This window comes from Pipra filicauda, unplaced genomic scaffold (assembly GCF_003945595.2).
Source record: "Pipra filicauda isolate LSUMZ 115617 unplaced genomic scaffold, ASM394559v2 scaffold108_size2327098_pilon, whole genome shotgun sequence".
Classification (NCBI taxonomy): Eukaryota; Metazoa; Chordata; class Aves; order Passeriformes; family Pipridae; genus Pipra; species Pipra filicauda.
This window is the reverse complement of record NW_024103529.1, coordinates 392,684-536,862: the sequence shown is the minus strand read 5'-3', so window position 1 is coordinate 536,862 and position 144,179 is coordinate 392,684. Positions and strand designations below refer to the sequence as shown.

The 144,179-nt window shown below is 37.4% G+C and overlaps 1 protein-coding gene and 1 long non-coding RNA gene across 2 annotated transcripts in view; both read right to left on the bottom strand.

Annotated features, from left to right (window-relative positions):
• LOC120323135 overlaps positions 1–3,169 on the bottom strand; it is a 13,099-nt gene extending 9,930 nt beyond the window's left edge. The window contains exon 1 of the long non-coding RNA XR_005563322.1: positions 3,088–3,169. This is a non-coding gene — a long non-coding RNA (uncharacterized LOC120323135). The remainder of the gene's footprint in view (positions 1–3,087) is intronic.
• Positions 3,170–23,031: 19,862 nt separating this feature from the next.
• MAN2A1 (mannosidase alpha class 2A member 1) lies at positions 23,032–137,876 on the bottom strand. The gene is made up of 22 exons (XM_027712610.1): positions 137,742–137,876; positions 125,550–125,810; positions 115,002–115,146; positions 107,051–107,222; positions 105,230–105,357; positions 103,578–103,751; positions 102,541–102,727; positions 97,241–97,418; positions 93,045–93,247; positions 89,332–89,517; positions 87,854–87,968; positions 78,453–78,520; positions 60,205–60,370; positions 58,130–58,360; positions 57,895–58,017; positions 50,556–50,670; positions 47,614–47,747; positions 46,386–46,527; positions 43,565–43,698; positions 29,614–29,808; positions 26,757–26,867; positions 23,032–26,031 (listed from the first exon to the last, which is right to left on the bottom strand). Exons 1-22 carry the CDS (start codon positions 137,874–137,876, stop codon positions 25,879–25,881), a joined length of 3,456 nt encoding a protein of 1,151 aa, XP_027568411.1. The 3' UTR covers positions 23,032–25,878.
• Between the last annotated feature and the right edge of the window lie 6,303 nt (positions 137,877–144,179).

The window sequence follows — 144,179 nt, the reverse complement described above, 5'->3', positions numbered from 1 at the left end:
CTATAGAAGACAATTTCTTTCCTGTGGCACTGATGTGGGCTTTCACTTGACTTGGATTGTTTAGCTATAACAAAGTTCAAAAAACTCAACACTGTTAATCTAAGGTTCAAATAAAACAATCGTAGACTTTCTCAGAATTTCCCATCTCTGAGGACTTTCATTGATCCTTTTCCACAAATTATTCCATAACACGTACTGAACCTTTGTCCTTTTATCAAAATGAAATAATAGTAAAAAAATTAAACACACCATCTTCTCCTCTCCAGCTTGCAATATAGCCCAGCAATATACTTTTACAGCTTCCCAGTGCTAAAAGGTATAATGCTTTCTTTGTGGTCTCTCCCAGAGCAGAACCTTAGTCTTTGAGACCTCAGTCCTATGCTTTTGTTTGATCTTTACTAAATAAGTCAACCAGTATTATGTTTGGACTTTTCTCCACATATTACTCTTATATGCAAGAAGGGCTGCAGCTGCTCTCAGGTGTCTTGTACCCTTTCTTATATTTTGTTATAATATTGACAATAAATGACACACCACGGACTAGGAAGAATTTTCAGAGATGGAAATGGGCTTTAAATGAAGTGATTGGAAATGACTTATGTATTGAATGTTATTGTTCTCATTGATTTTAAGAATCTCTGCCAGCTTATAAAGATGGAAAAACAAACAATAACAAACCCTTTCCATTTTCTCTAGGGAAAGGAATAGAGAACTGTGAGAGTGCCAGTCTCCAAGTCCCCTGCTGGCAATAACAGTTTGAAATTCTTGTTCCATTTGGGGAATGCTTGCCTCCCAGATAGACTTAAAGCCTCTTGTACTCAGAGAGTTCCTCTGTATTTAAGATGCTTCATTTCTGTTGTTTGCCTCACACACAGACAAATGATCTGCAGTTTTGAGCTGCAGTTTTCACACTCCTGAAAAGAAGATTATGCTAATATTCCCTTTAGAGTAATCTGTAGACAACTGAAATTGTTCTTCCTAGCATTTTTCCTGACCACAGCTGCTTCCTCAACTAACTTCTTCTGCTTCTTTTATTCTGTGTTAAGGTTTTCCTTTAATGTTCACAGTTCAGAGTAGCATTCTCAGATTACTGTGCTGAACAGTTAGACTAGGCACACTTCTTATGAAACATATTTCTCCAAGGGATATTTGCTGGAGCAAAAGCATTATGATGGCAACAACCGTACTCCATGCTACTCCTAGGCTTTCTTCTTTTGGGGGGGATTTTTTTCCTAGGTATGCTTTCTTTTATAGAATTAGCTGTGCAATACCCATTTTCGCTGTTAATACTAATAGGAACCACTTCTGGCAGCACACTCTTTTGTACATCGGTCTGAAGTTTAAAAATAATTTGATAATCTATTTCCTTTCATGCTCTTATGGACAACATGATTGTGGTGCTATTGGCACTTTTCTCAATTTTGTGCATACAGGAGTTTTTACAAACTCCTGCATCATTATATTTCTTACAAAATTTAGATACATGCTGATCATTGTCTTGGCTCCAATATCCTCCTGAGCAGTTGTTAGAGCTCTGTCTTTTTAAATTAGCTTCATTTGCATGAGATATTTCATGTTTATTTTTTTAAACCAGTCTTGTTGCTTTGGAGTTGTGCCCACACGTTCTGGTCTGGACTGTTTCTGATGCCTGCCCAACTTCTTTGCTTTTTCTTTCACTCCTTTTCTCTTCCCCCAGTTCTTTTGTTCCAGACTGAATCAAAGTCTGGTCCTCTTTCTAGGTTACTGATCAGTTTTTAATTCTTAAATAAAATCACTAGTTTTTTGTAGTTTCATTAATTTTAAATATAACACCCTCAAAGACTTTGTTGCTACATAAAATATAAAAATAGTCCTTAAACTTTTTCTGTGGTTTCAGCTAGCTTCCTGTTTAACTGCTGTGCCCATCAAGTGTGCCAGAGTTAGCCATTTGGTAAAGATATGGTTGATAATCAAAATATCTTTTGATTCTTGCAGATACAGAGTGCCTCACCAGTAAAAGTTTTCCACCTTCCCTCCCTCCCTACGTTTTTTGGTTATTGCCCACTTCAGCTTTTCATTCTGGCAGTTTTCTTAGCTCCATTAATTCATTGCCCTGTGGGATTAAGCAGCACACAGTGTTTCTAGTGCTTTATCCTCTGTGGGCTAAGCTCCCTGTCTGAAGCCAGGATGAAAATTCCTGTACTCAAACTGCCCAGCTGTGGATGCAGCCAGTCTCCTTGCTGTGGTGGAGACCCTGTAACTTCAAAATGGGTAGTGAAGAACAAGATACCAACTTCAGGCTGGTGCTACAGTTTTAGTGGTGAGCGCTAAAGGTTTCAGAAATGTCCCAGGCTTCCTCCCTGCAGGGTGCAGCATCAAAGTATCTCACTTAGGACATCAGTAGCCACGTCAGTAGATTCACGGAGAGAAAATATGCCAGGGGAAAGACTGTGGCAACACTCTGGTCTTGCCTTTGATGGCTGTTGCCTCCACATCTCTTTCTCTGTGTTGAGTGCTGTCCCCAATGATTTATTCTCATTGTCACTGGGATCCCAATGAAGACCCTTAGTTCCACATGCAGGGCCCTTTCATGGCCCTCAGATAGGAAAGTAACCACAGCAGAGCCAGCTTTCTCCCTTGCAGCTGACTGAGAGCGAGCTTAGAAGGGAGCGGTGAACTGCTTGTAAGAGTGGAAGAGACACAACAGAGCCAAAGCTTCAGACAAACCCCCAGTGTCTGCTGCACTGCTCACTGACTCCCTGCACGGGCATAACTTTCTGTCTCCTCTTTCCATCACCTTCAGCAATACCAGTTATTACATTAACCTCCTCCCAGCCAGCAGCACTGGTTTTCAAGCCATGTGTGACCTGCAAATACTGTAATGAGCAACTGCATTTCTAAGAGTTCCCTCAGGTGAAGTAGGGAAGGTTTGCATAGCAGCACTGTGCTCAGTAGGTTCAGTCTTTTCAGCTGCCTAATTCCCTTCCCCAAAGCAATGCAAATGTAAGACTTGGAAGAGTTAGTCTCCTTGTCCTTTGTTAGAAAGACTTCACAGAAAGAATATTTGATCACTTTAGAATTATGCATTGCATCAAGCTAGTGCTTTACCTGAATCAGTAGATTGTGTTGTATCTCTTCATATCTTCCAACATATTTCTCTGCAGAGCACGGTCTCTTTGTTCTCTTGTTCTTTGGTTTTGGATATATAATAAAAACAAACAGCTTTTAATAAACAAACATGTTAAACAACTATGATTAAATAAAAATAAATATAAATTATGTACTTCTCTCCAGACTAGAAGCTGAGAGGTAGGAAAAGAATTATGTGTTATCTAGATTGTTGAATCAATGAGAAGAAATATTCTTCCTCAGGAAGTTTTTCATTGTATTTCTGTATTTCAAATACTTGTAGAAATAAGAAGATAGAATGAGTTATTTCATTAACAGAGATCCAAGGAAGATTACCTCCTTTTTAAATTATGAGACTAGTAAATTAGATTAGCTCAATTGGTAAGAGCATGATGTTAATAACACCAAGGTTGTGGGTTCAATCCCTGTATGGGCTATTCATGCAAGAGTGGAACTCAGTGATCCTTCTGGATCCCTTTCAACTCAGAATATTCTGTGATATCTGTGAAACTTGTCTGTAGATTTCAGATTATTGCTTAAATGTCAAGATAAAATCAGTGAAATATCGTTGAGTATACCATGATATCTTTTTAAATCACACTTATTTTGGGGGTTAGAAAGCCACTTACTCTCTCTGCTAAGGGAACTCCTTTACACAAAATAGATAAAATTAGGTTCACGTGTCTTTATCAGGCAACATATCTGATCTTATAAAATAGTCCATGAGAAATACTTAGGTTTTTTTCATCAAGTTTGTCTGTAAAAACCTATTTTTTTTTGCGCAAGCACATTATTTAATGTAAAACATCTCTGCTTTTAAAATAGTTTTTTTGCCTTCCTGCACAAAATATTGGTAAATTTTTAGAGTTAGAATTTCCATTTTAAAATTAGAGCAGAATGAATTGGAGCAGAATATAAACTGCTTTTCTGTTCAAACTTTAGAAGAAATACAGTTTGTCTAACTCTTAATAAAAAATGATCGCTCTTTCTGTAAGCTAAGATGTAACCAGCCTCCTACACATTCCTCCTACAAAACATTCAGTTTAGATTTTGCCAACAACTTGCACACTGATTTGAAGACTTCCATTCATGTACAGAAGAACCCCTCATTTTCAAGGCATTGTTTTAAGCACATACTGCACAACCACCATCAAAAGTTGGTGTTGCTTATAACTGACATGGTGTTGCTTATAACTACATCTCTATGTACTTATACATATGTGCACAGAAAATGGTATTTTTTGTGTTTAATGTTTAACATGAAGCCCTCCATTATTCCATGAATTTCAGACTGGAAATTGCAGTTCTTTATTAAATGAATGACAAAAATTTGAACTACACTGAACAGAAACCTTAATATAAAGACTAATCTGTTTCCTTTTTTGTATGACTTTCATTTACAAGGTCTCCCTTTCTTGAATTAGTCTCCATTAATTGATTGTTTAATGTATAACCAGTCTTGAACTTGTTCTTTTTTTGTGATGGGAAAATTAATTTTGTTGAAGTCATGGTGTTGCACATTTATCAATTGGTGATATTTCCAAAATGCTCATAGCAGCCGTTCTGCTTCTCCTTAGCAGTACAGAGAAGTCAATTTATTTATAACACGCAGACCTCTACTCTGTTTCCTGTGAATAAAAAAACTCAAACATCTCCATCAATACAAAATTTTTCCTTTCTGGTTGTAGGAATTGTGTTCCATTTGCTGTGTTACAGTAACTTAAAACATACCACTTAGGTTGGAAGCTCTGAGCTTCTGGCAAAAAGGGATAGAAAACCAACAACAAAGGATTATTTCTCTGTAGAAGGCACACAAAAAGAATAGATGTAAAGACCTGTGATCTGTTTATTTGCTACAGGAGTTATATTTTAACCAAGTAACACAATACCTGTGCCATACAATTACTTGAAATGTATCTGAACTTCACCTCCAGGCCTTTTAGTGGTATGTAGTGAAATTCACCTTTTATCAGTGCCCTAGTTCAAGATTTACGTTTTTTCAAGGGAATTTTGCTCTATAAAGCACAGCTCAGAACTATATATTCATTCGGAATATAGTTAAAGCTTTTGCATTTACCTTCCACAGATTTTCAACAAACCTTTAGTAAAAGGGTTATCAAACACAAAAATCATATTAAGTCTTCCAGGGTTGTAAATCTAAATAAATGGATAAAGGTGCATGGAATCATATAAACAGTATCAAGTGCTTATTATCAAATCAACTGCACAGAGGCTGCAGATTCTCGTCTACGGCCCAAACATAGATTGCTGACCAGTTGCAGAGCTATAACAAACTATAACTAAGCAATAGCATAAATTTAGACCTATTGTACTAATTCTGAATGGATCTTTACCCCAGATCTGTACTATCCAAATCCCTTCAAGCCTACTAGGATCAATTCAGTCATTCATTTTTTTTTTTTTTCATGCTCAGATGCCACGGATTTTATTTCACTGGATGAAGTGGAATTTCACTGGAATCCACCTCTCTTTCCTATGCCAGCTTTCTTTTGTGCCCCAACACAGAGCAGAGCATCATATGCCAGCAGAAGGATGGAAGAGATTCCATTCTGTTCACTCAAGTTTACCCACAAAATTATTCAAATGTTCTGAGCATTGAGCTTTCGATTTCCCAGTCCCTAATCTTGACTACATTTTGTCAAGCAGACAATTTCATTAACTATAATGAACTATATTATGTGAATTTCCTCTAATTTAAATAAGGGGGGGGTACCATTTTTTTCTTTTCTATTTTTTACTTGACTTGTTAGGTTTTCTTAGCTATTACTAATGGGTCATATTAAGTTTAGTTAAATCCCTTGACATGTGTGCTTAGGCATCATAGGAGTCTTGGTGGTTTAACATACAACAAAGAAGTTTTTCTCATCATTTGGGGACAGAAAAATAAATATAGGTGTATAAGCATACATGATTGATTGATGACATCAAACAGCCTGAAAATGCACAATGTTAGTGAGCATGGGGAATTAATACATGAAACTTAAAAAAATTATTGAAGAACTGCGTGAAAGGGAGATGGCAAGGAGCTCTGATGAAAGAAGAACTAGTTTTCTGGAAAAAGCCAAATAGGGAATTTTCCAAATATTGGTTTTAAAGCTGATGTTATTTAACTATTTTCATCAATGACCTTGGCAAACAGAGTAGGAGTATGCTCTTACAATGTGCCAGTACCATGTATTCCTGTTTTATCACGTCATGGCTACATTCCAGCTAAAATATATAAAAAGCCATATGGATTTCTTTTCATTATATGATAATCTGCTGCTGCCAAAACAGTTTGGCTTTTGGCCCACTCTACACCACTGTTCTTCCCAAGCACCCACACGGGGAAAGAGACCAGGACACAAATCTGATGACTGTTTCGGGAAGGCTCGTGAATATCCTGGGAAGACTGCAGCCTCTTCCATATAATTTGCTTTCCCAAGGGTCTCTTGCTGTCTCATCTTGAGATGACCAGATATCTGTATCATGTGAATAAATTCAGCTACTTAGTTATCCCTGTTTACACACCAGACACACCAGTTAAAGAATGGAAGCATGCATGGATTTCAGTCCAAAGAGGAATAAAGAGCATGGGTGCCCCGGCTTATAACCCACAGACAAGCTAAGGGAAGACATTCATGTCAAGGCAAAGAACAGGAAAGAAATCCTGTGTTCGAGTATAAACTGCCTCTGCTGCCAAAATTAACATAAGTTAAGCTACTTATTAAGACTTTGGGGGATCTCTGAGGACACAAGAAAAACATTTGCTAGTTTTTCAGATGATGGTTTCCAAGTTTCCAAGTTTAAAATTATGAATAAGCAGAAACAGGAGTGGAAAAAAAAAAAAAAAAAAAAAAAAAAAAAAAAAAAAAAAAAAAAAAAAAAAAAAAAAAAAAAAAAAAAAAAAAAAAAAGGAGTCACAGGTCACAGCTTCTTTCCATTCAGGCTTTAAAAATGACCAAAATCTTTTTTCTCTGTATTTTTCAGGTATTTTATTTTCTTTACACCAAAGATTCAGACGTACCTGGACTCATACCTCTGATCTGGAAACTTTCTGTGCGCTCATTCCAAATTACAGTGGGCAATTAGTTGGATGAGCTTGACTGACATGATATATAAGTTGATTACTCTACACAACTTTTCTTAAATTTTTGCCAACAGAATGAGAGGGTAATGAGGCATTGGAATAGGTTGCCCAGAGAAGTTATAGATGCCCTGGAAGGGTTCAAGGCCAGGTTGTATGGGTCTCTGAGCAACCTGATGTAATGGATAGTGTCCTTGCTCATGGCAGGAGGGTTAGAACTTGGTGGTCATTTAGAGTCCCTTCCAACCAAGGCCATTCTATGATTCTGTAGTTATATTATACTATACCAAGTATGTTAAAAACATCTGTAACTCTCTATTCCTAAGTAACAAGAAAGTTTTTTTAGTGATTCATCTATTGAGTCATTAGAATGTATTTTAGTAGTGATGCAAAGAGACAACATGCACTCTTTCTTTTTATATAAAAGGGACATTATGCTTATTTATAAATTTTTATTTACGTGTCTGAATTGAGCCTATTTTCCTAAAACCACTAATTCTCTTGCCTGAGAATTATTTTGCATTATTCTGCATAAATTGGTGCTATTGATAAGAATAGTCATACAGTGGTCTAGGAAGTGGAATACATGTTTTACATCTAGTGGAAACAATTCTGCATAATAATTTATCAGATTGGTCAGATTTGGAGTGTATGTAGTGTAACAAACAGTGGTCAATATATTATTTTTCAGAAGAGCACTACTACAGGACTTTATAAAAAGATCCCTAACCAGCTTTACTCCTCTGACTTTCAATAATAAATGGCTTAGGGTTTTCCAGAACTTTGTGAAGTTACTTCTTCATTTTCTACTCTGTATTGAGGAATCCCAGCTTTTTACTCTTTCCTCACATGGAAGCCACTCTAATCATCCCTGTTAGGCATCCATTAGTTTTAGTAGTTCTACTATCTCCTTTTAAAGATGAAATAATTAGAATTTAAGATAACATTCAAGACAGAGACTTACTGGATTTTTGTGCAAATTCTCAACAGTATTTTCTGGTATGTCTGGAGTGTTGGTTTCATTTTTCTTGTCTCTCCTTCTAACAATAAAGTCCAATGCTGTGATTTTATTCCTGTCTGCCGCTGAGCATTGGATCTGACATTTTCAGAGAAATGCAAGCAATTTTCTCAGTAATAGCTAATTTAGAGCCCATAATTTTGTGCATATATATATATATATAAAACTTTCCATATTCTGAAATTTATTACCCAGTCCTGTTTCTGGTATATCTATTGAAATGCTTAATCCTGAATAGTATGTTTGATGCGAAAAGAATGCAAACCCATAAAAATATAGAAAAAACTTCAGTAGATATATATGTCCAAAATGAAAGACAAGTTTCTGACTAATGGTATTAGCATGCCAATAAAGAAGATAATTTTAAGGGAAGTATCAGGTTTTAAGGGAAGTATCAGGCTTTAAGGGAAGGTAAGTTAAGGCTGAAGTATCAGGTCTACTAACATTGTTGATAGGTTAGTTAAAATCTGGACAAAATGTCATATTAAACCCCAGAATTATTTCACAGAAAAGACTCTATTTTCAAAACATCCAAGACTATGGAAATATTCATAGGATTTTAATCTTCATGAAGGCCTGAAGCTACTGAAAACAGAAAAGTCAAGACAGAAAGATTTGATACCACAGGAATCAGAAAATCAGAAAAATGACAAAACCTAGTTGAAATTAAAATCTTTTAAACATTATAATCAGAAGACATCAATTGAATTAAACCTTAATCTGCATACAGAGAAGTAAGTGTACCATCATAACAACCATTAGCTTTGCAGTATCTCTGTTCATCATGTGATGCAAATATTGGCATGAATTATGCAGTAAGCCTTTGAGAAAACTAATGAATGTTTCATACCACAAATAAGGTATTGCTCTCTCTTTTCTTTCAATTTTTTTCCTAGGACTAATTACTAGCTAGGTGCCTACAAAAACATTAGCAGATACATTTTGCTAAGTTATAGATCAATCATAGAGAAGTACCATTGCTTATTTATGAGTCTAAAAAGATGAACTCAGAAATAACCAGTCATGAATCTAACAGAAATAGAACTGCCCTGGAATAATTTCTGAATATGATTAATTTGGTACCACAGTGTTTTCTTTTTGAACATACAGGCTTAGTCTAATGACAAATAGACATGGAGCTTGAAAGAAGCAGGGAAAAAAGAAAAGGAAAAAGAAACCAAAATAACGTCTTAATATCTCATTAGAAATAAAGAGCTAACAGAAAATCTTACGAAAGGACAAGGGTAGTGATACAATAGAATAGAAAGACTACTGAAATATTTTTTTATTTTTTAAAGGAGGAGAGGTTGGCTGCTGTAGTAGCTCTTATAACGACCTGCTGGGAGATCTGAAGATGGTAAGACTTCCAGGGAATAGGAGGATAAATGTAAATACAACAGTCTCTCTTTTAAAATCTTTGTGCTTTGTTCTCACCTTTAAAATATATCATACCTTGTATTTGTATCAATTTATATACATTTGTGCTATGGGTACAATTGTACTGATATTGTTGAGCAGCGACTTTTATGCTCTCATCATGGAGTAACTATGGCTTACTGGTTTTAAACCACATTTGTTAGGAGTTATGGATTGCTCTCATTCTCCTAAAAAATTTTCAGAAGGAGAGTTTTTGTGGCAAAAAGAACAGGCACCTGATGATGCTAACTAACATCTCCTCAATAGCTTGATCATATTGTTCATCTGATCTGTCATGAGAGGCTGGTGCCAAGTATAAAACTGTTGAAAAAGAAAGCCAAGAAATAGCAGTTAAGAACGAGGAAAACCTGAAGAAGGCAAAAAAAAGGGTCGTATCAGCTGTAATACTGATGACAGATGTGATAGGAACAGTTCCAGGCGTGGAGAAAAACATACAGCAATTGACAGGATTTTATTATATGGACCTTACAGTTATTATACGGACTTTACTGTTATTATGTGGTTTCATTGTATTCACACTACACAGTGCACAGTCTGGACATGCCCAGGCTTGCCATGAGTTTGCCTGCTCCCTGCATCCCCCGCTCCTCCCCCTTTTGCCCGTGTCCCTATCCTGGTTTGTCCCCCCACTTGTCTGTCTCATGCTCCGCCCTGTGTTCTGGCCCTTTCACCTCCCGAGCTGATAAAAGACCATGTGCACATGTGAATAAAGGATTCTACTTGCACCCTCCCTCATGTCCCGGACCCGTGCTGTGCTATGGTTCCATCCCCTCTTCGGACCGCAGCAGACAGAGTTCCAAACAAACAATTAAAGAGAACTAAAGGATGTCACCATGCAAGGGGACAATTTTAAATTATGCATACTCTGTAGAATGAAGCAGATCAGCCATCTAGGCAGCTGATATCAGGCTGATATGTAGTAACCCACTTTTAGGTGTTAGTCATGCCCCCACAAGTCAGGATGAACTGTGTTCAGTAGGAACATTAGAGAATGCCACTTGAATGAGTCATCCACCTTTTAGTGAAATAGAGAATTAGCTTTTTCCCCACAACTCAAGCAGACTGTCAAATAGAACAACAAAGGTAAGTGATGACCCCTAGGCCTTTCTGGGTGGGCTCCTTTTGGCACCAGAGTTAACCATATTTTGTCATTTTTACCTACGGTGGAAAAACCCAACTCACCCTACTAGAAGATAACTAAGAATTATCCATTATATATCCCATCATCAGTTTCTATCATCATCCCAGATGTAGACCTTCAGTAACCTATAACAAACATTCTACCCAAATTGGATAGTTGGTGAACAACTGCAAATCTCAGGAATCCATGACACACCAGCTAAAGTTAGGGTATACATGATAGCCAAGGCATGTTTGTGAGGCTGAAGAGCAGAGTCTCATGGTAAATACATACAAGTATAATACATGTATAAATTTATTTTAGTTTATATTCATTTTCTAATATATGTGCTATTTACTATACTGCTCCATCACCACCCTGCTGGCTAAAACAAATTGTCATAGAACAGAGTTTTCAGTAATATCTCAATATTAAATTAAAACCTTCTCGAGAGCCATACAAGAGGCTGCTATTTCCAACCCAGCTCACATAATTTTTCACGTTTCATTGTTTTCAACAGCCACAAGACAAAATGAAGCGGGGACACCCCAGTATTTTTATACATTTTTAGATTTTGCATATTTTGAAACTTCAATCCCAGGAAAATACACGAGACAAGTATCTCCTTTGAATATTCATCTAGATATAGGAAAATTTGCAAATTTGGATCTCTGACCTAGCCATTTGAGCCAGAATGCCTCCCACAATTATGCTACATATGCACATTTGTTTGTTATGTTGTCCTTTCTCCTCTGCAACCCTAAAGCATCCCTGTGTATTCCCAGCTAAGGAACAGATGTGGCTTGTCATCTACAATGGGCAATATTCTAACTTGCACTGACAAAAAAAAATTAAGCTCCACTGTATAAGAGCTTAATATTAATAGATATTATTTACAAAGGCAATAAAAAATATCAGGTTTGCAATACATGTCAATATACATGTGGTTTTGCAGAGTTATAAGAGTTCTGCTTTTTAAAAGTGGGATATTTTAAGAAAGAGAAGACTAAATTGAACCTGCAAAATCATCAGATAGCTTTCCAAGTTCTGTATAGTTGGCTTTCTGGTACCAGACAGGCTGACAGAGAAGTAAGAGCTTTGTGTACTGGAATAGGGGTGGTACTTTATTGATGTGTACAGGAGGAACTTTTCTTAAAATTCACAGTCTAGCATCCTTTCTTCTAACACTAGTGGCTCATTGGAAACCAACTTCCCCTAAGTGTGGCACTTCTGTTACCTCGTTTACCTGTAAATTAATAACTGTATAAGAATGTTTATTAGATAACTAATACTAATTGTATTAAGAATTACTTCCACATATAATCTTAAAATATATCCTGAATCTAATGATAATAGAATGATAAGATGGAAAAAAAAATAGTTTCTGACTAAAAAGTGTTCCTTGGGAAAACCCTACATCGGTTTTATACTGTGATTTCTTTTAGCATTCTTAAAGGAGATTAGCAGAATTAAATTCACTGTGAAGCACACAGAAAAACAGCATGAATAGTGAGAATTAAGTTTATGAAGTGGCTAAAATGAATTGTAGGGGTTTGCAGTTTACTTACCCTACAGCCCTTAAAGTTAGGAGTAGCCACATCAGAATCCCTAGAAATTCCTGCAGGTGTCTGGAATTACAAGACCACATATCTCTTTTGAAACCAGTTCAGACCATCTTGTCGATCTTCAGCTAAAGAATCCTAAAATCACAAAGGTCTGGCTGAAATAGGTGAACATTTACAATATATACTTACTACCGACTGATGTGAATATCAAATTGAAGGAGTCCTCTGAAAAGTGATCTGAGTCTTCTCACAAAAAAACTCCCACAATGTATGCCCTTTAGGATGAGGAAAAGTAGACTTATTCTCCACACAGCACTTGCATAATGACCTGTAATCTCCAGCACAGCTGAGAATGTCAGCACATAAGCAGTTTTACATTGCATGCAGCAAAGTCCGCAATGGAGGCTGCATCATCTTGAAAGAATGGGAGATGTGAGAGGTAACAAATGTGGTCTAAACTTAGAAGAAGCCAAGAAAACCTTCATGCTAAAGAACAACACTGTCAGCATCTCATTTATTTGAGGGGCAGCATGTTCCAGTTCTATATTACATCAGACTTAATTTGGAGAGAAAAATATAACTAGCCATCCCAACACACCATGTTTCCAACACAGAAAATGACAGAGATATTTGCAGCACACTGAATGGATGTGCCAAATGCTCCCAACTTCCTTCGAACCAGAACTAACTTGTTATAATGCAAGTGGCTATGATCACAACGCATAAGGCCTTTCTGGCTTTATTTGTAGGAGGCGTGTCCCAGGGATGCAGGGGACATACCGAGGGCAGGGAAGCCCAAGGGGACATACGCCTAAATAGACAACCCCATTGGCCACAAGGTCACATGGTGTTAGGGGATAAGAGGGAGCGCCGAGTTTGAATAAACCTCTTTGATTGCCATCTCATCGGAGAGCTGAGTCCATTTCTTTATTATATAAAGACCCACATGACATTTATTATTGCAAATTATGGGGTTTTAGCTGCATTTTCACATCTAGGCTGTCAGATACAGCAATATTAAAGTGACTTGGAAGCTAGATTCTTCTATTTTTACTGGATGTGAACAGAAGGTTAATGGTGTTGCTTTTATATTGCGTACCCTCTTTGTGAATCCAACAACATCTTGCCGTGATAGCTGCAAGCAGAGATTATTATTCTTAAATTTGTAGGATGCATCTAAATTAGATGAAAACTTTTTACATAGGCAGTTCAACCTGTGCAGCTTTCTCAGGAAAGTTTTGCCAAGTGATAATAAAAAGTTGGAAAACCAGGCATGCAAATACCAGTAGCATAACTGATAACAAGCAAGAACTCCTGTTATTTGCTACTGAAATGGCTGTCATCATCATCATGGCTAGGCTTCGCGAACGAAGATTTGGGAAGGCTCTATTCACATTTGCTACAGGCACGCTGGTGGCTTATGAGGCCAATACGTGACAGACATATCCGAGTGCAAAAGGCACAGCAGAAGGACTCCTTAGGTGGTATATTCTGCAATACACGGTTCTTTCTGCATTGCCTTTTTTCCTCGAGAGTGATCCTGCGTGCGTTCTCAAAGGAGACAGCTGCGTTACAGATGGTGTGTCTCCAGGCCTCCCGATTGGAGGCCAGAGTAGACCAGTTATGTTGATCAATATGGCCAAGGCTGAGATGTTGTTTCAGGGAGTCCTTGTATCTTTTCTTCGGGGCTCCTCTCATGCGGCAGCCAGTGGCAAGTTCACCGTAAAGCCAGATCTTAGGGAGGCGGTGGTCCTTCATCCTGGAGACATGCCAATATACTGAATGCTACTATTGAGAAGACTCAGAGATTTTTGCCATTGAAATGTTACACTACTTGTTAAAAGATAGAGGACACTGAATTAAAGAGTCTTAACACAAAGAAGTAGAAATGGTAACGCTTTCTGTCCAAAACTTGCAATTGCATTTACAACCCTGGAATATCAGGGGAATAATTTAAGACATGGTTTTTCAGATGCAGTGATGATGCCACTGCTCTGGAAGACTGCTTGTGTGGTGGAACACAAAGGTTTAAACAGGTAACAATTTAGAAAATGAGATGGAATAGCAAATCTCTCTACTATCTGAAGTGTCAACATGAGGACGCTGACTTTACAGCTTCAGGAATGTAAATGACACTTTATTTTGGCCTGCTGGCTTCAGACATAAACCTCATCATGTCTTAAATTACGATGACAACCATATCAAAATTCTCACATCCTCCCCTGAACTATATTGTTTTTTTTACAAAAACAGAGATGTGTAGTCATACAAGTTTGGCCATGTGTAGGCCTATGTTTAAAGAAATCCTGCATTCATAACTTTTTCTCAATTGCATTTGAAGGCATACTTACATTCACACAAGTCTTCTTATCTTGTTCGCTGTTAGTCTTCTAGCTGTTAGCCTTATCTTATCTTTCTTCATGCAAGGAATTTGGAGCAAACTGAGCATCAGGCTTGGAGAAAGAAAGCAACCCATTCCAAGCACAAAACTGGGACCAAAGCCATTGTCATGGCAACAGGAATCAGATATGAATGCTCCTGTCTTCTATATTCTAGTATATATGTGAAAATAACAGAAGTCTAAACTGGAGGTGCAATATTCCTGGATTCAACCCCTAAATTATCAATTAATTCAGATAAATTGAAAGGAAAAAGTATTTAAACTGATTTGTGCACTAATTAATCTAAAGATACTATAACTTTTAAGAATGTGGAACAGTGTACAGGTACTATATAAAGATCAAATCTTTCAATTTCTTGTTTTCAAATAATCATCCACTATGAAGAGTTGTCTCTCTATTTTATGGTGAAAAAATATCCAGTTTTCCAAATAGTATGTGCTACATAAAATTATTGCCTGCAATTCAAAATCCAAAACAAAAATCTATGTCCCTGCACACTACAGTATACAAAACCATAAACTGAAAAAAGGTCACTGTAATCACTTCACTGAACACTCTAATAGTCACATGATTTTTAACTGTGTTCTTTCCCTTTGTTATTTCAAAAGCAGATTACACACATTTGAAAAGGCTTTTGGAAGAGCTTAGATGCAATGATCCTATACTGTAATCAACATTTGCAGAACACTTTCAAACACATTAAATACTTTCAAACACTATATTCTGAATATATAACACATTAAATACTCAGACAGTATTAGATAGTCTGAAAGTGTTTTAATTTAAAAGCTGGAACTCTTATTTGTTTCTCTTTCTACTCTACTTACCATTTGTGGTGATAATCACTGAAATGCTCCCATGCTTTAATCAAACCAAGTATTGGATGAAAAACTGTGATTCTGTTCTGCTGCAAGATGAAAGCTGTGCTCACAGAGAGAGAAAAAGTCATTGCAACAACTTTCAGCCACCGCTCATGCCTGTGTGCAAGAAGGTACATACATACAATTAGTCAATACAGACTATATTCTAGCACTGATCTTACAGTTCTCAGTGACACTGAGAATTGCTATATCACAGCCTCCAAAAATATATCTTTTTGACTTTTGTCTTTATATCCCGTTATATCCTTTTGATCATTATTTTTTTTTTATTTTTTTAGATGATCTTTTGACTCAAAGACTGCTGTGTCAAACCTGTTTGATCTCTTGATGTGAGATGGTATTCCAACAGATAAAGCTGAGCCCCAAGTGATTAATCTCCCTGTGAACAATATATATAAATATGAGAAAAGGCTGTGCAGGGAATGTTTCAGTGCACCTAAGAGCAGAATTCTCTGAGTCACTCTGAAGAAGAGCTATTTATTCTCCTTGAAAGCAGAAAACCAAGAGAGAAACTAGCCTTCTTTGGCTACAGTTTGCCTTCCCACACTCGCAGGTGTGGTTGCTGCCACCATGGAATATGCTCCTGTATGAGACTACTGAATACTTTCAATACTTCTGCTTTTTGGCACAGTCTGCCAAAAACACATCAAAACACATCCTCTGCCTTATGCACTAGCCCCTTATAGTATAGAGAGATATGTTCAAGGTCTCACTCCTAATTTTCAAAATTCCAATTACTTCAAACAGTATATCTAACTAAATTATTTCCATGGGAATTTGATGATAAAAACAAACTTATAATTTCAACCAAGATGAAACATTCAAATACCTGATGGAGATTAGACTAAGCTCTTTCTGGCTTCACGCACCAGTTTAAGACATCATTCAACGTAAAACTAAGGAAGACTGTTGTTTGAAATCTGGTTTTTATGTCTTTTCTGTTTGAGTTCACAGGTACAAATTTTTGTAGCATTTACTCAGATTTCAGTAGCATTGCCCTTACATTAGAAAGCTCCTTAATCAGACTTTAATGAAGATATTAAGATAAAACTTTGAGATCTACATGCAATTTAGACATTGTTTTGCTACAGGCATCAGAATAGCTATAGGTTTTTATCTCCCTTTTTCAGGCAGGGGCTTGTAATGGTTGTTCTTCTCAGAGGGAAACAAATCAAATAACCCCTTTTTGTAAAGGGCTTCTCCATTTGGATTGTGAAAAGTTATAGTCCCATTTTCTCTACTCAAACCAAAACAATTATCACTGTGAGCTGGCGGAATCCATACACTGTTCAAATGACAGGAATCCATTTGTGCTTTCCAAGATCTCCAAACAAGAGTTTTGAGGGTTGTCTGCTACTGAACAGCTCTGTGAAATGTTGCTGTTTGCCTACTAGATTGATGCTGGCTGTTGTTAGGCAACCAGATGCTGTATCCTGATCTCATCTTTACACCACGAGCTTGTGAAAGTCATCATGCCAATCCCCACTGTCCCCTCTACATCTGTAGAAGACCGAATGTTTCCTAAAATAGCATGAATTTTTAGATTCCAAATATCTCATCTTGCCAAAGAACTACAGGTTCACATTTCTCCCCTGGTCTGCAGCAGACGCAAAAATATGCATTCACTATAATCTTTTCTTTATATTTGCTAAGTTTCAATCCTCTTGTACAATTCAAAGTCATAGGTACGTTAACAGCAGTGCACTTTGTTGCTCTCCCAGCTAGTTGGTCTTGGCTAAATGCTCAACTGGACCCATTATCTGCACATTTTCCACTGCCAAATTTCCCTTGACTGAAGTTCTTAGAAGTGCAGAATGTCTAACAATTTAAAATACTGACATAATCTTACAACCTTCCTCTTCCTTTCATGAGCAGTGGAGTCATGCTCTGGTCATCTGGTGTTCCTCTCTCCAGTCAAACACTTTACCTTTGATATTCAAGCATTCTCTCAGTGATCAGGAACAATTTTATCATGGATTTGATGGTGAACTGCGTTTCTAGGATAGATTTCTACCTGTTGATTTTCCAGTTTCATAAATCTACTTAATTGACTCTTTATCTGAAAAAAATCAGCTGCCTTTGAGTGCAAAACATCCTACACCTTTTTTCCATCAGTAGAAATTCAAATATTTATATTTCTTCTAATCATTAGAGCATAGACATAAATCTCATCTTCCAGAGCACAGTAAATCTTTTTCATAGGAAATATATTGTTATTTTCCAGAGGGGAAGTTACTCAACGAAGACTGAATTCAAAACAAATACAGCGGAATTTCAGATTTGCTGATTAGCAAGTGTTTACTTGTTCATTAGATTAGACTAAAGATCTCTGAAGTAACTGCAGACTTTCTCCCATAGTAACAGCAACACAAACAGTAAGGAAAATATCTGTGTACTTGATTCTCTCAATAAGTTCTTAAAGTAGATTTTAGCTTATTATTATTATTATTATTATTTTGTAACATTGACATCAGCTTTGAAAAATTTCTGTGTTCCCAAACCTATGTCCAGTGTGAAAGACAAAACAGGTAGATGAGTGTATGAACAGCCACCATAATTTTCCTAGCTTTGACCACTGGAATATACATTGCATTTTCTTCTCTAATCCATAAAAGCTTTCTGAAAAACTGGCAAATCCACAAGCAGATGATGTGTCATAGGAACAAGGTCCAATAAAACTCCTTTTATCTATGGCTGTCTGGCAAATTATTCAGTTTTGAACCTTCTCACTTCTCTTTCTACCCATGGAAATTTCTCTTTGTCAATTGCATGGTTAAAAGAATTTAATTTTTTTTTTAATCATTCACATTTCCTCACATTTGTTCATATTGACAACCTGGTGCATTCACAAGTCAGTTGAAACTTTGTTCTTCCCATCACAACATAACCAGCACCTTTTCAACTCCATTACTCTGTGACCTGATATTCAAATTGCAGCCTGTCGCCATAGTCACAAGGCTTTGGGCACCTAACGACTTAGGCAGTGTCAATGTGAAAACAATGTGACTAGAAAGCCAAATAAAACCCATGTTTTGATCATAGTTTGCAACATAAAAGAGAACTGGAATTCTATAGACCATTAGACATTTAAAATTCAACAATTTTATTGTCTAATTTTAAAAACCATGACATTCTCAGAGTCTGGATGAAATATATGCGTGTTGGGGGTGGAGAGGGAGGCATTTGCTTGGTGTTTTTAATTGAAACACAGGAAGATGACAAGGACTTCTATAATATTTCATACAGACTTTGACAAAGCCCTGAGGAGTGAGATGTCAATGCTGCTTCTTTTCTTTGGCTACTGATGTTTACTTAGGCGGTGCCTGCTTCACACTTACACCTCTGCCACACTCTTATCAGGTCAGTGAACCATAAACATATATTTTTTTCTTGGATTTAGAAGAATGATCTTGAACCCTAGCTTGGAAGAGTTCTTTTGTTCTCCCTACTTAAATGTATGTCATCACCAGTGAATGTTTTTAAGCACCAAGGAGGGAATGCTTTTTGCCTCTTGACTAGCACTTAACTTGATCCACTGTTTCACATTTTATATATAAAAAATAAAACACCCCACCACCCGGGTACTAGTTGTCAAAAACATTCAGAAAATGAACATAGATCCATTTCTGATCCATGTCTGCATGGCTTTAATGGCTAAAATCTTCCAAACTACAGGTTTTACATTTCAGCTATGCTTCACATATTCTCTCTGGAAAGCTGTGAACAGCTTGCAAGTCATGAGTTTCCCATAGACCTTATCCTTAAAAATTAACTTCCACAAACTCAAATTCTAAGGTACCTTTCCTAGCAGCAATTACACATTTATTAGCTATATTAAAACACAGTTTAATGTAATTATTAGCATCTTGGCTTATCTATCAAAAGCCCAATATTTGATAAATGGAAATTCAAAATTCATTTTGTCTATTTGGAGACCAATTAGGTGAATAGGTTGTGGATTCTTGCGTCAAAATCATTTGAGTAAGTTTGCCTTACAGTTACATTTGAGCTTTCACAGTTTCTTTCCCATGTCTACTAGCCAAGCAAGTAGATTTCACTTACCAAGACACAAGAAAAAGCAGTGGGACTGATTTTGTCACTGTCAAAACACACGAATCCCTTTTGATGCGCAAACCTTAATCCTTTATCCGGGTGAAGGACTTCTACTAGCATGCTCCATTAAGAATGTTTGCAACAGCTGCATTCAAACTTTTTACATAATCACTGTCTGTCTGAATTGCTTCCATTGAACTCATTTTGTTTAATTTATTTTACCTTGGAATGGGTTACTCTTTTAAATAATTCAAAACAAAGAGAACACAGATAATACTTCCTTTCACTGTCACTATTAAAGTGTTTTGTGAACAAAGGTCATCTGTTTACAGAGCTGTGTGTCTACATGGCTGGCTGCAAGTGATTCAGAGAGCATCTGAATCTATTTTGTGTCTATTTTGCATTTTAAACTGCAAGACCAAACTAATCTTTAAACTTGCCAGTATCTGCATTTTTTGCCCCTGGAAATCTTCAGTGCTGCACAGACATCCAAGAACAACACTTCTGGTAAAAAGTTGTTCCTTCTCTCAGTTGCCAGCTATCATCATTGGCCTCCCATCTTTAACCATACATGTGAATCTAGTACAAGTTCTTGTTATCTAATGAAACCTTCCTTCCTCTTCACCAGAACAGGCCATGCAGAACCACAGAATGTGGCTGGGGTTGGGAGGACCTCCTAGAACCAGTTTCCCATGACCATGTCCAGACAGCTTTTGAGTATTGCAAAGGATGGAGATTCAACAATGACTATGTGCAACCTGTGCCAGTGCTTGGTCACCCTCACAGTGAAAATGTGTTTCCTGAGGTTCAGGAGGAACCTCCCATGCTTTGGAATGTGCCTGTCACCTCTGCCACTGGACACCACTGAAATGAGCTTGGCTCTGTCTTCTGTGCCTCCTCCCTTTGTATATTTACATGCACTAATGAGATCCCACTGAACCTTCTTTTCTCCAGGCTGAACCTTCTTTTCCCCAGCTTTTTGTTGGCCACTGATGTGAACAGGTTGACCTGAGAGGGACTGCAGCAGTCAAAGCCACAGTAGTGGGCACTCTCAAAAAGCCTTTGATTTCTTATTACCCAATCAAGACAGATAATTATTAACTTCTGGAAGATAGGTTACAGGTAAACTTGTGAACTGAAAGATCCTGAAATGGAGATTGTATTATATCATGAAACTGAGGAAGAGAAAAACGGAGAATGCCATTGAAGCCTGTTCAAGTGGATTTTCAGAGGAACAAATATGTATATTTCTGAAAAGCAAGCTAGTGATGTGAGACAGTTGTGACAAGCAAGCAGGGCATGTGCACCATAAATGCTCATTGATGTAGACTTAAAACATGTAACTCTTAAGAATCCAGCACAACTCAGGCTTTGGCTAGCACTGCAGGTAGCCTGACCCCAGAAAGCTCTGTAGAATGCACTGGGCAGGGCTGGAAGGCTGTGTTGTACATATTGAAGCTACAAATGCCTACACATTTAGCTGGCATGCCAAGAAAAGAGAAAGTAGGACAAAAGAAGTAAGAAAAATAGAAATAAAAATTGACTAGCTATCTGGGGAGACCACAAGTTATGCTGCAGGTCATGATTTGAGAGGAACAAAGGCATGTGCTTTCCTATGTGGTGGATGTGTATGACACATGGGGAGTGGCGGTGGTGGAGATAAAGCTGAGATTAAAGTCTCCAATTTAGTGATACCCAAAACAAGAATGATTTTTATATTGTCAGTCAAAGGCCATCACACTAACAGACACTGCATATCAGGAAGAAAACCTGAAGCTCTGAAATATACAATCAAAAATATTCTTGCCTTTATAGTCCAAAGAGCACAAGTTTACACACATGATGGAAATCTTTTTTTTATTTAACTATTTTCTTATTACTCTTACTGCTGTTAAATAATTTACTTAAAAGGAAGAGTAATGGAAATAATGCATTACTGAAGCTCTGTAGAAATTCTAGCATACAAAGGTTAGGTGATGCAATATGAATTTTTAATATCTATTAGTCCATAAAATCTGTATACTGAAAGACCAACAGGTCCACAACTTAATATTATAATTTACAGAGAAACTGCAGACAGAGAAGCTTTGTGTCAGTAAGAGCACTGTCTGAAAATCCCAATAGCTCTCCATTGACCATGAGTTTATTCTAGACAGTATATTATTTTGATTTGTTCTCTCTTTTAGAAGACAAAATTAATACCTTTGGCTGATTTTTGAAATTCACAGTATTATGACAGAGTAGTTAACCTAAAACAAAAAGTACAAAAAACTGAATCTCTGTTTTATATTTTATCACACATATATATATAACTCATCACAAATCAGATAACCCACTAAATCTGAGCAATAGTGTCACTATCAGTAAAGATACGTACAGAGATCTAGCATCTGTTTTTTCAAAGGCATACATCAGATATAGTTAATATAATTTCAAAAAGTAAAAGAATACATTATTGGTTACTGAAAGTAGTGGAATATGTTCTGCCTGCATGGTCGTGTTGATATTAATCAATTCCAAAGTAGGATGACCATGAAATGGTGAAGGGGTGCTTTAAACTGGACTCATACCCTTTTTTTTGCCTGTTACAGTTACACATAACAAGTTACATGTGCAAGTTACACTTGCATCTTGAAACATCAGCTTTAAAATTACAGGGATTTACACAGTCTGTGGACATGTATACTTTCATGTTTGTAGTTAAGATTGTCCAGTCCAACATCAAATAGCTTCAGGCACTGACTAAAAGTTATACTTTATTGTCTTTGCAAGTCATTACGCTCAAGCCCCATCAGCTTGGGAAGCAAACCTGTGATGCATCTATGCCTGTTCAACTTGCCATATGTAATTACAGTATATTATATTAGCATTATGTTATTTATTTTAAAGTGTTCAGTCTCATTACAGTTGAACTGTTATTTTGACTTGTTATCCTCTAATGGTGTGTTTGTTAATTTACAAGAATAGCTTCCATTCCATTACTGTCAACTGTTTCAAATATAAATACTAATTCAAGTAAAAAAAGGAAAATTCTAGAATTTTACAGCTTCTACTATTTTCTGGTAAGTCAGTGCAAGATTTCTTTTGCAAAAGAGCAACCCATTTCCTTTGCACACTGTGCAGTGTCACTTGTTTATATCCTTGAAGTTAGCATCTATCTTCTTTTCTTTGGCAGCTGTGGAATAGATCGCATCTTTCATCAGGAGTTCATCTCACTACAGATAACTGTCATTCCAAAAAGCTACTGATACATGAGCCTTCTCAAATAAGGTGTTTTTGTTGTTTCTCTCTTTTTTTTTTTTTTAATTTTTTTAAATTTAAATTTGCTACAGCCAAGGCATTAATGACACTGGCCACATCTCACAATAACATTACCTTTTATTAGAGATCTTATTTTACATATCCCCATAAGATATAAAACCTTCCAAGAGAAAATAGCAAAAACCTTCGGCTGAAATCAGTTTGTTTCAGACAATGTGAGCAAGTAAACCAAAGACAATTACGATAATGGAATGTAAAAAAAAAATAAAAAAATGAGTACAGGTACAACTCTGGTAGGAAAGTAATTACAAGGTTTTAAGCCATTTCTTAAACAGCATTGTCTTTAAAACCATATTGAAAGGTAAGGATGCTTGGCTCTCTTAACCAGTAGTTACAAACCCAGCAGGGATAAAAACCAAAAGAACCCCCAAGATAATAGAATTTAATTAGATGGCCAATTCACAGAAATACAGCATAAGAATTCATTAAGACTTGTTGGGGGAAAAAAAAAAACCAACCAAAAAAACCAAAAAAACCTGCAAACCAACAACCCAAACCCCCATCCTCACTGACAGCCACAATCCGAGCAAATTAAAGCAAAATTTATCATGAGACTTTGACTGGAGTTTTGACTTACTTAAGGATTTCAGGAAAGGATCCCGAACTGAAAGCTGTTGTTACACAAAAAAATGCAATACAAAGGAACAAAGATTAAATCTGCTGGTTAAGGAAGACTCAGGCATCATGATTGTACAGCTAATGAGGAAAAAAAAAGATTGAATGCTATACAAAGGATCTTTTGAAGGAATTCCAAGAGGCAAGATACTTTAAAACTTTATTGCATCAAAATTTTACTTTTCCGCCTAATAAAACTGAAATAGCATTTTGAATATTTTCTTGCACAGAACACATAAAAGTCCCTTAAACATTTTAATTCTGAAGATGCAACAAAATAAATGTTATGAGAAATTCCTGCTGGAAAGTCTACCAAGCTTTGAGTTCCAACAAAAAATAGTATTTTCAAATACTATATCTAAGAAAAGTTACAGTACATGTTTATTGCATGAAAACATCCATTTATTGGATCCATCTGATTCTTCTACTTGTGGTTAGTGTTCTTATATTCTTGATGTAATTTGCACCAGATCCTACTAAGTATTCACATTATTACAAAGCACACAGTAGATTGAATTAAGTAGGAAAATCTATACAATCTCAGAGATCCAACCTGGGACAATGCATGAAATATGACTTTCATTTTCTTTTAAGATAGCCTGTAGCTACATGATGTAATTTGATGGACTTTGATATTTGATAAAATTGTGGAACAACAGTGATGAAATTAAATACAGTAGGCGATATTAGAGCTAGCACATCTTTTTAACAATTATGATGACTTTTCATGCATTAGTACTGAAGGTAAGCAACAATGAATGGAAAAGTAAAGCATAACAGAGATATAGAAGAATGAGCTATGAAAATAAATGAAGACTAGAAAATGGGATCATATTCAAGTGACTGTTTATATATATTAACTGTAAACAGCAGCTCTACTTACGGAAATGTTTTTCATACATGGATGGCTTAAGCACTAAATGTGAATTAATATGAAACAAAGTAAAATTAAGTCTCCATTCTTCAGCAACATGAACACTGGCAATGTAACTGAGGTTGCAAGTTTGCAAGTTTGAAAAATGTTGTTTAAAATATAGGCACATGATTCTGAATTAACAGGTCACCACAGTCTGTGACATGCAAGCACATGTTTTGATAGGTTTGCAAATCATGTCTTGCTTACTATCAACTCTCTGCATCAAGTTACAATTTTCTTGAAAGCAGCTGAATTTAGCCTCTACAGTAACTCTTTTTTGTCTGTGTTTCAGGTTATGATATAATATTAATACATTCAAATAGTCAAAATGTTCAGAATAAGATAGCACAAACTTGGTGCAGGAGTACATAGATCAGAGGGTGGCCAGCATTGTCAAATAGGAGATACACAGCTTAAGTATTATATAAACTACTTTTTCCCCAAAAACACTAACACAGACACCAAAATTGTAACAAGACATATCAAAAAATAAGGCACATTTATTTTGATATGGTAATCTTGAAATAGAAAACTCATTTCAGAGAATATCAGTATCTAAATGAGTTTTATAAAAAATTTTGTATTCATGATAACTATGGACATTTCTCATCATGGTAATGGAATAATTGCACATATCCCAGTGTGTCAAGTAACAAAATGGGAGTTTTATTAAACATTTCCATTGCAAAATTACTTCATAGGTTCGTGTTTTCCTATTTACATAACTCAGGTGGAATGGTAGAAGTATTAAAATCTACCATCACTTATCACAAGTACTGCAGGCTTTCATTTTACCACAATTAATAATCCCCTTTGTGTTGAATAAATTGAAATTAATTGTGGAATAAATTGAGATTATTGTCATTTATATAAATGATTGTAAATATTTGGACATTAGCTACTACACAAGAACATTTTATCGTATTTTATTTCCAAGCTGCATCAGGACTTTCTAGATTGAGTTATTCATACATAAATTCATCAAGAATCAGCAAAAGAAGGCTGTTTAAAATCCAATCCCCTCTTTATGAAACTTAAAACACCAAAAGCATCATTAGTTAGCATTTAACCTGAGATTTAATCTGTTGAGAGGTTAACATCCTTAGAAATTTCTTCACTTATTGTATTAACTTATACTGATGTTCCTATTTTATGGGGGGGGGAAACCTGAATAAACAAAAAAGTTGCTTGCAACATGGCTTTTCACTGTGTGGTCAAAAAAAATTATAGAATGCATCTTTTTCTCACAGTATCCAGAAGCTGGAACAATATTAATCTGCTTCTTATTGCACATGAAACTAAGAGGAGATGTAATTGCAGATCCTTCTTCTCTATCTGAGTATTAAAGCAAGATTTCATTTTAGCCGAATCCGGAATGTATTTATCTCCATAGAACTCATATTTATTTCACTTATATTTCTGCCATCTGGAAATGAATGCATCAAAGATAAAGATGTGGGTGTAAGACTTTCCACTCTGAATTTGTTAAAGAGCTTATGCACCTTTATCTGGAGGGGAAAGAAAGAAAAAAACAAAAAGCAAACAAAGAATTGTATTTAGAAAAGGCAGTATATATCTTAAAATTATACATCTCCTTACAGGTACCAGCACAGCAATTCTCTCACTAAAGACTATGAATATTTTTAAGTACCCTAAAGAAAATCCCAAATCTATTTTAAAATTTTATTACAAAATTGCTACAGATTAATTACTTTCCATTCCATCTATAACCTTCAGAAAAAAATTATTTATATTTCATAGTTTTACACATCACATCAATTCTATAAAAATCTTAAAATACTTAGATATTTGTATTGGTGTAGGTCATTTAAGAGAGAATGGCCAGACAAAGAACATGCTATAATAAGCAACAGTCACATAACTTGTCGGTATATTAGTAATATTCAAAAGCTACACTTTAGAATATGTAACTTGATTTCTTTTACTTCATAAAGTTCTAAAAGACTATTAAAAATTATCTGAGAAATACTCATTCACAGGAAGTTAATGAGATTAAAACTAGTTTACTTCTTGATGGTTACAGGGTTATTACCACAAACCAGCAGATTCACAACTTTATCAAATGGAAAGCAGCTTCCAAGGTAAATTCTACCATTATCCTGAAAGTATAACTCTTGAGAAATAAATACCTAGCCTTCACCTACAATATGACTAAAGTATCAGTGTTTCTGCAATACTCATAAGGTAAGCTGCCCATAAAATATCAGCATACCTTTCCCTGAGTAGTGGAACAGAGCAGACCCATGTCTCTGTTCGAAAATCTACAGTCAAATCCCTTCCTGTGAAGAATCAGAGCAGCTTCATCAGATGGCTCGGTATCTACCTACAAATAAACAAGATAAAATATTACTCACAAAGTAGAAGTAAGAAAGACATTTTAGACCTCATAAAATTATCATTATCATACAGTGATACAGCCACTTATACCTTAAAAAATGTTCAGCCTAGATTCAACCCTCATGGGTTTTTTTGAAATTTATAATACTAAACACAGAAAGAACCAAACTGCAAAGAGTTGAGACATTCAGTGTACTACAGAATATAAATGTATGTTGTTGAGGTTAAAGCTCAGTACTTGCACTTATACAGACTTAGAATTGAAGTGTAGTTATCACAGTTGTATTAATTGGCTTTCCACAAAAATTATACGGCAAAACCGAAAACAAAACTGAAATCATGTGAACTACAATAGTCATATTTAAATACTCAATGTGACTATGTTGAACAAACTTTCATGTTGCAAAGCTGCTCTCTAACACAGCTTAAGGTGTACAGAAAACTGTACACTGAAATACAAATATGAAAAAAATTTTATGGTTATCTATAAGATATTCAGTGTTCTTGAGCTTCAACAGACGTCAAAGAGTAACTCAAAAGTAACCAACAATCTCAACGTCCTAGTTTGGATCAAATCACTAAAACCACCACTTAGGGCAAGAATGCCTCAAATCAGAATCTTGTTTTCATATGTCAAAACAGAGTCACAGCCTAGAACTGGATAGAACTTTTTCCATTTACATTAAAATGTAGAAAACCACTCTTGTACAGCAGGAGTAACAGCAAAAAATTCTTCACATTTTAGATGAACTTGCATGTAAACCAACTTCACACCACCATTTCAAATTACGGCATGAATATTTAATCTCTTAAATTTTTAAAATTAAATATTATCTTAACATTCAAAACTTTTAAAGCATAAAAGTAACACACAATTAATGACAACTTGAGAAAAAGGGTTTACTATATCCATGATATAGAATTCAACCTTTTATCATGCATATAGGAACCATGTGCAAAAAAATAAAGCTACTCTAACTCATTTTCAAAGTAGGTGTAAAACTAAGTCACAGCCTTCACATCTACTTTAACTTACCTGTTCTTATATCATCTCTAGGTAAATCAGACTAATTGCATGCAAGCCTAAGGAATGTCTGAGCAAGGGTGAACTTAATTTACATCAAATACACCCTCTAAACACAACCATGCTAACTGCACAAAACTCTGTAACCGATTCCTCAATTCTCAATAAATAACAACATCCTTAACCTTGTAAAACTTCACAGCACTGTTACATAGTAAAAAAATCCTGACCACTGCACTATCAAATCTCTGACTAGCTTTCTTGGAAGAGCTGCCAAAGTTTGATTTGATTTTGATCTCTGAGAATTGAAATGCAGCCTCTCATTAGGCCTTTAGATAGAAAAAAAATAAAATTTCTAGGTTTTCTCATAAGCAGTATGCCAGGGCAATGCTGCTAAAATTTTGAATGGAAAGAAAAAAACATTAAACTCTTTTTAAATCCAAAAATTTAAGGCAACATGACAAAATTATGTATTTATGTTAAGTATAAAGTGACAAATGTTCTCAGTTTTAAATCTTGAGGCCCAGTTTATTACACCAGGTAAAATCTGTGTCAAACTTCTTAACTGGAGATCTACTAAAAAAATTCTTTAAATGTCTCATTCATAAGGGATTGGACTCTTCCACAACAAGATCAGATATCTTATATAAATAGCAATATTCTTTCTGATTTCTACCTTAAATCTTAATAATATTTTATTTTAATTTGGTACCTTTTTATGTGAAATTGTAATGGATTATGGAAAATCAACAGCTAAAGCAATGGAGAAATTCATATTTCTGGAAAAAAAATTCATTGTGTCAATTAGCCAGAATTATGACACTTATCATTCAAATTCTTGGAAGACAAAGAAAGGAAGCAGAAAGTGAGGAAAGATTTACAAAATTATTTGCAAAGCATTTTCTGCTGTGGGGAAGGACTGTTCTGTGCCTATAATGATGTGCTCCTCTCCTATGACTACTGCAAATGTTCACTTTGCGGTGGACAAAGTGAAGCTGCAGGCTCAAGAGCTGTCAATCAGGTGTTGAAAAACTGAAAAGGATTTATAAAACAGTTGCCAGAAGAAGGATACAAAACCAGTTCCTTTAGTTTAGGAAACAGATAATTAAATTATGGTAGTTACACGCCTTTCCTGCCTTTGCAAGGAAAAAAATATTGAGAACAGAAGAGGCTTTTTTTATTTGAGTTTTTTTATTTTTTCATTTGGGTTTTTTTTTGTATACCTACCAGAGCATAGTTTCACAGGATCCAAGCATTACAAGATGATGTTAGAATAATTAAACAAGGTCTTGTAAATAAGCTTAGAAGTGCTTTAACAATACAAGTTGAGTTTAAAACTATAACCTTTATTAAAAACACACTTAGAACAAAGTCCAATGATCTTAAATTTAATTCTTCTAACACAGAAAAGGTTGAAGTATATGAACTGTTCTCTCTTAAACTTTGGGAACACGTTGAAATGTGCCCCCTCTGGAGACAGAATACTGCACTATGCATATTCATATGTTGTGAAAAAACAACCCCTGCATTTCATATTACTCAGACACAAGCCTTTAGTTCTTGCAGAATTAACAAAAGATAGTTATCACATAGCAGTTTACCATATCACATAAAACCTTCCATAAATTACTTCCAAAGAATAAATTATTTGTCTATATTAATAAGCTATATCATATTTTTGCTCACAAGAGTAGTGGTTTGACTTTACCTTTGATTGGATTGTCCTCAGATTGACTATATGCATGTCACAAGGCATGGACAACATGAGTGGAGAAAACGTATTTATCATCTCTGGGACACCTGACTCTGCATTTGTTGTCATTGGAATTACAGGATGATTTAAGAAAAGAGAGGTCATATGGCTAAGAAGTGATGGAAAACTGACTGATGCCTTCTCTTCACTCTGCAAAATACAAAAGAATGAATCCGGTTAAGATATCTGAATTTTTAAACTCACTTACTTTATAAATTATTCCATTCATTGCCTAGAAAATTTTAATTTTTAGACTGCCCATTTAATTACCTTTCGAAACTTTTGATTGTCCATTAGTTTTCTTCTATTACTAGGTATACTTTCCTGTACACCATTAGTACATCTTCCAAAATTATGATTAGATGACATCTCATTTTACACCATTCTTTACCTTTCTGTGTTAGACTCTGATGTACAAACAAGGTAGTTTAGAGAAAGAAACTAGCAACTACTTTAGCAAGTTGCTCCTATTTATTCACTATCTATTTGAATATGGAGAAAAAAAAGCTAGTCTTTTGTAAACTTCCTTTTCCTGACCTGTAATTTTCTGACCTGTATTTCTTACTTTCTTTAACTTGTATCCTAAATCCTTCATTCTATTCTAAATCTTTCCTCTTCAAACTATTCGCTGGAAGAAATAACAACTGGCATCTTTGTCTTGGTCCACATTGCAAAAGATTTCTTTTCAAATTTTTATGTCAATGTCATGCCAGCAGGAAGTGAAGGGGCTCTCTCCCAACATTTCACAAATTTTGTACTTTACCAAGTTTTGTATTTGCAGTGCTTTTACACAGCTGCAGAAGCTGCTTTACAAATCTGAAATTGCTTAATCCTACATATTCACAACAACTAGTTAAACTCCATAGAAACCAAGGAAAGAAAACAAAGCAACTTCAAAAAGGCAATTTCTGTTTTGGAATGTCAATGAAGAAAAGAGTAGAAACGGGTGAAAACTTCTTTTGCTCTTATTTTTTCTTTTTTCCTTGCGTACTTAGTCAGATAAAATCCCTGCTTGTTTAGAGTTAAACAGGTGACATTTAATGAAAACTTTGCAGAAAGGTTACTGAAAACATAGTATCTTAAGCATTGTTATATAAAACGTACATTTTATGACAGGCTAAAAAAATAGAAATAAAAAACAAATGGGTGATACTTTAAGCAAAGGGGAGGATTATTTTCCATTTTATAACAGACAACCATAACAGTAATTTCTGTTTTGGGGTGTGTATGCATGTATGCATATTTATTTATACCTCTGGAGCAGCACTAAGTACAGCTGACAGTGTAGCAACTGAAACCATACCAGAGCTGAATCAATGCAAGATGGTAATTTCTGTTTTATTCTTGGTGCTTTTCTTAGTAATGCCTAAGACTGTGCCTCTTTGGTAGCTGCTAAGCATTGAGGCTAGTACTTTTAAATACCTATTATGACACACAAATTACTTTATAGAACTGATAACAGTTGATCGTTGCAGAGGATTGCTTCTCTATGTGTCTCACTACATTTATTTACATTGAATTCCATCTGCCATTTTACAGCATCTTTAATCAGTCATGAGTTTTCTATTCTTCAGTTAGCCTTGATTTTTTTTTTCATTATCTTAAAAAGTTCAGCATCACTGGTCAACTTCATTGTCATGATTTTCTTATTTTCCAATTACAGTATGAGCAAGCTTGCTCTACATACAACTAAATCTGAAAGCCTGCAGTTCAAATGACTGCATGCATGCTCTACCCACAGGGAAAATCTTCTTTCAAAGCAGAATTCACTTTTTGGTCCCAGGAGGAACACTGTTCACTCTGTTGCCATAGATGTGCTAAAGTCAGTCAAAATATTTTAAAATATTTATTGTCATTTCTCTTTATTATTATTATTCCATCTTTTTTCCCCCCTGTAAAATGAGATGATTGCTTATATCTGAGAACTTGAAAACAGGTCTCCTAAAATATCTCACAAATCACACATGAATCAGAAAAATACTTTACCCATTCTATTTAAAACAAAATATGCATGAAAAGTCCTTGCAAATGGTTCCTAGTTCTAGGCATGTTACCTGAGAATAAGCAGAAGAGACAACTACAATCCAGGAACAACAGTTATTCAAGATAAGCTTTTCATTTTAAACAATGGGTATCCATACTCATTTGAGATCAGTAAATTTGCCTAAACAGAATTCACGTTCAGCCATTTCCTCCTCTGCTTTCAACCTCTGCCTAACATACACTGCTAACATGTTCAAGGAAGAAATGCCTGTCCCATACCCAACACAGTTGCCTTCAACACCAGATTTCTCAGATTTAAGGGATTCCAAGGAGACGGAAAGAGAAAGAAGGGTGAGCCTTCACAGAAATAACATTTCATTTTGTCTTGTCTTTCTTTAAAATGTTTTATTTATGTGCAAATCCTCACAGTAAGACATCCCAAATATTTGGAGAAGGGTCACAATTTGTTATGTGAAGAGTGATTGAAAAATCATTCTATTAAGTGCAACTTTATGCCTGAAAGAAGGTGCTTCCTGAAAACAAACTGAACTCATTTAGATGTCCTCATAATTTCAGTAGCAGATGTTCCTCAGAAAACGCCACCAAGGTAATTTCAGATGAAGAGACGTGACATCTTTCTGAAAGCTTCTGCTATACATACAGAAAACCACTGTGTATGGAAACACAAGCATGCCATCCATGAGTCAAAACTTTGCCCAAATCCCAGAGATCCAAGTGTAAATAAAATGGGAGGCAAGTTTGCATATTGTCTGACACAAAAGTAAAAGACTGCCCGTGGTAAAAGTATCAGATGAATCCTCAGCCTTGTCAAGGAAAGGATAGCACAGGGAAGGTCAATCTTCTAGGCCTGAATCCTTAGCCTTCTCTAAGACTAACAGAAGCAATGAGAATAAAAAAGGTGGATTTAATATAAAGATATAGTAGGCTGTATTGCAGTTGAGAATCCAGGAAAGACGGAAGGAATGTCACAGGAAACTTTGAAAAAGAATGTGGTTGAGAGAGAATATGGGCAGTGGGACAAAACTGTCAGATAACCCATAGCAGAACCAGAAAACCCGCTCCTCAGTTCCTAGATTCTTGAAATAACTGAGGATTGCTGAGAAACACAGCCTTGAAAGACTCTAGCAAATGCTAGAACCAGAGATGATTCAACTTGGCTGATTTTTGTTCCCAATACGTCTCCCCATAATAAAACATTATGGGCATTATCCCTCATGCATTATCCCCTTTGAAACTAAGACTTAGGCAGAGATTTTATCTTGAGTCCTGTATTGCTACATGTGGAACAACAGTCCATTTTGGATGATTGCAGTAACAGAAGTGTAGTCATTCACTGAATCTATGTAATAGCAATGGGAATGGAGAGTACGGAAGGTGTCAAAAGCTGCCAGAAGACCAAGGGAAAACTGGTTTTGCAAACACGGTGAAGACAATGCTATCACAGAAGATTGAGAAGGGACACTTTGAATCACACTCCCCCCTAGGTACATCACAGTCATGAAAGGATTGGAGTACATCTTTCCCTTCTCAATCTACTGATCCAAAATTTAAATAGGACTCTCGGGAAAGAGAGATGAGAAGGGTTTGCGCATGCAAACAATATATTTCAAAGAATAATTACTCTATATGCACCTTCACCATGTGGATGGCTTTCAGCAGTATCCTGTTGATGCTAAGTAGAAGATATAGTCCCACAGTCTCCATCTAATTAAAGTACTGCTCTCTCAAAAGTGACGTTATTTCCTCAACTTAAATGACAGCATTTATCACTCAAAGCGTGAACGGAGCTCCTCTGGCACCCTTACAGACATTAAGTACTGGTAACAATCTGATGAATGCCAGATCATGATGCGTCAGCTTAATGAGCTCTAATCGAAGCAAATACTGCCTTTTTAACCACCTTACAGTACATTCATATACACTTATCCAATTGGAAATAGTCTGTGTTGAAATACAATCACTTGAGTGACCTTGCAATACATGTAAACAAATAATTTAGGATTTTTCCTTGTCATCAAAAGTAAGGTGAGTAATTTTAAACTTTTTGTTTTGAGGAAAAATAAACCATACTGCAGTATAAAACTATCTTACAATTTGCAACAAGTTCTAAGAATAGCCTCATCTATAAAAAGTGCCTTTATATCAGAAATGAGCTATTTTACGGATAATCACAGAAATAATAGAAAGGATTGGGTTGGAAAGGATGTTCAAGTTCTGACCCGTCTGCCTTTGGCAGGGATGTCACCTACTAGATCAGGTTACTCAGGGCCCTGTCCAAACTTGCCTTGAACATTTCCAGGTTTGGGGCATCCCTGCCCTGGGCAAAGCATTTCAGTGCCTCCTTATCCTCTGAGTAAAGAGTTTCTTCCTAAATCTCCCCTCTTTTAATTTAAAACCATTCCCCCTTTTCCTATCATCATCTGCCTCTGTAAAAAAGTCACTCTCCCTCCGAGAAAAGACTCAGAGTGTTTTCTGGAAAGAGTCTAAATTGAGGAACTAATGCCCTTAATTAGGGGACAAAACCACTAATCACTCTTGAAAAATCACTTATTAATTGAATATAAGAAATAAATGGAAAATAATGTAGAGAAGAAAGTAAAGATGACGCAGTTGATAACTGGACATGAATTGAGCTAACAGAAAACCAATGAACTTTTCAATACAGACAAATAGTCTAAAATTTCCCATATAAAAGGAGAGAAACTGAGGCAGACAGTATATCAAATACATATCTTGAATATTTGCTCCTCCTCTAGAGTTTTCTCTGCTATAAAAAAAGTCACAAAACAAATTTAATTATAACAGTAAATCCCCACTGGCACCTGAACTACCTGATCAAATATGCTGAAATGTGGATGCTGACTTTGGGTGTAAGCTTATTCAAATAAAATCTGGAAATAGAGAGAATTCTGGGCCTGCAAGATCAAGGGATGCAGACTAAAACAGTTTGATATCTAACCACTTAGATTATTCCTGGAAGGAAAGTCTCTCATTCTCTCTCATGCTGTGTGAGGAAACAATTTATACCAACTTTCCCTCTCACCAACACACAGCACTCTTCAAAGAAGAATGTTTCTGGATTGGAAAATCTAATCTGTGGAGTGAAAGACTTTTCAGAGCATCTTTAGTCCCAAAACATACGGAGGTAATATTTTTAAATATCTCTTAATCATAAACTAGCAACTGAAAACAACCAAGAAGGTGAGTCAAAGAATCCCAAAGACAAGTATGGAAAGAAAAATTTGTTTCTTTCTGTACAATTCAAAGATTGTATGAATCAGGATGTTTGATGAAATGCTGCTTCTGCATGAGAAACTGATCCTGTAATACTGTGCTAGGTTGCTTATAGAAACAAACAGCTGACAACATTACTGATGATGTGAACTTCAGTTTCACAACATGACAAAAGTAAGTGACAAGTAAGGGCAGATACCTGAGCTTTAAAATTGCATACACTTTACCCCAAATACAAACATCTTTAATCCTTAGCTACAGTGCTCACCACTTGAGGAAGAAGGAGTCTTTAAACAGGAAGGGAGTGAGAAAATTGCACAACATTCTATACACACATTGGTCTAAAACTCCCAATTTAGAAGAGAAATTCAGATTTTATTTTGGACTGACACTAGTCAAGTTCATGCAATTGACATGAAGCAGTAAATGGTTTCAAGGTAGCTACAGGTTTTACATGCAAGACTGCCTGGCTGTTATCTCACCAAGTGAAAATCAGATGCAGTTGCTTTAAATTCATTCAAAGTTGCACACTGTAATACAAAAAGAATAATCAAAGTATGACAAGTTCTCAAAGTGCTCCTGATATGGATGAATCATTCCCTTTCTTCTGAGGTCAATATCTGGAGCTAGATTTTTGTGTAAAAACTCCTTGTGAGTTTGAGAAGGAAAGGAGAAAGATGTTGGACAAAGGGCCTTACACCCATGACACAACAAACAGCAATTAGTCACTGATGAAAATTGGATTAATTCTTCTGAGCTGAGTAATTCCTTTTCAGTGTCCCTGAGTGTGATGTTCATGTAAGCATCTGTCAAAGAAAGCACTGACCATCACTTCAGGCAGCTTTGAAAATGGCTAGTGGTTGCAGAGGGAATTTTGTATGGAAATCAAATAAGGTGATAACAAGATCTTCTCTGAGCAGTGGGATTCAGAACATCTAGGATTTCAAAGCTCTGCAAGATTCTTCAGCAGAGCAATCTTAAGGTAATCTCAAAAAAAAAAAAAAAAGCATGTCCTCTGCAAAAAATTAGACTTTTAGGAAAGGCTGGATAAGTTGCAACTAGACATAACAGCCACAAATGTGAGTACTGAACAGGCAGCTATCCTGAAATCTTAAAAAGACTATAAACAAGAGTACTGACGCCAGATTATCTTCTGCTACACCAGAGTATCAGGCTTTCCTGAAATATTGGGGGCAAAAACCCAGATGAATATAAGGTTAGAATTGTTAATCTGTACGTTTTTGTCAACAGTGACATATCCATGAGTTATGGTACATTTTTGCACATCAAAGCATTTTTTTTTTTTTTACCCATATGTTTCATGTCCTTTATTGAGAATGATGATCTGGAATGCTGAGGGTCTTTTGATAGCTATTGAAGTGACCAGCAAAGGAGGACTCATCTAAGCAGAGTAAATCTGATATTATCTCTTTACTTCAAGGAATGTAAAATTTTCTATCAATTCACTTGGAGGGTGTTACACTGGAAATGCATGTCTGCCACACGAGGTGAAAGGAGTTTTTAAAGAAAAAGTGGAAATTCTGAGGCACCATAAAATATCCACAAGACTGCATGTTCATTTGGTGACTAAAATCACAACAGATTTTCTGTACTGCCTGTGCATTCTCAGCTGGCATTAAGACTGCAGATGAGGAAACCTGTGACTCCTACAGATAACCAAATCCAGGGAAATTTGGATCCACAGGAGGAACTCTTCCCAGTCTGCCAGAGCCAAATATGGTAGTCTCTAACACCAGGGGACTCCTCTCATTCCAGGCTGATAGATGGGACCCTGCTGTGGTTCTGTGCCTCCAACATCAATCAGGAGAAAGGCAGAGCATTATTCTCATTAAGGCATATATGTAAAAACATGGCCAGACATACACATCAGCAGAGAGCAACACCTTTGCCAGAACCCACACAGGCAGAGCACTTGGGTAACACAAGCAGAACAGACAATCCAAATCTGATTGTGCCTTCCAGCTGGTCAGGTCTGGAGTTCACTGGTTAAAGACCCTCACTTTCTTGATTTGTAAGTTAACTCAACAACCACTGATCCCTCAAAAACCAGGACTTTAAGCCTATTTGAGATGCAGCTCTGGACCTTAGGCCTCCAGATTCATCAGCTCAGACTTCACACTCTTCCAGGTGCCAGTCCCTTACCCGTCAGCTTGCATTTTGCTAGCTGTTTACATGCACACATGGAAATTATAGGTCTGACCAGCAACTGGAAGCCAGTCCAATGGCCTCTCTCCCTCCAACAACTGTCACACAGACCTCTTAGTCTAGCTGTTTCCTAGTCTACCTAATGTTGGCTAATGGTTCACACAGATTCAGAAAAGGTTGGGCACTTGCAAAGAATGTAGATTTAATAATACAGAATGAGCTGTGGTGATCAAGCACTGGTCCTAATCAGACTTTTTTTTTCCTTTTTTAACCCCTTATTTTTCACACTCATTACTCCTCAATCCTTCTCTTTCCTCTCCTGTGTCACTGCCACTGAACATTCCATAACAAACCTCTTGTTTGAAAAAAAAAAAGAATCCCAAAATTCTCTTAGACTAGGGTAATTTCTGCTGATCCATCTTGTTCGGTTTCACACCAGGAACAGTCTCATTTTCTCCCTTTCATGGTCTCAGGAGCTGTTAGTGCTCCATTGCTCCACCTATCACTGTTCCTTTGGTGACTGGCAGTTCCTTGCATTTAATACAGTTAGTCTTTAATCAGATGCCATAACAGAAATCATGTTCTATAAAGAGATCATTTGAAGAACAGGTGCTTGCTGGTCTACGGAAAAGTGCAGATGGCAAAGAAAGTATCTAGCCACTATGACCATAAGCACATCACCATAATTACTGAGTTCAGTTAATATGCAGCCATCAATATAGTTAGATGAAAGCAAAAATACAGCATAACATGCTTTCTTTGATAATAAAAGTAATAAAATAATAATAATAGTAATTTGTACTTCAGTTAGAGACTCTCCAGTTTTATTTCTTCTCCTCTAATTCTTTTTACAGTGCTTATATTGTTAATAATGGCACAGGAGAAGGGACTTAATGCCTAAATAAATAACCCATGCTAGCTCTGTGAAAGGGGCATGGTGCTGGATTTTCCCTGATGACTGGGAAGAGCTTATCCTGTTCCCAATGATGGCAGAAAACATGATCAGAAATTTTCTGGAGTTTTGATGAGGAAGTAGTCAACGCGCTTGCAACAAACATGGGTAGAGCCCTCCCCAAATCTTTGTTCCCGAAGCCTAGCCATGAGTTAAGCAAACTGATGATAAAGATAAAAACTACACAATAATATCTACTAACTTTTGCCCTGCAGAGGGCATTGAAAGTCTGTTCCTCATGTAAAGTTCTTGCTGCTGCTGGAAACTGCTTGTTCCGTGTGCAATGAGTTTGTTCCTGGGGAGTTATTTCATTAGAGAATTAAAGAAGAAGAAGAAGACTGAGTTGCAGACTTTCTCTCTCCTTTAGGGAGGATCAGAATCCTACCACCAGAGCTTGCAGCAGGCATGAGTAGGCCCTCCTCGAAGTGGTTTTTCAGACCTCAAAGTGCACCAGCTTAGATAAACTCACAAAAGACTACAAAGAGGTCTACCCTCTGGCTTTGGTGAATTATATCAGCTAAAAGTGGAGGGAACAAGCTTAAACACTATGCATACTACTGAGGTTAAATTCTTTCTAACCAGAACTAGCAGACAGATACACACAAATGAAGATAGATAAAAACAAATCAAGGAAAGTGATTCACTGTTGAGACGTACATAATTTATGAAAAGCAACACAAAAGAGACATAGTTGAAAGCCCAGAAACGAGAAGAAGGCAGTCCTATGTACTACCTACTTGAGCCGTGAGCCAGCTACAAATGGCTGGTGCCTTTTTACAGGATGAGAATGTTTAGCCCCTACAGCTTTGCACAGTAACACATGAATGGAGCTTGCAGACAAATCAGCCTTTATTTAAAATCTTTCTGCAACACATCTTTGTCACTGTTTCATTAAAAAAAAAAAAAGATTGTTGAAGGGAATTATGCTATAAAGTGCCCTGACATAAAAGATGACAGTGCTTGCCTGAAAGCAGATAGTATTTGTAGATAAATAAGAGATGGAAACATTATTCTTGACTAGTAGACACAAAGTTCCTACATAAGAAATACAGTACAACCTATATAGTAGTAGCAGTAATAATAATTTAGTGTTTTAAGCAAAGCTGTAAAGAAGTAGCACATACCTGAATATGTCTCCAAATGAAGTAAGAAACTAGTGCTCCCTCTTTACAAAATATATGTGGTAAGGCTCTAAAGAAGATGCATTGGGTTCTGTGTGACAGCAAGAGGGAATGCCTTTTTTTTTATATTTCATTCTATATTTTATTTCATTCACCATAAAACCCTAAAACCTTAACGTTCAGGATTTTCTATACATTTGATGAGTTCACTGTGGTAATTACAACTAAAAATGATATTGGAATATCTGAGCTTGTCACACATGGGCTTGAAAAAGCTTTTAAATTGTAATAATTAGGCCAATGTCAAGTTTCTGCTTTTTTGAAACATCAAATAATTATGTTTGTTAAGGTGTAGTTACATATAGCATAGCAATGCACAGTATGTAGTATATAGCTACCATGTGAGGCATGCACATGCATTATAAATATGCACACCAAGGAAGTGGCAAATGCAACAGAATAATCAGGCAGAAGTTGCTGTATCACCAACCACACATTCTCAGAGAAAGTGGATACTGACAGATATTTAATAAGAAAAAGAGAGTAGTTGTATTTAGTGGAAGAAAGGGAGTTTGACTATCTTCCCACATATTTGTGATTTTATTTACTGCCTGTACCACTGTTTCATTAAACAACCTCCCCCAAACCACAGCAACTATTTGACCCACTGAATTTTGGCTATGAATCCAGTTAAATCAGTTGAGCAACGGAGGGCAAGGTATGAAATACGAACCTGAAGAAGAAACTATATGCCTTGTGTGGCTACGTCACTGATGAAATAAATGTATATTTATGCTCCCTATAAATCCTATTTCTTTCATATTCTTATATTAATATAACATGCTGGGGTTCAGAAAGTAAAAAGGTATTAATGTTTATTTTTCCAAAACTTACAATAAATACAGAACAGTCTATATTTTCAAAAATAAGCATTTACTATTTTGACAGGCAAGTATTGATAACAGTACTCAGTTTCATTCTCAGCTAAATATTAATCCCTCCAATTTAAAATTGGAATGCACTCAGTTGTTACTTAACAATCTGAGGAAAAAGAAGGTTTAATATTAGAAGAGAATTCAAAGAGATATTCAGAGCCAAAAAATGCTTGTAAGGACAAAATGAACATATAAGCAGAATTGGTTACAACTACTAGGATTAAAAGACCTATATAGAAATTGTATCAAAACACAGCAGAAATATCTGAGCCCTGAGGGACACAATTATCAATAAATTATGTGAGTATAATGTAAAGTGAAATGAGATTTGTCCAGCTCTTACTACGTACACAGCTTACTTAATGAACAATACTGTCATTCCGAACAAACCTTTAGTAGTATCCAGCTTAGGGAAAAAAGTAACAACATCCAAACAAACAGAGAATGAAATCTAAACATCTCCCCCCAAACCCTCCCACACAAAAACAAACCCAAAAAGACAATTGTCTTCAACCTGAAGACAATATCAGACAATATCAGAATGAGTATTTATGACTGATTCGATGGGCTAGAATTCAAGAGCCAACACCCAGGTAGTATTAGGATTAAGAGCCTATTAGAATACAGACTGAGTATGCTAGCAATTATTACGAATTATTAAGAATTCTCTATCTACCCGCCAGACATGTGTGTTTTACACTTGAGGACATTCACGTGGTTTGACTCTGCCATTAAAATTTACTGTTCAGGGTGGGGAAGTATTTCAGAGATATAAATGAAAAGAAACTTTTGGTTGATACTGTCATAAACAAAACCAATCACGGTAATTTCACCAGTGATGCACATTTATTTTAATTTATTTTAAAGAACTGCATATCTTACACTTCATATACTCTCCTTTTATGGGGAAGTTTCTCAAAGAGTAGAAAACGTCCTGTTCTTCAGAATTGTTTTCGAGAAAAGATAAAATGAAATATTTTGGAATATACATTAGGAAAAGCTTGTACTGGCAAAGATGTCAAGTGATGAAAAGTTTCTCCTCCAATGGCTTTCATGATTCCTCCAGTCAATAATAAAATAGGGCTTGACAACAAAATCAGGGTCAGTGTATGAGTCACGCTGTAGCCAAATGCATATATAAACTGCATATAATTTCATCATCATTTTTTCTGACATGGTTATTTTTAAGTTATTATAACAACTACCTTCTGAGTAACAATGTACTAAAAAAACATGTTTGTACATTTAACAATAAAAAAAGGAGGCTACTACCCTTCCTTATTTTAACATATCTGAAACAGTAACATGAATCAGAAAATGTTACGGATGTTCAGATAAATTTCAAAAAACAAAATTCTAGAACACTCAATATAGGAAACAGGAATTCCAGATATAACACCAGAAAGAAAATGTTTCCTTGAAACATCTTTCTTGGCTCCTGGGGGTTGCACACTGTACCAGCTGGGACAACAGCACCTCTTTGGCTGTGCCTCCTTCCTCATAGCTCTGATTCCACTTCTCTTCAAGTCTCCGCAAGAGTGTACAAGAACCAACTGTCCTTAAAGTCAACAGTTCTTTAAAACCACACACAGCATAAAGAGTTATGGGGAAGGGTAGATGCAGAAGCACAGGTATCCAAAATATCCCAGAAATTTTTTATTGTAGCAGGTAATTACAAGCCCTTTCTCCTTTCAAAGATTCTCAGTAATTTGCATAGAATCTTTCAAAACTGTAGGAAAGAAAGGATTTTAACAAATAAAGGGGAATATGTTGTTACTCTACTGAGATGATGCCTGCCTGGTATCCCAAACAAACAGGCAAATATATGCAAAGATAAATGTAAATGTTTCACTAACTCAAAAATACCAGAGTTGTTTAGGTTGCCTTTATTCTAAATTGAGGTAACCTAAAAATATTTTCTGATACAGTGTTTTGAAGTAGCAGTGCTTTTCTGAAATTAAACTTACGGCCAACCCCACTTCACCAGGCACTGTTGCAGTTTGCAGAGGAGTGTATAAGGAACAGCTCTCTATTAGAAGGAAGTAACCAAGAAGCTTCCTTGGAGGTATGGCACCAAACATGCTCTAACCCATCACATCTCCTTTATGGCCTGAATGGATGACTAATCTTTTATGACTGTTCTGACACAAAAATAGACCTGCTTTGAGCAGGGACTGAACTGGAAGACTTCCAGAGGCACCTTTTAGTGAGTTATTTTATGGTTCTATGGAAAACACTAAAACTGCATACGGTGTCAATGCACGCCCCATGGTACTAACTAATTTGATCTACTTCTGTTTTTTCAAATTATTTGATAATGTAAACATAGATTTCCATGTCCAGTAATTCTTACTTACCAGCTTCACATTCTAATTTAATACAACACAAATTACCCCGGATACTAAAGAATTTTTTGGTGGCAGTACAGATCTCTCTGCAGGTTTCTTCTTGTAAGGACAGATTAACCTGTGCACTGTTCATTGTTGTCAAAGCTAGACTGCTGCTGAACTCAGGTTAGCATGGATAGTTGCACACCCCCCTGGTAAATGCAGTTAATATGCAGCCTGTGTTATACATGATGAGGAACTAGAAAATCAAAATGACGTGTACAACTGTCAATCTTTAAGTGGTGAAAATTAGCTTTAAGCTTGATATTATCATCCTCTCACAGTGGTTAATGACATCTATTATAAACCAGAATTAATTCCAATTTATCTGCATATTCATTAGCAGCTCAGTATACAACCTCTCATTTTTAGCTATGCAACGATTTTAAAATATACTCAGCACTGTCATCACAATTTGACTGCCTCAGCATGAAGATGTACTTCTTGTTTTGTCCTTCTCAAAAATGATAGGAAAAAAAACAAAGTGAGAAAATACAAAGAACTGAAAAAAACCTGAAGTTATTCAAAAGACTAAGACACAAAAAGACAAAGTGAGATGATCTGTGTAAGTATAAAAAACCCCTTAAAACAAAATGGTCTCAATTTTCCTAGAATCGTAATGAACTGATAAGGTTCCTATGTCTGGCATCTAAATATTTCCACTTAATTCTTATTTTCTAAGAATATTAAATTCATAAGAGGTTTTCTCTTTCTACCCATTTAGCTGAATTAATTTGTCAACCTTTGTTCAGACTCAGTTAACACTGTTAAGAAGCAGAACTCATGCTCGTTAGCAATTTTTTAAAGGTATGATAAATAAAAAGGAATTCAAAAAAAAAGGCGAGACTTCCACAACCAAAATTCATACACTGAAGTGTGAGTGATAAAGTAGATGCTGCAGGATTTGCATGAGGAATAGAGAAAGACGAAGTCTTTACAAAGAGCATATGCAAGCAAGAGGACAAAACTTGGACTTGGAAGATATGTTTCCTTAGTTCTACAGCTCAGGGAATAACTTCTTTACTGAGTTCATTGCTGCTGCAACAGAAATAAATATTTATATGTTAATTAGCAAAAAACCAAAAAAATCCAGACAGTGAATCCTACCACATCTGTCCCATGTCTTCTTTCCAACAGAAGTCGGAAGACATTAGCTGTAATCTTGTTATCTTGAACACCTTGTCCAAGGCCACGGTTGTCATCCTGCATAAGTCGGCGATCCATGATCACTTCCAGCTGACCTAAAAGAGCAATACAAGGATTATACTAGTAACAAGAATATGTAAAGGTTCTATTAAACATATGAAAACTTCTCTGAAAGATCACTTATTAAAAAAATCATAATATTTCTTAAGTATGGAAGAGGAAGAACCGATCAGTATTGTTAGGACTGATTATCAGAACAGTTAATACCATTAGACCTCCCAAATATATTTTTTCCTTTCTTTGCTTTTGTTTCACAGTTGAAGGCAGAAGGTAAAATAGATATTCAACAGGAGTATATAAACACACACAATCCCTTCTTGTAAGGTTAATTTCACTTGTGGGAATAGGAAAAGAACTTTGCACTAGATAAGCACTTAGTATGAAGTTCAGCGTTTATATGAACTGCAGCACTGCCATACAGAATAGTTCTTTAAGCATGATGTTAAATCATGAATAGTCTTATGGACAATGAAGTTCACCTCTTTTCAAGTATGTGTCTCCAAAGGGAAACCAGCTCAGGGCATGTAATTAGACTGTTAAGATTCTTGTACACTGAATCTTCAAACAAGCGTACTTGTTTCCTAAATAAAACTGGACGACTGAAATACTTGTATCATGAATAAGAAATGCACAATTTAAGCTCCTAGAAAAGGCTCTGCTTAGTAAGGTAGGTTTTTTTATACTTCAATGTTCTACAAACATTTATCTGATTTTCTTAAATACTTGTTCTTCCCTTCCCTCAAGTAAAATCAGATTTTGTTTATCCAGGACAGAGGTCAGCTGGCAATGAGTAAGAAAAAACCTGCTATTTCGAATTAAGGTACTGTTCATATAAATCTGAGATGGTGGGTTATACACACTATGTCAGTCACAGATACAGAGCTACTGAGGGTGCTTGCCTAAATTGTAATGTTTTTGAATTTTCTTCCATGATCCCTTTGAGTTCCTGAAGGGCCTTGAGAAGAAATGTCATAAAGCATATGATATTCAGCAACTACTGAACCTTCAGCTGCATTCTTTTTCTTTTTTAAAGAATCCAATAAGACCTTAGGGCAATGGTAGTAAACTCAGTAATTTAGTGAAATATTATTTAATGATAACAAGGTAGATGAACACTTTTTTTCTTTTTGGTAGAGAGAGAGTAAATATTTGATGTTGGTATATCTTATCCTCGAGTGACATAACAGAGTTTGTCAAAGAGTGACATGATTAAGAAATAAATGCCATAACCAGGTATGGGACACATCTGCTGCTCTTTTATTTAATTGGAGTAGGCAAAAAGCCTCTAATGTCCTCTGACAGATTTGAAACAAGTGCTCACAGAAAGTCAGTTTCTTCCTGATGCTTAACTGCAAAATGTCAAGCAGTGGTAGCCTTCCTTAACTTTATGACAGAAAGCGGGAGTGTCTGCGAATTTAGATGGTGCGTTATTCTGTGATGCAGGGACTAAGACTGTTAAAGAGCAAATACAGACACTATTACATGGTAACAGAGCCTCTGCACACTAATTTAGTCCCCAATAGCTATGTAATGAGTGCATACTAACATTTGGTAGTGTCAAGTTTATTCACAAGATCAGGCCAATAGGAATTTGGTTTCCAGCAAGGGGAGACAGGAAAAAATGTGGTTTGGGCCTTCTATCCAGTGGTCTTGGTACAAAAGGCTGGTATTTTCCATGGTGGTTTTATTAAAACATTAGTCAGCGTTAAGTCCTTGCCCTAAAATACATTAGGTTTGCTAATACTGCCACCAATACAGCATAGTATTCACCTTTTGTCAGAACAGAGTATCTATAATATTTTTCTTAAAAGGAAGTGGGAAGTAGGTTTTTTGCACAGTTTCTGACAGACTTTTTTCTCATGAGTATTCATTGCATTGTTTTTCAAAACCATATAAATTTAAACTGGCAATATCTATTACAGCAAGGAATTATATATCTTAAGTTATGAATTATATACCTTATTTTACCCACTACTTCTAGCTTTATTTGAATACCTCCCTATTCTGACAGCAGTATAGACTCAATAACTGGTCTCTGCTTCCAACTCTCCCAGCCATTCATCATACCCTTTAATGCTCTGAGGGACAAGATTGTGTCGCTTTTGGAATTCCTAATATGAATTGATTTTTCTTGTCAACGTATTCATCAGCTCTTTCAAAGTACTCCATTAAATTTGTGAGGTATGCTTGTTGACTCTTACCCAGGGTCATATTTATCCTTTATTTCACTAACACTAATCTTTAAAAAAAAGCTGCTCTTGTTTTTCCTAGAAAGGGAGTTAGGCTATACTGTATATAACTTAAGACTAGTGCTGTCTATTCCAAAGCAAAAAAACTGAACAAAAAACATGATCAGCATCATTTGTAAGTCCTCTGTACTGTACCAGGGCAGTACAAAACGAAACAAACCCTTTAGTTTTGCTGTTTCATCCTTGAGTTCCATCAGAGTTCTTGGGTGAAAAATACCTGGTTTTGAGAATTTATTGCTCCTTTTGTCTTTTTCACAATCTTTTTCCTCTGCCCCTAGTTTGAGACAGGTCTTTCATTGAAGTTGACAGGAACTCATTTAGGAATAAGCTCTTCCTCCTCTTTTACAGTCATATTCTAAAACCTGTCAGAGTTGGAGAAACTTATTTCCTTTCTTCCAATGCTTGTAGGTAGGTTTGGTAATCTCTGAAATAATTATTTCAGAAAAAAATGAATCTATCATTTTTATATTTACCATTTTTCAAGCTTGCAGCACCTAGAGACTGAGCTGAATGGAGTGTCAAACGAACACCAACATCTTGAATATAAGCCATTGTAGTCATAGGATAGATATTTGCTTGAAGAGGCAACTTGCTCATCATCAGTCTAGGCTGGATCTGCAATATGGACACAAACTTCAATAAAGTACATTCTTTTTGTGCATATAAACGTCAAAGACATTTTTAAACATTTATTCCATGTGCCTTGGAAGAACAATCACCATGAAAGCACTCATTCCACTGTATTATGTAGCTTTTTGGAGATTTGTGGCTAGAATTACCAGTTTGGAAATGATAACTTTGGTGTACTTTTAGATCACAGAATACTTTAAAAAATGTGAAAGATCCATCAAGGGAATCTACGAAAAGGATTATCACAGTTATAGAATGAGAGAAAACTTTTTCTCCTCTAGAGAGCAAGCAGTGAATAGATTCAAGCAGAAAAGGAATTGTTGATTTATAATATGAACTTATTAAAGTGCTAGTCAAATTCTTAAATGGTACATGACAACTGAGTAGTAGTATTAGAATTACATTTAAATATTCACTGTCTCCAGCAAAATGCAGTACTACACCATAACTGGAAAAACAGTAGTCTCTTATTCAGCAGCCAAGGCTTTCAATGTATTTGGAAAACTATTCTTAGCAAGGAAGGAAGGTAAGGCAAAACAACATTTTTTTTCCTTTCTTTTGTGTGTGCTGCAGGGTTGAAGTTAAGACAATAGCCACACTATATTTCATCAGATGCATTACCAATAAAACATAACACATCTGAAAATACTTCGCTTATTTACAATTCAGCTGCAAGGAGTTGTTCTCTAAGTCTGAGTTGCTGGTCCTTATACACATCTGTTATTGTGCTATCCAAAGGGCTCTAATTAAACAGAACAAGTAGAGGAAAAGAAGGCATGGAGATATACAAACAACTACATGGTGGTTTGTCATAACTTGCCTTTCTATAATTCTTAAGTTAAAAAGGATATAAAGAAATATTCATCAGACTCCTTAAAAGCAGTTACTACTTCATCTGGTCTACATCACATTTTATACAGATACATATTAAAAAGCACTTCTCCTTTTAAATGATTAGTGCAGTTTAACATGAGAGTTTGATTAATCTAATTCAAGATCTTTACATTCAGAAGGATTTAAACAGTCAAAACCTGACACCCTAGGCTTTTATAATTAATAGATGACAATTACCTGATATCCATTAAGATCAGTATAGAATCTATTTCGACTGTTAATGTCAGATGAAATTCTCATTGCAAGTTCACGATTATATTCTCCTCTAATGTCCACAATATTGGAAACTTCAAGAGACTGTCCTTCCAAACCTACATGAAAAAAGACACATTTAAAATCTCTCAATTTTTAAAAGTGATTGCCACGTACGAAAGAATGACTGTGTTCCCAGAAGACAATGACCTAGTTTTGCACTGCTAGTTTTTGTTTTTCTGTTATACCAAACCAGATATTGGAGGCCAGTTCAGTGCTGTCTTTAAAAGCAGCTAATATCCTGGAGCAAGACCTGGTCATTCACAGACAAGAATGAAGTTACCTACTTCTTGATAGAACTGTTTGCCTGAGCATGAAACTGTGAGCTACTGTTTTAACCATGAGAGGGAGAATCTTTCTTTAGGACAGTGAATTAAGAAACTGTGCTGATATGACCACAACCAGGACACAAAACTTTGTTGACAGGGGAAAGATTCCTATTCATTAAAAGAAGGATTAGGTATCTGAAAATGCCAAAAAATTGTTCAGTGGGATTATTTTTTTCTACAGTGCCTAGTATTGAAAATTAAATACCTTTAATAATAGCCTGACCTTTTCAAACAGTTCAAGACACAGTTTGGAGCGAAATTGTACCATCATTCAGCGTGATCACTTCCATCCTTTCCGTAATCTAATGGGACTAACAATTGTGAAAAGAATTCCACCAAGCAGAACAGAGATATGTATTTTTTATCTCATCTGCTTTAAAATCTGAATGCCACCTGCAGCAGTACCAGCAACTGTTAAATTGTTAACATTTACCAATGGCTATTATAATATAGTGCTAAATGAAAAACATTCAGTTCAGGTAATTACTTCTATTTTCCCAAACCTAGTCTGGAAGAAGTAGATTTATAGGCTCCACTTTTATGTTCTTAGTCATAGATTTTCCAACTATTTAAAGCAGGACTATAAAAGTATGAGGACATTGCACAAGGATAAAGTAGTTTAGCTTAGAATTTTTAAATTACCAGATTCAAAATTACTTTCAGTCTTTTACTACATAATTTGAATTAATACAAAACTACAATTATGAAGATAATAAAACATAAACTTCTGATTAAAAGAAACAACAAAATCATGTTGATATCAAAACTAGATGCCAATGGCAGCAGAAATTAAAAATCACTCAATTGTCAATTACTGAACGGAGTTGTCAATGCAGAGTATTTTCTGCTCAAAATAACAGATTTCTAAAGCCAAAAGTGGTAAAAGCAGTGTTTTACCAAAATTGCTGAAGAAGCTGTAGGACTCAGAAGTATTGTCCAACAGTTGGATTAGCCACACAATCAGGCTTGCTCCCCCATGGCAAACAGGGTAGGTTACAACAGGACACCAGGTCTTTATTTAAAAATAAAATGTATGTTTATGCATATACAGCTATTGATTTCTTTCCACATACTTTGTTATGGTACCTACTTAGTAAGGCTTCAAAATATCTCATTTTAATTGAAATAATGCTATATAAATAACTTTCCTTACAAAGCCCAGGAAACAGACTCCAGCAAAACAATGATGCAAAGTTATCAAATTTTAAATTTTGAAAAAGAAAACTTCGCATGAAGAAATCAAAATGAAAACATGCCAAAAAGTGAACAGAAAATACATAAAATACATTTTGCATCATTTTTCCTTTTAAAAGCTGTACGCATGGTACGGGACTTCACCGTGATGACTGGATATCAAATTGTGTAAGTACTGAAACATTGCGATGAATTAGAATTTGTCAGGAAAGAAAAAAAAAAAGAAAAAACTAGAGAGTACACTCACAAAGAAAGATAAACAGATCATCATCAACAGATGATGTCAATACCATTTTTGAAATCTAAGAGAAAGAAGGAAAAGAGCAAGGAAGGCTTTCAAAGTCCTTATAGCATCATTATTTGGTTTTGAAGATGTTTAGGAAAAATAATTAAATACTATAAATAAGATTTTAAAAACCACAAAGACAGTTTTGACACCTATGGTAAAAGTAATGCTAATACAAAACATTTGTAAGTTCCTTCCAGTGTGGAAAACATCAACCAGTGCTTCTTTATTCCAGTAAATACAAACAGATGAACAATGGAAAATGCATGTTTCTTAATTACAGAAAGATACACTTAAGCATGTTAACATTCTAGAGGAAAATAAATGTATTCAATTGCACTGTGATTTCCTCCCTCTTTTATATTTTTAACTGGCCAATTTAATCAAGTTTGGAACAGTATACACTTTCCAAAATTACTCTTTACCTAGAATGTTCTTGGAAATCAGCACCTGAACAGCAGAGAAACAAAAAACCAAAAGCATTACTGAAGAAAAAGCAAGCAAAACTGATACAATGTTATGTCCTAAGAGCAAATAAGTTGATATTTGGTGCTGGTGCCTCTCAGCACACACAGCTCTTCCAGGCAGATGAAGGACATAACAGAGGAAGCCCACAGATAACTAAAGCCTACAGCTGTGAAATAAACTAGACTTCTCTACTAATGCCACTAATACTCACCCTTATAGTCTTTGAAACTTTAGAGAAGATATTGTTGTACCTCAGTCAGGAAGCTTGAAACTATGAAAGAAACCACATCATCTTCAAGATATTTCTATTTTTTTTTTCCTCATTGTCAAAATTTACAGTTACTTACAGCATTCAGATGACTCAGTAAAGTTTGGAGAGGTACCTCCAACAAATCTGTTGAGTTTAAGTATACCACGACTTAATGACTACCATGATACTCAGAGAGGAATCATGATGCACTCAACCCATAAAGAGTTCAGTTTGATGAATTTTACACTAGTTCAGAAGTGCACTTAAACATTAAAAAGGCATCCGAGACTGTAGTGATGAAAAAAAACTGCCAAGAGAGACAGAATTTCACAACTCTTACCCTGGACTTTATATAGGCGCATGGTATGTGTCACATGGTGAAAAAAACAAACAACTTCTGAGAAAATCCTTCCATGAGCAACTCTTATGGTAGGTGGATCTGTAAAAATGTAAGGCTACAAAAAGAAAAGAGAAAGTCAGAGTAAGTATTTTGGAAGTTTTGCATAAATGTAGTGTCAATAAATCAAAGTATTTAATAAATATTAAATAGTATTTTATTTTTTACACATTTTTTAATTTTTTACTGTTCTATGTCTAAGTCTAGTCTAAAAGTTTAAAATCAAAAGATTACTCCCAATTTCAAATTCAGCAATTTCTCCTTAGAGTCTCACTTTTTCTTTAGCTGAAATTAGGCTGTCTCATTACCTATTTCACAAGTATTTTATGAGGATTAATGGATAAAAGGTCTACAGACAAACACACTAAGGTATTAATATTGCATACATCTGGGTTGAGCTTTTTGGCTATCAAAATCTTAATTGCTAACCAGTAATCAATTACTATACTTCCATAATGGCTAACAGTTTACTCTATCAGTGGAACACCCTGCACAAGGAAAGCTGCCTCTACCTTGTCTTATGGATCAATTTGCATATCCTTTTGAAAGAGAAAGCTTTTTCTTTGTCAGAAGCAGCTACAGGTGCCAGTGGAGCTCCTGGGAATGCAGGGTAGGGCTGGGAATCATTAAGAAATGTCAATGAGGACTGTGGCTTATTACTAATGCCTCCCAAAGAATAGGACAAATTTTGCATATAGTCAAATCAAAGAGAGGAAGAAAATTGTTTTTCCAGGTAATCAGGATATTCTGGGTCTTGACTAGGTAAATGATGACATTTTTTAAAAACAGTTGATTCCAACTAAACTGTATACGCCAGTGGGAAATAGATGGGTGGCTGCAAAGGTAAAAAAAGGGTTAAATATTGAGTGTGTACAATGCCAAAACTGAAAATACAACACATGCAACTACTATTATAAGGAAAAAGCTATAAATAAAGACTTCACTCAAAAAAACCCCATCCCAAATACTTGAAAAGCATGTTATGCAGAGAGATCTAAGCAGAAAGCTCTCAGAGCGTGACTGTCTTCCTTCTGTATGTATCAATGTCATAAGGACAGATCACAGTCTTTCTTCAAGCAACAAAACCAAAGATCAAATGTATCTTGAGGAAGGGTGGAAATCAAGCTTACATATATACAGACACATGTTAGAGAAGAACAAGTACAGGTAAACACCGTCCAATATTCTTTGAGCATATAACTGTATGTATATTTACAGAGAAAATTTCAGGATGTATTGTATAAAAGAAGAAACGAAAGAGACTTTCAGAGACTAAAAGCTTGCCTTTTCTATTCACATACATACTCTTAGATCTTCAGACAGAATACTGTTTAATAAAAGCTTTGCCAGTGCTCCAAGAAACAACTCTGTAACTATGAACTACAGGAATACTTTGTTCAGGAGTTTGAAAGAGGAATTATAGTTGCTTACACTTTGATAAGATGGTTTGGTTTAGGGAGAGACGCTTTTTTTCTACTGACCACCTTACCCAGTTCATCAATACAAAGTCCAAAAGAGTGTTTTGGAGTTCTTGATAATCTACATGAAAAAATTATTAAATACTTCCATGGGGTCTCATCTTGTCAACAAGACAGACAAACGTTATCTATTACGAAAAATCAATTTGCTAGCTGAGAAACACAGGAGGAGTATGGTATTCAGAGGGCACATAAGCCAGATGAACTAATATGTTGAGATAAAGGGAATTTGAAGACCAGATCTTAGGTTAGAATTTGAGCTGGCTTTTGGGTTCTCTTATTTCCTTGAAAAACTGTCAAGATCTGTAACTGTAGACTGAATTTTCCCCTTTTGGCAGAAGAGGTGCTATCTCCTTTTCTATCACACATAGGTAGAGAAGACAAACTCATTTAATCTGTGACTACATGCTCCTGGAAGTTAAAAATCCCACAGAGGAACGGGATTACTGACCAGAAGTTGGAATAATCAAACCCTTCAAAATTCTACCTGCAACACGAAGATACTCAAGTTAGCAATGATGGACTGAAACATCAACTAAAGGAATTCCCAGACAATGAACTGAGAAAGCTGAGGTCTTCAGGACAAGCAAATACTCTCAGCAATTTACTTAGGAGAACGTTACTTACTCAAACATCTTATGGTATTATTTCTGTTGTTTGCACGAACATTTCTCACAAGGACTCTCACTGGAGCCAACCAGCAAAATGGAGAGGTGCTAGACAAGTAACAAAGGAATATAAAAGGCTGTGCACTTAGTAGAAAAAACTACCTGAAGTAATTTCCAAAACTGAACATTGAAAAAACCAAACCAAACAAACCAAAAACCAAAAGAAAATAAACAAAAAAACCCCACTCCACAAAACAAAATGAAAACATCACTTAAAGGAACTCTTTTCCATTGAGCTTTTTAGTAAAAACATGATGGTAAAATTGACAACAGCTATTAAAATACAAAGAAAGCTGAAATTAGATGGATTTAACAGCTCTTGGATTCTGGGCTATTGCCACAAACACTAAGTTCACACAAAAGAGTGTCAAGACTGCACAGGTAGCCAAACCAGTTTCTCTTCTGAAGATAAGGTAACCACTCACACCATTCTGAACTATACAGAAAGATGAGTTGATAGAAAAGGAATTGTAATTTTGCAGATACTGCCTGAAACTAATGATTTTTTAAAAATAATAATTCATAATTTCACTAGCACATGCATTGAGAGAAATGTATCAAAACCAGTTTGCAAGCCCCTAATTCAGACACAGTGCTAGGAAAAGGCACAAAGGAGGAAGATGATTTACAGGCAAGTTCTTACTGATACAAAGAGTGGCAATATGATGTATACTCAAGTTCTGAAGGATGACTGATGTTTCCTGATTGTTGCGCGAACAGGAAAAATGAAGGAAAAATATGGTACTGACAGAACAGGAAACTCTCCTAATTCATATTTAGTGGTTAGAAAAGCACTAATCCTGGAAAGTGATTTGTTGATAGTCACCAGGAGACATACTATAAAGAGATAATTGCCCAGGTTTGCCTCACCAAAAACACTTCAATGAATCAGACTTTTAAGCAGGAAAACATCTTTATGCACTGAATGTGCAATTATTCTCATATCATTGTAAAGATCCTTGGAGAGATGCACAGGCCTGTGAAATGATCCTCGTCCTGGACCTGAACCACAAAGGTACTTTTGACATGAAAATGTGACTGAGAGGCCATGTGGAAAGAACAAACAACAACACTTATTTGCAAAACCGACTTGACAAAGCCCCAGACTGAATTAAGTTTTAAGTCTGCTTTGAAAATGATCTTGGACTAACAGACCTTCCAGCACGAAGGAATCGTAATTAGTCACACCTTAAATTAGGAATAAAAATATTTTGGTCTCATATCCAGTGGTTGGTCTCAAGACTTCACATTCTACAGCGTTAAAATAAATAATTGTTACAAAATCTGTTCCACTCAGCTCCACTGGAATGAAATTCATTGTACAAGATTCAGCAACCTGCTGAAGTAGGTTTTGTTGTGTCTGGAAAGCAGTATTTTTCAGAAACAGGATAACAGAAATATGGGTCAAAGGGTCCAGAAACCATTTTTCTGTACTCATATTCAAGAAAAATACAACAACCTTCCTTTGAAAGAAAGTGGGCAGGAGGACTTGGGAGTAGGAAGCTAGAAATTTTAACACAGAATACTTAGAGTAAAATAATACCCCATGGTTTCCTAGGATGTCTTAAAATAATCAAAGCAGGTTCTAGAGGGCGGAGATAACTGGAGAGATACCTTCACGTAAAGATTTACTGGCTTGTCCAGAAGATAGCATGGCATATTGCAGCCTGAAAGTATGAAGCATGGGCAGTAAGCCTTTCCCCTTGTAGTCAAGTAAAGCACTACTAACCCTGTTAGTGTGGCCAGGAAATTTCTGTTGATGTGGATGTCAAACTATGCCCAGGGGAAAGTTTTCCAACACAGGTGAATTGCTCTCGATAGGTCTGAGATTTTAAAAAAGAACTCAAGACAAAGTCTTCCAGAATAGTTGTTTCTCAATAGCAGATTACCTTTCATTTGGCAGGATTTGAGATTAGATTGGGCTAATCACATGTATTTTAACTCTAGCACTAGAAATCCTGCAGGGAAAAAAAAAGATCTCTTTTCTTATATAATCTGTTAGTACATAAGTACCTATGGGAGCTAGTACATACGCAGAATCATACACCTAGCTGCCTGAGGGAGAATCAAAATTTCCTGTATCTACAAAAAAACCATCACTTTGATACTGAAAAAATTATTTGTGAAACAAAAAAATCAACTACTCACATTGATCCCACAAGCATTTAGCCTCTGACTCTTTGGAAAAAAATCTGCTTTTCTCTATTCCCTACGGATATTAAAAGGGCTCATAAAAAGTCATCACATATTGTATTGAATACATAGAAGAAAATCTAGACATCTACCTGTTTCAAAGTTTACTGAATACTGTTTTCTTCCCCCCCCCCCCCCCCAATCTAAAGATATGCAAAATCACAAGAAATAAAAACATATTTTTCCTTCATAGATGGGATGCTTTTGTTTGTATTTGTTGTGAGGTCCAAGCAAATCCATTTCTTCCAAACCTTGATAACACTGTTAATGAGTAAAGCAGCACTGCCAGTTAAAAAAACTAAGATGCTGCCTTTTTCCCTGGTGCTTTCCTTTTGCTCTATTTTGCAGAAAATACAAAGGCACAGTAGGAGGACTGTCCTACCTCTAGAGCTGCAGCATGGAGTCCCTGCTCTGTATCAGTGTTCTGGACTTTGCACTGGTGTCTTGGTCTGAGAGTGCTACTGAACTGGTTTCACAGTTTCACTCTTTGGAGACAGCAGGGTCAGAATATCCCATTACAAGACCCTGTGCCACAACCCCAATGGCAATGTTTTCCATGGTGTCATATACCCTGAAGTCCAGCAATTCTTTCAAGAGCAGCGACAGAAAGATACCAGCGCTCTGTGTAGCTTCTATTTAATACTCTGTAAATCACTGTCACTAACCCAGGTCTCTGCTGATGTCCAGGATAGTGCTTATACTAGAGGCCTAACCACTTCTTAGCAAGAATGCACTCGTTGCAGCACATCAGGCTGGTTTTAGGTCAGCCACGAGGATGATAAATCAAATGAAACTCCTGAAAGGTTTAGATCCATGGACATTACACTACACAGACCACCACTTATAACAGCCTACTGATGACCAGAAATGCATTGTATCTGTCTATTGTTCTAAACTGCAAACCTAGCATATTACAGCTCCGAGTTTCCAAAATTAAACCGGCAGAAGAACCCAACAGCAAAATGTCACGATAAGTACTATGGTTAGACAGATGATTAAACTAAATGAAGAAAAAAAATTCCTGATCATTGAAGAACTAAAAGTAAAGTAAACCAAAAGACTTGTCAGATGACAAATTAACCAATTAACGAAGGCAAAGACAGGATATAACTGTACTCATATGAAAGGAAAATAATCCAACACAAATAACAATAATTCTTTGCAAATTTTGCAGTAATACATAACATGAGTGGGACAGGAAAAAAAGAAAAACAAAACACCTAGCCAAAAATCAAGAAAGCTGCCTGTAATCTACCCTATTGCCAATTCAAAGAAGGATTGAGAAAATGTTAGTCAATCTATATCACACTGAGAACCCTGAACAGATGGTGTTTCTTTTCAGACAGAAAGTGTTAGTTTAAACTGTTTTAGAAACTACTATAGAATTATGTTGTTATTCCCAGTGGGACAACTTAATTAGTGTTATTAAAATGCAAGCCAAATGAGCCTTATGGTGAGGCATAATATTAATGAAGCAGAATTTTCAGGAGCATCATGATTTCATTTTTATTGCATAAAATGTTACAAAAGCTGAACACTGCCCTTTTTAATGTTAACTAAAAATGCACTTTAATTTAATTTTTCTTTTCTAACTCTGCTTGCAGACATGTGACAGACCTTTTCTGTTTAAACCACAGCATTTTGCTACCTAGATTTTTTCAGACTATTTTTATAAAGCAAATAGCTTAATAGTGTAGTTAAAACTATATAACTGCTAGATTTAGTGATTATTGCTTTTACAAGAAAAAAGATTAATTATCATATATAATGAAAGTAGTTAGTGTGACCATGCAGCAGGTGAAAGGTAAAAATTAAAAACCATAACCAATATTTTTCAGGTATTCACAGATCAAAAACACTGACATATAAAATTAAGAATAAGTAAACCCTGTTTAACATATCTGAAGTAAACAATTATGAAACTGAAGAAACAATTATGGAATAGTTTAAAACTCTGAACTCACAGACCTCAAAATGTGTGCTTCTAGGAGAGACTGCTAAAAGGACTGTTCTGTCCTTTGCAGACTGCTTTACAGATATAACAGGAAAAAAAAAAAAGGAAGCCTAACACCTTTCCCTGCTAAAAAACCCTAGAATGATTACTCTTGCCTATTTCCTGAAGCAGTAAACATAGAACTCCCAGTTTGCCTTATGCATGCAACTTAGGTTTTCACAGAAGAAACTTAGCAGAAGAAATATGCCGCAAACTAGCTAGCTTCGTAAATGTTCATTATTTTATCATTTGCTTTCTGAAATATCACCTTTCCGTTCCAAAAGGGGTATAGTAGATTCTGTATGGTAATTAAGTTAGTGTAAAAACACTGCCATTTCTGAATTTCCAGTTTCAAAAGTAAGAGGACTAGCTGTTACTCTTCAGTAATTATACAGCTAAAAATACAGATAACCCCAGGCAACTAAATCAGAACAGTTGCTTCCTACTCTGCCTTTACATTCACCAATTGGGACTCAGTTTCTTAATTACTGTACTAAACTAAATATGCTAATATCAGCTTGAAAAGTACTGTGCTCTGAACCAGAAGCTCCTCATTCATAATAAAAAATATTAAAAATCAGAAAAATAAAGAAGTAGAAATTACTCAGCATGAATTTCACCATGAAAAGTGACTTCTTTTATGGTTGATGACTTCTTTTATGGTATGAATAATGGTCACATCTCACTGGATTACTTGCAAGGGTAACAACTTTTTTGGTGAATCAGAAATATTCTCCATACTTTTGTATTTCCAGATTTCTACTGTATTTTTACTCTGATCCAGGGTTATAAAGTATGGACTCTTGCCAATCATTTCAATAACTAATGTCATTATGTCTATCCACACAATTTTTATTTCAGTTTTGAGAAAAACAGCTCTTACAATCTGTATTTGCAGAATGCTTCAAGTTACTTCAAGATTATAATCTCTTTGCAAACAGAAGGTTTACCTTGGCATCTCCATCTGGTAAGAAGAGATAAGCTCCACTTTTATCTCGGTTACTTGTAGTTCCATACCAAGCAAACTCCACCTTCATTTGATGGTTTTTACCATCTTCTTTGGTATTTATTTTCTAAAGGACAGAGATTCGTGTTTGAAATAGTTGACACTTAATTTCCCACAAATAAGCACGGAAATTCTCAAAAAAAGTAAAACATAGGGTTTTGAAACAAAATGCAACACACCTCCAGTAATCCAGACATTCCCGAAAACCACAGTTTCATGTATGCATTTTCTAAGATTATATTATCTGCAGAATTCTCCATCTCTTTTATCTTGAAAATTCTGTCTGCCTTCTCCTGCCTACTATTCCTTATGTATATATTATAGTCAGCTAACACTGCTTCTGAACTCTCATCCGCTGAAAGCTGGTAAACTCCAATCCCAAGAGGTGGTAGATGTGCCACAAAAGAGATCTGTTGGGAGCAAATAAGAAGCCATTACTGAAAATAGCAAAATAACAACTGTTTACACTAAATTTATGCTCAGGCAAACTCTTTTTTTTCCTGAATAATTTTAGGATGGCTGAATTTTTCCCACAGTACACAAATGACTATGAAATTACAAATGACATTCCAAAATTAATAGCTGAATGCTAAGAAGAATTAACAAACAAAAATATCTGCATCACTAATTTGCCCAGCATCAAGATCACCATTATATTAATGCAATAATAATTCTGAATCTTGTTAAGAAAAAATGTTAGCTGTAATGTGTGGTTCTGAGTATCTTTGCTGTTTATTGGAGATGCATGTGTACTGGATCAAGTGCACATAGATCTTACTTACAAGTTTAAAATTTACGTTTAAAAATACAAAAAATTTAAATAACTAAATACGAGGCAAGTGCCTCATTTTCAGTCTCTGGTTATTTAAGAGCTATAATCTGCAGAGAAGAGTAATATGCCAGGTACATCTCCAAAGCAATTTGCTTAGAATTTGAGGTCCAGATAATTAATTTTATTTCCTCCTCCTCAAACAATGACTGTTAATTATTGTGCTGGTTTTGACTGAGATAGACTTAAATTTCTTCATAGTAGGATATATAGTGCCTGGTTTTAGTATTAACCACACTGATAATACAGGGATGTTTTAGCTACTGCTGAGCAGTGCTTATGCAGCATCAGTCCTTTCTGCTTCTCATGCTGCTCAGGCTGGGGGTGCACAAGGAGCTTGGAGGGGACACAGACAGGACAACTGACCCTATCTGACCAAAGGGATACCCCAGGCCATGTGGTACCACACTCAGCAATAAAAACTGTGGGAAGAAAGAGGAAAAGAGGGATGTTCAGAATGATGGCCCTTCCCAAATCACCACTATGCGTGATGGAGCCCTGGTTTTCTGGGGATGGCTGCCCACAGGACACAGTGAATGAATTCCCTGCTTTACTTTCTTGTGTGCACAGCTTTTGCTTTACCAATTGAACCATCTTCACCTCAGCCCACAAGTTTTCTCACCATTACCCATCCAATTCTCTCCCTCATCCCACTGGACCAGTGAGCAAGTGGCTGTGTGGGGTCGAGCTACTTAATTGGGTTTACCTCCAATAATTATTCCTTTGGGACATAACTGAGAGACACTTATGGAATTATCTTTGCAGGAATATTATCCTGAAAGAAGTTCTTATGTCAAAAGGAACCAGAATGTAAGCCTGAAAGTAATAAAGTACTGTTACAATAATACACCACTACTGTATCACTAGGAATTTAATGAAATAAATTTCTGATGTGGACAATCTTCTATAATGATATATGATTCAAAAATTCTCAGAATCTTTGCTTCAAAAAAAATCCAAAGGGTGGACTCAAAGACATATGTCTAGCTCAAGTATCTGGAAGAGAGAAAAAAAATCTGAATCTAAATGCTTAAGTCATTGCCCTTACAAGACCTTCCACCTGGAGTGCTTGAGAACATACAGATTGTGTGACTGTGTGTATAGACCATCACTTGAAGAAAGAATCAGCTTTAGAGAGTTAAGGGAAAAGACATACATTAAGTATTTTCTGTTCATGCAGCTGAAACTCATCCTTTAAATGTAATACATCATATCACAAAAGTTTACTAACTTATCATTTTAAGAAACATTAATGCTAAATCTTTGTATGTTTTCTAATTTTTTTTTTTTTTTTGCTTAAAACAACTGAATGGTCTACAGAAGATAGAATTGCCAATACATAAAGTATGGTTTTCATTTTCTTCAACTATGAAGCTACAATATCTGTCAAAAATACTTTAATGTTTTTTACTTGAAGTACTGTACCTGATATGCTTCATGTGATACTGTAGTTGCTCCATCCCACACAGCACTAATCTGGACAGTAACAGGTTTTCCCAGTGGAGACAATAATTTAACTTTGGGTGAATTCACATGGACTGAAACCACTGAAAATCGCTCTTGTTCCGTGGGATTATATATCAAAAGGTATCTGAAAGAACATATTTACTAAATTATCTCTTGGCAACCAAGTTTCCTCCTTCAGGTTTAGTATTACTGCACATATATTTTACATACAGAGCATTAAAACGACATTAGAACAACAGGTACATACCACAACAAATAATATACAAAACATAGCCAGGAAACAATGGATATTCAACATCAATTCTCTGCAGGTCTTCTTTTCTTAATGCTAGTACTTCCACAAGAAATTTTGAATATACCTTACCAAAAAATACATTAATTTATCCTGTTAATTACTGAAGAATTTCTATTACAGTTGCAAGCACAATCGAGATATTTAAGGGCATTTTAAATTTATTTTTCAGGCTGAACTATTCAATTCTCATCCACAACTGCCGCCCCTTTAACACAGTTTAGAAACGATGAAGTAATGAACAAAACCTGCTGTACATATATATATGTGACATACATTCATTAAAGGAGGTAGTTTGTCTCTGCTCTAAAGGAAAGTACAATTATATTTAAATTATAATTTACCAACATTCATTATGGCAACTGTTTGCATATCTTCACAGGTGTATATGGAATAACTATTTTTTAATGTAATTGTATGCCTTTTCTTCCATTTGAATGCAGATTATATTATTAACTAAAAGAATCAGTCCTGAGCTGAATAGCCTTTATTTGCCTATATTTTTTCTTTATTCGCCTATATTTTTTTTAATTATTATTACAGGTTCGTAAATTGTAAGTATAGAAAAATGAAATTTTACCAGAACATTTGTGCCTCGCGCACCTTTAGGACTATCATTGTACTTCACGTCTTTTCATTGACAAACTCAAAAGATGCCCTATTTACAACCATTCCCTGAAGTTTCCCTCTATTCATAGAATCATAGAATCATAGAATAGATTAGGTTGGAAAAGACCTCCAAGATCATCAAGTCCAACCCCTTGATCCAACTCCAATTACCATATCATGGTACTAAGGGCCACGTCCAACCTCTTTTTAAAAACCTCCAGGGATGGTGAATCCACCACCTCTCTGGGTAGGCCGTTCCAATGCCTGATAACCCTCTCTGTAAAGAATTTCTTCCTAACATCTAACCTAAACCTCCCCTGGTAGAGCTTGAGCCCATGTCCCCTTGTCCTATTGTTGGTTGCCTGGGAGAAGAGACCAACCCCCACCTGGCTATAACCTCCCTTCAGGTAGTTGAAGAGAGTGATGAGGTCGCCTCTAAGCCTTCTCTTCTCCAGACTAAACAACCCCAGCTCCCTCAGCCTCTCCCCATAGGACTTGTGCTCAAGTCCCTTCACCAGCCTCGTTGCTCTTCTCTGGACCTGCTCCAGCACCTCAATATCCTTCCTGAACTGAGGGGCCCAGAGCTGAACACAATACTCAAGGTGTGGCCTCACCAACGCAGAGTACAGGGGAAGGATCACTTCCCTGCTCCTGCTGGCCACACTGTTCCTGATGCAGGCCAGGATGCCATTGGCCTTTTTGGCCACCTGGGTACACTGCTGGCTCATGTTCAGCCTCCTGTCGATCAGCATCCCCAGGTCCCTTTCCTCCTGGCTGCTTTCCAGCCACTCTGTGCCCAGCCTGTAGCGCTGCAGGGGGTTGTTGTGGCCAAAGTGCAGGACCCGGCACTTGGCCTTGTTGAACTTCATTCCACTGGAGTCAGCCCATCTCTCCAGTCTATCCAGATCCCTCTGCAGAGCCCTCCTGCCTTCTGGCAGGTCGACACTCCCCCCCAACTTGGTGTCATCAGCAAATTTGCTGATGATGGACTCAATCCCCTCATCTAAATCATCAATAAAGATATTAAAAAGGACTGGGCCCAGCACTGACCCCTGGGGAACACCACTGGTGACCGGCTACCAACTGGATGCAGCTCCGTTCACCAGCACTCTCTGGGCCCGGCCCTCAAGCCAGTTCCTGACCCAGCAGGATCATGTCATCCTTTAAACAAAGAACAAAAATTCTATCTTCTATCTTCTTGATCCTCACACTGTAAAGCACAATTTACTCCTCCATGAGTATCTTTCAACAGTTTCCACGCTACCCATTTCTTATTTATCAAATCACTCCTTTAACATTTCTCCTGAGTAGATTCTCCTCAGCACTCTCTGCTCCATTTCCTACGCAGGTACCTCAGGGTTCAGTCTGTGGTTTTCTTTCCCTTCAAATTTAATTACCCCCTTCCCAGATCAAACCACTTCACCTAGCATTGTCTCCTTCCATCCAAACTACAAATTTGTCACTCAGGTCTTTGACTTAAAGATCACCTGTACCTTGAACCTCTTCCCATAATCTCACATTCTGACTGTAACTCTTCCAGATTCCTTACCTGAATATTTAGTTGCTCTGTGCTCCATTATTCACTGGCACTACAGCACAACTAAGGTCCTGTGAACAAGTTACTTACATAGCTAAACCCTTTAATCTTTTCTCTTTTCCAACACTAGCTCTGTAGAGACTGAGGGTAGCGCTCTTTCTACACACATGCCAGAGGACAGTAAGTTCTCCCTGGTACCATAAACTTTGGCAAGCAGTGGACAAAACTGCTGAGATGACACTTTGGAAATAAGGAAATAATAAAACTTCAGGGCTGAGAGACAGCAGCAAACTGCTTCGAGGACTTTTACACAGTTATGCTGTAACATCAGACTTAAGTTAATCTACCACTATACCAAGAATGTAATACAGACAAATAAGGAAAATCCTTCCTTTTTCTCAGTAGTGCTGAAAATTCTCAACTACTCTTTTTTCATCCTGTTCTTTGATTTTTTTTTTTTTTGCAACACTAATTTTAACAAATGCAGTTTTGCTCTACAGATATGCAGAATCCTAAGGAGGCTATTGTTTTCCCCTTATCTTTTCACTGGCTTCCTCTTTTTTCCAGTGTCAGACTTTGACTGGTAAATTCCACAACACTTCACTGCTACCCTATTATCTCATAATCAGCAGGAAATGAAAGGTCAACTCCAGTTTCTCATTAGCTGAATCAACAAAATCAGAGGCTATATTACCTTTCTATATCAAGAACCTTTGGATTACCTGCCATACACAGAATGAGTTTCCAATAAAAATTATTTTTCTTTCAACTCTTTAGATACCTGTGCTGAAGTATTGTTAAATCATGACTTCTATGCATAACAACAAATTTCAATGTATATTTGTGGTCACAACAAAGAAATGCTTTGGGGTGCTCTCTTTTACCCTGTTTCATGTTGAAGACTCCTACATTACCAGACAATGTAACAGTTAACCATATTCTTGGTCAGCTTTTGGAGTCTTTAAGAACTTGTCCAAGACCTTCTTAGAGCCTCTCCAAGACTTGGGTAGGTTATTTTACACTTCTCTTTAACTGGGGTTAACGTTCTTTTGGGATAAGATTTCAAATTAAATGTTTTGGTTAATGTTAATGATTTTTTTTTTTGGTTGGTTTGTTTTTTAAACAACATTAGTGGAATCAAAACCTAACTAAACCAACACTGGTCTCAGTCTCACCCATTAGAAAGTAGTAACAGAAAAAAATAGAATTAATAAAATACTTTTTAAGAATTTCTCATATTCCTTCAAAGAAGAAGGTAAGAACTCTGTCAGGAACAATACAGCTTAAGAGATAATCCAATCCCAAAGCTCAAAATAAATCCTAATTCTCACCTATCAGCAGAACATTACAAAAATATTTTATTTATTCAGTTTGTTTATACAATGGAATTCCTCAATTCTTATGCCTCCAAGTAAAATGTGAGCCTATGCATATAATAAATTTTCAGTAATGCTACACATCCTCATTAAATTTAAATTATCTGCCAAGCAAAAACATATTAGTGCAAAAATATTTCCAGGAACTTTGTTCACCTTCCCACAGATATAAACATGTTTCACAACTTTAATTAGTCGCATGACAAATTTACCCATGACAAAAGACCTTAGGAACTGCCATATTATTATTATATTTCACCAGATTAACTTTTTTTAATTTGGATAAAACAAAGCTCTTGTTATATCAAGATACATACATTTTATACCTTCTTGAATCAATGCATTATGTGTGTAGAGAATAATAAGGCAGTGAGATGAAGTTACTAATGACAGGGTAGATTTTCATCAATTGAAATGCAAGCATTTTGCCTAGATGCTAATATTTTTTTTTGAGATATTATTCCAGCAAAACTGAAGTATTTATACTAAGTAAGATGTAATTACTGTGCATATATAAAAAAGCACTGTCTAATGTAATTAAAGCACTTTTCTTCCAAAGCACCATTCAACTCTCACCCTTAAATAACATCCCATTATAACAATTTTAAATTTTATATGTAACAAAAGAGCTACACTTCACTCAAGCCATATCATTGCAAACAATGTCATACAAAAAAGTTGAGCAAAACTGCTTAATGCATTACAGTTACATTACACATAGAAGCATTATTGATAATAATTAAAGGTTTTCTATCCCATATTTTAAGGCAAAACCATTAACATTACTGTCTTTCAGAAGCAGCAAGCAAATATTTTCCTTTCATTATTCAGATCACTGGTCCTTGGCAATAACACCAAGAAAACTATTAAAGTTCACATCTTTCATCCAGTTGAAGAGTGACAGGGTTTTAATGCTTATTGGTAAAGTTCATATAAAAAAATTTTATCTGAAATATTTTACTTCAGAAACAGCATTATGGCTGAGTGCCAGCCATAATTTCTTTCACTTATTCAAGTAATCTAAGAATTCTGAAACTATTTTAATACAAAATGTACTGAAACAAAAGGAAATCATATAACTTTCCACAGATAACACCATGACCAGTTCACTCACAGAGACCACATATTTCATCTGTGCACAGGGAGCACAAGTTAACTGCTCTCAGCCCATCAAAAAATGAGAAATGGGTGCAGATTTCAGCTCTTAATCCTAAACTGGATTAATCGTAAATATTTGCAATTTCAGAGAAGCAAATCCTAACAACTGTTTTTCAGACACTTTTGGAAAGATATGTTTTGAATTTTTTTACCCCATACTTTTTTGGGTGTCTCAAACTCAGAACAGGTGTCTCTTAGTCATACAAGCATGACCACTTTCCCTAGATAAAACCTACCATATACCATTAATAAACCCTATTAAATGCACACATTCAAGCATCAAAGAATATTTTTGACTATTCTTTCCTGCAATACAAGATTTAACTTGCTGTGGAACATTTTCAGCCAGAGCAAGAAACAGTCACTCCCCATTCTTATTTCAAATACTTTCATTATTAAAATATCAAGAAAACATGTAAACTGGTGTACCTTTATTTACAGGCAAAAATACTAATAAAGATGATTCAGATCTCTAACAACTTTAATCTTTGCCTCCTAAAAGAATATTTTTTCTTAAACTGAAAAGTTTCACTATTTTAAAAGATCGTTGTTTTCTGTTTCACTGATGTGCATCAATATACGGACACATATATTGATATAAACATTTACCAGTAACACTAAATTACCATTTTCTTTTAAAGTTCATTCAATGCTGCCTTCACAAGGAAGGCATTCAAATAATGCAAGAAACTACAACTCACTACTAGTAAGTCAGAGGGTCATCAGTGACAAAGGCTCATTCAGACCACCTCTTCCATACACTTGGATTCACTACAGCTTAAGACAACAGCTTTCATTGCTCAGCAGAGGATCTTTATTCAAATAAGCTTTGAAAACCAATTCAAAGTTCAGACTGACCAGGTTTACTAAAATTTCTCTGACAAACCCTCCAAGACAGATTGGAACATTTTGCATCATAAATAGTTTCATTAGAATCAGTTCCCTACACCCACATGCACAATTTTAATGCAAAAAGTTACAAGAACAAGATCTACAAAGCTAGTTTCTTTCACTCTTCTCCTATAGAGGCTAAGTTAAAACACATTGAGTGGTGAAAAAAAAAATGCAACAAGTACACCCAAAACTGAGAAAAGGTATAAGCCATGAAGTGAAATTATATAGTATATCAAAGGCCTTCTACTGAAGAATGAAAGAAAACTAACAAATGCACATAAATTCTGAAATATCAAGAGGAGCAGTAATGAAAACACATTAAAATGCTTTAAGCTATAGAGAAAAGGAATTAAGTAACTACATATGTTAAAGGTCGCCAGAATAACTGGTGGGTTAGAAATCAGAATTTAGCTAAAAATGTATTCTGAGATCTTGGCAGTAGATGGACTTTGATAGACTAAGACTTTAGAACTCTAAGCAAAACTGAGATTCTCTAAAAAAAATCATCTCACTAGGATGATAAAGAGAAAATCAAAACTGTTTCATATCTTAAAATTGCAAGAAAAATTACTTCAAAAGATGTGAGAAGAGTTAATAAGTAGCAACATTTAATTACCAAACAATGATGTGTATAAGGTGGAAAGACACTAGGGCTTACTATTTAAACTGCATAAAGCACTGCTTGCCATGATAGCTTCCAAAAATACCATTAAAAAATCTGAATTATGTGACTTCTGATGTATGTTTTGAAGCTTAAAAAAAAAACCAAACAAAAAAGTCCAAGAAATACAGAATTCTAAAAAAATGCTATGAATTGACACACACAAGCCCTGGGTGGTCCATGTCTTTGGGGATGGAGGTATATGGAACGAAAAGAACAACCACCTACTTAAACCAGATATTTATCTATGCATTGCAAATATGTACAACTTCCCCTGAAGACTTTCATGATTCTTGCACTGAAGCCCAAGACAACATGTACATACTTATTTTCCTCATTTATTTAATACAGAATAAAACTAAAAATAACTTGACCACAAAAATTCCTCTCCTGTTATTTAAAAAGTTCTTTCCTTGCTTTAGAGGTCCATGGGGAAAAACTTTGAATCAAACCTAACCATAACAATTCTGGAAAAGTCTGAATATTTTCCCAATATACTCAAAATACTAGGTAAAAAAAAAGTTATGTCAAGCTACCTATCTCTGTTCAAAGCACTTACGGTTCCTCACATAAGACTCGAGGCTTCCTCAGTCAAAAGTATGATTAACATGACTTTTTAAGTACAGGTCCACTCATTCATTTTGTGTACCTTTCTGCTACGAACTACTAAAGATTGACAAAGCCTATAAAACAATTTTTCTGAAAATAAATGCCATATATACAATTTTAATGTTTTTTTTCTTTTTAATAAGGGGTTCAGGATATTATCTGTTCATACTGACTTTTTGGTTATACAGAAATCAGATATTTTCCAACAATTCAATCCATATTCTGTTCTTAATATTCTTTTAGGAACAAGATTCGTCAAAAGCCAACTGTGCAGGCTAGTGATTGTGACACTCTTCTAGACAGCAGATTAATGCTTTTTTCCTAAAACTCTTCTTTCAGTTACTAAATTGAGCTTCAGAAACTGTATGTTTTACAGCATTTCAAGACACTTCTGATTCCTATTCCAAATCCAATTAGTAAGAAAGTTATGTAACAGAGAAAGTTTTGGACAAAGTCATTCAAAACCTCATGCATGAAACTCATGTGACCAATCCACTTTCCAAACATCCTGAAGTCTGATTATTGTTTGTTTTAAAGAAAATTTGGCTCTGACAGTATTTAAACTATCTGTATTTCCCTCTCTGTAACATGAATATTTATTTCTGAAATGCAAAAAAGTTCTCATGATTTCATCCAAATTATACTTTTCTTATAATGTATTTTTTATTATATTTTATTATGCTATTCAAAACACTGAACTCTATTTCTCTGTGCACCTTGCACTATTATCAGTGACATCTGGCCCACAACCTTCTTTTAATAGAGGCAAACCCTACGAAAAAGAAGGAAACAAAAAGCATCTAAATCAATGTGTCAGTTAATTTTGCCATAAAAAGTCCACAATCCCCTGAGGAATTATTTAATGTATTTTTGAAGAGATACGCATGGATACTTTTCCAATAGCAGAGAAATTATTTTCTTCCTAGTTCTTATTCTGAAAGGGAACAAAATTGGTAATACCCGTCAGATGGAATCATTCTGCATCAGAGGTTTTTGTGGGTTTTTTTTCCAAAAAGGGAAATACACTTCCATGTCAAGCCATACCAACTAATTTACAGAAAAAGAACTTCTGGGAGACAGGGAGATGGAGGAGTGTGGAGAGGTAGAGTGAAAATGAAGGATTTTCCAGTATTAGGAAATTTCTTGACCCTTTGCATTCCTATAGAGAATTGATCTGTTTCTGTTAATCTACATAGTTATTACACTACCCCATAATCCTCACATCATCAGAAATCTATCTTCCCACAGTAGTGAAAATAAAACCTACAAACAACAAACCCCTCCACAAAACCCCACAAGCATTACTCTATAATAGTAGGTCTGCCAAGTGACAAAATAACATTTGTCACTTGGAAAAATGGAAAAAAAATAGAGGAAAAAAACCTTTTTATCCTAAACAGGAAATTCCATTGGCCTGTATGACAAACGGAGTATAAATTGTTGTACTTGTGCATTAGGGACAGCACCTCGAAGCAGAGATGTTCTCTTATTAGAGCAATGAGTTTTCATATAAACATCAGGCAACACTTCAGATCACAGGAAGGTCTTGCCTGCCTTAAACCAATCCACTTTTCCCTTTTATTCCACTTGGTCAAGCAGAAGCCTGTGTACCAAACAGACTAGTCTATAATCTTAGGTCATGCTAGGTACAACAAAGTATCCTATTTTGCTATCACTCTCAAGACTAAATTGAAGAAAGGAATTAAAATCTAGATACTAACAAAAAACCCACTGGACTAGAAGGTTGCTGTAGCTTGACCTCAACCAAAATGAGAATTCAGTAGGATAAACTTTGACAAATGCTGCAGTCACTGTTCTTGAAAATATCCAAAACTGATTATAATGCTTTGCAGCTCAAGAACCAGTTTTGTTAATATACAATTATATTTTTTGTTACTTTAAACAACATTTTCTCCAAGTATGTCTTCATTTTTTCCATTGCAAGTATAATACAACTCTTTGTAACAAACCTGTATGTATTTATCTTCTTCATTATCAGTCTTTCCAAACTAAACAGATTATGCTTTTTCTAGATCTCTTTGGTTGCTTTCTTTGAATTAGTAATCATTTCCTGTTCACCTTTCAAGTCTCATCTCTCAAAGTATGTTTTCAAAAACTGGATACTTTTTTTCACTCTTCATCACTCGAGTATAGCACACTATTTCAGCTGTATTTTACACAGAATATTTCCATTTCAATCACCCAAAAGCAAAATTGCTTTTGATACCATACAAGTAACACTCTCAGTCTGAACTTCTGGAATGCCTAGTCTTCTGCATCACTACTGTCTATTTGATTAGTCAACACATTATTCTTCCACTTGCCTGCTTCATTTCATTCTCTGACTACGAAATAATGTCTCTAGTTTACTAAGATAGTTTTAAATACTAATCCTATATAGAGTGTTTGCTCCCAGTATGACTTCAAATTTATAATCTATTTATGATTACTCTATTAGCATGACTGACAGAAAAGGAAACAACTTGTGACTTTATTATCTGACCTAAAGAATTCCTTGCTTGTATTTGGCCTCGCTTTGCACAAAAAAAATTCCCCCCTACTCAGATACCAAATTATATAATTTGAATAATATGTGATATCCAACATTTATCAATGAAAATTTAAAAAATAGCTAGGCAACCAGCTGTTGAGATACAGTAGATACTGAAAACATTACAATTCATAACTATACAATCCAAGACATTTTATCAAATAAAGAAGTCTTTTATGAGGGAAAACTTATGAGTCAAGAGCTACACTCTCAGATATAGTGTCAGATGTAAACATGAAATTTGGGGGAATGGGAGTATGTGTGGTTTAATAAAAATCAAATTAAGCTAAGAGTTCTCTATTTAGTCTCTATCTAGAGTAAAGCAGGTTATCCCCAAAAGAAGATCCCAATAGCTTCCCAAGAGGCTTTTCATTAACTGGATAAAGTTTAAAGAGATTTATCAGCTCACCTAACTGGATAAAATAAATAATACTAATATGTTCCTCTGCATCACATTCAGATAAGTTTTTTCATTCACCAATAATGTCACAGATGTAGCAAGAAAAAAAAAAGTCAATTTACATCTAAGGAGCAAATTGTAATCCAATTAAAATGTATATTATAGAGTTAAATATTAATCTTGAATACATATAATCAAATATTATCAAATATGAAGAATACTAAAATCTTTTTTCATCTTCCTAATAAGACATCTTTTGCAGTTTATGAAAAATATCATGCAGAAGAATTAGTAGGAAGGTAATCTCAACCTGAAACTACAGGCACACAATATAAATTTGTGCTGCTTTCGTAAGGTAGAAAACAGTGGAAACAGAATCTATTATCCACAGATCAGCTCTTCATTTCAATATCCAACTGGTGACATCAAGAAATAAAAAAGAGATACTATTAATAAATAAGTAAATTCACAAGAATTCAGTAGAGACTAACACAATGTAAAATAATGCTATGATTATAACACTATTTGAAGAACAAGTTAAGCGTGTAGTTTAGAAATAGAGCTATGGTAAAATTAAATATTCTTTCTAAAAGCCGTTGTGGTTGACAGTTTGAATTAAGATACAAATAAATAAAAACATGATCCTGTTCTTAAAAAAAGTTCCATTATCTTAGTTTGACATTTCAGAATCACTCCAGGATTACCCTTCCTAGTGACAAACCCAAAGCTGAATTTTAGGCTCATTAATGAAGGGGAGAGAACTCACACACATGCATTCCTATGAATTCTCTTTTTTTATAACTCTACAGATAAATCTTTATAATATCCATTGCTCATGCAAAAGGCACAGAATTAGGCAGACGACAGACACATAATCCAGCCCTCCACTCTCACAGGAAACAGGAACTTTGTATGTCTTTCTCAAGAACAAACCATGGAACACTCTCAAGAAAACAGCATTCACAATAAACAGACAACAGCACAGCAAGAACTACAAATTTTGAGAACACAAAAATAGCAACATCAACCTAAGACAAGACTTTTAAACGTTATGTACCTATTACATATGCCAGATACATATACTTCCTATATGATTTAGATGGATTGTAGCGGCACACATATCCTAATCTGGAGCACATAACTACTCTCCAGTTAAGGATAAAAGGATTAAGCCCAAAGGCACTATTTTAAATTTGTCTTTTACCACAAAGTTGTGAGGTGTTCTGAGGTCCAAGATGGGCTTGAAGCCCCCTGACTTTTTCAGGATCAGGAAGTACCTTCACTAAAATCCTTTCCTTGTTCCTCTTGTAGTGCAGGCTTTATAAATCTGCATTTAGAAGGGAAAAAAAATCTGGTTCAGAAGAGCAGAAAGACTTTTAAGTATTCCATATCACTTCAGTCTGTGCCTTGAGAGTCTTGGACTAACTACAATATTGCCTCAAAGTAACTCCAGTAAAAAGGCTGAAGGGGTCAGTGTCTGGAAAAAAAAAATAATACACAAATGTACTAATATACGGAAAATGTGTATATCCTACTTCCAAAACTGCTTCAACAAGTACATGCATATAATGCAGATCTTTCAGTTCTATTCAGTCATTCACTAGCCTATTCCCTCATAATGATCACTTTGTTTTCTGAAAACAGGGGTTTTTTCCTTCCCCTAAAGTATGTATACTTTATCTATTTCTTCTGTGTTTCATATGACACTTTCATTACAGTGTTCTCAAAGAAAACCAGAAATTTCTGATAAGACCTAATTGTTGTATTTCATTTTACTGTTATAATTTTTATAGTAACTGAAGTATCAAACATCTTCACAATCTGACTGCACAGGTACTGCAAACCCCAACAAAAATGTTGATATTCTATGCACTGAAATGAAAATCAAAAAGTTGTGCAGTTTTGAAGAATTTCAAAGATTCTACAAATCCTACAAACTATGAACTTATTTAGTGGTTTAATTTTGCAATGGCAAAGATAGTTCATAAACAAAAATATTTAGAACAGACTGTCATTGGTTCATCAACAATAAGACAGACCAAAAACTGAAAAAAGTTTGATTTATAAGAATTTTTATCCCCTGAAGAAGTAATGATTAAAAGTTTGAAATGTAACAACTTTCAGAATAACTGGAATTTAGAAGCATAACATTCAAAAATTCATTCCACAAAAAACTCTGGAGTACAATTAATTGCAAATTAAAGCTACTTTTTTCTTTTTCTTAATGAAAATTTACGTAACTCAAAAAAATGTACCACAGTTCAGTTTTAAAGAGCTATCCCTCACATCAAAACAGGCATTCATCTCCTAGCTTATTTGTTGTTTCGTTTTTAAGGTTCACAGATAATCTTTTAGAGAGTTGTCAAATACCAGTGCCTGGAGTCAGTTCTGAGATAAGCCTGCAGGTAGTATAGCTAACACAAAAAGTAGAAAAATCACCCAGTACATAAGGAAACCTCTGAAAAAACTGTTGTGACCTTATAGAAAAAAGAGTGGGAATAAAGAGATCAGTGTGCTGTAAACTCTTCCATACCCCTCACTTCCTGTCCCATTAGACACTGTCAATGGAGAGTGTGCCAGTTTTGGTCATAAAGACAGTTGCACAGCTAATTTCCACCTATAAAACAGAATGAATGTTTTGGTTTTGTTCATTTTGAAGTCACCACTTTTACCAATGTTTTTTTACTGAAATATTTATTTCAAGTTCACGTTAACTGATGTTTCTAGAGTCAGACACAGTCTGGATTATCCTGTGTTAGCCAAGCATTTAACTGCCTTTGCAACAGCTCTTCCTTAACAAAAATCAAGGAGAATGCTTTTTAAATACTCATCCGATTCAGATAAAATGACCTTGAGTTCACTACAAACAGAACATGCTCATGGCAGTAACAAGTCACCTGAATCTAGAAAATTGATCAGGCAGCTGAACATCAAGAGTAACACTTTAAAGTAATTTTAAAAAATCATTAGGCTGTATTTAATCTAAGCAGTCAGAATACTGGAAACTAAAAGTGAAGGCTCTTCACATATAATTTTCAAAGTGGTTTCTAATTTTTTAACTTCTTGAACATTTGTATTAAATGTGTGTTTAATACAAGTGCTTAATTAAGCACAACAGAAGCAGAGAGTGTTAAGGCTTGACTAAATGAATATTCATCCTGTCCACCTTCCTTAAAAACACAAATACAGACATTTCACTTTAACAAAAACATAATACGGTTGGGCATATTGCCATCCCTATTTCACCCAATAAAAAACTAGAAATATTTGTTAGGTTAGGGTTCATTTGTTGGCTTATTTTTTTTCCTTCTAGGGAACAAGTGTTCATATTAAAAATGTACAAGTTGCCACAAATATTTCTGAACTCATCTTAAATGTTACTGTATTCTTTCTTGTTTTCTCTAAACATTTTTTTTCCCCTCACTGACAATTCAACTCTTTTTTTTCCCAGCTGTTTCAGAATATAGCTGGGAATACATATGTTACAGAAATCATGCAAGCATAAAAGGTAATTAAAATGTACCTTATTAAACTGCCAAATGCTGTTGGAGGGTCCTCTCCTTGTAACTTAAATTTAGATTGATTGTACTAACAAGGGCAACACAGGTCAAAAAACCAGAAAACCAAAAAAAAACCCCACCACCAAACTTAAAGTTGCCAAACGAGAGTATTACCCCAGTCCAGTCACTTCCTAAGCTCAGAAAGACACAGTTATGGTATATCACACCAACAAAGCTTCCTTCTCAGTAAAGTTATTCTTGCTGTCATTATCCAACCAAACACAACATACACAGTGCTCTGTCAAGAATTTTTGTGCATTATTCTTTATCACACATTAAGCTTAATAACATAGCTTTAATTTCTATATTGTAGTGCTGTGTTGAGAAAGCAGTGGGTACCCCACCTCTGCCAAGTGAATTTTTTAAAAGATAAGCAACTTGAAAAATATTGGAGGTAAATCAGGATTTTCTTTCTCAAAAAAAGATCACAAATTTTGGACCTAAGAGGTTAGAAACAACTTATGCCAAAACTTTATTAACTACAATCTTATGCCAAAACCTGCTCGTAGATAGTGAAGTAAGGACAATAGCCCAGCTGATTTTGTATCCTCTATCTGAAAACATATAACTTTCTTTTATAAGGTGGATATCAATAAACTGCTTGGTGCTTTAATAGATCTTTGAAGAAATAATTGATTACAGAGCATCCGCCTCATAAATAACCCCCTAGGTAACCTAAATATTTCAACTAGTGGAAATTGTGTCTGCTAAGCTATTAAAGTAGCCTGAATAGAAAGATATATCATAATGTTTCTCTAAGATTAGCTGACAGAAGTTATTTGTGGGAAAATTATTAGAATTGTTGGTTTAGCACTAAAAATAATCCTGGATCAATGATTTTTAGAAATCTTTCAATATCACAGTATCTTCAGTTTGGTTAGGATGCCTTACACCATGCCTGTAGAGCACAGTGGAGCTCAGTACTGAAACTTCCTGGCCAGGTACACAAAGGTTCAAAACTTAAAAGAAAACGGGGAGGAAAAAAAAATAAAAAGCATGATTGCTATTGTTAGGTCTTCTCACTCCCAGGTTCACCATGTTGTGCCAAATGATACTACTAGAAAAACCAAGCTGGTCCAAACAGTCATTTGGGTGTGTATCACACTCCCTTGCAATGCTGCCTCCAGGAAACAATGTAGATAGAACTAAAAGGAAAGGCTAAAAAATCCTCCCATTCACACTGACAACATATCCTTCATCTGCTACTAACAGCCCAAATGGGACAACAAGACATTCAAACACACCCCACCCTGCCAAGTCCAGTGAGTGCAAGTCTTTTGCCATTTGGGAAGTATGACCTCTGGCAGACTACTTCTAAGAAACTATAATTATATTAAAGGACTGGGCACTCACAGAAGGATGAACCAGCAACCAATTTATCAGCTCACTCGTGGGTTTTTTCTCCAAGACGTGCAGTAATTTCAAATTTCAAAACAAGACAGAAGTAGTTCCACATCTAGTTAGATGTGGAAAGCTTCATTTTTCAGATGGAAGTAACAATTTTTTAAAAAGCATGCAACTTCATTTAGCAGTTGAAAGGGATGTAGCATAATTAAAGACTCTATAATTTCAGTATTCAAAAGCCATATCAGAAGACCACCTAGTTGTTCTAAGGTGACGGAGTAACAGTAAGATTTAAAATACTCTGCATACCTATTTAATTGAAATTAACACATTACTTTTTAAATAAAACTATGGATTCATAAAAATAAGGCAACAAAGCACTACAGAGAAGAGATGCCCAGGTGAGGGCAGAAACAATACCAAATATATTACAAATGGCACCTACTTAGAAATAGTTTCAAAGATACTTCTCAGCTACACAACAATATGGAGATACCTAACACTAGAACAATAAATACTGAAAGATAGGTCTTTTCCTGTTTTCTTTTTTTCCATGTAATCAAGTTTTACTAAGTCTCCTGTACAGCCTGTCAGATCGGTTTTCACTACTGACTACAACTTTCATGAGCAGTGAAGAGAACACTTAAATAAAAACCACCAAAAAGGAAGGTTTGATGAAAGACACAAAAACATACTACCAACTACTTTCTCAGAGAAAAGCAGGTTATATTTGCAACTAGTAAAATAATAAGAAAAAAACCCGATTGAGTAATTAATCAGATTTTAAAATTATAGGCGATATGAACCAAACTCTTATAAGAATAACCAGTTTACAATACAGCTATTTTCAAAAGTCTTGAGATAGAAATGCAAAAGTACCAAAAGCTAAATAGTCAATTAAAGAAAAGTAACATCTTGACAGTTACACTGACTTAATTTCTGTCCCATATAATGATATATTAGAACACACTAGTAGACAGAAATCTAGAGATTTGATTATAGAGACATGAACAATAAAGACTACTATGAACAGAAAATAAGTGAATAATAAAGTCTTAGTGAAAATCAGTATTTTCAATCTGCTGACGCTTCAAAACTTTAAATGAAAAATCAGTTTCTCTCTTACAAGCCTCAGACTTTGAAGTTTAAGCGCCATAATCCTTAATTATAGATTTATTGAGTTGATTTTATGTTTCTACTGAAATTAACATTTCACACAAAATTCTACTAAAAATCTCAGATGCACAGTCATAATAATCACACACTAGATTTAACCAAATGTTACTGTGTCAGCTTACATACAACTTTTCCCAATGGTAACAATGTTAGTGGAGATTCAGACTACAACCAGAGATAAAGTTAGAAGCCTAAAAAGACTAAGTTCATTTTTATAAGCGAAAACAGTTTAACAAACAAGATATTCAAATGAAAATTTCAACAACAAAGAAAGCATGAAGTACTGTACACTTAAGCATTATTTTTGAAGTTTTTCCAAAATGGAAATCACTACAAAAAGAAACAGGGTTTTAGTCAGCAATATCAATATTCTCTTACAATATTTCTCCGCCCCTTCTCCCTCACTTATTTACTCTCTTTATTCTATCTCCCATATTTCTGACTGCACAGTCCTTGTAACATCAACCACATCTTATAAGTCTATATGGTACCTTCACATTATCAGACAAGGTAAAATTAGCAATTTTCTATCATTGTTATCTTCTCAGTAAGTTAGGACCAGTTTATAGAACAATAGCAAAAGGTTGCTACGTTAATACTAATTTTAATGTCATGAATATCTATGTAATGTACAACTAAGAGTTTAAAAAAAAAAAGAAAAAGAAAATGCTTGAAATGAATAAACACCAAAAAGGGAAAACTTACTCAGCATATTATGCAGAGAAATAAGTGGAACAGTGGATGCCAACAAAAGGCATATCAGGGGATGAAAGGGGTACAGGGAATATTTCAACAGTTAACCTAGGCAAGGAGAGCAAAAGCAATAAAGCTATCCTCAAACAGCAAAGAAAGTCTAAATTATAACTTCCCTCCAGATAAGTGTTTATATACTATATATACAATCCTCTTACAGTGAAGAAACATGAGGGGATAATTTTGAAAATGCTGAAATATTTTAGTTAAATAAACATCTAAGCACCTGAGTCCTTGGCCGTTTTGGATAACATTAGACAATTTATTAGCATCTATCTAGCACTCCAATAAGAGAGTAAAAGTTCCTACTTAAAAAATAGTATGCTCTAGAGAAAAGCTTATATTAAAACACATTATGTACATTTAGTGTAGGAGGACTGAAGACAGCTTTGTCAAAAAGCTCACAAGGACTAAACTTCACTCACTTTTCAAAGACTTAATTAGAACTTTTTAACAGTAGCAGTTAAACTGCTGACTAGTCAGACACCTTCATGAATTAGGCAAGTTTTATTAGCTTGCCACTTGCTAGAACTAGAGATATTAAATACCAACATCAGCAAAAATAGTATTCACTGCTTTTTAAATGAATCTTAAATCTTCCATTCTATGAGCAAAAATCATGTATTAGTTGATTTACACACAGCAGCTCTCATACCCATAGGTCTTATTCACTTCATTAGGATTAGTCAACTTTTAATGGATGTGTAAGTTATTTCAGGTAGGATACTGAGTGTTCATGGGAACAGCTGAATGTCAGTTTCAACCGAATACTCTACAACTACATGTAAATTAAAAAGAAAGCCTTCTTAATACAGTGGAAAGTTGGAGTTAAGAGAAGACATTGTCCTAGTTTACCTTTTACTTGAATTCTTAAGACAATACAGTATTTAGAAATTGTGATTTTGAGGCCTTATCTAAAAAAGGTTTTGCTCCCAATGCTAATTGCAGCACCTGAAATTCTGTTTAATTAGAATTCTCTACTGCTTCTCTCAAGCATAATTTATTTAGTATTACAATGTTCTAAAATCACACAGAAACAGAATACTTGCTTCAGATGTGGTATGTGAGAAATGTCTATATTTTAGCATGCTGTGTCCTCTTTCAATTAGACATAACAGTATTAGCATAATATCCCAGACTATTTTTTTTTAACTTCTAGCTCTACTTTGAGTGAAAATTGAAAGGAAAAAAAAAAGGAAATGGTATAAAAAGCTACTTACTAGGTAATGAAAACACATACATTGCTAAAAGAATCTCAGACACTAAGTAATACGTAAATTATTTACCTTGGTTGCAATGTCAGCTTCATAACTGTCTTGTGTGGCAAAGAATCTTGGGAGGTCTGAACATCATCCTACAAGAGAACATCTTTGAATTTGCTTTCGAATACATTTAAATGGATAATATAGGAACTTTCTCTACTTTAAGAATTTTGTGAAGTAGAAAACCATGTTAACAATACCATTAACCAAAGCCTATTTTAGCACATTACTCAGGATGACAGACCTACAATTCATAAAATAAGTATTTCAGATTGACAAAAGAAAGAGGCTCAATTTGGCCCATTCATTGAGAAACACTTGTTTTCATTAAATGCCTTATTAGATGCCAGTATCTAATTTTTACCCGTTCTTTTCATTTTTGCATACAAGACTTCATAATCACCAACTTCTTTCAAATTTTGCAAATACTTATCGTACATTTTTATTAACTTTCCCTTGCTATAAATTGACCCTGAAACACCACACTGCTGTGTATTTATCACCAGGATTCACTGTCTAGTCTTCTATCAGCTCTTGTTGTTGCCTTATATTGTACCTAGAGAAAAATTTCCAAAAAAACCATAATTTGAGGTATGGTAAGATTTTTATGTGATATAAATTATGTGAAGCATTATTTCACAATACTGAGATCTTACTTTTCACTGGCTTCTCTCTTTTCTTAAACGCAACATGACCCAGGGCTCATTTCCACCAAGAAAAGGTAGAGACAAGACATTGCTGACACTGTTGCATTAGTTAAGTAAGAGAACAGCCAAGCTGTTGATGAACAATGCATTCCTTTTAGTTCATACAATGCTGACCTCTACAGACTTTGAAACTGAAGTGCAAAGTTCTCAGTTTCTCAAAACATCCTCAAAATTATGTTTTTCAAATCCAACTATTGTCATATACATGAAAATTTTCTTTCTGCACTTAAAGAAATAAGACTAACGTACAGGAATGGTGCAATAGTTGCACAGCTTTACTTGTACAGTTTAGATCTCATCCTATTGGTTGGGTAGTTCTGGAATCTCTTTTTCAGTGTATTGCCTTCCAAACCATCTAGTTTTCATTTTTTTACTAATGTAGAGTCTGTAAAACTTAACACATGAACTAAAAAATACTAAGCCATCAACTAAGAAAACTGTGACATGCTTTTGCATGTAACTAACAATTAAGAATAGTAGGAAAAGTACAAGTAGTGTCATTCTGGAGTCCTTTCATCATATCTTATTTACAGCTTCCTTTTTTCTGGGCTTCAAGAAGGAAAACTTTCTTCTGGTTGTACCTACTACCTGCTGGAATGCTGCTGCTACAGTCCCATGCTCTGTTCCTCTATGTTTTTTTTCCTTCTTCACCCCTCAAAAACAACATCCATTTTCAATCTCAAAGTCTTCACCATTTGTCTTTCTCAGTTCTCTTCATATTCATTCTGAATGCCCATCTGTGAGCAATTCTTGATGTCAGCTTCCATCGGCCACCAAATACCATGATTCTGTACTGTAAAACAAGTGCCTTTGAACTTCCTACTTGCTCAAGGTTTGCAAAGGCTCTTGTAAATATACTGAAGTTAGAAGTCTACAAATCCCACATTAAAAAGCTTTAGTTGTGATATCTGATGTCCTGCAGAGATATTAGATTTATGATATGTTGCAGATACTGTTTGTCATACAGATAAATCATAATCTACTTCTGTAATCTCCTTATTTTTTATATTTTATATATATAAAATAAATTCATTGAAAGAAGAACTTTTATTTTAATTTCTGCTTTCACAGTGGTAATGATAGGTGTGCTGGTTTAGAGTTAACCAGCAGGGGAAATGAACTCAACTCAAAGGAGAGATTATAAGTCAGAATAGCAATTTACTAAAATAATACAGTAAGTACAATCATACAAACAAACAATTGGTCTTAACCCACAAAACCCAAATGTATAACCCAGTACCCTGGGGCATGAACAAAGTGGTGTTCCTTGGGCCCCGCTTGAGTCCAAAGTAAAGGGAGAGGGGAAGAACCTGCTGGTGGGAGAGCTGTTGCAGTCTGGTCAAAAGTGGTGATTGCAGTCCAGTATAGGGTGGTGGTCTAAGTCTGGTTGAGAGCGATGAGCTGCAGTCTTTCTCTGGATCCCACAGAGTGGTTAAAAATGTTCCAAGACTCCAAGATTATATATCCTGCAGTTCAGGCAGGAATGCTCAGCACTTCCCTCAGGGCGGGGAGTTCCACAAAGGGTGTGAGGACAGGAGCATCCTCCTGTCTCACAGGCCTCTTAACACCTAGTTTATAGCCTGAGGAGTCAGGCTCTATGGGCAGATGGTGTAAATGGTTCATTGATAACAGTTTCTGGGAAATGGCATGGAAGGCTATAGAATACCCAGTTTTGGGTTACACCCATACCCTGATGAACTGGTCTCAGTTGTCCTAACTAGGACATTATCCACCCCTTATTCTATGCCATCCATGTCATGCCCAAATTAACCCCCTTTAGAAAACTATATCCCTTTAAAACTATATACATCTATCTATCTATCTATATATATATATACAATGAAACATTACAGACCATTCTCACTCAAAATTAGGTCCCCTTGTGGTACACAACGCGTCTCCCCATCTTTCTGCATTACCCACCAGGTGGAACCAGGTCCTTGAGCAAAAACAATCTCTCGGATGGGTTTGCCTTTGTTTGAGGTGGGACTAATCCAAACAGTCTTCCCTAACATTCCTCTCATATGTACCACGGGGACTTTATCTCCATCTACAGTATGCAAAAGTTCTGATTGGGCAGGGTCAGCTCGATTGATGGAGCCTCGGGTGTTGACCAACCAGGTGGCCTTTGCTAAATGCAGCTCCCAGTGTTTGAGAGTCTCCCCACACAGTGCCTTCAGGGTGGTTTTCAGCAGTCCGTTGCACCGCTCAACTTTTCCAGCAGCTGGTGCATGGTAGGGGATATGATACACCCACTCAATGCCGTGCTCTTTGGCCCAGGTGTCTACGAGGCCATTCTTGAAATGGGTCCCATTATCAGACTCAATTCTCTCCGGGGTGCCGTGTCGCCACAGGACTTGTTTTTTCAAGGCCCAGGATGGTATTCCGGGCAGTGGCATGAGGCACGGGGTATGTCTCCAACCATCCAGTACTTCCTTCTACCATGGTCAGTACGTAGTGCTTGCCTTGGCGGGTTTTGGGGAGCGTGATGTAGTCAACTTGCCAGGTTTCCCCATACCTGTACTTTGACCACCGTCCACCATACCATAGAGGCTTCACCCGCTTGGCCTGCTTGATGGCAGCACACGTCTCGCAGTCATGGATGACCTGTGAGACAATGTCCTTGGTTAAGTCCACCCCTCGGTCACGAGCCCATCTGTATGTTGCATCTCTCCCCTGGTGACCAGCGGCGTCATGGGCCCATCGAGCCAGAAATAATTCTCCTTTGTGCTGCCAATCCAGATCTACCTGAGAGACTTTAATCCTGGCAGCTCGGTCCGCCTGCTCGTTGTTACAATGCTCCTCATTAGCCCGTTTCTTGCCTACATGAGCATCTACGTGACGGACCTTCACACTCAGCTTCTCTACCCGGCCAGCGATGTCCTGCCACATCTCCGCCGCCCAGATGGGCTTCCCTTGGCGCTGCCAGTTGGCCTTTTTCCATTGCTCCAGCCATCTCCACAGAGCATTGGCCACCATCCATGAGTCAGTGTAGAGATAGAGTCTTGGCCACTTCTCTCGTTCAGCTATATCCAAAGCCAACTGAATGGCTTTAAGCTCTGCAAACTGACTTGACCCACCTTGTCCTTCGGTCGCTTCTGCAACTCGCCGTGTGGGACTCCATACAGCTGCCTTCCATTTTCGGTTTGTCCCTACAATGCGGCAGGAGCCATCCGTGAAGAGCACATATCGCCTTTCATCTGCTGGTAGCTTGTCATATGGTGGGGCCTCCTCAGCCCGTGTCACCTCTTCTTCAGAGGATAGTCCGAAACTCTCACCTTCGGGCCAATTGGTGATAATTTCCAGAATCCCAGGGTGATTAGGATTCCTTATCCGGGTTTGCTGCGTGATCAGAGCGATCCACTTACTCCACGTGGCATCGGTGGCATGATGTGTGGAAGGAACTCTTCCCTTGAACATCCAGCCCAGCACTGGTAGTCGGGGTGCCAGGAGGATCTGCGCTTCGGTGCCGATTACTTCTGAGGCAGCTCGAACTCCTTCATAGGCAGCCAGGATCTCTTTCTCAGTTGGTGTATAGCTGGCTTCAGATCCTTTGTATCCCTGACTCCAGAATCCCAGCGGTCGTCCTCGGGTCTCCCCAGGCACTTTCTGCCAGAGGCTCCAAGAAGGGCCATTCTCTCCGGCTGCGGTGTAGAGCACGTTCTTCACGTCCTGTCTTGTTCTTACTGGCCCAAGGGTTACCGCATGGGCAATCTCCTGTTTAATTTGTTCAAAGGCTTGTTGTTGTTCGGGGCCCCACTGGAAATCATTTTTCTTCCATGTCACAAGGTAGAGAGGGCTTACAATCTGACTATACTCGGAGATATGCATCCTCCAAAAGCCCACAGCGCCTAGGAAAGCCTGTGTTTCCTTCTTGCTGGTTGGTGAGGACATGGCTGCTATTTTGTTAATCACCTCCATTGGAATTAGGCAGCGTCCATCTTGCCACTTCACTCCTAGGAACTGAATTTCCTGAGCAGGTCCCTTGACCTTACTCCGTTTAATGGCAAAACCAGCTCTTAGGAGAATCTGGATTATCTTCTCTCCTTTCTCGAAGACTTCGCCCGCTGTGTTCCCCCCATACAATGATGTCGTCAATGTACTGTAGGTGCTCTGGAGCCTCGCCCTTTTCCAGTGCAGTCTGGATCAGTCCATGGCAAATGCTGGGACTGTGTTTCCACCCCTGAGGCAGTCGATTCCAGGTGTACTGCACACCTCTCCAAGTGAAAGCAAATTGTGGCCTGCACTCAGCTGCCAAAGGAATGGAGAAAAAGGCATTGGCAATGTCAATGGTGGCATACCACTTGGCTTCCTTGGACTCCAGCTCGTACTGGAGCTCCAGCATGTCCGGCACAGCAGCACTCAGGGGTGGTGTGACTTCATTGAGTCCACGGTAATCCACCGTCAGCCTCCACTCTCCGCTGGACTTACGCACGGGCCATATAGGGCTATTAAAGGGTGAGCGAGTCTTGCTGACCACCCCCTGGGTCTCCAGTTCACGGATCATCTTATGTATAGGGGTCACAGAGTCTCGGTCGGTGTGGTATTGCCGACGGTGCACTGTTGCTGTGGCTATCGGTACCAATTGTTCTTCAACCTTCAGCAGTCCCACAGCAGAGGGGTCCTCTGAGAGACCAGGCAAGGTGTTCAACTGTCTAATTTCCTCTGTCTCCACAGCAGCTATGCCAAAAGCCCAACGAAGTCCTTTTGGGTCTTTGAAATACCCACTCCTCAGGTAATCTATGCCAAGGATGCACGGGGCCTCTGGGCCAGTCACGATGGGGTGTCTGTGCCATTCCTTCCCAGTCAGGCTCACTTCAGCTTCCAGTACAGTCAGCTGTTGGGATCCTCCTGTTACCCCAGAAATGGAGATGGATTCTGCCCCTACGTATCTTGATGGCATTAAAGTACATTGTGCGCCGGTGTCCACTAAGGCCTTATACCTTTGTGGCTCTGATGTGCCAGGCCACCGAATCCACACTGTCCAATAGACTCGATTGTCCCTCTCCTCTACCTGGCTAGAGGCAGGGCACCCCTAGTCCTGGTCATGGTACTCATTGTGCTCTTCTTGTGGGTATGACCTGGAGGTCCCTTCAAGAGGATCAGACGTATCATCATTCCTGTACCGTCTGGAGTCTTGCCCACAAGAGACTGGAGCAGCGTTTACCCTTGAAGAGTTCTTTATGGTATTTGTTCCTCTTTTCAGTTCACGTACCCGGGCTGCTAAAGAAGAGGTGGGTTTCCCATCCCACTTCCTCATATCTTCTCCGTGCTCATGGAGGTAAAACCATAGATCGCCACGTGGAGTGTACCTTCTCTCCTTAGCTGGGGGACGCTGGCTCCTAATAGCAGAGACTCTTGTTTATCCTGGTGAGATATGGAAAATCCCTTCCTTAATTTCTTCTCTTAGCTTCTGGTGTCCCTCTTCAATTTTCTCTTCCAGGCTTCGGACGTGTTCAGCCAGTTTGGTTTCCACAGATGAGACGTGGGCTCGTAATGGGGCAGTGACAGTGTCTTCATACATCCTGAGTTTACTAACCAATGCTCCCACCTTGTCCTCTCCCTCCCTCCATTGCAGCGTTGCTAAGTAGCGGGAATACATTTCTGGCCCGAGTCGTGCAAACTTTAGCCACATCTGGGAGGTGCACTGTACGCCATCTGGACTTTTAGGGAATCTTTCATCCTCTGAAAAGATTACCTCCAGTACAGCTAACTCCCTTAAGCACCGGATACCTTGTTCCATCGTGTTCCACTGTCCTTGCTGTACGTGGAGGTCCTCCTTGCAAAGGTATCTCTTCCCTCACACTGCACAACAGTCGCCGCCAGAGGCTGAGAGTTTCCTGCCTCCTTCCAATCCCCTGATCAATGACTACATCTCGAGACAGGGATCCCAGCTGTCTGGCTTCACTCCCATCTAGGATTGTATCGTTAGCTGCGGCATCCCAGATTCGGAGCAGCCAGGTCAGAATGGACTCGTTCGCCTGTCGTGTGAACTCTCTCCGGAGCTCACGTAGCTCACCCAGGGATAGGGACCGAGTGATTATTTCTGGCTCTGTCTCCTCCAGTGGATGTGAAGGTCCTGCCTCTTCGTCATCATTTGCTATACGGACTGATTTAGTCTTTGATTTCCTTTTCTGGACAGGGGCGACTGCTATTGGTTTTGGTTGTTCTTCTGGTTCTTCTGGCTCCTCGATGGTTTGTGTGGACACGGTGCCGGTTGGTTTATTTCTTTCTCCCTCTGACTCAGCTGTGGTTTGGGTGGACGTGGTGCCTGCGGATTTGGTCCTTCTCTCCTCCCCCTGACAGTGCTGTACCATGTCAAGTAGTGTCCGGTAGGCAGTGGCCAGGGCCCAGCAGGTTGCTGTGAGCTGGCCATCTCTGGAGCTGCCAGAGCATTTTTCCTTCACCAGTCTTATCATGCTAACAGGATCCTGCAGTTGTTCAGGGGTGAATTTCCAGATCATTGGAGGAGAAAACTTCTCCAAATACTGGCTGATGTCCTCCCACTTCCCGTGCCACTCAGCATTATCTGCTCCCAGGGCAGGTGTCCAAACAATCTCCCTAGAAGGCCCTGTTCTGACCCTAAACATGGTGTACACAGTACAGAGCAGACAGAGCAACACTAACAATAACATTATGCTGTCCTTAACATCAAAACGGAACTCAATATTTTCAAAAACTGTTGTAGCAGGTCTGAAGGGGAAGAAGGAGGTGAGAGGCTGGAAACAACCATTCCCCCCTGTTCCCCCAAAGGGCTGGGTACGATTTTTAATGAGGCCCCAGAGGTAGCAACCCAAACCAGGACAGGCAAACAGGACTGAATACACATTTACAATGAAACTCATTGCTTCTGACGTTAGAATGACATAAACGTAATATACTAATAGAGCAATTTGGATCCCTCTCCTTGGTCTTAAAGAGAGCATCAAAACAGGTAAATAGTTCCCCATCTGTGGAAATATGAACGGGCTCAAATACAACATCCATGTGACTGCATCAAACAACATGGTGATCAGGGAGTTTCTATATCCAAATAGACAAATGCTTAAAATGAAATTGTGATTCTGACTTCTCTCTCTCTGCCCCACGTTGGGCGCCAAAAATGTGCTGGTTTAGAGTTAACCAGCAGGGGAAATGAACTCAACTCAAAGGAGAGATTATAAGTCAGAATAGCAATTTACTAAAATAATACAGTAAGTACAATCATACAAACAAACAATTGGTCTTAACCCACAAAACCCAAATGTATAACCCAGTACCCTGGGGCATGAACAAAGTGGTGTTCCTTGGGCCCCGCTTGAGTCCAAAGTAAAGGGAGAGGGGAAGAACCTGCTGGTGGGAGAGCTGTTGCAGCCTGGTCAAAAGTGGTGATTGCAGTTCAGTGGTGGTCTAAGTCTGGTTGAGAGCGATGAGCTGCAGTCTTCCTCTGGATCCCACAGAGTGGTTAAAAATGTTCCAAGACTCCAAGATTATATATCCTCCAGTTCAGGCAGGAATGATCAGTACTTCCCTCAGGGCGGGGAGTTCCACAAAGGGTGTGAGGACAAGAGCATCCTCCTATCTCACAGGCCTCTTAACACCTAGTTTATAGCCTGAGGAGTCAGGCTCTATGGGCAGAGGGTGCGAATAGTCTATTCACAACAGTTTCTGGGAAATGGTATGGAAGGCTATAGAATACACAGTTTTGGGTTACACCCATACCATGATGAACTAGTCTCAGCTGTCCTAACTAGGACAATAGGTTTGACTTAGTATGCTCCTAGGCAATATACAATTTAAACAGCAATTAGTACTTCTACAATGCAGTGGTATTAATCCAGACTCATAAAGAACAAGAACAAAGTAAGTTTAGTAAACTGTAACATCATGACATCCTCCAATATAATTCAGAGCAGAAGTAAAAACTTCATTCCATGAATGACTTCAAAATATTTTTACTTTCTGAAGGTGCACATTCAATTTGGTAGCCTTTCTAAACAGGAGAAAAATGATGTATTTCTGGCACACACCCAAATAGCACACACATGCAGCATGCATATATATACATATATATTTGTATAAAACTCATAAAAAGTATAAAGAATTACTTTAGCAATTTTTTTATATATACATATGACTGGAAGAGTAATTCAAGAACATGTTTTGTCAAGGTGCTCTTCACTGTAAAACAGGTCTCAAAATGAGAAATGGGGAAATGTTGCTGATTTTATAATCCATTTCATTGAACATTCCTGTTTCCCTGTTTCAAATAATTTCAGCTAAGGCAAAAAAAAAAAAAAGGTTTTGTCTCGCAAATTCAGCTTAGGCTTCTGTTTGGGATGGAAATTTTCTTCTTCCCGTATTTTTTAAGTTACAAGTCAAATTACAGGACTGTCTACTTTTATATATTCACTGACATATGCATATTATCTAAGTTATCAACAAATTTATGCCCACAAGAAAATTAGAACACCTGGTTTTACTATCTAATTCACAAAGTGGAACAAACTAAGACCCTTTGCTTTAGATGTGTGGGCTTTTTTTCAGCAATAACTGCTGAAATGTTCGCTTTTTACTTTCTAATACCTTCAATGAATATGAACAGTGATAAGAAGAAAATTTTTGAGAAGGGATTAGCCGCAAATTTAGTTCTGACTTTTCCAGGTCACTCAAACTGACTGTATTGAAAAGACAGAGATCACTTTTAATTTTCAGAAAAAATCAATAAAGACAGCTCACCATCTTCAGGAATGGGGTTGATGCATCATAACTATAAGCACTTTTATCCTTTAGGACAAGAATATGAGCAGAGTCAATTATCACTTTCTTCAAGTTCATTATTGAATGAAAAAGCCTGTTAAAACATTTAAAGTCTTAATTAGTTTTGAGTTGCTTTTATTCAATGTGGTAACATCAAAATTTAAAAATATTAAAGAACTCAACAATATGAGTTGTAGAAAAGCAAATGTACTTTTTAATATCAATATAGCATGAAATAAGAACAGCTAGTTGCAATGGGTGACCAGACTAAAAAAAGTAGAAACATTCAGAATTTCAGTACATTCCTGCCTTGCATAGTGAAAGTGAAGTAGATCTAATGGCTGTTATACTATAAAAGGTATACCCTTAGAATACTTTTTCAAGTACCTTTTCAAAATGCTAATCTTATGAAAGTTTGTGATTATGTTTGATTTCCAGTTTCTGTAGTGGAGACAAGCTTGAGATGCTGGTCACAAAGTCAAGATTGCATTTATGTAGGATTTAAAAAACAATCAGAAACACAAAATTTAAATTTTTACTATGTTTTCCATTGCTTCAATTCACACAATGCTTACTAATTCTTAAATACAGAGGGCTGGGCAATTTTATTTGTAAAGTAAAAAAGCCTTTATTTTACTGTCTCATAATCAAGTTCATTGCGCATGCTGGCACTTTGATTACACCTATGCTTCAATAGATTAAAAATTTATGAAATTTAAAAACACTTTTCACGAAATAGATTAAAATAAGGAGTATTTTAGATGTATTTAAAACAATGATTTAATTAATGAACATGCTGTACTATCAACTGTCTACCCTCATCTACCTCAATCAATGAAATTTCCTTGTTATTAACATTCCAATACGTAACAATTTTCTGAATAAACCCATAAATAAAGCATGTACATACACACAAACCCATATATCATACAATCTTCTTAAAAAAATCCTATGAAGCAGTTAACAGAATAATTTGTCAGTCCTGAGAAAGCAACTACCCACTAGCTACAACAACAGTAAACAAAATCAGATAAGTTAAGTAGAAAATTGTCAACATCAAAAAGATTTCCCATATTGAAGGAAGGTAAATCAGAGGGTGTGGGGTTTTCCAAGGAATATATGCTTAAATTAGCTTATCTCTTGATCATTCTCTAAGAAAGACAAAAATAATCTCCTATATAACAGTTACTGTAAAAAATAACAGCTGTAATTAAAGAAATCTCGGTATTGCATCTACCTAGCTTCTTGTGAAACCTCAAAAAATTTGGATATCGAATTCCTACTTAGAGAATTAAAATAAATGAAGAGCATGGGGAATCAGATCCACTTCTCATGCAGAGCACCACTACACTCTCAGTATTGAGTATGTTACTGTATCAAATCTGTATCTCTGAAATAAACAATTCTGTTCCAAAAAAGCAAATGGAAATTAAGTTTATATATTTATAATAAATTACCTAGTGCCATAATCCACAACTACCCAATCTTTGGCTGTTCCTGTAATAGCGTCATGATGCTGAAAGAGTCCAAGGTTCCTCCTGGCTTCTGCCAGTAATTTATAGTTATTCACTGAAGGAAACACACTCATCTTCTCAGATTTACTGGACTGTACCAAAGCCAAGGAGTAGAGAATTTCAGCTGCCCTGGAATTGCAGAGAATAATCAAGTATTTATATAGTGTTAAAAAGTAAAAAGCAACACACATTTTAGCCAAAGAATAAACTGATGTTTCACGTCTTTCCTCATGCATAGTTCCAAGAGCTCTTTAAATCTTGATCTTGCACATTTCAGCCTGTTTCTAGCTTCATACAGTAGCTTCCTGCAAGGCTTCTGTGATGGAAAACAGAGCTTTAAAATAAAAATCTGACAGTACAAACTAACATACCATTTTCACAAATGTGTGAGGTATAAAGATTTGGCCTTAAAATATCACAGTATGGATAGTCTGCCTTAGAGAAAACATACAATTTCCATTTTAAAAGCAACTTATTAATCAAATAAAATTGTCTTAAATAAATATATTAATCTGTACAGTAGCTAATATCTATTCTGCCATTTGCACTTTAAGCAAACTAAATTATTCTAAGGACTTAAGCACTTCAGGCACCTGCTCACTATACATTCACCTGAATGGTGATAACACTGGATTAAAAAACCCTTAGACTGCATAGAATTCAGAGCCCTTCTCTTCTACATCTGATGCAAAAGCCTAGCATTAAAATATTACCACTAAATTCTCACTTGCTTTATGAGAATCTAAATTTATTTTACAAAAAATATCCCCATAATTTCCAGTCATTATGAAAATTTCACTAACAAAAATGGCTGCAGAAATTCCAGGAAAACATCTGTTAACTTTTTTCCTATTTTCTTTTCCTCAAATGTTGTAGTTCTATTTTTGTACATCTGATACGTGTCAGATTCCTTTTCAAAATTTATTTAAGATTAATTAAGGTTTCTCAAGCATTTGAAGAAACAAATACGATACAAGTTGATGTTATAAAAAGCAAGTAAAGAAAAATAACATATGTTTTTGAAATGCTAACTTCTAAGCATGTAAATAAAATAAAAAATAAAAAAGGAAAATACATTAACTTTTACATTTACCCAAGCTGCCAGTGAGTGCATGTGTTCAGTTTTAAACTACGTACAACAACAAATTTAACAAACATACTCAACTATTTTTCAGACTATGTATTGATATGAATAGTTAACATGAAAAATACCTTTGGATTCAGTTTAGTCTCTTTGTCTTTATGCAACACATAGGTGATAATTATGTAAAAACTGCAACTAGCACATACCCAACTAAACTGAAATGTGCACTGTAAATGTAACACCCTAATCCATTTCCATTGTCAATATTTGAGGAATAGGATGAGATTTTGCTATTACAGGTTAGGTAATTGCTCAGACACTACACACAAAATGAAGGTGATAGAAGGCTATAATTCTTTTTTTTAAATTACTAGCACACTTGAGTTTAATCACAGTAATTTAACTGTTGCTTAGTGTAAATTCCTACATCTATGCATCCCTCCTACTTTGTTCTATTGCAGCTTAACTTGAAAGGAAAATGAAAATATTTTAGTTGAAAAAAAAAAAAAAGGCATCAGATGCACACTTATCCAGTGAAGAGATCCTGTCTGAAAGCATTTTACCTTTTTTAAAAAAAATCTGAGTTAGCCCCTAAACCCTGACCTAACTGTAGCTGTAAAGAGGAGAACATAAATCAAAATGCAGGTTAGATTTCCCTCTCCACCATCCACATGGATTCAATTTTACTTTCTATTAATGGGGAAGACTCAGATGTAGAATTTTCCTTTCAGGTCTCAATATTATTCTAAACATTACAATGGTCAAAGATGGCAGACAGCTAGAAATATGACACTGTATTAGCAAACACTTCAACTTAAAAGTAAGCATCTCTGGAATACCTTTCCATAAAAGCTGTATTAGGCCTAGATTTTCTCACCTCTATTTCAAACTACTGCAGATCACCTAAAATAGTTTCCACAAGTTTTCCACTTTGCTGTAATTTTTCACTATCTCTTTCTGATAGGACACTGCAAATAGACCAAAATCTGCATCACTAGTTGCTCAAAGCCTACACTACATTACCTTTAGGCCCAGTTTACATCTAACCTAAATAAATAATTTTTCCAAGAATTTCCGAACTCTAAGATGTAGTATTTTCTATTCAACTGTACAGTTAGAAGTATCACTGCAGCATTTGTCCTGCTTCTGAATTACTTTAACAATCGGTTTTTCTGCAGAATCACTGTAATTTTCCGCTGCTTACATCACTAAAGAATAAAAACACAGAATGTGTTCCTAACTTGTCCCCATCTATGCTGTTGTTCTTCCTATCTTTCCATTACTTTAAACAAACGTTTGGTCATTGACTTTATCACCCTTTAAACTACTTCATCCACCTCTCATTTAAGATTAAAAGATCAATTATATCTCACATCAGCAACTATGTCAATCTCCATTACAAATTACTTAAGCTTACATGTACTTCTTTAATACATAAACCTGAAACTTTTTTATAAACAGGAAAAATCTAAAAAACCAACTCTTTTGTTGCTTAAATGGGTAGTTCTCATATTAGGCTCTGAGGCTGAACACTATTTTTTGGCTATTAAGTAGCAGTGAAGTACTACTTAATTCTGACATTGCTGGAACTCAAAAGCATTTTTTCTTGGTAAAGAATACACACACGTGAACCTGTTCATGGTTCATTCCCCCACATATATATACATATACTCAAAGTAGCCAAAAAATACTATGGAAAAATTAATCACAAGGTTGGAATCAGGACTTGCTGATCACTTCAGTAGTATTTGGGAACAACTTATTTGTTTGGAAGGAAAAAATACCATTGCATTTCTGTGAATTTACTAATAAAACAGATACACCAACAAATCCTTGTACCAAGACCTGCATTTGGGGCCCATTTAGGCTATCCTTACTGTAAGTAAACTTAAACAGTGCATTTCAAAATCACTTCTCCATCTGTCCAACAGATTTAGAGTATGGTGCTGGTTTTGCCTGGGGTAGAGTTGATTTTCTTCCCAGTGCCTGGTGTGGGGGCTGTGTTTTGAATCTGTGCTGAACACAGGGTTGATAATACAGAGATATTTTTGTTATTGTTAAGCAGGACTTACACAGAGTCAAGGCCTTATCTGCTTCTCATACTGCCATACTGGCATGAGAATGAGCTGGGACAGGTCATCCCAAAAGACCAGAGGGATATTCCAGACCATATGGCACCATGCTCAGTATATAAAGTGGAGAGGAGGAAGTGGAGGACATTTGGAGTAATGGTGTTTGTCTTCTCAAGTCACTTTTACACATGATGGGGTGCCTCTCTCCTGGACATGGCTGAACACCTGCCCTAACAGAGGAAGCTGCGAATTAATTCCTTGTTTTGCTTTGTTTCTCTGCGTGGCTTTTGCTTTACCTATTAAACTGTTTGTATCTCAACCTATGAGTTTTCCAGCTTTTACCCTTCCAATTCTCTCTCCAGTCCCGCTGGTGGGAGAGTGAGAGAGTGGTTGCTGGGGTTTGGTTGCTGGCTGGGGTTAAACCACAACAAGTACTCACAAATTCATCTCTCCTGCGTGTCAAGAAGTATGTTACAAATGTACTGGACAGCAGCATTTACCGCATGTAGGATTCCATAACTCTATCCAGGCGTTTATAGAAGGGTCGTGATGTAAAGTATCCACTCCAGTAATGATGATCTCTGTCTGCATAGGTGAAGAAGTCTCCACTTAAAACAGGAAAAAATGAATTGCTGCTCTTTTCATCCAAATTGCTTTCTTTACGCAGAGCTTCAAAGTAATCTGATAAAGTTCCAAACTGGGCCTGAATGGAAATTAAAATTACTGTAACAAGGCTCCATTTTCTTTATTTAGAAATACAAAGAGAATGCATATGCTTGGTTTTATATACATTTCAGAAATACGCCACTCTTCCAGCAGAATTATAGCAGAAATCCTATCCTAAAGATCTTTTAAGTTCCCCTGCACACTACTCAGACAAGCTGGATAGCTCTTCCAAAAGCATTTCAATGTAGTACATGAAAGAGATGGACTCATTGAAGCAGGTCCAGAAAGAGTCACAAAAATAATTCCCTATGAGGAAAAGCTGAGAGAGTTCAGGTTGTTCAGCCTGGAGAGGACAAGGCTCTGGGGAGACCTTACTGCAGCCTTTCAGTACAGAAAGGGGGCTTTTAAGAAAGATAGCGGCAGGCCTATCTTTTAAGAAAGATAGTAGGGCCTTTTGTGCTAGGACGAGAGGTACTGGTTTTAAATTAGAAGAGGATAGATTCAGACTAGATATAAAGACACTCAAGGTGCCCAGAGAGGTTACGGATGCCCCACCCTGGAAACATTAAAGGTTGGATTGGATGCGACTCTCAGAAATCTGGCATAATTGAAGATATCCCTACTCATTGCAGGGCAGTTGAACTAGATGGCCTTTAAAGGTCACCACGAACCAAAACTATTCTGTGATTCACGAAATAGAAATTTTTTTTTTTTTAAGGATAAAGAGGTATCTAAAATACCAGCTAACTGTCAAGAAATAAGTGAAGCATTCTTTCTTGTCTTTGAAGTAAGTCTCTAATACTCAATATTACCTAAGTAGCTGTCTGGACTAAGAAACCTAAGGTAATGCAATAAGAGTATAGTTGTTCTAATCCTGTGTTTTTAAAATTAACTTTCTTATGCTCCAGATCTTGCTTAACCCAAGATGAGTGTTGATCAAAAAAAATTAGCATTTGCTTTCAGAAGCTTGTTTGGTTTGGTTTGGTTTTAACTATGTAAAAAGAAATTGTGTTTAGAGATGTAATATGTGAGAATACAAAAAAAAATTCACTGTCTTCGGTAGTATTTTTTAAAATACTCAGACAATGTAATAGCAGACCTTTGCAGGGCAGGTCAAAAGATGGTACCCTCAACTTTGAGGAGAACAAAAGAAAAAAAAAGAAAAGGGAAAGGGATTGATGTCAGTGTTGCTAGTATTGAAAAATGGTGTTATAGAAGGCATAGATGGCAAACTGGATTTTGAATGAAAGTGAAAAAAAACAATTAATAAAAGCTGGAACAGCACAGAAGATCACGTTACTGGAAGTATCCTCATAACAAACTATAATGATAATACCTCAAATTTATATCAAGTCACTTTTTTTCCTATTATTATTTTTTTAACAAGCATACAATGTAGCATGCTACAATTTACAACTCCAAAACCAAGCTTTTGGGAAAAATCTTTTAAAAGTGACTTGGAATATAAGGACTATCACTGTGACAATAAAGACATACTTTCTCATCACGTAAAAAAACAGTTTTACTTCAAAATCATTCAGAACATCCAACTATCTGTTAGATGGGTACAACATGAGAACTTGCCACTTAAAATGGCAGTAAAGCAGAGAAAGATAAATACTGGCCCAGAAATCCCATCATTAGTAAACCTTGACTTAACAGGCACTTCTATGACACTTGGTCTTTTCCATCACTATCATAGGCACCTACAAGTAGAATTCAGAAGAAAATGAGAAACAAAATCAACGCATCAAGAGAAGTCAGACGCAGGTGATCTCAATTCTGTAGGCTGCGTTACATCAGAGGAATAAAACCTCACCAGAGGAAGCATCAAAGTCAGGTGAATGGAAACAGTGAAATAAGCTGGCAGATTCCTCTACTGGCATACAAAAAGACTCAACCTAATTTACGTATAATAGATGTAAAGGAGATCTCAGAATGGGAGATTGAACTCCCCAAGAACAAAACAGGTATCTTTCACAGCAGTGCACTACATACTTTTAGAACTATAGAATAGCTGCTGGCAGAAGAACCTCAATGCTAACAGACATATCGACTAGATAAACACCTTAAAGAGCTGTCGGAAACAGCAAATCTCTCATAAGATCAGAAAGGCAGAGTAGGTAGTCCCTTGTGTAAGTGGTAATATCCTAGACATCTCAGCACTTAAGGAAGAAACGCGAACTCTTCTTCTATATAATCTCAGTTCTTACGAAGCTGAGCATGATCTGTTACCTGCCTGTGGAGTTACATTCCACTAGGGAAAGTGCAGAAGAGTGTGAAAGTTCTCCATTTAAACTCATATCTTCAAGGATAAATTACATCAGTTTAGAACAAAACAAGTAAACAAACAAAAACATGCAAACATAAAAAACCCAAGCCTCAGACAACACACAAGACAGAAAAGAGAAAACAATAAAACTCACAAAAACACCCCAAAAAAACAGAGAGATAAGAAAACCCTAACTAATTGAATAAAATGAAAAGGAGAAATATTCCAATACTAACAGTACTCCAGTTGATCAAAGTACTCTAGGTATGAAGTGGCAGACCCAGGGGATGTCATATCGTTTTGTCTGGATATTAAGGACCAGAAAAAGGGTTGGGTACTTCTGTGAGGGTCACAAGGGCTAATGTGATTCCCAAGACATTCATCCACATGGGCACACCAAGGCTAATGAAGTAGACTGCTAGAGTCCTTGAAAATGGGCTGAGCAGAACCTGTACAATAAGAAACTTTCAGATGTATCAGGAGAGGAGTGGTCTTTAAAAGAATGACTTCAGAGCTAGAGCCTTCAGTTTTTGCCCAGAGACAAAATCATCCAGCCCAGATTAGTAGGAACTACACAAAGCATGTTGCTGTTAGTATCCAAAGAGTGACTACCTGCACAGTACATCCATCTTTGACAGGAGTAAAGCTAGCAATAGCAGCAAGCTTTAGTTTTAAAAGATGGGCTTTAGATTTAAAAAATTTGAAGAGTATAGTCCAGGTCTATCTCCCTCCACTAAGACACAGTAGTCATTCACATACATCATGTCACCCACATCCCATAGGTAACATGCAAAATCCAGCTTTCAGATAAGGTATAATCCCAAGAAATCATCCTTCATATGCAGAATACAAGTCCAGAAGTCAACAGAAAGAACTAACGTACTTCAGGCACTGCTCAAACACACAGTTAGAAGAATCAGGGGAGGTCTCAGAAAAGATGAGGGAAAACAGATGCATGCACAAACCAGATGAATGATACCAGACCTGGGTTTAAAAAGCCTAAATGTGAAAGCAGCAATAGTGCACTCTAACATGATACTCAAAAACCCCCAAGGTTGTGGTCTCCTATTTCTTATTGCCATGCTGAAAGATGAAGAAAGGTTGTCTGAGTACATCTATAGAATAAGGAGTCTCTAGAGCAATCAGCTTACACATTAGAATATATGAATGTGTGTATTAACACTCAAACATAATTAATGATTTAAGGTGATATCTCATCTGATAATTGTGTTAGTATACTCAGTCCTTCTGTAGCCAAGTCAGTCTCGGATTTTATTGTATTCAAAAATATGAGCCAGAAATGGCATCTCTTAGGACTTTTTTGTTTGTTTGCTTTGGGCCATAAAACCAAGATGACCCAAATAAAGCAGCAAAATTCACTTGAAATTCTAAAAAGAAAATACAACAGTTTTAAGTAACAAAGCCTGATACCCTTAGATAACAATGTCTGAAGCCTGTGAAAAAAACAAAGAGTGCTAAGAAAACAATCAAACCTAATAGCTCTTCTCCAGATTAATCTAGTTTGGGAATTATTTCTAGTTTTCAAGCAGATATTACTAATAGAAAAGTTTTTGTTTTGGGGGCAGAGAAGGTACTAAAGGTAAAAAATGTAATCTAAAAAGGCAAATTAATCTGCTGTTAAAACGTCATAGTTGAAAAAAAAAACCAAATCCAACTACAATTTTCTTTTCCATAAAGAATCTCAGAATACTGGGAAATACTGTTTTCTCCACCAACCAGAAAATGTGCTGTGTTTACCTTAACATGCCACTCAGGATGAGAATTCATGTAATCAAACAGCTTTTGATAATTTTGGTACTGCTGATCCCATTCTGAGCTCTCAGCATAGCGGAAATCATCCCCCAGTGGAGCCAACAGAACTTTAGTACGGAAAAGCTTTGACTTCTTTCTGTATTGATCTAAAATAATCCAAGCCCTTGAGAAGGAAAAAAAGAAAAGAGCAATTCAGAAACTAGAAGAAGAAAATTCAGCATTTGGCAAAACAATTCTTAGATATCAAGTTTTGCATTAGGGTGACTCGTTAAACAAGACATACAAAAGTCTCTTTTTGTAATAAAAAGCTGGATGCAATCCTCCCCACAGGGAGAATATTCAACCTACTATCGCTGCAAACACTGTGCTAATTAAATCCTTCAATAAGCTTATCAAGCTCCATCTCAAACAGTCGGGCAGTTTGGATCAACTTGTTCCCGTGCTAAAACTAACTTACAGTTCAAATTATGTTTACCTGCTTTATATTTAGATAACAATCCTAATCCTCTCCAGCCCTTATTTACAATAATAAGCAAGCTCTTCTCATCCCCTCTGATAATTTGCTTTGATACTTTTCTTCATATCTTCATGTCCTTGACAGAAAAACTGTCCACAAATTAATCTCTGAGGAACACCTACTAACTATTGGATGGGTAAACTATCAGTTCTGTCATTAAGCAGCAATATATTAAAAGTCACGAGTCTGATATCTATTTCCCCTCCTCCTCCTCCAAATTACAATTATTATCAAGATCTTCAGATGCTGATCCCCTCTAATTAAAATTACGTAACTAATTTTCTGAGGAAATACAAACTTTATTAATATATTTAAGAAAACAGCAATACAAATTACAGTGTTTTAAAGAGAAAATAGCAAAATCCAGATTCCAGTGAGTTTTTTGTTTCTACAGGTATTTTTTACAGATGCTCCAGCAAAATCAACTTTCAACCAATATTCTTGAAGATTTACTATATTATGCAGATATTATGCAGAAATTCTACTCCAATATATTTGAAAGTCATATTTCTTTTAACAGCATGTCAAGGCTTACTTATTTATCAGAATACAGAAATACTGAATAAATACAAATTTTGAGTGTATTCGGAAGGAGAAAAGGGCCACAACATTAACTTTAGTTAAGAATCTACAGAGTTCTACTGAGACTAGAATTTATGCAAAAAGTGGCTTCCCCCTGTTCCCGGTCTATTATTTGATTTATAGTTCAGATTACTAAGTATTTGTTCTTGAATCAGTACTTTCCATGACTTTGAACATGTTGTAAATTTAAACACTAAAACTTCCTAACTGCACAGCTACCAGAACAATTGGCACAACACAAGACTTTACAATGCTTTCTTCTAGACCAGTCTAACTCAAATTTTCCACGTGTAGTCTATGGTTAAAATTATACTTCATTTTTGAGCCTCTTGAAAAATACAAGTTACAGTTAATAGGACATTTGACTTTGACATCTGTCTTCCAAGTCCTCCTCTAGTTTATTTCCAAATCTACTGCAAAAATTCATCAGTATTGCTGTTCTCCCTTTCTACTCATAACTGTGAGTTATCTTATTAGAAATTTTTAAGGGGGCAGCACAATCTTCTTTCAATTGCAAACCAATTTCAATTGCGAAAACACCAAAGAAAAATTAGATGTCTCATATATCCTGTTAAGTCTCTCTTAAATAACTTCCTAAATTGTTACTTCAGAAAGGAGTGAGAAAGAGTCAGAAGAAAGCCCCAGAGAGAATTTGGTGGAGACAAAAAATACTTCCAGGAAAAAACATATTCCACTGAGTCCCATGAATTTTTTACCCTTACTATTCCCCCATGAAATAGCATTAGATACATTTTGATATATGTTTATCCTGCCTACATGAGTGAAAATCTAAAAACAAAGGAGATCAGAGATGATAAACTTCCTGTTTTAAAACTTTCAGATTATCACTGAATGATTGACACCTTCCACAAATAAATAAAACCCCTTTGTATCACAAAAAAATTCAAAGTGTTTAGCTAATAGTGTTAGTGCAAAAAATTCAAGTGTTTAGCTAAATACATATGAAAACAATATGGCTGGTTTTGCCTCTTCCTATGTCAAAGGAGGAGGAGCAATAGTCACCCAGAGTCCAGGGGAATCACAAGAAATTTTGCAGCAGCTATAGCAAGTCCTGTGTGACATGTTTGACAGTGTTTATGGCCTCATTAGGGACTCACTCTTCAACAATTAGAAAATTTGCAACTAGAAAAATTCTTTCCTATTTCCACACATGGAAGAGAGAGACATACACCAAAACAAACTCTGCTTCCAAAAGCAGGCAAAACCCAACAGCTATTTTTTATTCCTAGTGTGAAAAGCTTCAGCATTTAAACATATGGACAAGAATGCAGCTGCAAATCAGGGCAAGTGCAATGCTGTTACAAAGTGTAATTAAACAAGTACAAGCTTTTCATTAGGTTGCTGCTTCATTCCTTCTTACTAAGTCACAACTTCAGTGGCAAGGCAATGAAAAATCCAACAATTACTAGCCTCAATTCAACATCTCTTGAATGTATATGTAAGGCCATAATAGCACTGAAATCAAATGCAACAGTCCCAGATGAGTATTCAAGATCTGGGTTTTATTAATTTTATTTTAACATTGAAGAAAATTCAGTGATCTAAACCTGGTCTCTAAATTAATCAACATTTTTCAAATCCATGTCGTGTAGATCTCCTGTATTTTTCCAGTCTTAAAGCAATCAGAGATGAGGGACAGATTAATTAGTGTTCTATAAACCTTTAACCTTGGAAAGCTTATGATGTAGAGATAGATTTTCCAATTACTTATTACACCTCTCCTCATCACAACAACTGTAAAATGTGTTATTACAGAGGTCAGATCAATGAGGTTTTTGGCTGCTTACAATATTCCACCATTTTCATAAAATACAAGTGATGTTTTAGCATTCTCCACCAAAACATCACTTCCTGTGTTTTAGTGGATTTGTTTGAAAATAGACACTAAAAGTGCAGTTTCAGTGTTCCAAATGTAAATACTCCAGGTTTCCAAGTCAAAGACCATGTGTAAGTTTTACTTTTCCCTTAGGCATCATCTAGCATACTGCTGTTTCAATTCTGTTAGACACCAAAACTGTTTTTATCTACCAAAAGCTGATGCAAAAGATTAAGTTTCAGAGACTATATTGAGATGATAACCTCTTCAACTTGATCATATGTTCACTACATACCTGCCTCATTTATCTTATTCTTCGATATCCTTTGACACGTGAAAGAACCATTTCTTTTACAAGATCTAATTTAGATTGCTATACAAAGGTTGCATCTAGGAAGTGCAAGGATAAAATAAGATCTAATTAAAAAACAAGACCATTAAAAAAACTATTCCAAGTAGACACTCTACATTTTATTTATAGCCTCAGGTATTTTTTAAAGAAGTTGTTACTCTTCTGAAAATATTTGTCCCAGTTAATTGAGATACATAGTCAAGATTTGTCTTTCTACAACTTTGATTTAAAAACATATGAGCTTTCCTTCACATTTTATAAGCATTGAGTGTGTCATAATGATTCTTCACCATTGGCTTTTATTTCTTTTTTTTTAATTACTTTTTCCTATTATCACTCTAATTTCCACTTTAAAATATGACAATTGTAATGTATTCTGGTTTATTTTGGTTTTATCTTCAATAACATTTTGTAATTGAATTTTAATGATGAAGTGAAGTTTTCATAATGCTTTTCAGAATTTATCCTCATAAAAAAGGAGATGCATACTTGACATGTAGACAACAAATGCATCATCACTTTATCATCACTTTAAAACTTCAGCATCAAGAGCCAAAAAGTCACCCTGCTACCCTTAAATACATTTATTATATTCAGCAATTTGCACCAGTTGTAAACACCTAAATAAATTTCTAACTCTGGAAATTTGGGATATTTTGAAGGCCTAAAGATAGTAACAGGACCATAGAATACAAGCATTTACTGGAAAAACTTTTGGCAGTTCTAGTTTTCCTTTCTTTTCTTTTTTTTTTTTTTTTATTTCCCCCCGCCTCCTCCCAAAACTGAAAAGTAGTTTTGTGAAGCTATAAACTTGCTTCTTGACTGTGGCAAAACAACACTGTTTCTATTTGAAAACTAAAACTGAGGCTAATAGGATTTCCCATCATAAGACACGTAAGACATAGGACTCAGATTCATTTAAGGTGTGCACTTCAGAAAACCTAGGCGACAGATTGCCACGTTTTTCAAAGATATACCATTTAGGAAATATGCCACTGTTTGTAGTTACAGCATACTATACCATGCTGCTCCTGCCTGAAGTGTTTCACTTGCAGGGGACAGATCACTGCTCATAAAATTCACAAAAACTACAGTAAACCAGTAACATGACTACAACCAGATGACTATGTTCTACTAAACAGATGACAATGTTCTGCCTGTCATTCAGAGATTGACTCATGTATCACAAATAGAAAAGAAAAAAAAATTCATCCTTCTTAACTACAACCTTCCTTCAAATTTCACTGACAATTATGTTCTGAACTGAGGAGCAAACACTACATTAAGTAATAGGTAATATTTACCTATTACAAGCTTTTTTTAAGAACTTGTACTGGTTTTGACTGGGGTAGAGTTAATTTATTTCACAGTAGCTGGTATGGGTCTGTGATTTCGATCTGCACTGATATTTTAGATGTTTCAGTTATTGCTGGGCAAGGTTTGCACTGAGCCAAGTGTTTTTCTGCTTCTCACCCCGCCCCACCAACAAGCAGGTTTGGGGTGCACAAGGAGCTGGAAGGGGACACAGTGAGGACAACTGACCTCAATGGACCAAAGGGATATTTAATAACTTGTAATGTCATCCTCAGTATATAAAGCCCACGGAAGAAGGAGGAAGCAGGAGACGTTTGGAGTGATGTGTTTGTCTTTCCAAGTCACATGGGATGGAGCCCTATTCTCCCACAGATGGTTGAACACCTGCCTGCCCATGGGAAGCAGTGAATTAGTTGCTTGGTTTGCTTTGCGTGTATTTGCAGCTTTTCCTTTACCTATTAAATTGCCTTTATCTCAACTGATGAGTTTTCTCACTTTTACCCTTCTGGTTCTCTCCCTCAAACCCACCATGGGGCCAGTGAGTGAGCAGTTGTGTGGAGCGGAGCTGTTAAAACACAACAGAACTACATAAATTCACCAAGCTATACTACATATCATCTTTAACCAGTATAATTCCAGTTTTTTTTAAATTTATTCCCTTGGGGAATACATAAAAACTGTACCTGTGTTGAACATTTCCAGCATGAATGGCTTCCGGTGGAACTCTCCAAGGACAACTTACTCTTCCTCCAGGAAGTCGTTTGAAATCAAACTGGCAGCAGATTTTTGGGTCCGGACCACACGTATGAGGAACATCATAGCTATAGAAAGGCATCATATGACAAAGAATATCTGTACTGGATCCCAAATCTGGAATTAAATACACAGAGTACACCTTTAAAATAAACCTTATCAGATTTGCCAAAACTAAATTAATTCCATGATCTTAATCTGCACTAAAAACATCAGATCAAGACAATTTCTATTTTGAATATCTATATCTTAAGTCTACCTATGTATGTACCTTATATACAGAGATGATAAAACCACAGATTCAGCCAAGACTGGGATATTATAATGAATTTCAGAATTTTGGAGGTAACCAAGCATATCTTTTATACTTTGAGTGAATCAAAACAACAACTGAAAAATAAAACCCAACAAAACAAAACCAAAGAAAAAAATCAACCCAAAAGCCAGTCACCTCATTAGCACAACATCTGAATTAGCTGAAATGTTCCTTCTCGTACACTTTATTTCCACATAGAAGGAAATAAAGGAGTAGGAGGAAGGAAAAAAAATTAAAGCAGAGAAAGAATTTTCCACCCCTTATATTTTTTTTATGCATACTTGCAAGGCACATGAGAGAATGAAAATAAGAGAAAGTAAAACCACAAATGAAAATGAAGAAAAAAAAATTGGAGGAACAATAGCAATAACACAGGTTTTTAACACCTTTCCTACCTCGCAGCTATTCTCATTCCCTTTCTGTTATTCAAAAAAAGGGGGAGAAAAAAAAAAAGGAAAAGAGGAAAAAGTTAAGCTAGATGAAAAACTTCGGATTTTTTTTTAATCAGAACAGCAAGTTTAAAACTTTCAAGTTTAGACTTACTCCTCTAAACCTGTTCTGTAAAAATTTCCATAGTATTTTTTCAAATTCTCGTTGTATTTTACCTGGGTAAATTAACAAAATAAACTGACATAAAGGAAAAACATATACCCCAGTTCTGTCTCCAAAAAAACTCTAGTGTCTTTTGTGTGGCAAAATGTTTTTTAACTGAATAATGAACTCTCTGTATAAGCATATTGGAAAATCCTGTGCGTTTCAGAAGGTAAGCCATTGTTGGTGAATGCCCAAAAGGATCAACTGCCCAGCCAGACTTTGGTTTTACTCCTGTTGACAAAAGAAAAAAGCAAAAAGAAGAGAAAGGTTTACTTTTGACTCAAAGAAAGCTATACCAATAATTCAAATCAGACCACTAAAGATAATATTTCCAAGAAGATATACGGTTAACTATTCAGTCTCCTGCAGAACACCCCCAGCAATTAACAAGATAGAACTAAACAGATAAACAATTAAACAAACAAATAAACAAATCAAATATCTTATAAGCAAGACATTCTAACTAAATAAAAATATTCAGGACTAGTACTCCTTGTTGCTACACTATTTCAATTGTGCACTGAACATCTTTACTTGGAATCATAATGAAACATCTCCCTTTTCAGTTTAAGTAGCTTACAGATGTTAAAATTGAAAAAGCTGAAGGAAAATGAACAGATGTAGATGGATTGACACTGTAGCTTGTTGAAATTTAACTGCTATTTAAATAACATTAATCTTTTTTGGTTTCAGAACTAACTTTTCTTTTGATTTATTAGTTTGGTGATCAATAGAATCACATTAATGAATACCCTCTTTTCTCTGAACTTCATATAGTAAGTAAAGAACCTACATCTAACTCTTAGTTCTTCAGCATAGTTCCACTGGCACTTTTTACCATCTTTCCAAAAGAAAACAAAACAGTAAGGAATGCAATACCCTTTTATTAGGTCTTTCCTCCCCCAACCAATTATGTCAAGCTGTGTTTATGGAAACTGCAATCTAAGAATAACGGTGGAACAGCTTTCCAAAATAATTTCAGTTAATTGCATGAAATCATGTTATTATTAAAATCACTGTACAAATATTTTCTATATATAAAGGGTTATTTCTACTTATGGAACTAAACAAAAAATCCATCCCAAAGCCAGCAAAACAGTTCAGTCAGTGTAACTGCAGTCAGTAATTCCTCAAAGTTGCAACAGCAGCATTTTTATTTTTCAATTATAAACAATTTTAACATTACAATCAGTTTTTAGGGTTTATAACTACTACTACTACCACTGCTACATCTAAATTTCATATTTACTTTTTTTGAAAGCTTTACATAAGAGAACCTAATGAATAAGAAAGCCTGCAAAACAGATCCAAACACATGAAAGAAATGTAAATTTTTCATTCATTTTAAGACCTTTGTCATGATTTTCAAAACACTGATATGGCAACTGGAAACTGCTAGTGATGCCAGAAATGGTATCTAAAACTCGGCATGCTCTAGTGTTAATATTTTGTTATGCCAACATTCCATGCATATCTTACATTGACCAAGACAAAATGTTATGACATAAAATTGTTCGAATTCCCTTTGCCCAGGAACTTCTATCTGCAATCACAAATTGCAAATACTGGACTCCTGCAAGTGGTCTGATTTATTGTTTCAGAAAAGCAAAGTAAAGAGAGCCTCCTAAACAACTCAAAAAAAAACAAAAACAAAAACAACCCCAGACTTCCTGTATTAAAATAGTTAAATTTTAGATCAATATACATACCAAGGTTCTTTTCTAGCCACTGATGTCCTTCTATTAGTTGGTCAATTACAGCAAAATAATGAGCAGAGGCTTCATCAGACATGACCCATCCTCCTGTTACTATTTCAAATTGTCCATCTTTTATTAACCTGAAAAATATGTAAATTTTGTTCAGAATCTTCCATATGAAAACACACTCTTAAAAATCAATTTCTGTATACCCAGCAGGTATTTACCAGTGAGGTGATGCCAAAATCTAAATTACTTGTGCAACTTCCATAACTGGACTACATTTCTTTAATCAAATTGGGAATAACGAATAGTTGAACAGTGACATTTTAATGCCTCTGTGCAATGAAAACCAGCTCTACTGCATGTGCCATATTAGATACCTTTTTTAAAATCAGGAAGAACACTGTTTCCTATACAGATTACAAAAATAAAAATGTATGTGCCGCGGTACTGAAGGCCAGTTGAGCAAGATGCCCAGACATTGCACATTTCAAGCACTACTAATATCTCCCCATCTTTGATCTAACATTCATTTTAGAGTTTTAGAAAGCTGACAGATCTTAGAAGTTTATTGTCTCTATAAAGGCTTCACATCATTGCACTCATTAAAATGCCTTCTTGAAACTGATCACAGGATAATCCAGTCTATTGTCAGTGAACATAATGACCACATTTCCAACATCAGGTTGTCCTTACAGTTTCAGCATTTACATTGTACACCAGCATATAAATCTTTAATGAACTCAAGAAAGAAATACAGTGAACTTATCAAAACTTAGTCACATCATAGATAATACCCATAAGAGTAATGAAAAACATAGCAAAAAAATAATCTCCAGGGCACTTCTCTGAGTTAGAGCAGCTTAATCAATACCTGACTCCTCTGAAGAGAGGACATAGTTACCTAGTGACTATCATTTACTGTTTATTGCGTTACAAGAGACCTTTTTAATGTCAAAAAACAACAGCTGTGCTATAATACTCCTGCATTGTACATAAATTTTTAATGAATAGTTTTCTACGTAATTCCCCAGATTTCCAGCATTACCTAACCTTTACAGCTGTGAAGATCTAACAGACTTACTATATACTGCAACACATGCATCTTGAAGCAGGGCATGAGAAGGAGGGCATCACAAAGAGGAGCCAAGAACTGTTAGTTCCTATCTTAAAGCAAAGTCAAAAAAAAAAAAAAAACAATCACCACTTCCTGAAAACTCTAAACTAGATCCTTTCTTCAAGTTTATCCAAGAAGCCCGCTTTCTTGTCTCAATATCTAGGCAAATCTTTTACTTCTACATTACCTTTTGACTTGTGATTTTAAAAATAACTAAGAAGAGTTTAGAATACATACTACTTTACCATTAAAGCAGTTGAATGTTTATAAAAAACTCCACATACTTCAAAACAAACAAAAAACCCCTCATTTCATAATTATTAACATAATTGCTATAATTGAAGGAAAAAAACACATAAATAGCTATTATGAAAGATTATATTTATTCCACGGCCAATACTTTAATGTGACTGCAAATAAAGTTTGTAATCACAATTTCATTAGAACTTGAATGATATCTTCATGGCTGTACATGGAAACATTCAGTAAAATTTTTAAGCAACTCAGTAATCTGTCTTCAATTTTCTGAACAGATTTCTATTTTGTAAGTGGAAAAAAACCAAACCAAGTCCAAAAAGTCAGAACTGAAGCAGACGACTGTTCTAGCAATTCTGCATCACAGTAAATTGAAATCTCAAGTTTACAGTGTAGTCAAAATACATAAATCTCGGAGTACGATACATGGAAGATAAGATATAGTTCAGCGTTCAAACCTTTTAACAGCATCCTTTTTTTGGCTATCTATTCCGTCCCACCATTTTGAAAAGTAGGAAATCTCGGACCATATAAACTTCCTTCGATTGTCTTCTTGCAGTTTTATAACCATGTTATTTAAAATATGCTGTGTCTGATCTCTAAAGTAATCATCAAAAGTCTTCAGCCAACCTAAGAAAAAGAAAAAATGAAACTGAAGTTGCTTCCAACAGCCTTAGGGAACTGCCTTCTTTCCGCTCCCCACAAAAACTTAAGTGAAGGCTTTTCTTAGAAAACTGAACTTTATGTGCTGTGAACAGCTTTAAGTGCTAAACTTCTCAGGAGTTTGATTTTACAAAGTTTAGATGTTTTATTTCTTAAATTTATAAATGTATACTGGATTATTAGGCTTTCTACTTTGTAAAATAGAAAGTTTGATCAACGGAATACATGGAATACATGGGCACCAGCAATCACGAATTTTCTTTTTTTTTATTTTTAATTTAAGTAAAAAATAAGTAATTGAAAAGGAAAAAGTACATATCAGCAAATTGATCTTCCTTGAGAAGTTCCATTAGGTTTCCTCATCTCTCAGATCAAGAGGACTGTAGCATTACTGACAGATTATCTTCCCAGTCCACGCCCTATTCTCAAAACACACAGAGATACTGAGAAATAAGCCAGGAATAAAATTCTAATTTCTTTAATTCACTATGTCAAGAAAAACTTGTGAGCCGCCCATTTCCTACATTTTGGTTGGTCAGACAACAGTCTCAACAATCTGTGTTCGAACGTGTTAAAAAAACTCAGAAGTCATCTGAAAAGCATATCCAGATATCTGGATAGCATATCCATCCAGCATACCTGGTCAACAGAAAACAACCCTGGAACTCCATGGTATATTAACAGCATCAAACCTTTATGCCTAATTTTTCTTTTATCTTAACACTGCAGATAACTTCATAGAACTATACAGATTTACACCAGAGAAATGGGGACTATCTTAAATAGTAAAAAATTGTTAATGTGAGTGCTAGTAAGGCAAAGTTACTGATGTTACCAATAATTAATGAAGTGTCAAAAAGTAGTATTTAGTCCTGAGAGGTGCCCATACACTTTCACATGGGTGGAGAGGCAAGAGAAAAATCTACTTTTGTCACTTTCAATAACATTTAAGTGCTGCTTTATACTAGGTCTGTAACCACCAACATTGAGCAATAAAATATACTCTAATCTGGTACACATATATTACAAAGCTCACAAATCTCAATTCTTTAATTATTTAATGAGAAGTCATTACCAAAATCATCACTGCTAACAGAGCAATAGATGCTAGAGGTGTCTTTCAACCCCTTGGGTCATAGCTGAACATCATCTTTCAAATCCAGCTGTGCTGGTTGACAATTTCACTGTCCCTGAACAGAGTTCTCCTCTCTGGATTTTAGCTGCCTAATCCACTTCAGGCAGTCACAAGAAACTGCTGTTGAACCATGTGACAGCTGACATAAGGGTTTTGCCAGTACAGCAGGTTGTATGTTCGCTCCTTAATCTGCTCCAGAAAGAAATGCCACCTATTTGATGGCGCTAGTCTCACACAACAACTGGTTTGAGATTAACCTGCACTGCGTGAGTCCCCCCCAGATCAGACATTCTACTGAGGTGCTCAAATCTGCCTCAACTGCCAGCAACTAAAAGACAATTATGCCACCACTGATCGAGAGTGTGAAGGGGACCCATTCTACAAAAGTCTGGAGGGAACCCATTCTCAATGCTTATTTCCCAGTTATGGGTAAACACACTAGCTACTGAAAGGAGAAGCATAGACCCCAACTTTCTAGGCCATGGTTAAATTCATACAGAAGCAGTTAACCCAGATTGAGCAGAATTTAGTGTTTCAGAGCATCAGTACATTCAGTCATCCCCCCCCCCCAAAAAGAACATGGAACCTAGATCCACCACCTTCCCTATGGATTCTGTTTCTTAGATTCATAGAATGGCTTGGATTGGAAAGGACCACCTCGTTCCTACCTACCCTCCTCCAATGAGCAGGGATGCCACCCACTAGATAAGACTGTTTCAAGGCAGTTTCTTTGCCTTTGAGCTGCATATTCTCACTAGCGTAATTGGTTACATGAGAAGTTAAAGTAACCTCAGATGAGAAAACATAAAATGTAATGAGAATTTAAAGCCTCTGCAGCTAATATCTTTACCGATCCCATTTCTTGGTAAATATCTTTTACATACATTGTTACACTATAGGTTCATGATGCCTTAAGCTTTTTTTTCCAGAATGCATTTCCTTTGCACGATGCTTTTTTAATTCTCTGGGAAAGGAATAACGTAACCATTAGCTATACAAGAGATTTCAGACGTTTGTTACAGATAATTTTTCCCTCTTTCAAGTGTAGTTTCATACTCTAGGCAATTGCACAGAAATGTCCTTACCAAAAGTAGTATCAAGTCAGGAGATTTCTATGATAACATTCATTGCAAAAACAAACAATAACCAGTCTCACACTATCACCTTTGATGAAGGAACATTTACATTTACCAGGATTATCTCTCAGTTTAAGTCTATTAGGTATCAACTGAGAAGCCTAAACATACTGAGAGATATTTAGATTGTATGTATGAGGAGATGCAGACTTCTTGCTTTTAGTTGCTGCTAGTGAAAGGACAGACAGAATTTTATAGTAAAGGCATGAAGAATTTACATATTAAGAAGGAAGACTTAGGAACAAAAACCAGACAACAGTAAGGAAGTCAGTTCTTAAAGGTGACTGACAACAGCATTAAGACTTCAGGCAAGCCCTTGTGAACAACATATGCCAGAAAAAAGCTGCAACAGAAAGATGGGAGACAGCACTCGTAACTTCAAAGAATTCTTCAAACCCTATTATTGAAGGGACAGTCATGAAGAGGACTTCCCTCAGATGAAAGAATAAGTATCTTACTATAGATTTAACTCATTATTCCCTCCAAGACAGATGTATGAATGCTTATAAAAATACAACTCTTAAGCTATGTTCACTATGGCCTGTGTTTGGAAGAGGGTCAGAGCAATGCTGGAAAGGGAAACACAGATTAAGCTTCCTTAGATGGAGCTCTCAGGTGCACCAAGAGGCATAGAATAGAATCATAGAATCAACTGGGTTGGAAAAGACCTCCGAGATCATCGAGTCCAACCCTTGGTCCAAATCCAGTCCATTTACTAGATCATGGCACTCAGTGCCACGTCCAATCTGCATTTAAAAATCTCCAGGGATGGTGAATCCACCACCTCTCTGGGCAGCCCATTTCAATGCCTGATTACTCTCTCTGTAAAGAATTTTCTCCTGATATCCAACTTAAATTTCCCCTGGCAGAGCATAAGCCCGTGCCCCCTTGTCCTATTGCTGAGTGCCTGAGAGAAGAGACCAACCCCCACCTGGCTAGAACTTCCCTTCAGGTAGTTATAGACGGCGATGAGGTCACCTCTGAGCCTCCTCTTCTCCAGGCTAAACAACCCCAGCTCCCTCAGCCTCTCCCCATAGGACTTATGCTCCAGTCCCTTCACCAGCCTTGTTGCTCTTCTCTGGACCCGCTCCAGCACCTCAATATCCTTTCTGAACTGAGGGGCCCAGAACTGAACACAATACTCAAGGTGTGGCCTCACCAACGCAGAGTACAGGGGAAGGATCACTTCCCTGCTCCTGCTGGCCACGCTATTTTTGATACAGGACAAGATCCCATTGGCCTTCTTGGCCACCTGGGCACACTGTTGGCTCATGTTGAGCTTCCTGTCAATTAGTACCCCCAGGTCCCTTTCTGCCTGGCTGCTTTCCAGCCACTCTGTGCCCAGCCTGTAGCGCTGCAGGGGGTTGTTGTGGCCAAAGTGCAGGACCCAGCACTTGGCTTTATTGAACTTCATCCCATTGGAATCAGCCCATCTCTCCAGTCTATCCAGATCCCTCTGCAGAGCCCTCCTGCCTTCCGGCAGGTCGACACTCCCTCCCAACTTGGTGTCATCTGCAAATTTGCTGATGATGGACTCAATCCCCTCATCTAAATCATCGATAAAGATGTTAAACAGGACTGGACCCAACACAGACCCCTGGGGAACACCACTGGTGACCAGTCGCCAACTGGATGCAGCTCCATTCACCAGCACTCTCTGAGCCCGGCCCTCCAGCCAGTTCCTAATCCAGGAGAGGATACACTTGTCCAAGCCATGGGCTACCAGCTTTTCCAGGAGTATATTATGGGAGACAGTGTCAAAGGCCTTGCTGAAGTCTAGATAGACCACATCCACAGCCTTCCCCTCATCCACCAGGTGGGTCACCTGATCGTAAAAAGAGATCAGGTTGGTCAGACAGGACCTGCCCCTCCTAAACCCGTGCTGGCTGGGTCTAATCCCTTGTCCATCCTGAAGGTGCTGTGTGATTGCACTGAGGATGATCTGCTCCATAACCCTGCCAGGCACCGAGGTCAGGCTGACAGGCCTGTAGTTGCCAGGGTCCTGCTTGCAGACTTTTTTGTGGATTGGGGTGACATTCGCCAACCTCCAATCAGCTGGGGACCTTCCCAGAGAGTCAGGACTGTTGGAAGATGATGGAGAGCAGTTTGGCAAGCTCTTCTGCCAGCTCCCTCATCACCCTGGGATGGATCCCGTCTGGTCCCATAGACTTGTTAGGATCCAGATGACTCAGTAAGTCGCTAACTACATCCTCCTGGAATACAGGAGGGCTATTCATCTCTCTGTCTCTGTCTACTGCTCTAGAGGCCAGTTGTCCTGAGGGCCACCTGTCTTACTGCTAAAAACTGAGGTAAAGTAGGTGTTAAGTACCTCAGCCTTCTCCTCATCTTTGTTAACTATATTTCCCTCCAAGTCCAACAGAGAATTGAGGTTTTCCTTGCTCCTCCTTTTGCTATTAATGTATTTATAAAAGGACTTTTTGTTATCCCTAACTGAATTAGCCAAATTAACTTCAAATTCCACTTTTCTTTCCCTAATTTTTTTCCTGCATGACCTAGCTCTCTTTGTAAATTCTTCATAAGTAGCCAGCCCTTTTTTCCACAGTCTGTAAACTTTCTTTTTATCCCTGATTTCTTTCAGAACCTCCCTTTTTAACCAAGCCGGCCATCTTCCCCTCCAGCTGGCCTTTCGGCACACTGGTATAGCCTGTTCCTGTGCGCTCAAAATTGTAACTGTTGAAGATTATGACTTGCAACATTTGCTGCTATGGTGTCGAAAACAAGGCTTTGAAGCTAACACATGAGTTGCTTTTAGAGTTAAGACTTGGGAGAAGGTGGAGAATAAACTCTGGAAAGAGGTCGATAGGGGCACTAAGAATGCTAAGGAAATAGAAGGTTTGCCTGCCACCTGGCATATATTGGTTGAGACTTTAAAAGACTGGCTTAATGAACAAGGTATTCAGTTGCCTGAAACAGAGCCTCTGTCAGATACAGGAGGACATGCAGGGGAAGAGGGAACTTCAGTTGCTGCGGCATCGCCGCTTGCTACCTCCCCCTCTGATGATGAATTGGGTGCTTTAGCAGATAAAAAAGAAACAGTGTGATGTCTGGACCCACATACTAAAAAATCTACCAAGGGTCCGGCTACAAGAACCCCAAAAGGCTCAAAAGTTTGCTATCCTGCACCCCACGAGCTAGTTCAAACTCCTTGTAAATACAAATCCCCTACTGCTATAGTCCCTTACCGGTATAAGACACCTATGGAACTTGTAGAAGGATTTAAAGCAAAACAAAGGCTTGCATCCTCTGTTCCTCTGCCAGAGGAAGATGAGGAGGAGGACGAAGACACTGAGGAAAACGATGAGGATGATATACCTAATAAAGGCTTGTATCAATCGGCGTCAGCCCCCCCCAATAGATGATGCAGACATGGAGGAAGCTGAAAATGCCTCTGTCCGTAATCGAGCCTTACAACCTGTACATGGGAGGTCCCAGTGCCGAAAGACACGAACACTGACTGATCCATGGACTTTGCCACCAGTAACTGTTACAGCAATGGGAGACGGTGCAGGTACAAGCTGCAGAAAGGGGGGAATGGGAGTTGTTAGACAAGATCGGGCACCCCTCACAACCTGTGAATGATGCTGCATTTGCTCCAGGAATAGAGCCAGGAGTAGAAGCTTATCCTGTGTTAAAAGCTGTTCCTAACTCTGGCAAGCAAGATGAACATTATGTATCTGCTTGGAAGGCTATTCAGGATTTGCAAATGTATGTAACAAAATATGGTGTAAATTGTCCTGAAGTTATGCGTGTGATTCGTGCAATTAATGTTGATTTGCTAGCTCCTTATGATATTGACCATCTAGCTCAAGTTTTATTTGAACCTGTACAACATCAAGTGTTTAAAACTAACTGGCAGAAACAAGCAGAAAGAATATCTATGGAGAATATGAGACTTCCTGCAGGGGATTCGAGATTGGGTGTAGGAGTGGAAGCTTTAATGGGAAAAAATTGTTTTAGCAATCCTGACTTACAAGCCCAGTGCGATCCTGTTGTGCTACAACAATGTCAGCAGATGGGAATGTTAGCTCTGACTAAAACTATGGAACTTGCTTCCCCTCGTCCTAGATATACAACAGTGAAATAGGGACCAAGGGAACCTTTTTTACAGTTTGTTGAACTATTGCAGTTTCATTAGAAAAGCAGGTAGATGATGAAATTCTGCGTCAGGCACTCCTAAAGCAGTTAGTAAAAGATAATGCAAACCAAGATTGTTAGAAAATTATAGATGCATTGCCAGGAGACCCATCTGTGGCTGATACGGTATCTGCATGTTCCAAAGTGGGTACTATAGATCACAAAATGACTGCTCTCACTGCAATACTGCTTCTTACCCCTCGATACGATAATTGTGATAAAGAAGGACAACTTAAGGCTAACTGCCCTGATAAAAGCAAAGGGGAAAAGCCAAAGGTCTTACCTAATCCTCCTGGAATTCATTGTAATTGTTGTGGAAAGCCAGGGCATTTTGCTAAACAACGTCACTCTAAATCTCACGCTAAGGGTCAGGCTCTTCAGGGAAACAGGAAAGCGAGTGTGGCTGCCAGGAGGCGCGCTCAGACACAAGTACCTTCACTGCAGCAGCACAACCCGTATGCAGCCCCCCTGATTTTCCCCTCCAAATTTCAGTGCTCATTCTCTTTGAAAATATGTGCAGATAAAAGTCACTTACATTCAAAGTACCATATCTTTACTCAGATCCACTTCAAACAACAAATTAAATTGTTAGAGAGATACACAGTAGTAAAATCTAATATCATGGAAGTTGTGGTTTTCTACAATAACAACCATCAGCTTCTCATGTTCAGTGTACATGTATCAGAACTATACTGTAGCAGTATAATTCACTGCTTTGTGGTAAATTTTATAGCAATTTCAAAATAAAGGAACATTTCTCCATTTTAATTATTACAGTTAACATCCACTTGGGCAGAAGAAGTGAAATTAGGTAGGCATACCTAGTTTTCTGTTTATATCTAGACTTTATGTTATCCCACTGGAGGTTGGGGGTGTGCGCAAAACAGTAAAGGCAGTGTTACAGTCAAAAACTTCAGATTTACCATTGTCACATCTTCCAAAAGCATACTTCTTTAGCGCAGGCTAAGGGTTACATATCTGTGACAGTCCAAAAGTCAAAATAAGAACAGCAAATAATGCAGCAATGAATAAATTGAATGGGTTACCAGAAGAATGAACACAGAAAATTCATATTACATTCCAATTTCAACATTAAAGTTCTACTCTGGTTAATAAATAAGTAGATGTACAATTTATATCATAACAGTTGTTATTTGAAGTCAATGGCACCTAAATTATACATCTGATTAAGATGTATAGACTTAAATCTAACATATTAACTAATATACTTCATAAAACCCCAAATCTTGACAGAAATGGCAACATATTTCCTAAATCAAAAGCCTCTAAGTAGTCAAATCAACACAATTAAAATATTACCTGGGTCGTTATGGGAGTGAGGCACAACAAAAACTTGAAGTGGTTCATTGTCCCATTCATTTTCATTGTATGTGATATCAAATCCTTGTTTCCAAACGCCACCATCTGGATTATCAAAAGGAAGAATGTCGTAGACATCCAGCATCTAAAAAGAAAAAAAATCACAGCATATAAAACATGAATTCAGAAAAACAGTTCTGCTACTAAAAACCAAAGCCATTTTCAATGAAAATGGACAAGCTTGTTCATTACAGAGGGAGAGATAACGTGCCAAATGCATAGAAAACTGACAAATGAGAGCAACTTTCAAGTCACACAAGGACACCCAAGACACAGCTGGCAGGAAGGGGAGCATTTGGCAGGCTCTATTCTGAGGAAACTGAAATTGATTAGACAAAAAGTAGGATTAAGAGCCTTAAAACACAAAAATTATGGCAGCTTACAATGGCGTTGGGCGGGAAGGTATGAAGAGGACTATACAGAAAAGCACAGTACACTAAACAGGAATGCAGAAAATGAAGAAAACAAGCAATAAGCAAGCAGTAAGAAGGAATAACAGTATAAGAGAGATCGAGGCAAAAGTCAAGCTCACAAAAGGGAACTGAAAGAAACTACCAAGAAAAAACATTCATAATGATACCCAACTGCTGTAACAAAGCTCCTTGTATCTTTACTCTTGCCCAGTACAATAATTGTACAGGAGAGAACATATTTCACTTTTCAATGCAAATGAGAATGTTACAGGTAAATAAAACAACTCTAGAATTACTTTAGCAAGTTCTTATGAAATTTTGGGAACACCACACAGCTCCAAAGAGAGTCTACTAATATGAGTTTTCTGGCTGGTTTTGGTTGTTTGGGTTTTTTTATGCTCTGGTCTGCTTTTAAGAAAGAAGAAAAGATATAAGCATGAACTGTCATTGGATAAACCTTTTCCTGACATTCTAGTTTAAAAACTAAATTTTAATTAGTTCTAACTCTATGTTAGAATACAATCAGTCACCTGACAAACTTTTTGGAACAAACAATTTCTCTCCACAAAAAAAGCCTGTGTGAGTCATTTACTACTTTAACATCACAAGAGTTAAAACTTTTCAGTGGTAAGCTGGTTTCTGTCCTGCTAGGAAACTTTAAAAAACTACACACATCTGAAACAAACATCTGACTAAAGAAGTTAAGGCCTTGTGATGGATTTCGGCCCCCACCCAGCTGCTCTCTCACTCTTCCTCATCAACAGAACAGGGGGAGAAATAAGATTAAAATATGATGTGTGAAGATAAAAACAGAGAGATCACTTAACAATTATCATCACAGAAAAAACAGACCTGACTTGGGGAACGGCAAATTAATTTATTGATAATTCAAATAGAATTGGATAGTGAGAGGTTAGTCCCTCCTGTTTCCTCTCAGTCATTCCTTCCTTCTCACATTTTTTGCCTGCTCCAGCATGGGGTCCCTTCCACAAGCTACAGTACTTCAGGAACTCCTCCTGTATGGGTCCTCTATGGGCTCCAGTTCTTCATGGGAATATCTACCTGCTCTGGCATGGGATCCTCCACAGATTTCAAGGAAATACTTACTCCACTGTGGTCTCCCCCACCTGCTCCAGGGACTAGAATACCTTCTCTGCTTCCTTCATCAAAGACCTTGTTCACAGGGCTGTTTCTCTCCCTTGTTTAACCTTATGCTACACTGACACGCAACATTTTCCGCTTTCTTAAAACATCCTGTCCTAGAAGCAGCACTACCCTTTGCTGATGGAGGGTTTGGCTGTATCCAGCGCTGGGTCTGTTTTGGAGCTGCCTACAACAGCTGTGCCTGGCACAGGACAGCACTGGCCTCTCCTCATACACACCACCCCTGGAGCCCCTCACTGCCAACACCTGGACATCTGCACCCAGTACATTCCACCATCACATCCATGAAACACTTAAGAAAAGTCTATAAAATATACATTCATCACATACTCTTCACAAACTCCACTTATATTTACAAAAAACATTTCTAACACTACAATCAAAATGACATAAGAACACTGAAAAAGTGGAAATTTTTACACATACCCATATACAAGATAAAACTCCACTCCTTGTTCTTTTACCTCACACCAACAACAAAAGATCTTTGGACAATATTAATTAATGGAAAAAACAGGTGCAATACTTGCATATCCAGGCATTTTGTACTGTCAGCCTGAAGGGCCCAAATAAGGGTCATGTTGAAAGTAACCCAATGGAATATTTTCTAAATGCGCTATTTTAGGCTAATTTATATTTTATATAAATAATATATATCACATAATAGATTATATATATAATATATATATAGTTACATATACAATATATATAATTATATGCTATTATTATATATTTTCTCAATATGGTATTTTCTAAAATCTCAGTTTGAGGAGGAAGCATATCTTTTCTCTGCAATGCAATGTTCTGAAAAAAATGTAAGTGCATATTCTGTAAATTTGCCAGTTAACAATGAATGACGTTGTTATAGGTTATAAATTCCATAGGGGAATTTTATTTCCCCTGCTCCACTCTAAGAAAAATTGGAGTGAGTGTGGGGAAGGGAGTCAATTAGCTTTACAAAAGATCTGGCTGAATTCCTAGCTAATGGCCCATCAGAGAGGCTGGGGAGAGAGGAGAGAGAAGTTTTGGGAGAAGGGAGGCAGATTGGGAAGTTCGCTCTCAGGGACGGAGAGGGGGATCTGCGTGCGGGCATTTTGAGAGAAGGCCTGGAAGTTTTTTCTTTCTGGCTTTTCGTCCTGGTGAGGCCAGACCACCGGACTCGGACAGCTCGCACACTGCCTCGTGACTCCAGCCGGGACCTACTGGGCTTTCATCAGAGAGGTCTGTGCTTGCTGGGAGAGAAGGGAAGAGCCTTGGAACACCGTCAGCTCAGAACAAGGAGAACTGCAGGCCCTGCACCTCCAGCCATCCAACAGTGCCCCCTGCAGGCCACGATTAGGACTGTGCTAAAGGACAGAGAAGTATTCATTCAGACCTTTTTTTTTTTAAGACTACTGTCTAGTTTTTTTGTGTTCTGTTACTGTTTTTGCCAACATACATATATCTTTTAATAAAGGGTTGTTATTTCTTCTGTTTCTTCCACACTTCCTTGATTAAAGCCCCTTAATTTTGAATTTACAATTGCTGAGAGAGAGGAGTTTGGTCTATCTCATAACTCATCCTCAGACTGAGACAGGCGTTAAGACTGATAAACTCTTTGGACATTTCAACCATGAAAACGTATTTGTTTAAAAAGCAGTAATTGATGGAATTCCACACATTCCTGTTTTTTTCTCATGGATGGAGCCTGAATTTAACAAGGAACTTTCTGCAGTCTGCAAGATACCATTTTTGCAGTCCATAACACAGATTATTTTTTCCCTAAAATCTACAACCTTACAGTTATCTCAAACCATACTTATATGACTATGAGCTCAAGAGATGGAAACTGCAATTCAGAAAATAGGTCTTGGAATCTTAATCAACAAGTTGTCTGAAATAACTGCTTCAATGACCTGACTTGACCCATCACCTAGAGGTTTTTGCTGCCTGCTAAGGGCCTGGATCCTGTATATTGTAGTGGAACTGTTGAAGCTTGTCCAACTCAGTGACTACTAGCCCTTGTTATTCTTTCATGTGGGTACCAGTGATACTGCCAGAGGCAACCCAGACTGCATCAAAAGTGACTGCAGAGTTCTGTGGGTAGTAATCAAGGTCCAGGTGGTGTCCTCTGCTATCCCATAAGTGAGGGGTGGGGGTGTAAGAGGAGGAGACTGATAGTATAGATCAATAATTGGCCTCAGAGCTGCTGAAACAGAATTGAGGGTCCCATGACCATGGGACCCTATTTCCAGATCTGTGTCTGCTTAGGAGAGATGAGATCCAACTCACTAAGTGCACAGAGGTACCTTTGCCAGAGGGATGGCTGACCTATTAAAGACAGCTTCTGGCTAAGAATAAAGGGGGACAGAGCAAGATACCAGCAGTCCTGCAGAGGAGCAATGCTCAGGAACAATGTGACATGAAACCATTTCAAAAATGTATAACAATTTAAGAAATCAACAAAACAGGGCTTAAACAGGGTCACGTCTAACATTTGTAGGTGAGCAAGGAAGTGCCTACAAAGCACAATTACAGAGAAATCCCCAAAAGCCTTTCTGGGAAATCAGCATGCTGGGATGGCTCACTGAAGTACACTCAAGGGAATAAACATGATGAGTGAGAGAGAGCTGTGTGCAGCTGCAAGCCTATGATCTTATGATAATGGTGACATGGTGGGATGACTAATGACTGTAAAGCTGCAATGGAGGGACACAAGATTTTGAGGAAAGATAGGCCAGAAAGACAAGGAGGGAGCACTGGCTTTTATGTGAGAGAACAGCTGGTGTGCATGGAGCTCTGCCTGTGAGTTTGAAGTTGGAAAGGGATAAAACCACGTTTGCTAGAGATAAGCCTGCACACAGCACTCCAAAGTTTGAGGGTCAGTCTGCCAGCAAGGTCCTTCAGTCTGCCATCTAATTGGAGTGGAGGATGGAGATCCATGTGACACCCATGTGTCCATCCAAAGACACAAGGGTAGAAACTACAGAAGTACCTAAGAATGGTCACATAGCAACTAGGGCTTCCCCCCAAAAAAAGCTGGAAGGAACAACAGCCCAACTGAAATGCATCTACACCAATGCATACAATATGGGAAACAAACTGGAGAAGGTGGAAGCCATTGCGCAGCAGGAAAACTATGACACAGCTGCTGTCACAGAAACATGGTGGGATGACTCACCCAATGGGAGTGTTGCAAAGGATGGCTATTACCTCTTAAGAAGGGATAGGCAAGGAAGGAGAGGCAGTGGGGTAGACCTGTGAGTGAGTGTTTTGACTGTCTAAAGCTTTATGACGATGACAACACCACTGAGTGTTTATGGGCAAGAATCAGTGGGAAGGCCAAGAAGACCTACCTACCATGGTGACAGTCTGTTATAGACTACACAGGCAGGATGAAGAGGCAGATAAAATATTCTCCAAGTAGAAGTCTCACAACTGCTAGTCACTGTTCTCATGGGGGACTCATGGAGTTACCAGATGTGTGCTAGAAACACAACACAATGGAGACAAATCAATTTAGGAGGTTCCTGGAGCAAGTGGAAGATAACTTCCTGACACAGTTGGTGAGAGAGCCAGCTAGGGGATGGACCCACTGGACTTACTGTTTGTGAACAGGTGTTGTGGTGGTCAGAAGCCATCTTGGCCTCAGTGATCAACCAAGGAGAGTTTTCAACTACTGGAGAAGCAAGGAGCAGGGTCAGCAGAACTGCGGCCACCATGGGCTTCTGGAGGGGCGGCTTTGACCTGTGTAGAAGCCTGGTTGACAGAACCCCTTGGGAGGCAGTCCTGAAGGGCAAAAGGGTCCAGGAAGGCTGGACATTATTCACAAAGGAAATCCTAAAGGAGCAGGAGCAGTCTGTTCACATGTGCCAGAAAACGAGCCATCACGGAGGACAAGCCTGGCTGAACAAGCTTGCTGAACTCAGTGCTGGAACACAGGAAAAAAAGAGAATTTATCAGCTTTGAAAGAAGAGGAAAGTCACTCCAGAGGACTACAAGGATGTTGTGAGGTTATGCAGAGAAGGAACAAGGCCAACTAGAAGGAACAAAGGCCAACTAAATTTGAAGGAACAAAGGTCAACTAGAACTTAATCTGGCTACTGCAGTGAAAGACAAAAAAATGTTTCTATAGATACATTAGCAACAACAGGAGGGCTAAGGAGACTCTCTATCCTTTATTGGATGTGGTGTGAAATGTAGTGACAAAGGACGAGGAAAAGGCTAAGGTACTAAATGTTTTCTTTGCCTCAGTCTTGAACAGTAAGACCACTTGCTCTTCCAGTACTTAGTGCCCTAAGCTGGAAGACAGAGATGGAGTGCAGAATCAAGGCCCCATAACCTCAGAGTAAATGGTCAGTCACCTGCTACATCACTTAAGACACACAAAAGTTAGGTGGGGACTAGGAAAGCGCTACAGAGAAATTTGGACAGGCTGGATCCATGGGATTAGGTCAATTGTATGGGGTTCAACAGGGACAAGTGCCAGGTCCTGCCCTTGGGTTACAACAACCCCCTGCAGTGCTACAGGCTGGGGGGAAATGGGCTGGAGAACTGCCTAGAAGAAAAGGACCTGGGGATCAGCACGCAGCAGCGTGCCCGCATGGGAAGAAGGCAAGTGGCATCCTGGCCTGTATCAGAAACAGTGTGGCCAGCAAGTAAGTGATTGTCTGTACTGGGCACTGATGAGGCACCTCAAATCCTGAGTCCAGTTCTGGTTCCCTCACCACAAGAAGGACATTGAGATGTTGGAGTGTGTTCAGAGAAGGGCAATGGACTTCAGGAGATCAGAGTCTGAACACTTTGCTTGGCAAAGTCCCACAGGATAAGGCCCTGGGAAGGAAAAAGGTCCCAAGAAAACTGGTTAATATTCAAGGATAACCACCTTCAAGCTGAAGACAACTCCATACCAGGAAGTCAAGCAAAAATGCCAGGAGGCCTGCATGGATGAAAAAGGAGCTCCTGGTAAAATGTGAACACAAAAAGGAAGCCTACAGAGGGTGAAAGCAGAGACAGATGGGAGCGTGGTGGATTGACCCTGGCTGGATGTCAGGTGCTTACCAAAGCCACTCTATCACTTCCCTCTGTCATTGGACATGGAAGAAAAAAATGTAACAACAGGAATGTGAGTTAAGAGCAGGGAGAGATCACTCACTGATTACCATCACAGGCAAAGCAGACTTGACTTAGGGAAATTAGTTGAACTTACTATTAATCAAAATCAGAGTCAGATTATGAGAATTAAAACAAGTCTTAAAAACACCTTCCCTGGAGTACTGTGTCCACTTCTAAGTTTACCAGTACAAGTGACATGGACACACTAGAAAGAGACCTGCAAAGGGTTACTAAAATGATGAAGGAACTGAAGCAGTTCTCACAGGAGGAAAGACAGAGAGATGAAACAGTTTAACTTAGAGAAGGCTTGGGAGGATCTTATCAATGTGTAGGAATACTGGAAGAGACAGCGCACAGCAGGTGGAGCCAGGTTCTTTCCAGTGATGCCCAGTGACAGGACCAGAGGCAATGGGCACACACTGAAACACAGAAGGTTCCTCCTGAAAGGCTACAGGTGACCCTGCTTGAGCTGAGAGTTGGACCAGATGACCTCCAGACGTCCCTCCTAACCTCAAAAAAATCAGTCAGTTTGTGATTAGAATGTTAACCAGAAGCAGTAACAAAAAAAGCCTAGGAAAAAAAAATAAAATACTGTAATAAACTAAAGCCAGATCAGGCAGAAATCACTACTTATGCCAAGACATCCAAAAGACAGAAGTCACTTTTGTCTTTCATACAACACCATCATCAGTAAGAATTGTGCAAAGGATAAATTGCAAACTACATCATCACTGGAACAAGTTACATGACTGCAAGTAAAGAATAAGTTCCAAATTCCTAGTCAGTAAAAGCAAAAAAGGTTAAAGAAAGTATTTCACATATTTTAGTTTCATGTCTAAGTATAAAATACTGATATAGAAAGAAAGGATTTTGTTAAAACAGTAGACAAATAGAAATTGAAAAAGAATGCTGCCTGTCTTCATTATGGTTCCTTCAGAAGACAGTCATGTTGTTACAAGCTTTTCATTAAAACATCTGAAAATTTATCGGTTGTCTTTTTTTCCTCTATATGGGCTTAATCTTTTTCTACGCTGAGGGACTCAAGCTGCTGAAGTAATGCAAATCTTGTGAAAAAATCACAACATTTCCCCAGTGAATACTAAACTATTGCACAGAAGAAATATATGCATAGTTTGTGTCTCTTCAGATTACCCTTTTAAAGAGTGACTCATGTCTCATTTTTAAAAGAAGTAATGTTGCTAAGCCCAATGTTAGATGCTTCAGAAGTTGAGAAGGACAAGGCAAGAGACACCTCACTGTGTTATTTAAAAGGTCTTCCAGCTCAGCACAATGGCTGTCGAGAATTCCATCTTCTCTGAGCACAAATGCCAAATATTTCTTGAACTACTGAACTAAAAAAATCATCGGGTTGTATCCATATTTAATCGAGTGTTTTTCATTTTGTTGGTTTTATTACCTGTCTCCATTATTCATCCTTTGGAAAAAAACTGCCCACTAATCTTCCATTTGAATTGAATTATAGCATTCTCAAGTCAGCGTTGTTTTCAGTTTCCAGCTCTATGACAATTTCCTACCTACTTACAAACATCACAAGTAGCAGGTATACAGTTTCTTGATTTATAATTCCTCCATGAAAAAGAATCTTTTGGCTGTCTTATCCAAGTATCTTTTGGTCTCATGTTTTATGAAAAGACATCTCTTTGAGAAGCAAATCCCAGTAATATTTCTCACTGAAAGATCAAAGTTTTTTAATCCCTATTAGAATGTCTTCTCACAATGTTTCCCCCTTGTGGGAGACTATAATGAATTTCCACAACTTATTCAGTGAAGACTCTTTTGCCTTCATTCTCTAATGTTGTTTTTTATCCAAACACTATGTCTCACCTATATTAGCACTTACTACTTTTTTGTCTCTCATACATCCTCTTAAGAGACAAACATGGGAAAAGTAATGTCCAAGTCTGTGGGTTTAAGTTAACATTTACGAATGTTAACTTAACACTTACAAGCTGTTTTAGAATTCAAAATATATTTTTTTGTTAAAATGTTCCAAATAATTATCCAAAGTGTCTCAGATAAATTAACTGAGCTTACAGAATCCATCAGGGATGGCAAAGTATTAAATAGTAAAACTGTATTCAAATACAGTAATAATATAGTAATTTAGATCAGCTTGTTAATATGGTGTAATAGGAATTCTGCTAAAGTCAAGGTCTTGGATGCCATAACTGAAATGTGGGTCACACTCACAGGATGAGAAACTGTACATAGAAGCAATATTAAAGTGACTTAGTGATGACAGTGGATAACCTGCTGAGTACAAGGTACTAATGCAATGACACAAAGAACATTAGAGCTCTTTTTTCCTGTGCAAGGAAGAAAGTGTGAGTATGGAAACAATATGTTTTCTTCTTGATTACATGCAAATAACCTTAAAAGTAGAGAAAATTATCCAAAAGCAGTTTAGCTACTACAGCTTCCCATTAGCTAGGTAGTAGGCATATTAGCTGATAGTAGGTGCATGTTCTGACATTCTGCAAGTGTGAAGCAAAACATGAGAACAGTTTAAGAAAAGATCTTTTTGCTTTCCGTTCATAACAGGTTAACATGCCTAAGAATTTAAGACAACATATTTTTACCTCAAAATTCATGATTCACATTTACTAGAACTTATTTTTAATGCATATTAAAAAAGCACATCATTTAATATGGTAATAGACTGCATGATGAATAACCTGTTAACAATCCACTAACTTGAACACACATAATTGTAAGTCCACATGCTTTACTTCCCTGCACAGAAGTCTGAATGTATATTAGAAACATGATCAGATATTCAGATATTGCCTTTAAAAAGCCTATTTTCTCTGTAGAAGACATATTAAGGTGGTGCCTATCCTTCAAAACTTTAAAGGTATTAAGCATGATACATCAGAGGTTACAACTGGTCTAATAGCTGTACTTATTCTTCTGAAGTCCATAGTCTTTCTCCTGTAATAGAAATACTTTAAATTCTAAAATAAGAAAGCTGGACTTCAAAATTTAATCTTTGCTTTAGAGTACTATGAATATTTATAGTACTCCCACAAGGCTCACAAAAACAGTACAGATCACAAACTTCACAGAGTATTCTCAGCGCTCCTGAATCACTCCATTAAAAGTGAATATATAAGAGTCCATGAACTCACAAGCATCACCAGAAAGAAAAATAAATTCAACTTGAAGTGTCTGACTTTAAAAAATTCAACCTCCCCAGTTCATTGCCAACCAGTCAACATGGTAAATGTTCCTTCTTTCTGACCAAAGTGCCTACACAAACCAGAGACACACAGGAAGGCTGAAATACAGAAATGACATTCAAAAGGGAACACAGGACCCAAGATTTTCTCGAAATTATTAATTCTTGAACATTCTTTACCTCCTCATCAAGACTCTACTTATATATTCCTAAAAAGTAAATTCTATTTAAATCAAGACTATCCACTATTTCTAGTTTATTTTTCATCAGCTTTAGAACAATTTGGAGAAACTGAGACTCTCAAATAAATTATTTCCAAAGAACTGAGGGGACAGTAATCTGAGTATAATCATTTTGTTTTAATTTCTTTAAGAATTTTAAGCTTTCTCAACTGTTGGCTCTTAAAAATCACTAATCAATTTCTAGACAGTTTTTTAAAAAGGTGGAAAAGGAACAGTTTCATAACATCTGGTAAATACAACAGTTACTTGAACAACTCTATTATGTCTTAGATTAGGATCTTAGTACCAAGCTTTTAGCTGTAATTTGACATTTTCAGAATTAAAAGGTAATGACAGCTGGGACTCCAGCAGAATAAGACAAAGATGTACTGCTTACCTGTACACCTGAACCATGACTTCCCCTCTTAGAAGCAAACAAACAATCCTCAGAATCAATGGCAAACAAAACTGAAGCAGAAGGAAAGAGCTCAGAAACAGATCCTTGACTGAAGTTTATGGCCTCTGGATTTTTTTGACCATCTTTTACTGATTCACTCAGATTGATCACAGAATCTCGTATGTTTGAAATAATCTCATTATTTTCTGCCAACAGGCGTTCTAAATGATCTATTTTTTCTTGCAATATTGAAAGCTGGCCCTAGGGGGGGAAAAAGAAAAAAGAAAGTTTAATTATTTCTCAGACAAATTCTTGACAGAATTAAAAAAAAATTTCAATTCCACAATAGCATGTGATCACACAAAAAATTACAAAATATATTTATTTTATATAAAGACAAACTAATAAGGAATTGACCCAACATATGAAACTTTCCCTTTTCAGTATAAGGCAAAAGAGCAAAAGATACATTTTCTTTTATGAACTTGAATTCACAGCACAAGATTTAATCAGTGATATGAAGATACTCTTTAAAGTCACACTGTTTCAAGAAGCAATTACACCTACTTCAACTTCTTTCACATCTGTCATAGATTCACAAAAATCTGATCTTTTCACTTATCAGAACATCAAACAGAAAGCCAGTTTTTACAGTCAGTCACATTGTGATGGGATTAACAGGATGTAAACATATCAGGGTTTTCCCATACATGTAAAACAGTATTTCAATAAATACCAAGTTTCTTACTTTCAGTGAAAGTTAGAGAGAAATAAACAAAACCACTTAATGGGAGTAAAAGATCCCTTAACAGCCTGTCAGAGGAATAATCTGTAAATTGGACCATTACAAACATCAAGAAAATCCTGTAAAAGAGAGATCAAGCTAAGAGCATTTTTAGTCACAAGGTCATCTGACTAAGCAACAGGATTTTGTAGATGATTCCAGTGTGCACCCCCATAGGAAGGTTGCAGAACAACATCAGTGAGAACTGAAAGTCAGCACATTTCCCAAAGCAACTTAGAAGGAGAGACAGATTCTACACAGTAATTTAACAGCATCTAATCACTGTATTGTTGGAATATAGGAGGGAGCACAGCCAAACAAGGTACCTCCAAATGCTACTACCCTCTCATGTAATAGCCACTCCTTCCAAATTATTTGAAGTACACCTTTTTTCAGGCATGAATGAGTTAGCTTTTACAGAATTACAAAAGGCCAAATTATTTAACATAATTTAACATGATTTTCATCTTAACAGTAATTTCTTTATTTCCTCAGAATGACTTTAACATAACAATAATAATAAATTATAAGAGACCAAAAAAAAGAACAGTCACTTCCTATTATTAAAATTGTGGTTACCCCCCAAAATATACAATGTATAATTAGATATTTTTGCAAGCAGCTGTTGTTAAAACAAAACCTTCTACAGATTCAGGCATCTACATTTTACCATTACATTCAACAAAAACAACATTGATTCAGTAGACAGCTACTCTGTCACTTATGATTTTAATAACTTTTTCCTAGCGCCAATGCCTTATTTTCTTAGGACTATAGTGTAATATTAGAAACAACATCTGTAAATGACACTTTTTTCCCTTTTAACCATAATTCATTTGAAGTATTTGCATTTTCCTTTTCAGCCACTGTGGTTTGCAAAGGATTAAGCCTCCTTTCTAAATTGATGTGTACCTTCTTTTAAATTCTGTTCACTTTGAGAAGCCTGCAGGAATAAAAAAACACCCCTTACCAAGGGATACCAATCAGTCTTTTGGATTCCCAACTGTCAGTGCTATAATTCTACCATTAGAATAATTCTATCTTCAATTCATCCTTTTATGAAAGTTCTTTGCAATTTTGCAAATTAGTATTTTTTTTAACATGTTGGTAAGCTGGTCCCCTCATTTTTTGGGCTGTGTGAAGTGCTGGCCCACTGCTTTGTTGCTGCTTGTTTATTTGTTTCTTAGATTGATACATCCTGAAAACAAACAAAGATTTTAGAATGCAACAGTCAGACAGCTATTCCTTTCCCAAAAGAGCAAAATATATTTTGACAACAGAATCAGATTAAGCTAATTGACATGTAGGGCCAACATCCTAGAATCCCAATAGTTTAAAGATAAATGCTACAAACTTAGAAAACGGATGAACTGAAAACAAGAAGAAATTCATATGCAGATGATGGAATACTGGAAAGAAAAATAAATAAAAAGTCAAAACGAACAGACTGTAGTCTCATGCCCCCTGGTGGCACAAAAGAAACAACCAGATGGAAATCTCAAATGCTACATCAAAGATACTGTGTGCACATTTCTGTCTAAAATCAGTGTTTTCCCTTGCAATGATGTTTAGGATTTATGAAAGGTTTCCCTACACAGAAAACTAACAGCCTATTATGCCACTCACTCTAAAAATAACACATATAAAACAATACCCGATAGGGGCTTTACAGGCTGTCTAACATAGGCTCTGATCTTCAGATTCCTAGGAAGCTACAGTACAGCTGCCACCTATACAAAGTATTACCTGCTTCACTGCCCATGACTACAGTTCAAACGTACAAAGTGTGCAGCTCAAATGCTGTTCACACCTATCCCACCACCATATACACTGCAAATACAACTATGAAATCAGACACCTGACTAAAACTTATATTCCTATTCATGTATGTTTTAGAAATATTTTACCTTTCTTAAACAAAAAGATATTTATATTGCTTAGCAATAGCTTTTCAACTACCTGGTCATATATTACACCACCAATCTTACTTATATCATCTAAACAATTATAGTCTCTCCAGCACAATAACAGACCCAGGGGGGAAACAAAAAATATTTTAAAACCTCACCAAATATGTGTTTAGATTGATCCTCTCATAAACTGCCAACCCCTAGGAGACAGATATGAACTTCTGATTTGGAGGTCATGTCATATTTCCTATCTTTAGACAGACCTTTGATTTAACTTGTTATACTTTAAACCTTCAAATATCTGTAACGGGTTCTACCAGCTTCTTTATAAACCAGGTTCCCTGTTTAAAAATAGTAATTTGTTCCCAGATGACCTTCAAACAACAACTTCATATGTTGCTCCATACATCCAGAAATAATCTAGCTGCAGGGTTCAAGCCTACCTAGCACACTGATTTTCAGGAGTCTGTTAAAGTATATTACTCTAACTTTTGAGGTAGATCTATTTGGAGAAAGAAATCCCTACAAAGAGCTCTCAATGCAGAATTTAACAGAGGACATTAATACAGAAAATCCTGCTTTCTTTTCTGAAGACTATGAGATACATCATGTCTGTCTTTGAAAGCATTTAAACATGCCGTGTACTAACTCAACTTGAATGCTAAACATGAAATAAAAAGCTATAGTTAAGAACACGTAACTGAGACCTAATGCACTACCCAAGTTAAAACAGACAGGTAACCAAATTTTTGAAAGCATCAAAATATTTTCAGTTTTGTTGTGAAATACCACATCCATGAGAATTTACTTTAAGAAACAACAGTGTCACAGACTTGAAATGGATCCCAGCCTTCATTCAGCATGAAAATAATTAACATCAGGAACCCATTCTCAAGGTTAAAATTTCACATGCATTCAAATTATGCAAAAGCTAGGTCTATTTTCATTGCACAGTAACCTTTTCACCTTACTCATGTTAAATAGATATCACCTATTCAACAGTAAAAGGATTTTAAAATATGACCTAAACATGGAAAATGCTGACACTCTTCAAAACAATACATTTAACACATGAAAATAAATTCAGTTTCAACATTTTTAGATGAAGGCAACTGACTTACTTCAAATGTCAAGGCCAAACAGTACCAAACAGTAGCAAAGTTACTACTAAAGCTCTTTCATCTTATTAATTACTAGTAACAGATGTTGAGTAAAACAGATTAGAAGCATGTTACAGGGGACACTATATACATCTAATTAAAATATAAAACACACAGATCCTCTCCATTACTAAAACCATATTCCAGTGTTTTGTTTTAAATTAAGCTTTCAATTTTTCCATGGTTTTCTTTTTCTTTTTACCTGAGCAGACATATACCAATTTTAACTTAAACAGTACTATCTGAAATTTTGTTTTCTACGTGGCTTTGTAGATACTGGATGGTAAAAGTTGGGTCAGCTGCACAAATCATTAATGTTAGCAGACCTACTCCTGACTTTACAGCATCAAGTCTTCTCATAAAAGAAGCAATCCTGATCCAAGACTTTGAGAAATGCCTAACTGCAAGGAAAATTGGAGGTATGCCATCTGAGTAAGTGTGTCCTAGTCCAAATGAACATTAAAGGATGCTCTGTTAATCTACACACTTGTTTTAATACAAGGAAAATAAATATAAAGTTGTGAGAATCACTTGGCCTACACAACCAGTTAATAAGTTTATAACAACTTTGGTGTAAGATTCTTTCATTTCTCTCTATCTTTTAACATTGATGAGTGTGCAAATTAAGATTTTATTAAAAAGCAAGAAAGGCAATCCTCCCGTTACTTCACAGCAAAGAAGTATTTCTACAAGAAGTGCAAAGTACCAACAAATCCAATAGCGCTGAAAGTAGCTACAGCTGCACTGGTAAAAGAATGGCATCACATGAGCCAACACACTGTGGTTACACAGGATTGGACTTAACCAACAAAATCCTTCCATGTAAGGGCAGCACAGATCAGCACGCCCTCCTCCCACTTGGAACAAAAACTGTCCATACCTGTTAGCTGCACTGAGAAACCTGTCATTACCACCACATGAACCAGCTACATAAACAGCTCCTTATGCTTCAGTCAGTCTGAACCCTTCAGTGGTTTTCATGCCCCAAATACTCCAAAGCAGTCTGCTTTCCCACTGCCCTCTGCTTGCCCTTCTCTGTTTGCTTCTGATGCCAGTCTGACCTGCAGCAAGGACTCTCCAGAAAGGAGCATGCTGCCACCCAGCACAAGGAGGGAAGCCCAGCAGCACAAGGAGAGATCAACATGTTTTATTCTGGGGAAGTGGAGAGTGGACAGTTTCTCCCATGTAAACATTGTACATTGTAGAAAAGACATCAGTTGCAACTTTCATTTCCTGAGTGAATGCTCACTCTTTCCCTAAATGCAGTAACTTCCAACAGGCCACACTGATGATCATTTTCTCAGGAAAAAGACAGCTAGCTCAAATAACTGAAGAGAGAGTATGACAGGCTCACAGGTGAGATCATCTCAAAGAAATAGGCTGGCAGAGGAGAAATCTGCTTTACAGACTTCTTATGTTACCTGGAATTTGGTTATTTGTATCCAGAATCAGCCAGTAACCACCCAGTGTTTGGTTCAAAGTCAGAAAGAGCCCATTTTCTTTCTCCGGCACATGAACAAGCAGGAGACAAAGGAACTGGCAGTGTCCTATATAAGAGACCGGTGCACCAACGAAGTGTGGTGAAGAAAGCGGAGTACTACAATGAATGGAGCTCTTCAAAGGATGTGGAATTCAAGATCTTTGCCTATACGCATTTATTACAGCAAGCAGTGAGAAAACTGGACTCTGGCTGCACTGAATGCTAGTCATCTTAATGGTTTTCTGCACCAGTCTTTGTCAATTACTATATCCAGGTACACCTTTGGAAATCATGTACTAACTTTGCTAAAATCTTGATATAAACCTCTGAAGAGATGCCAGCATATCAAGATAGTAACACAAGGAAGCATTCACTATCAGAGCACTGTACAGTGAACAGAACATACTAAATATAGAATTAAATGGTCACCTCCTGCACAGAAAAAACAAGCAGGTAAAAGTCAAAAATGCAACCTGGTGTAGCATCAAAGCTTAATACTTGAACACACTGTTTCAGCATGTATTCACTTTGCAAGGTAGGACATAGAACAAAAAACAAGCATACAGTGCACCAGTTAAAAGGACAATTCAAGGTCTGAAGACTTTATTGATCTGGGCAGAAGGCGTAAGTGCATTCGTGACAATGAAAAGTACATAAGTACTACATCCTCTTAGTAATTTCCTACCTTTAAAGTATTATTCAAATAAACTCACTTTTTATAAAGACACTGGAATTCTTCTGAATTAAATAACTACAAAACAAAAGTCTGTTCTGTTAAAAAAAAATAGGAAAGTTCTGATTCAAAAATGCAACAGCCTGACAGACAGATTTTAAGAAGTTGATGGACTTCCACATTTTGCTTTACCAGAGGCAGCAATAACAGGAATGTTTAATGTACTATTGTACTAGATTTAAGTTTCATGTAATTTACAGAGACAAATATAAGGCATCCTGTTAGGGATTAGTTTTGACACAAGCATCAGTGATCTGAAGGCAAGGAGAAAAGAAAGGGAGATGGAGATAAATCTAAAAATACTCAGTTTAAAGTCAATTAAACTGAAAAATGTCCACTGTGACTGATACATTTCAGTTGCATTTCCTTTTTGATTTCCCTTCCTACCCTAAGCCAAATCCTTATTTAAATGGCTACCAATATAAGACTGAAGCACATCTTATATGCCATTAGGAGTATGAGCATTTTAATAACAGTTATTTTCATTTGAACAAAGTCAAAACTTAACATGTTAGAAAAATAAAAGCTCAAAGTAGGAATAAACTAGAAAACTCTCTCCATTTAGTTTATACAGTTATAGTTTATACAGTTAAGTTAGGCATTGACTCTAGGTAGCAGAAGGAACTGCTCAATTATAGCTAGTGCTACTACTCTGTAAAATACATTTTGCTCAACATTTTGCACCAGATTCAAAGCCTGTAATTGAGGGAGGCTATTAGCTTCTGCTTGACTGCTGCTTAGCCAGAACTTTACAAAAAAGGAGCAAGCAATGAGAACGCTCTGTGAACATTAGGAAAACAAAGAATTGTTACTGACCTGTAATTATGTTCACAAAGAGGGCTGCTCCTCCTTTGCAATGTACTACAAGCTGAGAAGAAGTAATCCTAAATTTCAATTATTTTGCACTCAAGATATTTCCATGACATTAAAAGGCTTTTAGATTGTGAACTTACTAAGGGTTTTGTTTGTTTGTTTTTAAAATCAGTCAACATGTTTCAAATCCAGGAAAATGATGATTTTGGGATTTTTTTACTCAACATTCAGTCTCCTCAGATGTGAAACTGATAAGAATGCTAGTAAAAGTCACTGCACCCATAATTTCTCAGTGCCCAGAAGTCAAAAAGTGACAATTCAAAATGATGCATAACCGTAATGATCACTATTCACATTTTAGAGTAAAACAAATATTTCCTAAATGCCTGCTCACACTGCTTCCAATATTTCTGCAAACACAAGTCCTGTTATGTGTGACACAACATTGACTGGAAAGCTCCCAAACAAGCTCATGAAAACACACCAACTACTCCGAACATGCAACTTCAAAACGTGTCCACGGAAGCCACTGATTTCAGTTACTTCACTGTGGCAAGGCACATAGCCAAACTGTGTGGAAAAGGTGTTTACAGGGTATTTGTGGGGCAAGGTACCTACCAAGCATCAGCTGATACACTGCAGCTACAGAGGACTGACTGAAGGCAGAGCTTCTTACAGTAGGGGAAGTGTTATCTCCGCAGCACTTCAGAATAAAGTTCACAAGGCGCCTTTCTTCAACACACAAATCAAAGAACTGCTGGTGTTTCTGCCATGTGTTTAGTCCTTATTTCCTGCTATTAATGCTCCACCCTTCCATGATTCATATTTTGGCCAAGTGGTACTACTGTCAAATTATTGGCAAGTTCAGATGAAATAACACCCTGCACTGCAACAATCACCACTTGTGCAACTTATGCTGAAGTATTTGATACATTGTGTACATGCCTTGAAAGCATGATTCCGGTAAAGAAGTTTTATCAGTACCACCAAGAGCCAGGATACCTAATGCTTTGCTGGAAGAACATTGGAAACAAACAAAATCAAAAAAAAAAAAAAGACAACACAAAAACAACAACAACAACAAAAACATACACCAAGCCAGCTGGTTTTAGAGGAACTGTACTCAATCACCTTAGTTCGATGCAGTGCAATTAGTGAGTCCATAAAACCATAAAAGCAGTTAGCACACATGAGATCAGAGTAAGCTTCAAATAACAGTAGTCGAAGAGGGAGGTGGTGAAGAAAACACAGAGGAGGTAAAGAGAGGGATCTTCAAATAACAATTGCTTAGGAAAAAGAAAATAGTAAGCATGGAAGTTGCAGTATGTTTGTGCTTCGACTTTTAACAAACTTTAAAAAAAAGAACAAAGATAAATTAAAGCAATCACTTGGTACCAATCCAGTTATCTACCAGAATAATGGGAGACTTGACTATCAAAAATGTATTTCCAGAAACAATCTTGCACACGGGGGGAGATATGTCCCATAAAAGCTAAACCAAGCCAAGTGAAAGTAGTTAGAGGAAAAAGTTCAAGTTCAAAGCATTACCTATCATATACTGACAGAGGATGCTGCAATGTGTTGCTGTTTCGCCTTACTCAACCATAAAATTAACTCAAAATTAACTTCCATGTTAAAAAGACCATACATTTCTGAAGTAAGACACTCTTACAAATCCTCCACTTAATTTTGTTTTTTTAGTTGGACTTTTAAAGTGTGTCATGCATGCTAAGGTGCAAATGTAGAATCAAAAGAAATATTTCACAGCCTTCTGTAAATGAACAGCTTTCATGGATCTTAATAGCCTTCATGGATCTGTTCTAAGTCAAGGTAAAGTTAGTTGAGAAAACAAGTCATTATGCTAATGATTTTTTTTCTATTTGAGTCCAAAATCCAGAGTAGATCAATATGGGCCTATCAGTATTTAGTATTCCTCTGTATACCATTACACAGGTTCTTCAACATAAGCTGCTTATGGACTTACTCCACTAGAGACTTGATTCGAATGTAGTTTTCACTTAGTAGTTATCAATTTGGCCCACAAATCATTTGTAGCTGACGCTGCACAAGAGATATCACTGGACTAAGCACTACTTTGAACCTTGCTCCACTCTAGTGTCACACAAGATTTCTCAGAAAGTTCTGTGTTGTTGCAGACAAAACCAATACACTCAACCACTTTTTCTACTATATTCCACTAGAGGAATCTTACACAGTGATCTGTACTGACAATGGGTACAATAAACTAAAAATGCACCTAAGACCATTCCTGCACCTTGAGCTCGTCCCTGTGTAATGTTGTGACGTGGTACCCAGCCTGAGATAGGACACTGGGACACATCATATTCTGAGACATGTCCTGAGACAGGAGCATCCTATGGCTAGGAACAGGCTCAGAAAGACAGAGCTTGTGATATGGCCATTCTAAGAATAATACATGTCAGACAAACAGGCAGGATTCATGAAGATACATGCAGGAGTTACAAAGGAGAGGTCAGTAAGTCTATAAGTACCTATTCTTCCTGGAATTAATAGGGACTTCCATTGTATGGCAACAGAGAGATCTTCTGGTATTATGATTTCAATGCACCACCAGTGATGACAAGGCTATAAATCACCTTACCTCAAGTTCTATTAGAGCTGCCCCTATTGCCACCTTAGCATGGAGAGCTGTGAAAAAACCTCACTGTAAAACTGACTACTGATGCCAGCTTTTGCAATCCAAACACTGAGAAAGACACAATGCCACTGCTGTGTCCCAAGCCTGACCACAGGTTCTGTTTAGCACAGCAGTGAAAATCATTTAAGTATTCGTTTAGAGAGCACATAAAGCCATCTGCCTATGGATATTCACCCATTGGGAGATCCTGCCCAAAAATTATTTCTGCAAGACATTTCTGTTGGTATTCTTGAACTCTCAAAGTGTTATGCAAGTTCTGTAAGGGCAGCTCTTGACTCACTGGCCTACACTGAGAAGCCTGAAAGAAGACAGGTTCACAAGACTGAGTCTGATGCAAACTACCTTGAGACCAAGGTACCTTGTCTGAAAGAAAACATGGCAATGAAAACGAAGCAGCAATTCTAATAATTAATTTTACTACTGGCACTAGGTACCATGACACTAACAGGCAGACTAACAGGCACTACCAGCTGAAAAATCAGCACACTGCCAGCACAGAAAGAGGTATGAAGTAAATCAAATCAGTAAAATCTGAAGAAAAAGAAAAAAAAAAAAAGGCTTGCTTCCTCTTTCTAAGCCAAAAAATACTGACCTTTGTTATCAGAAAACAGAATGCCTTCTTAAATCTACAAACTGCTGCCATAGTTTTTCACAAACAAAAACAGCCTGAAGGTTTTACATCTGTGGCTAGTTTCACTTACAGTACTCTGAGCTTTGGCAACACTGCACTGACACAAGCAGTCATATGAGGTAGTAGTATTGAAGCTGTTTCTTTCAAATATTTCTGGAGGTTTCTATTCCACTTTTCATGGTTTGAATTTATTTTAAACTGATATTATAAGGCTATGAAAGCATTTGCCAGATTTCAGAGGTTTCATAGGTACAACAAAGTGAAAAATTTCTATCACATGAGTAGCAAAAGCAAATGACAAAATCATGTCAATTTCACCTTTAACATTCTCAAAGAACAAAGCGATAAGAAAGGAAAAGGTAACTGTCCACCCAAAGGAAGGACTAGTGATAGGCAGAAGATTCTCCAATAAGAATAAGAAGCCTCAAAGAAATTTAGACATGGAAAAAACAAAAAGAGTAAACACTGACAGACTGTTCTAGAAGACTGAGAGAAAGGAGGAGGATGGAAGGAGAAACAATGGTATCTAACTGACTAGATCACATAGAAGGAAGTGGTCTAAAAACAGATTAAGGTCCCAAACGCTTCCTCACAAGAAAAAAGACCATGTTACACCTCAGACCATTGTAGAATACAGACAGGAACTTCAGCTGCAAGACAGTGACATGTCTAATAAGTGTTCCTTATTCACTCAAGTATTTCAAACCAAAATCGAACATTAAAAAAAAAAAAACCACACCAATGGATGAGCTTTCCAGTTCAATACTTCACCTGGATTAAACTCAGCTAGTGAAATAACGACACATTAAGTGATTTCTTTACAGAAGTTACCGACCATATCACCAAAGCAGCACTTGTATTTAGCTGTTACAAGTGTAACACGTGGCATTACTCGCCTGCTGGAGTTACATTTTGAACAGACACAGCTGCTGTAGCCAGTCTTGTCTTTCATTCTTCCATCTCCTAAGCTTCTTCTTTCCTTTCTCCTCATTCCTGCAAAAACTAGTGGCTGACCTTTGAACTGTAACTTGAAGGAAAAAGGGTAGCACAGATCTGCTCCTTTTCTTTACATTTAAGTAAAGGTTTTTATTTACCATTAACAAAATGGTATCAGTAATTACTTTTGCATTAAATGAAACAATAGTGGTTCTAACAGAGAGATAAATGTTATTTTTTATACAATCTTTTGGAGTTCTAGTCACTTGAAGCAAATTCACTGCAGTACTAGAATAAATTTTCATTTGTTTCCAATAAAAATAAGTACCGTGCAAGCATAAATAGGTTATAACTTCATTTTCTGGGCTGGGGGGTTTTTTGTCCACTACTATAAAAACACACAGCTGTTTATACCCAGCAGCATTCTGCTATTCTGCACAGTATACCATGCCCTCTCTGAAATACATGTTTCTTGTCACGGCCAAACAATCCTTATCACAACCGCCACGCACAGTTTTTGAATTTCTCCCTCACATAGACAACGGAGGAAAGTGAAGAGCTGCATCTTTCAACTAAGCGGCGCAGTCGGGTCAGCCGGTTACGGCTCCCAAGTAAGGCACAGCGGAACGGAAAGCAGCAGCGAAGTCAGCATTTCTCTAAACCTACCTGTTGTTGACACGGCTGAGATTCTACTCTCGGATTCCCAGCTCTCCCTGTCGGCTCCTGTTTCCAGTACCGCTTCCTACAGCCCAGAGTGAGCCCCGCACCCCCGCTCTGCTGCCCGCCCGAGGAGCCTCCGGGGCCGCGGGAGCCGCACCGCAGCCTCCAGCTCGTCCCGCCGGGGCGAAGTGGGCTTGTCCCCCTACCAGGCCGGCCAGGTGGGCTGGTTCCCGCACCCCGCTCCCCGCACAGCCCCGGGCCGGGCCGGGCCGAGCCGCGGCAGCGCCGCCCGGAAGCTGCTCCGCTCGCCCCCCGCAGCCCGAGAATCTCGGCGGGGAGAGAAAGGAGCCCCGCTGGCGGCACCGCCGCCTCCCCCTCTCCGCCCCCGGCCGCCGCCCCGCTCACCTTGGGGAAGGTGCCCTCCCGCCGGGGGCTCTTCGGGTGGTCGAAGTGGCCGCGGTCTAGCATCAGGTAGAGGGAGAAGATCACAACGCAGAAGACCGCGCTGCCGAACACCGTGAACTGCCGGCTCAGCTTCATCTCCGCGGCCGCCGGGCTGGCCCCGCCGCACTCCTCCCGCCGCGGCCGACGCGCCCGGGCCCCGCTCGGCCGCCCCGCGCTCGCGGCCGAAAGTTGTTCCGGCGCGGCAGGGACCGCGGGCGCCGCCGCCCCCGGAGAGAGGCGGCACGGACTCTCCTCCGGAGAAGTGCGAGAAGTTGCCCCCCGGCCCCCCCTCCCCCGCCCGACGCGCCGGGGCGAGGAGCCGTGTCGAGATCACCCCGCCGGCGCGGCAAGAGGCGACACGAGAGTTTCCGGGAGCGGATCGAGTTCTCCGGCAGGAGAGCGCTCGGCGGGGAAGTGGCGGCAGCAGCGGCGCGGGGCCGACCAAGCGACGCTGCTCCCCGCTCCCTGCCTCCTCCTCCTCCTCCTCCTCCTCCTCCTCCGGCCGCCTCCGCGGCCGCCCCGCTGCTCCTCACTGCCCGCACGCGGTGCAGGAGTCCGGCACCTCCTCCTGCGGCCAGAGCGGTACCGGGGCCGCCGCCGGAGCTCTCGGGGCCGCCGCGCACACGCTCAACGCCGAGCGAGTCCCCGCCCGGCCCCGCCGCCGCCGGAGCCGCCACGTCACGGCCGCGGCCCCACCCCCGCCGGCCCCGCCGCTCCAGCCGCCGGGGAGAGTCGCAGCCGCCGGGGAGAGTCGCAGCCGCCGCCCCTCCCGCTCCCCCTGGGGAAGGAGGGGAGCCCCGCTCCTGCTCCCCACCTCTGTCTCGGTGCGGCGGGGCCGGCCAGAAGCTGCCTCCTCCCCCCGGGCGGCGCGGCCGCTCGGAGGCGCCACTCAGCGATGGCGCCGCTCACCGATGGCGCCGCTCCTGCCGCCGCCCCGTCGGCCGTCGTTGTGTGGCAGCCTCGGCCGCAGAAAGCGGGGAGGCTGGGGGAGGAAGCGGGAGGGATGCCGTGGGACTCCGCCGTGCTACCCGGGCCTTGAGGCGGCTAGGGGGAGAAGGAAGAGAGGGACAGAACGACCCCCCGCATCCGCGTTGTTTAGCAAAGCCCCCGACGCACCTTTCCATAGTATACCGGTTGCCCATGGAACAACGGGCACGTTTGTGAGCCGCTGCCAAGGTCCGGCTTGTGTCAGGCTTTTCTACGTATGAATAAGTAGCTTCATGGAAAGCACCGCTTGTTCCTGAAGGAATGGGTCACAGCTGGAACGGGCCAGTTCAGGGCTGGCCGTTCAGGTAGTGCCACTAGAAGCTTTTAGCTTCTAGTTCTTACAGATTTAATCTGCTCGGTTTGAAAAACGTCCATGCCTGGTGTCTGCTCCTAGCTAATATTTCGAGGAAGTACAGGCACATCCTGGAAACACGTTCTACCACTGTGTGTACTTCTTTTTTAATGACTGTCATTGAGACATACCCCTATGACTTAAAGTCAGAATGTATGTGTTAACGTCAGTACTTTATTTTCTTTTTCCATTAAAATCATCCTCACTCCACCCCCCCCCCCACTGCCCCCTCCCAAAAAAAAAAAAAAAAGGAAAAAAAAAACCTGGTAAAACTGTAATAGTACACAAATATTTGGCCAATAAATTTCAACAGGCCTTTGCAGGAACCAAGAGGCTTATATCATTCCTAAATTTTTCCATGTTTGGAGCTTCTTCCAATGTCTTACAGAACATACTTGAGCATTTGATTATTCATAACTTCTCCTTCTGTCTCTCCCACTGGACAAAATGTTGAAGTGTTGGATTCTGCCTTTGAAGGGCCGTACAAGACTGCTGCAGTAACTGGGTATGGGCATTAAGAACTACTGTGGTTGCCAAGGGCAGGGGAACCTCAGGCTATCCAAGTCATACCAGTTTGATGCCAGAGCCAGTAAGAGACGCCCAGGGCCTGGAGAGAGATCACAGGTCAGCAGGAGAACACCTGAAGGGCAGCACAAAGGAATTCCAGCCACTCCAGCCAGTAAGTGGGTTTGCAACTCAAATGCCTCTATGCAAACAAATGTCTTGTCCTGTTGGAGTGCATGGATGGATGAGGATGGAGGTGAATAAGGAGCTGACCAAAAGCTTATTGGTCAGGATTAAAGGGAGGGAAGGAACAGGTGACATTACAGTGAGGATCTGCTACAGACCTCCCATCCAGGATGACCAAGCAGATGAATCCCTCCACAGACAGACAGGAGCAGACTCACATTCACAAGCCCTGGTCGTCATGGGACCCAACATCTCTTGGAAGAACAAGAAGTTCCTGGAATGCTTTGATGAATCCTTCTTTCTCCAAGTGATAGAGGAGCCTACAAGGAGAGGTGCTGTTCTCACCAACAAGGAGGGGCTAGAGGGGAATGTGAAGCTCAAGGTCAGCCTGGGATGTAGTGATCATGAAATGGTGTAGTTCAAGATCCCTGGGGCAATGAGGGGGAAGCACAGCAAGTTCACTGAAATGAACTACGGGAGCTGACTTGGCCTCTTCAGGGATCTGCTTCATAAAGCACCATGGGATAAAACCCTGGAGGGAAGAGAAGCACAAGAAAGCTGGTTAATAGTCAAGGATCACCTCTTCCAAGCTCATAAGTGATACATTTCAACAAAGAGGAACTCAGGCAAAACCACAGGAGGCCTGCATGGATGAATTTCTGGATAAGAAGCAAGGAGGTTCTGAACAAACACAAAAACGAAGCCTACAGATGGTGGAAGCAAGGACAGGTGTTCTGGGAGGAATACAGAGAACTTGTCTGAGTAGCCAGGGATCAGGTTAAGAAAGCTAAAGTATTGCGAGTATTAAACTTAGACAGAGACTTCAAGGGCAAAAAGAAAAGCTTCTACAGGAATGCCAGTGGTAAAAGGAAGCGTAGGGAAAATGTGGCCCCTCTTCAGACAAAAATAAGAGACCTGGGACATGGAGGAGGCTGAGATACTTAAAGACTTTTTTACCTCAGCCTTTACTGGTGAGTGCTCCAGCCACACTGCCAAAGTCACAAAGGGCAAAGTCAGGCACAGGTAGAGTGAAGAACCACCCATTTCAGGAGAACATCAGGTTCAGAAACATCTAAGGAAACTGAAGGTGCACTACTCCATGGGACCTGATGAGGTGCATCCACAGGTCCTAAGAGAACTGGCTGAAGAAATACCTAAGCCACTACCCATCATGTTTGAAAAGTCATGGTGATCTAGTGAAGTTTCCACTGACTGGAAAAGGATAAACATAAACTTCATTTTTAAAAGGGGAAATGAGGAAGACCCAGAGAACTACAAGCTGGTCTCACTTCAGTGCTCAACAAGACTATGGAGCAGATCCTCCTTAAAAGTATGCTCAGGCACATGGAAAACAAGGAGATGATTGGTGACAGCCACCATGTCTTCACTTAGGCCAATTTGTGCCTGAAAAATTAGTTGGCCTTCTACAATGGGTTTACAGCATTGGTGAATAAGGGAAGAGCAAATTACATAATTCACCTGGACTTGTGTAAAACTTTGGATTCTGTACCACATGACATCCTAAACTGGATTATATGAATGGACCAATTGGTGAATAAGGAATTGTCTGGATGGTTACACTCAAAGAGTTGTAGTCAATATCCAAGTGGAGACCTGGTGGTGTTCATCAGGGGTTGGTGAAGAGCCTGGAGAAGAGAAGGCTCCAGGAAAACCTTACAGAAGCCTTCCAGTACCTAAAGAGGGGCTACAAGAGAGCTGGAGATGGACTTCTCACAAGGATATGTAGTGATAAGACAAGGGGGAATGGCTTTAGACAGAGAGAGAATACCACAGAGAGACATTAGTTTTCAGGTGGCTAAGAGAACAAATGTCATAGAAAATGAGACCCTGTTCTCCTCTCTATTAGAGGATTTCTGGGTGATAGTAAGTCATATGAACTGAAAAACCTGCAGACAGCTGGTAAGGATTCTTTGTTTTCTGGTTCTTTCTCAAGATATATGTGATCTAAATTGCAGAAACACACGTAACTTGCATTTGCATCTGAGGGTAATGAAAGCAATGAGTTTATCCATTTTCTTACAAAGATCTTTTACAGATAAAACTGTAATGTTTTATTAAACTGTGATTTTTTTAGACTGCAAGGAAGTTACCAATTCTATTGTCACTTCACCGTTTCGGTGGTGTATATGGAGTAATATGAGAGGTTAAAACTTATGATTACAGTTAAACCATATATCGAATCAAAATAGTTTCAGTGAGAGCAGTCTGAATAAACCAGGGGTCAAGTGGAAAGTACTACCCGGTCTTATACTTTAAACCTGTGTCATAATGTATGTTTGCCTGAGGGGGCAAATCCAGGTTATTTTACAGGTGTGTCACAATGCACAAATTGACCTGTTAGTGTTGGTTTCTTTGTATTTGATTTTGCAACTCTTCCTGTTCTTATGGTTGGAGAATTTCCTTAGGTGACCCTTAAGATTAGATATTGCTACCTGTTTAGATACATGCTCTGTGCTGTTGTGTCAGATACACTGCAGAATTGTAATGTTTAATACCTGATACATAAGAATGTATTCTCTGTAGGATGAGGGACTTATCTTAAGTGATCTAAGACTGACACTTTTAGTCTATCAACAATAAATCTGTTTTGGGTGGTATCAAAGACAAGAACTACAGTTCTCATTTGGTTGTTTTGGTATTGTAAGTGTATCACATATATAGATGTGTGTATATATATATATATATATGGATAATACACTTTGATATACAGATACAAGTGCATAAGTGAGAAGAATATACCTTTATCATCATCCTTCACCAAATCATAGATTTGCTTAGGTTAAAAAATGCCTCTAAGACCATCGAGTCCAACACCACTGCATTCACCACTAAACCATGTCCCCAAGTGCTACATTCACAGGCCTTTTGAACACTTCCAGGAGTGGTGATTACACCACCTCTCTGGGCAGCCTGTTCCAGTGCTTGACTGCCCTTTCAGTGAAGAAATTATCCTTCATATCCAATCTGAACCTCCTCTGGCACAACTTGAGGCTGTTTTCTCTTGTCATGACACTGGTTACCTGGGAAAAAGAAACTGACCCCCACCTACCTACAACCTCCTCTCAGGTAGTTGTAGAGAAGGACAAGATCACCCCCAAGCCCTCTTTTCTCCAGACTAAACACCCCAATCTCCCTAAGGGACTCCTCGTAAGACTTGTCCTCCAGACTTTTCATCAGCTTCATGAACTTCTGCAGAATCCTTTCTGCCCTAGTTTGCTTTTTCCACTAATGCTAAGCATATGCATTCTTAGGAATGAGATTCCGTACAAATGGTCACAGCGAGGAACAATTCTTAGTTTCATTTTCTTTAGAAATTTAGCTCATCTGAGCATACACTCCTTCTTTTTGTTTTCTGCTTCATTAGTTTTTCAAGTTCTGGATGCAATAACCTACATTTGATAAAGATGTAATAATAAAACCACTTAATTTTGATGCTTCTGCAATGTCAGATCAATCACTTCTATTTAAATACAAATGAAAAATCAACCAGGAAATGGTTTAGCAGTGCCTTATTGCCTACTATTAAAATCATGCTGCAGTACTTGCCGGTCTTTGCATTTATTGAAGGTGTAAGGCTCCAGACTGCAAAAATCAATCCACCTTCCAAACAGTCAGGTCATTCTTCTCTAAAATATTCGTAACTAGTGAAGGAAAATAAGACATTGCTTTCACCTCCATTGAATTTATTTGCTTGTTTTTTGTATATAACTATATGTTAAATGCTCATGGCTTAAAAGTTAGACTGCATTGATCTGGTATAGATCTTGAAACTATAACAGAGTGGAGTACCAGGCAATTAGCAATGTCTCTCTCATTTTTAGAGCTGAATTGCTGTAGAAATTTGATTTTTATAAGGTACTCGTATATACATATATATGTATATGTATGTATGTATACTCTCTTACATAGAGAACTTTCTCCCAGCTGCTTCTGGAGTGCATTGTTTTAAATATACGTTTACAGTTTATGTCTTTATGTAACAATACATCATTTAGAGAGGGAAAGTGGTGTGGTGCTTCTCTTAAAATCCAAATGTTGAAACTGTATGTATGCAGAAAGCTAACATGGAAGCTGGCAATCGATTACATGTTCTGTCATCCTGATAGGCAAAGTAACTCAATCATTACATTAATCTATTATAGGTTTCCACTAACCTGCAAAACCATAGAATAAACCAGTGCAGAATGCATGTCCATTAGGATTCATAAATCTCTCTTTTGAACCCACAGAAGACCTTTTGTTTGTCTGCAAACAACAGTGCTACAGTCAATTAGAACTGTATGATCCCTCCCACAAAGTGCTGTCTGACACCCTTTTCCAAGCTTTTTCATTAACCATATGTCTTAAAC

Bases quoted from the DNA above. Each gene is read 5' to 3' on its own strand.
- MAN2A1 (XM_027712610.1), bottom strand. From the start codon at position 137,876: ATGAAGCTGAGCCGGCAGTTCACGGTGTTCGGCAGCGCGGTCTTCTGC. The intron at 78,521-87,853 runs GTGAGCTGTCTT...GTTCTCTTGTAG, and splicing joins CAACCCCATTCCTGAAGATG to GATGATGTTCAGACCTCCCA. The intron at 47,748-50,555 runs GTAAGAGTTGTG...TTTTTCATGTAG, and splicing joins GCGCCTATATAAAGTCCAGG to GTTTGGAAGGACAGTCTCTT.